The sequence below is a fragment of the Eubalaena glacialis genome, chromosome 18, assembly GCF_028564815.1.
Source record: "Eubalaena glacialis isolate mEubGla1 chromosome 18, mEubGla1.1.hap2.+ XY, whole genome shotgun sequence".
In the NCBI taxonomy this organism is placed as follows: domain Eukaryota; kingdom Metazoa; phylum Chordata; class Mammalia; order Artiodactyla; family Balaenidae; genus Eubalaena; species Eubalaena glacialis.
This window is the reverse complement of record NC_083733.1, coordinates 56,425,468-56,545,190: the sequence shown is the minus strand read 5'-3', so window position 1 is coordinate 56,545,190 and position 119,723 is coordinate 56,425,468. Positions and strand designations below refer to the sequence as shown.

Below are 119,723 nucleotides of genomic sequence, written 5' to 3'. Positions count from 1 at the left end.
CAGCAGGTTCATAAGACGTGTAGTCCATGGAGTGAGTATACACCACAGGTGCATCTCTGCATAAGCATACAGTCTCCCCTCCAACCCCAAAATGAACCCAAGACAGATTGGGGAGGGGCTGCACACACAATAGAAATGTTTCCCCGGGAATTCCCTGGCTGTCCAGTGGTTAAGACTCTGCAGGGGGCATGGGTTCCATCCTTGGTTGGGGAACTAAGATCCCACATGCCACAGGGTGAGGCCAAAAAAAAAAAGTTTCCCCTTCTATAAGCTTGGTTCCTTTAAACAGCAGTTCTTTAAAATAGGAGTCCACGTAAAAATGCCTATTGACACTTCTGCAGGAAGACATTTACTCCAGGAAGGAGCAGGAACTGTCATTTTCTCCCTGTGGAAAGCTCTTCTTTGGTGTATCAGTGGTTCTCAACCCTCAACCTGGCAGCACATCAGAATAGTTGAGAAGATAAGAGAGAGAGATGTATAATAGCCCCAAACTGGAAACAACCCAATATCCATCATGAGGACAATGGATAAACAAGTTGCAGTACACACATGCAATGGAATAATAACAAGCTATTGATACACATATGAATGAATCTGAAAAACATTAGCTGAGTGAAAGAAGCCAGACACTAGGATATGTACAGTATTATTCCATTCATATGAAATTCTAGAGCAGGCGAAACTAATCTATACAAACAGAAAGTAGATTAGTGGGTGTCTAGGACTAGAGATGGAGACTGATTGGGAAGAGGCATAAAGGAACGCTTTGGGGTGATGGAAATGTGGTGGTATATATCCATTCGTCAGAACTCATTGAAATGTACACTTAAAATGTATGTAGGGGCTTCCCTGGTGGCGCAGTGGTTAAGAATCCACCTGCCAATGCAGGGGACACGGGTTTAAGCCCCGGTCCGGGAAGATCCCACATGCCGCGAAGCAACTAAGCCCATGCGCCACAACTACAGAGCCTGCGCTCTAGAGCTCGCAAGCCACAACTACTGAGCCCACGTGCCACAACTACTGAAGCCTGCATGCCTAGACCCCGTGCTTGGCAACAAGAGAAGCCACCGCAATGAGAAGCCCGCGCACCGCAACGAAGAGTAGCCCCTGCTCACCGCAACTAGAGAAAGCCCGCGCGCAGCAACAATGACCCAACGCAGCCAAAAATAAATAAATGAATAAATAAATTTATATTTTAAAAAATGTATGTAAATTATGCCTTAATAAAGTTGACTTTAAAAATATAGATGTTCAAAAAAATATATAGATGTTCAGCACTATCGTATATTAATGCGTAGATGTGGAACCTAGAAAAATGGTACAGATGAACCGGTTTGCAGGGCAGAAATAGAGACAGATGTAGAGAACAAACGTATGGACACCAAGGGGGGAAAGTGGCGGGGGGGGGTGGTGGGGGTGGGATGAACTGGGAGATTGGGATTGACATATATACACTAATATGTATAAAATAGATAACTAATAAGAACCTGCTGTATAAAAAAATAAATTAAATAAAATTCAAAAATTCAAAAAATACGTATATAGATGTTCAGGATTCACCAGAGACCAACTGTCAAATTCTCTGGGCTGGGACCTGGCCATCAGCATCACTTAAAAGTTTTCCAGGTGGTGACTATTTGCAGCCAGGAATGTGAGCCACAAGACTCTTCCTGTCCTCAAGGGATGGGGATGAGTTTGGAGGACAGGTGTGCAAGTCTCGGTCCCTTCCTGGAAGAGGAGAGAGGAGGGAGTATCTGAAAGAGAGGGAGAACAACGGGGACAGGTGTGGACAATTTATCCAACCCTCTGCCCCAGTAGGTCAGAGACTTCAGGCTTCAGATCTCACCTTATTTTTCACCTTCTCTCCTCTTCCCCTGGCTTCTGGGGCTCCAGGTGACGTCCTCTGGCCTAGAAGGAGAAGGCTTGGGGTTTGAGAACTGGGGCTGGAGACCAAATCTCCTCTCCCTCTCTCCACGCAGCCTCTCTGGGAGTACCAGGGAGTCTGTATCCTCCCAGGTTCATGCTGAGGGCAGATGCTGAGCACAAGCCCCCTGTAATAACCCCAAGAGTTTGGCCAGAAAAAGATGGACAGGTCTCTGAGGGTATCCTTCACAGGGTGGACAAGGGCCCCAGCCAGTCACCCACAGCCAGGACCCCAGGGCATCCAATAGGCGCTGTAGCCGGAACACAGCAGTCTCCATGGATGGGCCCTCCTCAAACCCAATCACAGACAGCTCCAGCCAGAAGCAGCCTAGAGCCTCAGCAGGACACACCTGTGGGGAGAGAATGATCTGGTGTCTCTGGGCAAGGGCTGATCCCAAGTCCTCACCCCCACAATTTCTGACTTGTGGCCTGGGACAAGCCCCTTCACCTCTCTGAGCCTCAGTTTCCTCATCTGTAAAGTGGAGCTCTGAATAATCCCTACCTTCTACCTTCACTGGAAGTGCACCTGTGTAAGTTAGAAAAAGACACTCCTTCTTTAAAGTACTTCTAAGTGCTGATTTTGTTAGAACAAGATACTTTACTGCCGTCTGCTGGAAATTGACAAATATATCCAGGATGAGAATACTGTCCTTGTAGATGTGGGATTCTTGTGCAGTGTACACCTTCACATCCATACATGATGGCCTTGTTTACCTCACAGGGTCAGTGTGAAGAGTAATTAAGCTAATATACTGACCAGTACCTGGCACAGGGTAAGCACTATATAAGAATAGCTGTAATCGTCACCATCATCCTTTGTTGTGATTATGTGCCAGTCACTGTAGTAGGTGTTGGAGACAGCAGTGAATAAAATATATTTGTTGGACATCCCTGGTGGTGCAGTGGTTAAGAATCCACCTGCCAATGCAGGGGACACGGGTTTGAGCCCTGGTCCGGGAAGATCCCACATGCCATGGAGCAACTAAGCCCGTGTGCCACAACTACTGAGCCCAAGTGCCACAGCCACTAAAGCCTACAGGCCTAGAGCCAGTGCTCTGCATCAAGAGAAGCCACCGCAATGAGAAGCCCGCGCAGAGTAGCCCGAAGAGTAGCCCCGGCTCCCTGCAACTAGAGAAAGCCCACGCGCAGCTATGAAGACACAACGCAGCCATATATATTTGTCAAGGCTGGGGTGGGTCAGGAGCTGGACAGCCAGAATACCAGCCTGCCTGTCTCCTGGCCTTAACATGTGCGTGTTCTGAGCCTAGTGGATTCTCCCTAAACTTCCAACTTCAGTAAGGAGCTAATGAGATACTCACCGAAAGATCATCTGTGGTGTAAAGAGTGCCATCATTTTTGCTTCCCTACAATGGCGGGGTAGAGAGTAAAATCAGATCTTTGTGGGGGAGAGACTGACCCTTCCTCAAACATGCCCCCCTCCCACTCCCTAACTAGCCTGCCCCTTTCTGCTGGCTCTTCCCTCCCTCCTCACCAGCAACTTCATGATGGCAATGAGGAAGTAGAAAGTCTCCCTTGGGCAGAAGGGTGGTCCTAGGCCTCCCAAGGGCAGCACCAGCGGGAGGATGGTCCAGAGAGGCCACATGGGCACCCTGCCCACCCCCAGACTTTCTCTGGTTCTGGCCTGGGGTCCTGGAAACAAGAGCTACAGAAAGTGGGAGCAAGTTGGAAAACTGGAATAGGTGAGGGGAATTGCCCCCTTTCCCTCCCTTCCAGCTTTACTCAATCCACAGATACCGAGGAAATGTACTCCAAGAGGCTGGGGGAGATGGTGACCCTAGAGTAGGGAGGACCTAGGTCAGGGGACTCCCAGACCCCCTTCTTCCCCCCCACCCCCCCACCCAAGATACCAGACTTAGCAAGGCTATGAGGATCACCGTGGAGAGACTGGAGAGTTTGGAAGCTTCCCCTGCCCCCCAAACAGGCCCATAAGGCAGTACAAAGTGTGTGAAAGTGTGTGCATTCTGTGGCTTGTCTTCTCATTGGAAAACACCAGTGTTAGGCTTTATCTTTGTCTGCAGGTGCATATTTGGGAGTCTCTGCTCTGCTTTCTACTTCTATTTCTGTTGAAAGTGTCTTGGAATCTTCGTGCCTGCCTGTACCTGCTGGTCTTCTTTCTCTGAGGGTTGGCCTCTCTGCCTCTGGATCTCTGTCACTTGTGTCTCCTGGCTCTATCTCTGACTGACCTGGTGTCTCTCTTCTTTTTCCTCTCCTCTGTTGGTCCCGTCTTTGCCTTCTCCTCCATGTGTGCCTGTCTCTCTCTTGTGCTGTGTATCTGTCGGTGGGTCCCTCCAAGTCAGCCTCTGGGTCCTCCCTTCCTCTCTCCCCGGGCCCTGGCTCCTCCCCCTCTCTCACCCTTTAGGAGCTGGACTCTGAGCTGCAGGACCCTCCCTCCGGCCCCCGACCCGCCCACCAATCTCCACCCTGCCTTGGGCCGTCCAGGAACAGGTGAGCCACCACACCCCTTTGCACCTTGGACTCCAGACCCAGTGCTGCCAGAGAAACTGAGGCAACGGTGGGCTCCCTGCAGCCCTGAGAGGAAGCTCTGGGCTAGGAAGGGAGCATCCTGAGTGGTGGGGAGCCAGGGAGCTACCCAATCCTGAGGTTCCTCAGATGGGCTGGGGGGACTGGGGATAGAGCAGTGGTCCCCAACCTTTTTGGCACCAGGGACCGTTTTCGCGGAAGACAATTTTTCCAAGGACCGGGGGTGGGGGTGAGGATGGTTTCAGGATGATTCAAGTGCATTACATTTATTGTGCATTTTATTTCTATTATTATTACATCAGCTCCACCTCATACCACCAGGCGTTAGATCCTGAGGGTTGGGGACCCCTGGGATAGAGAATTCTGTGTGGGAGGGGCCTAGAGAGAAGGGTGATTTGGGGGGGTCTGGAGAAAGAGGGTTCTCAGATAGAGACTCTGAAGAGTAGAATTTTGGAGGGAGGGTCTCCAAGGAGTGGGGGATTCTAGTGGGGAGGCAAATTTCAGGGGAGACAATTGCTGGGGAGAGGAGGCTCTGAAGGGAAACAAATTCTCGGGAAAGGTAGATTTTGAGGGAGGAGGCTCTGAAAGTGATGAAGATTTTGTGAAAACGGGTTCTAGGGGGACAGTTGCGGGAAAAGCGGATTGGGGGAGAAGGACTTTCTGAAGAAGGGGGATTCTAGAGGTCGTGGGTCTGAGGAGAGAAAGATTCTGGGGAGAATTACGGCGGCGGGAGAGGGCCCTGAGTGGAGGGAGACTCAGGGAAAGAAGTCTAGGGTGAGGATTCTGAGGAGGGGAATTTGGGAGAAGACCTCTTTGAGAAGAATTCTGGCAGGAGGAGACTCTAAAAGGAAGGAAGTTCTGGTGAAAGCCAGATCCTGGGATACGGGTCTCTAAGAGGAAAAGGATTCTGGGGGGACTCTCTAAAGAGGTGGGTTCTAGGACGTAGGGGGAGTCTGAATCCTGCCAGGTTTCTCGGGAGGGAACTCTAGAGGGAAAGAAGATTGCCGATGATGAAGCAGTAACACAAATCTCCTTCGAAGAGAGTGATAATCGGTTGCGTATGGGAGCGGAGGGACGTTATTAAAGAGCCTAAATGCAAATGAGAACTGGCGGTGACCAATGAAGACCAAGGATGTGCATTACGGCTGGTCCTCACCCTTCTCTGTCGTCCCCCAACACCCTTCAAGCCCCGCCCCTTCCGCTCCCGGGTCCCGCCCCCTCCGCTCTCTGACCCACCTTCCCGCCACCAATCCAAAGCCCCGCCCACGAGCCGTAAAGCTCCCTCCTGTCGCGAAGCTGAGCACAACGCGCCTGCGCAGACCCTGAAAAGCAGCCAGGGTGGCCCCGCGTTTTCCTTTTCCGGTTGCGGCGCCGCGCGGTGAGGAGCTCCTGTGAACGCCCGCAGCCATGCCGTCCAAGGGTCCTCTGCAGTCGGTGCAGGTCTTCGGACGCAAGGTGAGCCGGGCTCCCGATGGTAGGGGCGAGGGGAGGCCTGGGTCGGGGAGAGGCTTGTGGGCAGGGGTCTGGGGTCGACTTGGGAGCCGGGGCCCGGAGCTCACGTGGCTCCGTTGTTTTCCCTTCGCTTTCCACAGAAGACGGCCACGGCCGTGGCGCACTGCAAACGAGGTAACGGCCTCATCAAGGTGAACGGGCGACCCCTGGAGATGATCGAACCTCGCACGCTGCAGTATAAGGTGCCGGAATTGAGGATGGTTGTTTGGGTTGAGTGGAGGGTTCTGGAGATGGAGATGTTGGAATAAGTGGGTTACTGGAGTTCGTCGATCTTGGAAGCTGGAGGGTCTGGTGTCAACAATGGGACGTTTAGAAGCTGAGTAGGGGACAGAAAAATGGGGTATTTGTCGATGAATGGAGTCGGGTGTTGGGGGTTCAGGCGAAGTTATAAAAGCTTGAATTGAGAGTGAAAACGTGGATGTTGAAGATTAAGCAGGTGCTTAACTGGGTTATTTGGAAGCTCACTCAGTTGGGGACCGGATGGCGTGGGGATTTCCCAAGTTTATGTGGTCTGATTTCTTGCAGTAATTTAATGGGGGACATAAGGTTGTTTATATCTTAATGTTCTGACTTTTAGTGTAGTATATACTCTCCGACAACAGGAATCAATGTTTTGTTCTTCAAAACATTGTGATTAAAGTAGGGTTTGAATATTGTACACACTCAATGAGCTTTATAAGAACAATAATTTGAGTTTGTTGTGCTTGGCTGTGAAAGGATTTCCTCCTCTCCCTGTCTGAGCCTCAGTTTCTTTTTTTTTTTTTCCTGAATAAAGTTTTATTGGAAGGTCTCAATTTTTTTGGCTCAGAATGGAAAGAGATCCGAGTTTGATTTCTGCCTTTTTTAGCTGTGTGATTTGAGGCAGTAACTTACCTTTTCTGTAAAATAGGAATAATTCCTACCTTGGAGGGTTGTTGTGAGGGTAAATTGGATTGTCCTTGTGCGGTTGTTGGTGTGTGTGAGAATGCATTTGTTAAGTCTATTGCTTTTAAAGGTGAAGAATAACGTCTCCGTTGCAGGGTTAGTTAAAACTTGGTAAGGTGGTGTCTGAGATTCCTTTGTATAGCAGATAATTGAGTATTGTGGTTTATTCTTACTGTCAGTTTACTCGAAGGCTTTGTGTGTGCAGCCTGTGTTGAGTGCTGGAAACAAATCAGTGACCCTGATGGCTTCAGGGCCTGCCCTCACAGAGCTCCCAATCCAGTGGGGGAGACACATTGGACCCCAATACCAGACACTGCTCCAAAGTAGTCAGAGCTGGCGTAGAGGAGCCCAGAGAAGGTTTCTGGCTCAAACCTGGGTGGAAGGGTCAGAGCAGGGTTGGGGGAGACTTGTGAGCTGAGGCCTGAAGTAGGTAAAACAAAGTAGGGTTATAGCATAGTTGTAATTTTTCTGGAAATCTGTGAGGCTCAAAGGGAGGGCACAGAGCTCAGGTGGGGAAAGCACGTGACATAGCTCAGGAGTGGCTTTTCACTGTTTGGGGCAGCCTTGGTGGCTGCAGAGGTTTTCCTTAGTGTTGGGCTAAAGTGCCAGCATTCTAAGAATCAATCTTAAAGATAGGTAATCTGATGTCCAGAGGGAAACACAGAGGAGGGAGCCCAGCTCAAGTTTCAGGTTGCCTTCAGCAATCTCTTCTGTCTTGGAAACCTCCCTGCTGCTGGCCGTGCAGAGTGCCTTGAGTAACAGCCCAACCCTCTTGCACTAATACTTTGAGGCCAGTGGTGGCCGAAGCTGCTTGGAGAGAGCTGTGGAGGAATGTTCAGTGAGGTGGCTTGGCTGCCCAGGTTGTGATCTAAAATCCTGTCATGCTTCTTGTTGCTCTAGCTACTGGAACCTGTTCTGCTTCTGGGCAAGGAGCGATTTGCTGGTGTGGACATCCGTGTCCGAGTGAAGGGTGGTGGTCACGTAGCTCAGATTTACGGTGAGTCCCAGGAACTGGGCACATGGGTGGAAGGTGGGTCCTACCCTTGGGTGTTCCTGAAGCTGATGTACCTTTTTTGTGTGTGTGTTTTTTTCTCACAGCAATCCGGCAGTCCATCTCCAAAGCCTTGGTGGCCTATTACCAGAAATGTGAGTGAGGGTGGGTCCTTCCCATCAGGTGGGTGGGGGCAGGTCCAGGTCTCGCTCTGGCACTCTTGCATTTAGTCACAGAGAGCAGGAGAACACTTCCTGGCGTATCTAAATCTTCACCCATACTTTAATCCCCAGACGTGGATGAGGCTTCCAAGAAGGAGATCAAAGACATCCTCATCCAGTATGACCGGACCCTGCTGGTAGCTGATCCCCGTCGCTGCGAATCCAAAAAGTTTGGAGGTCCTGGTGCCCGTGCTCGCTACCAGAAATCCTACCGATAAGCCCATCGTAAAGATCAGGGTTCACCTTTATAATAAAAATGTTATGGGATTTAAGGTTTCAAGGACTATGCTGTGGTCTTCTGTGGCGGTCTTTGTCTAAAAGGAATGCAAGAAATGCCCCAGAAGCCTTTCTAGAGGCTACCACTCGGGGTAGGAGATGGGTTGGGTTGGAGAGGCTGGTGGGAGCAGACCTGGTCTCAGTTTCTGTGCACCTCCAGAGGAGTCCAGTGTGTTGGCACAGCTGAGGTGGGCGTGGTCCTAGGTCATTGGTTGTGTGGGGTATCCTTGTGAGTTTATTTTTTTTTTCAATCTTTTTGCTGTTGTTTTATCTTTTTATTTATTTTTAAATATTTATTTATTTATGTGGCCGTGCCGGGTCTTAGTTGCGGCATGTGGGATCTAGTTCCCTGACCAGGGATCAAACCCAGGCCCCTTGCGTTAGGAATGTGGAGTCTTAGCCACTGCGCCACCAGGGAAGTCTCTTTGCTGTTGTTTTAATGACATGTCAGAGAAGAGCAGGGGACATGTGTAAGATCAATAATCTTTACTACAAAGTGAGGAGAAACTGTCTGGATGGAGTCTTTAAGTCAGCAACTAAGAGCCATCCGTGCTTGTGTTGGGAAAGGAATTTTTCTTAATGCCAACCTGTAGTGTAGATAGGATTGAGATTGGGGCAGGGGGCTGTAAGCACCCCGTTGTGGATGGGTGCATGATTTCCGCCTGACTGGCCACATCCTTCAGGATGTCAACAGTAACTCCTGAGAAAGTCTGCCACACCCCCATGGCCTCCTTAAAGCAGGTGCCAGTTAGGCTCAGTGTGGTGACTGTCCTTATGGGCCTGGGAACATACAGGTCTGAGGACTTGTTCATCTGTTGTGTCTGCCATGGGATGATAATAGCTGACATAGGCGGGCTCTCAGTTGCTACCACTGGGCTGCAGAGATGATAGAGCATTTCCATCATGGAAGCAAGTTCTGTGGGATGGCCCTGGTATATGTATAGGGAAGTGTTTGTGAATTAAGTTGCCTTCAGTTTCTTTCCCCATTTTTAAAGGAAGCTAGTGAACATCACTGGGGTGGGAAGGGCATCTGTGCTTCCATACCAGCCTTTGCAGCCAACCTGGATACTTAAGCGATCTGCCCCCAAGTGGGCTTCCTCACTACACCCCCTGCTGAGAGTACTGGCAAGAACATCATTACACACTTAATCAAGGAGTAGTTTCACAAATTTTCTTTATAAAAGGACCTTGGGATTTACTGACTAGTTGCCCTTTTTGTATGTCTGCCCTACCAAAACCGTAGCCACGTGTGGCCGCCAAGCTGGGCTGCACCGATGAGAACACTGTCACTGACAGGAAAATTCTGTGGGACAGCACTGGTGTACAGAGAAAACATACAAATAAAGTGCTTCTTACAGATGGAGAGTGGGGTTGATTGGGCTCCAGCTGGTTGCCAGGCTAAGTGTTTACAACATCCCTGTGAGGTTGGTGACAGGCAGGTGTCTTCGTGTTAGCTGGTGAGAAAGTTAGCCTAGTGGCTAAATAACTACCTCACCAAGTTTTGCATTGGAGCTGGAGTTAACTCGGGTTAACTGGGTTTGGCTGGCATTAATCTAAACATCCCAAGGAGGGCAGCAGTGTCCCAAAGAAGGCAGTGGACAGCTGCCCTTTCCCTTTTCAAGCCTGTCTTAATTGCAGCTCTAAAGACAGTTTACAAAAGGCAGGCTGTAGTAGACCAGCAAGAAAGGTATTCGTGAGGAGGCGTTGGAGCTGGGGTCATGAAGCAGAGGTAGGAGTTGGGCAGGCAGGAGGAATGGAATTCAGGGGCAGGGAGTAGGAGGGGCCGAGGCAGGCCTAGTGCCCAGGGTTTTCCCACGGGGTCCAGAGACCCCCTTACTGAGACTCCTAGCCCCCTCCCAGAGGCTCAGCTGGGACGCATCTGGAGTGGCTGAGGGGGCCTCTCCTTCCTCACTCCAAGCCTTGGAGTAGACAGCCTCCTTCTTCCTCCCTGCTGCCTCCTCAAATACCGGGAATTCCGGCACCGCTGGGAGTCCAGGCCAGGCTGGGAACTTTCTTTCAGCTGGGAATGTGCAGCCGGGGGTGGAAGAGGGGAGGGCCAGCCTCAGTCCTGACCTTTGTTGGGAGGCTGCAGTGGAGCAGGTCCAGGCCAAGAAGCCCGACTTAGCCTAGGCCCTGGTGTATGGCATGGTAACCACTCAGTAACTGACTAGAAGCCAGCAGCTAACACTTATTGAGCCAGGACTTACTCAGTTTCCCCAGCTAATGACCAATTACCTAGGGCCTTTGGAGCACCAGGCCGCAAGCCCCTTGTGGGCAAGGAATTGTTCGCTGTTGTGCCCCCAGTGACAAGAGCGCCTGACACACTCAAGTAAAAGTGCCGACGGGCTTGGCAGTGTGGATGAGTCCCAGCTCTCTCCTTCCCACTTGTTTGACAGGCAAGTCCCTTATCCTCTCTGTGCCTCAGTTTCCTCATCTCTAAAGTGGGGAGTAAAAATCATCCTCACTTGCCTTTTAGGGATGTTGTGAGGACTCGAAGTGAATGAGTTCAAATAAAGTGACTGATGCCTGTGGTATGCAGTTAGTACTCAATAATGGCATTTTTTGTTGTTGTTGTTAATTGATTGTTAAAACCAGATTCTTAGGCTCCTGCCTTGGAGGTTCTCATTCCATGGGTTGGGACTAGATCCTGGGGCATCTGATTTGAACAGTGCCTCGGTGAGTCAGGCTTAAACACATTTGGGAAGTAAGGATACGCTCACTGAAACTTTACGATGATCCTGCGAGGCAGATATTGCTGTCCTCATTGTACAGATGAGGAAACCCAGGCTCGGAGGGAAGTTAACACGCCAAGTACTAGAAAAGCTGGGACTTCAACTCAGCCATGATGCTGTGGTGTCTCAGAGAATTCCAGGGAAGACTACATAGATGATGCTCTAAAGCACAAGAAGTTAAGTGTTCAATAAAAGCAGCTAATATTACCAAAGAAACTGCTTAAATTGTGCTTCTCACTGGGCATACCACTGCTGGGAGGGGGACAGAACGATCTTAATATAAAAGCCTTTGTCCCTAAGACCTGAATTACTTTGGGGTGTGGGGGCATATTGAGGCACTGTAGAGGTCCCCAACTAGAGAGAGGGGGTAAAGAGATCTGATACAAGAATTCGATGGGTGGGTACAAGAACTGGAATACTTAGGAGGGTGGAGAGTGGTTGCCAAGAGAAATAAGGCAGATGTGGGACACTTCTGCCAGAACCCCAAACCTGATCCCTTTTGGCGTAAGCAGGGAACTGTCTCTGAAATTTTGTAGTACCAAGACCCAGAAGAATCCAATTAAGGAGGGATGGATGGAAAGAGATTAAAATGGTTGGATGGATGGTGGTAGAGATGGTTAAATGGACGGTTGGCTTGATGGATTAGGAGATGGTTGAGTGATCAGATGTATGAATGAATGGACGTAGGTGGGAATATGGAGTGACAAATGGATGAATGGAGAGAGTTGGTTGGAGAAGATGGACATGTGGAATAGATGAGTGGATTGACGGAGGAACAGGTGCTAGATGGGGGGTGGGGTAGGATGATGGATGAATAGGGTAGAGAAAGTTGAATAAAGCAAGACATATGGGTGGGAATGATGGATTGGAAGATGGATGGACAGAGGGAGATGACGGAGAGATAGCTGGGTGGATAGAATTGGCTAAGTAGATGAGAGGAATAGATGATGGTGGGACACATCAACTGGATAAACTGCTAAGGGAATGAATTTTGAGGGATCTGCTTGGGAAAAAGCTTCTTAACTTGGCCTTCCTGGATAGGCATCAAGCAGTTCATAAATGCTCTAAAATCATACACCAAACTGTAATGGGTCCAGTCTTCAGTAATTCTCAAAGGAGTTTGAGATTCCCCAAATTTTCAGAACGACTAACTCGTGCTGTATCAGACCTTCCCATTCATTGTTGTCTTCTGTCATCCCCCATGGCCCCCAGAATGGGAAAAGATACATAATTTCATAATATTAATTAACAAAATATTAATGACATCCCCTTCCCCATCCCTGTTGGGTTAATCCAGGTTAAGTAATAAGGACCATTCGCCGAAGACTCCAGGTGTTGGAAAGCTGTGGCAATTTTTAGACCTGTGTTCAGCGTCTGAACTTCCGGGTGAATTCTGAGGGTCTGTGGCATCTGGTTGAAGTCTCTGCTTTTCAAGAAGCCCGACATCCTGGCTCACATGTGGAAAGGGGCATCGGGAGCCCCCTGGGCTCTGCGAAGGCCCACCGATTCCTGGGGGGTTGCCAAGAGAGCAGGGTGGTTCAACCTGACCTGGGCCTTGGCTGGCTGTAGCCGCCCGCCACCCCCGACATGGATGTTGACCGTGGTGGCATAGCTGAGCCTCCTGGCTGGGGGCGCTGGGGGTTGAGGCTGGGGTGGCGGTGAAGGTGCCCGTGACGTGGGGGCAGAGGAGGACCAAGGGCCCCGGGAGGCTGGGGGAGCCTCTCCTCCAGGCCCTTGCCGCCGCGCCAGGCTCTGGCTGATGTATGAGGCTGCCAGGTATCTTGAGAGGGCAGCTGCGTTGGAGCCCAGGAGCTGCCGGGTTGCGAGTGGGGGACTGTGGGGTGGGCTCAAGTCTGAAGACTCTGACCTGGCAACATGAGAGACCGCGTGGCCTCCTTGTTTAGACAAAACCACCGTGGTCTGGACTCGGGTGGGTAACAGGCCCTGAATGTCCCGAGGGCCTCCTCGCTCAGGCAAAGGTGGGGCAGCTGGAACATGGTCGTTGGTGAGGCTCTTCTGCTCCAACAAAGGTGTCAGTTTCTGAACCTGGAGGTCTGTGAGGCTTTGCTCCTCAAGCAGAGGCGCGGCAGCTGGACCCTGGATGTCCGGGAGGCCTCCCTGCTGGGGCAAAGGTGGGAGGGCTTGGACCAGGGTGTCCGTGAGGCCTTGTGGCTGCGGGAAAGGTGTGGCAGCTGGAACCTGAAAGTGTGGGAGGTCCTGGGGCAAGGACGGCAGAGTGTTGGCTGGGGTCTGATGGTCTAGGTGGCCTCCATGTGCAGGCAAAGGTGAGGTACCCGGAACCTGAATGTCGGGGAGGTCATGTTGCAAGGGCAGTGGGGTGTCAGCTGGGATCTGAGGGTCTAGGCTGCTTCTGTGTATAAGCAAAGGATCGACGGCTTGGCCATAGGCAGTGGCTGGGAACTGAACATCCCTAGAATCTCCTTGCTTAGTTAACGGGGTGTTGGTTGGGCTCTGGCTGTCCAGGTGGCCTTCTCGCTTGGACGTAGGAGTGGCGGCTAAAACCAAGACATCAGAGCAACTTCCCTGCTTAGGCAAAGCTGGGGTGATTGGAACTTGGATGTCCACGTGGCATCCTTGCTCAGGAAAAGAGGTGGTAGATGGAACTGGTATATCCACGTGGCCTCTATGCTCGGGCAAAGGAGTGGCAGCTGGAACTTGGATTTCCGGGTGGCCTTCTTGATCCGGCAAAGTTGTAATAGCTGGCAGCTGGCTGTTGCGGGGGCCCTCCGGCTTGGGCAAAGGTGTGGCGGCTGGAACCTGGATGCCCAGATGGTCTTGCTCAGGCAAACTTGAAACATTTAGACCCTGGCCGTCCAGGCAGCCTCCCTGCTTAGTCACAGCTGTGGCAGCTTGAACCCGGGCAGCAGGGCTTAGGGGGACAGATTCCTGGGCACAGGTCAGCGGGAAGGCCAGCTCACATACGAGCACGTGTCCAAAGGCAGGCAGGGGCCCTGTATGCAAAGAAAGGTGGATCGAGTTAGGACGGATGCCCCCACATGGGCTGCGTCTGCCAACCACATACCTGGACCTCACCTGGCTCAGCCTGCTCACGGGGCAGGCAGGGCAACAGCTGCGGCTGGGCCAGAGCCCGTGGCCGGCGGCGGGGGGCGTTGGCTGATGCCCGGGTCTCAGCCCGCTGCATCTGCTGGATCCGCTCGCTGTAAAGCCGGGCCAACTCTCGCACTCGGGACGCTGACCTCTCCGAAGTTGGGGCTCCTGCCTTCCCGCTTCCGCTGCCTCCACTTAGATCTGAATCTTCCAGGATCACCAGTGGCTCTGGGAAACCTGGCCGGGCCAGCTGCCCCTGCTCCAGTGCCCGCCAGGCGCTCCGGATTTCTGAGCAAGAGCGGAACTCCAGCTCATCCGGGAATCCCTGATCTCGGGTGACATCCCGGGGCTGGAAATCTGGGTATGATACTCCTTCATCCTCCTCTTGCCCTGCCCTGCTTTCTGAGGACGGCTCTCCCAGTTTTCCAGAACCGCTTCCAGGGAAGAGTTCTCTCCTGGTGGCTAGAGCCTCATCCGGCTCCTGCAGAGGTCCCTGGAGCCAGGAGTCACAGGGGAGGGTGGGAGCGTTGGAAAGACTAGGAATGTCGGGGACACTAGGTATGGCTGGAAGGCAGGGCATTTCAAAAACACTGGAAATGTCAGAGAGACTGGGAAGGCGGGGCATTTGGGGAATTTCAGAAAGGCTGGGAATTTCAGGGAGGTTGGGTACATCAGGATTTTTGGAAAGGCTGGGAATGTCAGGCATTTCAGCTGCACTGGAACTTTCGAGCCCCTCTAGGACGTGGAGTGGGGAAGGGCCCCGTTCATCCATATCCAGCTCTTCTTCCTCCTCCTCTTCTGAAGAGTCCCGGCTGGGCAGGGCTTGGAATGTGAGGGTGTCACTGTCGCCTGGCACCTGGGAGTCTCCGGGGAACTTGGGAATGTCATGGGGGGGTGGCTGTAGTGGGCACTGAGGAAGAAGCCAAAGGTATCAGGGTGGGTTGGCCCCCCTGACCCCCAGGCTGTGCCTACCCAGGCCCAGAGCCCCAAGGACACCGTGAGGGGATGCCCGGCTCACCCCTGGATCCCGGAGGCCTCTTTGGTTCAGCAGCTCCAGGATTTCTTCAGTGATTGAGGTCCCAGAGGGGTCCAGCGTGGGGGGCCCAGTGTCCTCCAGGTCCTCAGGGGGTTCAGAAGCTGGAACTGGTGGCAGAGGCTCTAAGGGCGGGTAGAGCTCCCCCTCACTGCCAGTGTGCTGTGAGGAAGGAAAGGAAGGAGGGCAGGAATCCAGGGCCCCGTCCCCCTCCTCCCTCAGACAGAGGAATCCAGTCCCCAGCCCCCTTCTTCTTCAGACCCAGGACTTTGGAACTCAAGCTCCCTCCTCCCTCAGACCCAGGAGTCCAGGACCCAAAACAAACCCTGTCCCAGGATATTTCTCACCTTGAGTCTAGGCTTAGCTGGGGATGAGATGAGAAAGAGAAAAGAGTGAGATGTAAGAACGAGTGTTATTCCTTGTCATCGATGAGCTGCCCCTATCACCCCTCCCTCACGAACTCCGGGCGTCCCCGGGAACAGACAGACAGACAGGGACGGACCAGGCTGGGCTGGGTGGTCACTCACCGTTCTGTGGAAACATGACGTAAGGGTCCTTCAGGGGCTCTGGAGGGAGGACACAGTGATGTCAGGGGCCAGGTCCCACCTGATGCCTAGTTCACTTTTAGGTGAAGGGTACTCACCAGACTGTCTGCGGCCACGGCGGGTAGTGGCGGGTCCTGGAGATGGAGCTGTGGGAGAGGCGGATCAGAACCTTGTTAGGAGCCCAGCTCCAGGCTTCTGGGGGAGGAGTGGAGGGAGGGGGAACTCAGGGTTCCATCTCTTTTACCTGTGTTCCTTCGTCCAGGGGTGAAACTTCTAGCATCTCGAGGTCGGGGAGACCCAAGTGGAGGTGTCAGGGGCTCTGGGATAGACTTACTTTTAGGAGCACCTGCAGGGAGAGACTTGGGGCTAATACTTTACTTTTTCTTAGAAGTGATTCCTCTACTGCCACATCCTCCCAACCCAGGGCCCCAACTCACAGTGCAGGCTGTTTTCAAGGAGAACTTGTTTTGCCTGAAAGAGACAAGGATGAGGGATGAGGAGGCTGGTCCCTGAGCACCCCAGTCATGGTCCTATTAAAGGGTGCTGCTACATGTCAGGTGCCTTACATGACTGATAACGACTAATCCTCACCGCAACCCTATGAGGTTGGTGCTATCATTCCTCCAGGTGAGGAAATTGAAGCCAGAGAGGTTAAATTACTTGCCTAAAGTCACAAAGCAGGGATGTGATGGAGCTGGGATTGAAACCGAGGCAACGTAACACTGCAATTTAACTATCATGTCCTAAGACAGCCCCCCCTGCACTCAGGGTTTTTTCGGTATTACTGGCGGAGGGGAGTCTCCAGCACCCTGAGGACCCCCCGCGGTGGCAGGAGCTGTACCTTGGCAGGGATGGAGGCGGGGTGGTTCTCAAAGAAAAGGCGCTGGAGACAGTGAATCCACAGCCTCTTCTCTTCTTGGTTCTTGGCCTGGGGGCGGGGTGGGGGTGGAATGGGGAGCCAGCGGTGAGGTCTAGGGACTGGGGGGGATCCCTGCCCGCCCAGCCCCACCCTCTGCTCACCTGGAGCAGGTGCCTGTGCTTGGGAATGGTCAGATCCGACACCTTGAACCCTAGAGGGTCTCGAGGGCTCTCGCTCACACTCAGGTTGCAGCACTGGATGAGGGGCAGAGAGGGGAGGCAAGTTCAGAGGCCTCAGACTCATCCATGTGCCCCTCGTGTGTATCTGGGTCCCTACCCCCTGGAAAGATGTCCCCTTTCCCCCTGTCGACCCTCCCCACCAGGCTGGGCTCAGCTCTCCCTCACCAGCCCTCCCCGCCTCATCTGGATCAAGAAGATCCTCGCCCTCCAGGCCCGCACCACCCGTGCATCCCACTGGCCTCACCCCTCCTTATTAAACCCTGCCCCCCCTCCTCGGACTCAAGAAAACGTGGCCCTTTTAAGCTGGGTTGTCCCTCCTTGCGGATCCTGCCCCCAGCCTTTAGGTCTACAGGTATGCGTGTATAGAACATACCTGGCAGGTAACATTCTGGCCCTGCCCCATCCCTGAACTCACGAAGATGTGGCCCTTGTATGTGTATTCTGGTCCCCGGCGCTTGGCCACGAGCAGCATCCGTGAGAACAGAAAGAGCAGCCGTTCACCCCCTCGAAGTCGGGGGCCGCCCCCTCCACCACCTCGGAATGCACCCTCCAGCACCAGCTCGCCAAAAGCACTGAGCTCCGGACCGGTCCAGCCACCCAGCCGCCGCTGCACCTCCTGCCGGTACCACGCCGGGTGCAGCGGGCACAGGAACACACCGGTGGGCGGTGCACGCACACCAACACAGGGGGGTTAGCAACCAGACTGTGCTGTCCCAGCCCGCCCTCCAAGGCGCTGACCGACCCCCCGCAAAGGCACTCACGCCCACTCCCCCCCATGCCGCCGGTCCCAGCCCTCTCCCAGGGGTCACCTGGAGGCGCGCAGCGTGCTCCTGCTTGCGTTTCATGTCATTGATGTACCAGGCGACCGCTGTCATGGACACGATAGCCTCCTCCACCATCTCGCGGCCCCCGGCGTCTGGGCCCTCCACCCAGTGCTTGCCTAGCTCCTGGACGGCAGCCACCAGGCACCCAGGGAGTGGAAGAGGAACAGAGGAAGAAAGAATGACAAGGATAAGAGAGAGAGAAATAAAGGCAGGGGCAGAGACGGAGAGAGACAAACAGGCAAAGACACGAAGTGAAATCAGCTGGCGCCAGCCCCCACTGCCAGCAAGACCCTGCCCCAAGCACCGGCCCAGTTTCTAGGGACCGGATGCCTCCCCAGGCCTTGCCCAACTCATCCAGGGTCCACTCTCCAGATGCTCCACCAGGTGGCCAATGGACAGGACCTTGCCCCTCCCCAAGCAGCCCCCCAGGGGCCACAGCTGACCTGCAGCAGCAGATGGTACTTGAGGATGCGCTGAACAGGCTTCAGCAGGAAGCTCTGCAGGGGCAGTGAGTGGCGGAGCTGGGCCTGGCGCTCCTGCAGCCACAGGGCTGCTGGCGGAGACACTGACAGCTCCCGGAGCAGGGCCAGGGAGCTGGGGGCACAGCACAGGTCAGGGGGACTTGCAGCTACGGTGGGCAAGGCTGGGAGGGGTCAGGGAGCGGCCAGGGTTTTGGAACCCTCAGGGGCCCGCCAGGGTCGGGGTGGGTTAGGGAGAGGGTGGACGCCGTCACGGTATGGCAGGGCTTGGAGCTGGATGGGTCGGGGTGGAGGGCGCTTGGCTGGCACATCAGCTCGTGGGCACAGCCTGGGGCCCAGCAGGGGCTCCTCGGCCCTCACCTCGGGTAGTTCATGCAGTACAACGTGTAGATGTCAAAATCCTCGCTCTGTGGGCAGCAAAGGAGTCAGGGAGACCTCAGTTCCCGACTCCCCATGACCCCCCCCCACGCCTAGCCCAGGCCTGCTCCCCCCTTACCCAGGCCCCAGCCCAGGCCCTCGCCTCACCCTCTGCACGAAGCACTCGGCGATGCCCCCGGCACTGCTGCTGCCCTCCAAGTCCTCCAGGAGCTCGCTGTGGAGGGGAGAGGAAGGGTGAGGGGCTGCCCTGCCCCCCCCAGCCCCCCATGGGTGGACTCCAGGAGACTGGGGCCTTGATGGCTGCCAGGATCTCTCAAGGGATGTCATGTCCACACGAAGGGTCCTCTGATCGTGACATGGGAGACTGCAACCTGCTCAGACTTTGTCCTTGGTCAGCATTACGTTCCTCGGCCTGAGATCTTGTCACAGCTGGCATGAGCCTGGGGGGTCTCATGGCACAACCCAGGGAGAGGGGTGTCAGGACGCTCAGAGCTGTGATGATTTTAAGATCCCACTGTGACCCCGAGATCTTGTTGTGACTCACAAACCTCCTGCAATAACTTTAAGTGTAATTAGGGAATTCCCTGGTGGTCCAGTGGTTAGGACTCCGCGCCTTCGCTGCTGGGTCCGGGTTCAATCCCTGGTTGGGGAACTAAGATCCCGCAAGCCAAGCAGTGTGGCCAAAAAAAAAAAAAAAGACACTCGGTGTCATGCTCCTTGGAGCGAGTGGCCAACCATTCCGGTTTGTCTGGGACTGAGGGGTTTCCCAGGATGAGCTCGTCACACAAATGCTCACACTGTCATGATCCTCAGGCCCCACACAAGCCGTGGATTCATCGCCATCCCAGACCTGACATAGCGATAGCCCCATCTCGCTGCCTGGACCCATCCCGATATTTGGACCTCATCTGGGCCCTCAGGCTCCCATCCACCTCACTCCTCCACCACTCTGGATCCTCACTCCCCATCATGATCCCTGCCCAATGTCATGACGCCCCATGTTCCAGCCTGGACAGGGCACTGTGGGGTGCCAAGGTTGGGGTTAGAACACAGCCTGCCTCCCCGACCCCCCGAGCCAGCGCCGCTGCCCATCCCACCCGTCCCTGACCTGCTGAACTCGTAGATGTCCTCAATGTTGGCAAACAGCGTGCCCACCTGCTCCGCGCTCAGCCCCAGGACCCCGCCGTCCAGCAGAGGGCCCAGGTAGTCCTGTGGGGATGACTGCGGTTACAGGGGTGGAGGGGCTGGCCTGGGTCCCCACTGCACTTGGGTGCCCACCCGCCTCACCTCCACGATGCTGCGGAGGTCCCGGACATAGGCCCGCTCCGTCTCCACGATCTCACGGGCCACACGCTCCAGCCTCGAGGGTTTCGCCGAAGCCGGGGTCCCCACGGGCGACAGATGAAGGCGGATGGGGGGCCCTGGAAGGGGCTCTGGCCTGGAGGCCAAGCAGGCTGGTGTGGGCCCCGGAGCCGGGTCCCCCTCTGAGCCCACTGTGCTCAGGGATGTGGAGCTCCCAGAACCTCGGGGGGAGGCCATGGCGGGGGTTGCAGGGGCTGCTGGGGGTGTGGAAGAGGCGATCAGGGGGTCTCCCCAACTGAGTAAGTGCGCTTAGCCCCCACGCTCACCCACCCCTGCTCGACAGCTCTCCCATGGGCTCCCTTCTCCCCTCACTGTGCCCTGTCCTCTCCCATCAGGGTCCTCTCTGGACTGCTGGCCTCCATTCCTTGAATCCACCTCCATGTGTCATCCTGGGAGAACTTTATTAATTGGCCCGACTCTGTCACTCCCATGAGTATAACCCCATTCCTGCCCTCAGGGTAAAGTCCAAATTCCTCAGATCCACAGGGCCCTGTGCAAGGTGGCCATTAGACACCTTTCCAGTCTGCTCTCTTCCCGAGACACACCACTTCTCACCCTCTGGACTCCAGTCACACTCAGCTTCTTTCAGTTACTCAAATAAGAAGCCTCTTCTCACCTCTGTGCCCCTGCACATACTGTTCCCTCTGTGCACACTCTTCCTTGCCTCTCTCAACTCATTCCTCCTCATCTTTCAATTCTCAGTTTAGATGTCCCCTCCTCCAGGAAGCCTCCCTGGACCTCCCAGATTAAGTTCCCACAGCCCCCCGGGCTTTCCTCATCCCAGCCCTGACCACTCTATGCTGGGCTTCCCCTCTGGACTATCACGGTATGGGGATGGGTCCATCTCCCGGACCAGACCTGGAGCTCTGTGCATGCAGGGCTGGGGCTGTCTTGGTCAGTCTGTGTTGCCAGCACTGGGTCAGCCCCAGAGCGTTGCAGTGTCTTTCATGGAAGAATGAATGCCCAGCAGGCTCCACCCCTCCCTCACAGGCTCACCTGTCCGAGTCTCACACACAGCCGCACAGTCACACACTTCACCTCTGCGGCCGAGGCTAGGGCTGGGTTTGGACAGGCCCAGTCCACGGGCTCCTTCGGGCATGGCTGAGTGGCTCAGCGGCTTCTGCAGAAAGACCCCCTTCCTGGATATCAGGACCCCATAGGCCTCCCTGCCCCCCACGCTCAGAGGCTGGGGGCTGAGAATTAACAGTGTGGTCTAAATCCTGGGAGGGGGCCCTGGGAGTAACTACCGGGGAAGACAGAGGCAAAGTGATAGAAAGAGGGGAGCAAGGAGAGAGAACACTGAGAAAAAGATGTTAAGGGTGAGACAAAAGAGTAAAGCGAGCGAAAGAGCCGTCCAAGCTGTGAGTCTGGTGTGTCTGGGGCCGGAGGCTCAGGGATCCTGGGAACGTTTGGGCTCTGGCTGGAGCCGAGGGCGAGGGGCAGGGCTGGGAAAAAGCCGTGGGCGGGAGGCCGCGGGGTCCCAGGGGAGGGCGGAGGAGGCTGGGGGACCGGATGCCAGGGTCCTGCAGACGGCTCCCTCCCCCGCGGAGGGCTGCGAGTTGGGGCGCTGGCCCTGAGTTCTCGACCCCCTCCAGCCAGTCCCTCCGTGATCCGCTCACTGTTCCCACCGCCGCAGCTCCCCTGCAGCGCCTCCCCACACCCCTCTAGCCCCCAACTCCCGCCAGCTCCTCCGCTCGCCCCCCGCCGGCACGCCCCCTCATTGTTCAGCGGCAGCGGCGCCGCCCCCTCCCCCAACCCGTCGGGGCCCCTCGCCTCCCCCCTCACCTCCCGGGGAGTCTCCAGCCCCGAACCGAGGCAGCCCAGTTCCTATTCGACCCTAGCACGGTCCCCGGGGAGGCGCAGAGCCGGGACTCCTGGGTCTCTGCAAGTCAGGGGTTTGAACTTCGGGCTCTCAGGATCCGGGAACCAGAATCCGGGGTCCCTCGGAGAATGGGGTGCAGTGGTCCAAATTTCTTTGGTCCTCTAAATGGAAGATGCTGGGGGCCTCGACTCTTGAGTTTCAGATGGGGGTGCTGGGAACCCAAATTCCTGAGTCTTCTAGATGGGGCCGTAGGGTGGGGGGCCCGGATTCCTGAGTTCCCCTAACTCTAAGAGCAGGGATAAACCACCTCCAGGAGGGAGCGCAGGGAGCCCCAAATTCCAGGGTCCTCTTGAAGTAGCGGGCGCTTCAGCCCCAAACGGGCTGGATGGGGCGCTAGGAGTCCGTATCCCAAGTTCCTCAAACCCCGGGAGTCTTGGTCTCAGCTTTCTGGGAAACTCTGGAGGGAATCTCCGGTCTGGGATCCTAAATTCTTGGAAACCGGGTGCAGGAAGCTCGGCCTCCAGGGTCGCGCGGCGCTGATGTCCCGGACTCCTAGCTCCTCCAGGAGGGGGCGCTGGGCACCTGGGTATCTGGGGTCCTCTAGCCTGGACGCTGGGGCCTGGGCTTCGGGGTCCCTCAGGACGCTGTGCAGTTTCGGGAGGCTGGAGTCTGCGACTGTGGACCCCTCAGGTTCCGGGATGGGTGGCGCCGGCTCTAGCGGCGGCGGCGCCACATACATCTGTGGCTGGGGAGCCCGGTCCCAGCAGTGGGGCGGGGGACGGTCGCCTGGGGCTTCCCCTCCCCCCAGCCGCCCGGGCTCATATCCTGTTCCCGCCCGCGGGGGGGAGGGGCCGCCTTCCGGCCGGCCAGCCAGAGAAGGGTTAAGACCCCTCCTCTCTGGTTTCTGAATATTCATGAGAAGGCGAGTCCCAGGCAGGCTACACCCCCACATTCCAAAAGCCTCGCGGACTTTTCCCTTTTACAGCAAGAGCCATCCAGGCGTGAGAATCCGGAACTGGTAACGCACTTTCTCCTATTGGCCAATCCCCAAATTCCTATTTGTATATGCAAAGACGAGGCGGAGCAATCCATCGAGGTCACGTGGCCCGGAATGACTGAAAGACCCCGCGGCGCAAGGGTGCGGCCGGAGCTCCAGTGGCGCAATCGGTTAGCGCGCGGTACTTATATAACAGTGCGAGCGGAGCGATGCCGAGGTTGTGAGTTCGATCCTCACCTGGAGCACTTTTAGTTTTCTCTTACCGGTTTTTATAAATTTATGCATCTTATTAATCAACCCGAACATCTACATCAGTTAAAAGAATAAACGTTTCGGTCTCCTGAATTTTTAAGCTGGGAGGAATCCTGGGACTCTGGTGACGATCTGTTAGGGAGTGTTTTCTGTTGTGGGGAGGTGCCGTTTTCCTCTTGGTCACCAGGGGGTGGTATTGCCTCTTAGATGCCTGGGAATTTGAGTCTGCAAATCAGTTTAAGACTTTTGTAGGAGATGTGTCAGGCTGTGGGTCCTCAGCAAACTGCCTATGTGATACTGTCTCCTTCTCCATCTTTTTCTGTCTTGGATTCCCCCCCCCCTCCAAGTTTTATTGAAATGTAATCGCCGTATAACATTGTATTAGTCCAAGGTGTACAAAATAATAATTTTAGATACGTATAAATTGTGAAATAATTACCACAATGTTTAACATCATTACTTCACACAGTTACTATTTTTTGTGTGTGTGTGTCTTGGAGTTTTCTCTCTTTCTCTCCCCATTTCTGAATCGATTTATTTTTTTCAACAAATTCTGAAGCTTGTGACCACTATGTGACTGGTTCCTGTTTAGGGTTTAGGTGTGAGTGATACAGCAGTGAACAAGACAAAGTCAAAGTCCCTGCCCCTGAGGATCTGACATTCTAGTGGGGGAGGATTGCTATAAACATAAGATCTAAGTACATTTTATATGTTAGGTGGTGATAAACATCTTGGAAAAAGTACAGCAAGGTAGGGAAGATGAGGGTTGCAATAACAGTAGTCAGGGACCATCTCACTGAGGAAACATTTGAGCAGTGACCTGAAGAAGGGGAGTAAGCTGTTGGGATACCTGGGGGAGTATTCCAGGCAGAGGGAACAGGCAGTGCAAAGGCCCTGTGGCTGAAGTATGGCAAATGCACTGGTGGAAGCCAGAGTGACTAGAGCAAGAGTGATCAAAGATGAGAGCCAGGCTGTGTAGGCTGGTGAGGACTTAGGACTTTGGCTTTTATGTGATCTGACTCAGGTGTCATGACAGCTTCCCTCTGGTTGCCTAGTGGGGGAGTGGGGAAGAGACCTAGGGTAGGGGCCTGAGCCAGGAGACCAGGAAGGGGCTGCTATGATGGTTCAGTTGGGAGATGATGCCCGATAGAACCAGGGTGGGGGCCAGAGGAGGAGGCAGGAGGGTGGATTGAAATATCTCTTTAGAAGGTGAATCAGACAGGACTGACGTTGAATTGGGATGTAGGTTTGAGGAAAGAGTCAAGAGGAATGACTCTCAGGTGTTTGGCACTGGTAGCTGTTGCTAGGTGCCATTTTCGCAAGTGAGGGTTTGTTAGTTTGTTTCCAAGGAGCAGAGAATCTGTTTTTCGCAAAGGGAAGGACCAGAGATGTGTTACTTCTTGTTCTTTCAGTGCCTGTGAATGTCTGCGTGGCTTGCTCTTCCTCTCCAACGTCTTTGGGTTTCTGGGTTTCTCTCTCTCTCTTTCCCAAACCTCCTCTCCAAGTATGGGGACCTGAGCCCTTTCCCAAAACGGGGCACGGGGGTGGGGGTGCTTCGTGGAAGAGGAGATCAAAGGTCAGGGCCTGCCAGTGGGCGAGGGGAGAGGGCCAAGGAGGGCTGAGAGGTCAAGGAGGCATGAGGAGGGGAGGGGAAGAGGAGAACACTCGCAGGAGGGAATGGGGTGAGGAGAAATGGGGTGAGGAGGGAGGTGGAACCGAGGGGATGAAGAGTGTGGGCAGGGAAGGAATGGGTGTAGAGAGAAGGAAAGGGGGCGAGAAGGGGCAGGAGGAGGGGAATTGGAAGGAAAGAGGAGGGGATAGAGGACGGGGAATGGGGGAGAGGAAGGTAAGGATATTAAAAAGGGGAAGGGGAGAGGAGTGCTGGGGGAGGGGAAGAGCTGGGGAGGGTGGGGGAAGAGGGGAGGGGAAGGTCGGCGCAGGAGGGTCTGGGCAGGAGGTACTGAGAGGGAGGAGTAGGGGTGAGGTAAGGAGAGGAGAGGGAAGTGAGGGGCGGGGGAAAGAGGGGTAAGAGGCCGCGGCGGAAGGGGGCGGGGCGCAGGCACTGACGCGGGGCGGCTTCCGGGCGCTGGGCGCCGGGCTCCTTCGCCCCAGTGTGGTTCTCGCCGCCTCTTACCTTGTATGGTCCGAGGACGCTTCTCTCCCGGGGGCCCCGCCCCGTCCCGGCGCGGCCGCGACCCCCACCCCGCCTGGGGCGCGAGACCACGAGTTTCCAAGGCTCAGAAATGTCGAGATCTCGCAATCCCGAACTTCTCGAATCCCGACAGGCCAAGATTCTGGAATTCCGAAGTTCTAGGAGCCCGGAAAGCCAGAGGCTACAGCTCTGCGATTCCTAAACGTTCTGGGACACCCAGGGTCTAGAAGTCCGCCAAGAGACCAAGCCTGAGATTCCACAGTGTTGACATTCTAGAATCCTGAAGGCTTTCAAGCTGCCTCCGCCGAGATGCCGAAAGCCTGAGTCCCCCCACACTCTCCCGTCCTGGAAGGCCGGGCGGTGGGACCCCAGGACGCCCCGGCTTCCGGGACGACCCCTCCCCCACCCGGCGCGCCGGCCTCCTTCGCTTGCCCTGGGCTCGTGCCCCGGCACATTCCGTCCTCCCCACTCCGCCCCGCCCTCCCCCCTCGGCCCCATGGGGACGGAAACATCCCGTCCCCGCCCGCGCCCGGCCGAGAGCTGGGTCAAGGAGCCCGGCGGGACGGGAGCGCCTCCCACGCCCCGGGAACTGGCTCTCCTAGTTCCTACCCGGTGATCTCACCTGGCCCCGCCCTCTCAGGTGAATGGTCGGGCCAGGTGACGTCACTTCCTGCCAGGTAAGCGCCGCTGGCGGCTCGGCTCCGTGGAGGTTTGGAGGAGCTATCGGCTGATTCCATCCCGCTTCTAAAAAAGGCCACGCCGTCCTCCCCTCCCATCTCACTAGCTCTAGACAGCAGAAGAGCCAGGATTCCAGTTTACACACAGATTTCTTTTATTTAAAAATTCCAAAAAATATATAATAAAATTTCAACAATATATATTACTTCATATATTATAGTATACTTATAACAATAATTAGTCCATCGTTTCCAATATTACAAAAAAGAGGAAGAAAAATACAAGGGAAGCAGACGACCCAATATATATAAATACTATAAAATCTATTAGAATAAATAAAGTCGTCATAAATAAAAGGCCCAAAGGCGAGGGTGGGTGGGAGAGCAGGGGGGTGGCAACGGCTTTGGCTGCTTGTTTTTGGAGGGAAATTTGAGCACCAGGATTCCCCTTCAGGGGAGGCTCCGGTCACCATCAGACACCGGAACCTCAGGATCTAGAAAAAATTGGAAGGGGGCAGCGGGGGCTTATTATTCACAGCATTGGGCAGGGGAGAGGTGAAAGAGGCCTCACTGCCTCCAATTTGCTACATTTTTTTAAGACCCCAGAAAACACTCCTTCCCCCAACAGCATGAACAGCTTGCACACCGGGGACCTGCCCCAGCGTAGGGTCAGGGGAGTGAGTTAATGCACTTTGGAAGGTGGGGCGGAGCTACTTGATTAAGAGTCCCTCAGTTCCCCCGCAACCTCGGGACCCCTTGTGGAACCCACAGCACAAGAGTACTGGCCCCTCTTAAGATCCAGCTGATCTGCACTAGGCAGGCACTTGTCACTCCGAAACGGAGATACGATTGAAGATGGGGAGTCTCCTGGGGGCTGCAGGTGGCTGGGGTGGCCCAAAAACCCCGGCCTCGAAGACAGGCGAGTCAGATCCCCCCAGGCTGCTGCCACTGCTGGCATATTCGTCAGGATCAGATCCCAGGGAGTGCGCAGAGGGGCTCCGAGCCAAGCCACCCAAGGGCCCCCAGACGCTGCTGGGGGTGGCCCTTCGGCAGGAAGGACAACAGGCCGGGGTGGGGTCCCTTCGGGCCACCGGGGTCCCTGGGGCAGCAGAGAAGGCAGAGGGTGAAAGTGGAAGGTCCCCAGGTGGTGGTGGTGGGGAGCTGGAGGGTGAGAAGGAACACGAAGACAGGGAAGGGCCTGCTAGGCCTGCTGGTGGTGGCGAGGTTCGGCGGCCTGAGGGCAGGCCTGAGAAGCTGATGCTCTGGCGCAGCACGTGGGGGTGGCCGGAGGCAGCCAGGTCCTCGCTGGGGTTGTGGATGAAGTGGCAGCGCGAGCCGTAGGGGCAGCGGCCCTGGAGGTAGAACTTGTGGCACAGTTCCGTCTTGTACTTGGGGTGGCGACTGGCCTGGCGCAGCTCACCCAGGCCATGGGCAAACTGGCACTTGGCCCCATAGCGGCAGCGCCCGCTTTCTGAGAAGGTCCGACATAGCTCGGTCTTGTAGCGGGAGGAGGTGGTGGGGGTCGCAGTAGGCGAGGTGGGTGAGGGCGACAGCTCAGGGCCTGGGCGGGGAGCCAGGGGCGCGAAGCCTGGGGGTGGGGGCACCCAGCCGCAGCTGCGACCCTCCACCAGGCTGGTGGAGCGGCTAGGCAGGCGGGCAGCCACCCCAGACGGGCTGGAGTCGGGTGAGCTGAGGCTCCAGAGTCCCGAGGAGGCCCAGGCCGAGCTGGACTCAGTCTCTCCGTGGTCGGAAGGCAGGTCAGGGCTCAGCAACTGGAGGCTCTGTGGGAACAGGGATCGGTCAAGACACCGAAAATACAGGGTGACGCCCCGCCCCAGCTGCAGGGCACCTAAGAGCTTGCCAGTCCGGTTTGTGGGCTCCCAGCCTGAGCCCCACCCGTCCGCAGAAAACAAACATGGGTTCCGGATCGCAAGGATCCCGATTTGGAGGTTCTGAGTTTATTCGCGACTGAAACTTATCCCGAGGGACCCAGGAATCCCGGCTCCCCCGGCTGGATCAGAGGGGCTCTAAAGTCAGGACACACCGCTGTCCTCCAATTTTCAGCCTCTGGGCCTCTAGGGATCTGACCCCGCTCACTGGGTTCTCCAGTTTCACAAGTGGAGGAGCGGGCAAAGTTAACCCAGGAGTCCGGATCTCTTCGGTTTTAGAGTTGCCAGAGTCTTCTGGGTCAGGGAGTGAAGAGACAGAAGTCGGCTCCCCCTCACCCTGAGACTCCAGCCCAAGAAACGCCTCCGCGCAAAACCGCACCCTCAGCAACTACCAGGGGTAAGCCAGGTGTGGGGTCATTTCCGCCTGCAGACAGCCCCAGTCTGAGAAAAGTTCTCCAGCTTTCCATCTCCGAGGGCCACCCCACCCGTGTTTGGACCGAGACCGGAAAGTCACGGGCTCCATTTTCACCTCCAGAGCATCACACTGGTCTGAGACGGGAGGCAGGGACCCCGGGCCGAAGTGTGAAGCACTAAGGAGTTCCAGTTTGAGAAAGGAGCCAGGGGTCCCGGGAGGGAGTTTGTGGCGCTAGAGAGCCCTAGTTTGAGAAGGGAGTCAAGCATTGCGGACCTCTGGGTGCCGATCAGCGGGGACTCACCTCGTAGATGGCGGTGAGATCCATGGCGGCGCAGATGGCCGAAGGCTGAGGTACAGACCGAAAGTGGGAGCGCTGAAGTCAGGCTGCGGTGGGGTGGAAGAGCCGCCGCTTTTATCCAGCCAGAGGGGGGCGGGGCCTTGAGGAGTTGGCCCGGGCGGGCGGGGCCAGGAGGGGCGCTTCCCGGACGCGCGCCCCCGGCGCAGCCCGCCCAGCCCTGGACCGGACCCCATCCGCCCGGCTCCCGGCTGGGATTCGCCTGAGGGGGGCCTGCGGGCGGTCGCAACACCGCGGGGAGTGCGTGGGGTGGGGGGTGTCGGCCCAGTTTTCAAAGGCTGGAGACTGAGGCGCGGAGAAGGGAACTGGCACGGAGGTGGGGGCAGGGCTCCTGGGGGAATTGACAAGGGCAGAGGCTGAGAGGGCGTGAGATAGAGAGACTGACCGACAGGGGCGGGGAGAGACGCAAGGAGAGCAAGAGACAGAAATGGAGAGACCAAAGAGAAAAACACAGGGACACACAGACAGAGGGAGAGAGTTGCGCACACAGGGAGACGTGCACAGAGAGAGAGACAGGGTAAGGAGAGGAGACGAGGTGGGGAGTCAGTTTGAAAAGACAAGATATAGACAGTCCCAGAGAGACAAACTCAGAGCGGGAAGCGGGAGGGAGGGAGAGTCACATAAAGAAACAGAGAAAAAGGGAGAAAACAGGGAGAAACAAGCATCCACAGACAGAAATTCGCAGGGGCAAAACGGAGAGAGGAGACCCACGGGCCTGGTGGAGAATTCTCTTCTGAGACCTGCTGGCCTGGCACGGTCTCGCTCTCAAACAGCCCAGATCCGGAGACCTGGACCGCCCTCCCCGCCCCCACTCACGGGGGTTGGGGGTGGGTGGGGTTCTGGACACCTGGCGAGGCTGGAAAGGGGCCTCCTTTCCCAATTTCCCAATTCCTCTGTGTCTTCTCACCCTCACGCAGATAATGGCACTTCTGATCGCTTCCTCTGGGCTAGGCACTGTTGCATGAAAGTGCTTTATTTACATACATTAACTCAAAGAGGTATTGTTATGCCTATTTTACACACGAGGAAACCCTGGCAGAGAGAGGCCAAGTTATCCTCCTTTAGTAAATGGCAGCAGCCTAATACCAGGGCCTTAAATTATGTTAAGAGTCTGTGCTCAGAGAAAACTCAAGATTGGAAAGGGGGAGATCTTTTATTATGGTGGCGGGTTTCCTTGATGGAAAGCTGTCTCGAATGGCAGAAATGGGTCATCCGCAACTGATGGTCGGATGGGTCTCTAATAAAGGGATGTACCTTGAGAAAACTCTAAATGTGCAGAAATCACTCCCCTTATTGGCAAGTCTTTTATTGTCAAGGGGTTGCACTGAGTGATGCTCTCTTAAGATATGGAGAAGAAACTAATTTTTAAACTGGGTCTCGATGAGTTAGCTGGCTGCCCTGAGTGAAAACACGGGGGTAAAAATAAACCATTGCCACGGAGTGCAGTTATAATGGTGGAAAGTTCATTCTTGCAGGTTGCGACTGCAGACTGCGGGCTTGTATTGAGGTGGGGAGATTCTGCTAGACACGCCGACTTGCTCGTCCGACAGAGCACGGGGGAATCCCTGGTGCGGCGCTTTCTGGGGCCGAGGGACCTTCCCGGCCGGTCTCGTGAGCTGGGCGGCTGCGGGCGGCTCTGGCACGGTTGCAGCCTCCCTCTAGCCTGTGACTCACTCGCACGGGGCGAGGGAGGGGGGCTTCCTGGAAGCCGTGACGAGGAGGCTAGGCCTGGACGCCAGGGTTCCTCTCTGTAACCAGGGCTTCTGTCGCCTGTAAACAGACACTCGAGGGCTACGGGAAAAGGGGGAAAGGGGAGGTGCCCGGCACCCGCCGCCCGGTTGGGCTCCAAATCCCTGTGCGGCTAGTGGGACTAAGGCGGCGGTAAAACGAGAGGTGGGAGGCACTCTGGGGTCCCCGGTGTCCGGCTCAGCTCTGGCCCCGATCCTGGAGGAGGGATACCAGTTTCGATTCCCTGGAGACGGAGCATTTCCCATCCCTGAGTCAAGCTGACCCCCTCCCCTCTCCCAACTGCTGAGTCATCGGCCCGAGAGCCAGGACGCTTCGGACTGGGCGACTCTCGAAGAGGCTAGAGGGGGCTTTGCGCGATGAAGAACCGACCACCCCTGGAAACACTGACGGGGGCGGGGGTCCTAAGAGCCCGGGCCTCCGCCCCTCCTTGCTCAGATCTAGGAGTCCGGGTTTCCAAGCCGCCTCCTCGCTCAGACCCAGGAGACCCGGCCCCCAGCCCCTTCCTTCACCAGACCCAGGAGTCCAGACCCCCAGCTACCCTCGATCTCAAACGCAGGAGTCCGAGCCCCGAGGCCCCTCTCCCAACGGTTTAGGAGTCTGGCTCCCATCCCCCACTCCCCCCCCCCCCACACCCCCGTCCAGGCCTCAGGCGTCCCAGCCCAGGAGGAAGTTCAGGGCAGGGCTCCGCCCCGCTCCCCACGTAGCCAGCGGGAAAATCCGTGGCACCAGCGAAGGCCGGGAATCCCCTCTGGAATGACGGTGGGGAAGGGGACGGCCGGGGTCCCCCCGCGGGGCGCAAGAGGGCAGGTCCTGGGCGGGCAGATCGAGGGGGAAAGGGGCGGAAACCAGAGAGGCTAAAAATACAGCGAGCGCTTCCGGCCTAGGGGGAGGGGAACGTTGAGCAGTTTCCAGAAAAACAAACGGGGACGGGAAACGCGGGGGTGTGAGAGCCGGTCAGAGTGCGCGGGCGAGCTGGGGACCGTGTACGCCCGGCACGTGTGCCTGGGCCTTGTGCGCCCCAGGCGTGATTGACTGGGCGGGAGCGGGTGCGGCTGCGCGGGCCCTGCGGCGTGTGGACCGCGTGTGCGCTGTAGGTGCGAGGTGGGGCTGCCCTGGCGCGCCTGGGTGTGCAATTGGGCAATTAGGTGTGGGACACAAGTGCGCCCACTTTCCTGTGTCAACGCTGTGTCCTTACAACCCACCTGACACGGCTGGCTGTGAGAATAAATGCGGGAAACCGCCTATGCCTGCGTGTTTCTGACCAGACTGTATTTACTCTCACCATCTATGGGGGAGGGAGTGTGTACTCAGCTGTAACTGTCTTTGAGGTGGCATCCGTGAGAACGTGTGACTTACATACCTCCCTGCACATCTGTGTGTAGCTCTGAAACACCTTGGGATCTGTAGTGACTGAGTGATTGTAACTCTTTGAGGGAGGCTGGCGAGAGTGGCTGTGTCCTCAGGTGTGGTGAGGCTCTGTGAGCACACAGCTTGGGAGCTGAGGGTGTGTGGGAGCATGTGCGTGGCTGTACGGCTGTAGCTGTGTGCAGGGCCCCTGCAGCTGACTGTGTGTGTGGTCATCAGGTGTGTGAATAGTGTTCCTGTGTCTGTGTCCTTGGGGTGTAGCTGAAAACACCAGGAGGCCAGTGTCTGGAAGCAGTTCCTCTGTGGCTCAGTCACAGGGCAGTGAAACTGAACTTTGGTTCCTGACGTCTACAGGCGCACATGATGGGGAGGGCAGCTGGCCCACTCCTGCGGTTCGCACAGGCCTCCGTGGGCAGAGCAGAGGAAAACACGCACGCACATTCGAACCTGAGAAGCATTATCTAAATCCAGCCTCCGCTGCTTTTGATAATGTTGAGCTGAGGGCAGGGCTGAGTCAGCCTGTGATGGGCAAAGTCTGAGATGGGGTAGGAGATAGCGGGTTAAGGGGTGGTTAGAGGGTTGTTTGTATATTCACATAGTTGGATTGTTCCTTGAGTCTGTTTGTGGGACTGCCCCCAGGACGGAGACGCCAGGGACACCATGATTGTAGGATGGTGGGTTATGCCATTCTCTGCTAGGGAAGAGGGGTGTCGTGTGCGCCTGTGTTTTGCCATGGTGTTTTGCCCTGTGTGGCTGTGCATCTCATGTGCGGGCTTCCCTGGAGTGGGCGGTTGTGCACAAGGCTGTACAGTCTCCCTCTGGGTTTAATAATCCAGTAAGAACCTTCACTAAGGTCCTCTCCTATCCCTGCCTCTTCACTGTGGCCCAGGCTTCCACATTATTCCACCAACATACCATCACATTTCTGCCTCAGGCAGGGCCTCTGCACTTACTGGTCCCTCTCCCTGGAATGTCCACAACTTACTCCCTCTCCTTCAAGTTCACTCCAATACTACCTTCTCAGTGAGGCCTTCATGACCTGGGTCAAGGATTTTAACAGGTTTAAAAATAACCTTGTTATCTATTTAACAAATAATAAATATATGTAACATCTATTTACAGATCATATTAATACACGTGAACCACTACCCAACCTAAACTCTCACACTTTCATGTTTTCCAACAAAGTAACATAATTCTCCTTATGCAAATCTTAATTGTGTTATTTATTCCCCAATACTTTTCTTTTCCTCCTATTATCTCTCTCCACTTCTGATCTCACTTCTCTGCTTTATTTTCCTTCTTGGAATTTCTCATTACCTGACATACTGTGTTTTACTTTATCACACTTAACTGTCACTAGACTATCAGCTCCAGCAAGGCAGGGATCTTTGGTTCACACTGTACAGGGCTTGGCCCGAAACAGATGCTCGGCAAATGTGTGTTGAATGAACTCCACTTCCTGGTGCACAATTTCCACCCTGTGTGGCTGTGTGAACTGTGCATCCATCATCCCATTGCCCACCAGGTGTCCCCGCAGTCTCCCTGGGTATGGTTTTAAGCACTGCTGGGCCCCACGTCAGGGCTGCTGGGGTGTCATGCCCCCATCTGTGTGTGATGTTGTGTTGATGCTGCCTCACAGGGCCAGCTGTAGTTCATTCTGAGTGTGTGGGCCTGTGCACTGACACATCTCTACCAGTACGTGGTGTGTGCCCCCAGGCTGGAAGCCACTGGGCTCTTCTGGGGAAAGCGTGCTGTACTCAGATAATTGCATCATGTTGGGTGGAAATATGACTTTGTTTTTGTATTTATTTGGAGCTTAAGTATGGTTAAGGAGATGTGTATGGGTGCCAAATTGACAAGGACAAGGTTATGATGGTCAGTTTTATGTGTCAACTTGGCTAGGCTACAGTCCCCTGTTATTTAATCAAACTAGTCTAGATGATGCTGTGAACGTATTTTGTAGATGTGATTAAAGTCTATAATCAGTTGACTTTAAGTAGATTATCCTAGAAGATCTGGGGAGTCACATGGCGGGGTGGGGGCTGATTCAGTCAGATAAATGGGCAGAGCTGTGGTTTCCTTTCAGAAGAAATTCTACCTATGGGCTGCAGCTTCAGCTAGTGTCCAAGAGTTCTGCTGCCCTGCCTGGAGCTTGCCCCTATGTGCCTGGCACTTCAAGGAAGGTCAGGGAGAAAGGGAAGGAACTTCTGGGATGTGTACACACACACACACACACACACACACACACACACCTGGCCATTTCCCAGGATTCCAGTACGGGGACTTGGGCTCTGGGTGAATCACAGGTCTCCATGGTCCCCGGTTTTCCTCACAGATGTGGAGTCCAGGACAGGCGGCCTCTGGGCGGTGCCATGGGAACCAGGGTACAGAAGGTTTTGGGTGGGTCAGTCCCCCAACCAGGCTGAGTCACTTGAGCCTTTCACACCCACCAGCTGGGCCTGGGCTGGTAGCTCCGCCCTGTACTTGCCCAGGCCTGAAGGCCATGGGGAAGCCTGGTGGGGCACTCCCTCCCTGAAGCCCCCTCCCCAAGGTCTGCTTCCCGGAGCTGGGGCCCAGGCGCCTGTCTTCTTCCCCAGGACTGATGATTCACCCCTGCTGGGGCCTTTTCACTTCTTCTTTGGGGCTAAAAATACAGGGACCCAGGCATCCAGCTGGGCCAGGCTTCACCGCAGATTGCACAACGCCCCTCGTTTGAGTGCTGCTGACGCAGACCCTGGGTATGGGGGGTGGCGGGCTGGGTTGCTCCCCGATCGGGCGTGCTGAGGTCAGGGCCTAAACCCCTCCACTTCCTCTTTCCTGGGTCAAGCAGACTGGGGGTTGAGCTGACATGGGAGGTGCTGGGGATCCCTGGATGTGACTGTGGTCCCTGGAAATGAAGCTCCTTCTAGCCCCAGGTAAGCCAGGGGTTCTGGCTTCCATTCTGGCCCCCTGCACAGACACAGAGTCCCAGTTAGGACCTGGGGGCAGAAGACAGCAAAGGGGCACTGGGAGAGAGACGGTTAGAGACAGGGAGATGGGGACAAAGAGATCGAATGACACAAGACGCTCAGAGGAACAGCTAGAAAAAGGAGCAGGCACAGAGACCACCCCCAAACTGGGACAGAATCAAGGAAGGATTGAGGGAGAGGGACCCAGTCAGGGCTCCAGAGCCAGGCCAGGTTGGGGGAGACCCCTGGAAGAGGTCACCAACAGGCACAATCCAAAGTCCACCCTCAGCCAGGGAAGAGAGAAGGCAGCCCGCAGAGGCCAGGCCCCGCCCTGGGTGCTCCCTGCTGGCCTCTGCTGCCCCCTGCTGGCGCCAGCCGCAGTGCGCAGGCAGGAAGAAAAGTCAGAGACACAGCTGCTTTGAGGCCACTCTTCATTCCCTCCCCCACTGCCAGCCCCACTGCCAGCCCCGCTCCCAGCCCTGCCAGCTCACAGGGCGCCCCCAGGGCCCGTAGGCGGTGCAGGCGTCTTGCCTGTGACCTTGTTGGCGCAGTCCAGCAGGGCAGTGTGAATGTCCTTGGCACAGGCAATCTGGGCTTTGATGACCGCCAGGTATTGCGGGTAGGGCAGGCTGTCAGGCTGGACGGCATCAGGCTTGGTGGCTGTGGGCACCAGTGTCGGAGAGTGCTTGGCACTGTCGCAACTCTGTGACAGGCACTCATGGGCCAGGCGCTGTGGGCAGGCAGGCAAGGCGTGGCATCAGCCTTCACTCCGGGTACTGCCAACCCCACCCCAAGGGCCAGCCTGGGGTAGCCTTTTCAGCCTCTGGAATCCTGGGGTCTTGGGGTCAGAGCCTGGCCCTGCCACTCGCTGGGTGACCTCAGGCATGCGGCTGCTCCTCTCTGCGTCTGTTTCCTCCTTTGGAAAATGGGTTTAATAACTACTTCTACTATCTAATAAGGTGAGAATGGTGAGAGCAGCGTGCGAAAGACACAGGCACAGGTCCTGGCAAGTTAACTTAAGTGCTAGTTGATGAATGTCAACTACTATTGTTGTGACTGTCCTAACCCTAGGCTTGGCATCGGCACTAGCTTCTCTGGCGGTACCTGCTCCTCCTGGTTTTCCTCCTACTTCTCTGGCTGGTCCTTCTAGATGCTTTTTAATCTACCTAAGCCTTAAATGTGGTAATTCCCGTATCCCTTCTCCTCCTCTCATTCTCGTGCCCTCTAGGGGTTGTCTCACCCACACACACTACTGTTCCGACCTCTGTACCGATGACACCACTTCTGTGCGCCCAGCCTCCCCTAAAATTCCCGAGTTCCCATACTCTGCCCCCAAAACCACTCTCCTTCCTGGGTCCCTGTCTCAGGGACGGCCCTACCATTCCAACTAGAGCCCCGGGCCTCATCTTGGAGGCTCCTCCCCCAGCCCGTCAGTCCCATGGCCCTGTGCACAAAGCCTTCTGAGTATCTCTCCCACCTGCCCTTTCCCACTTCCTCAGGACCCTGCCCTGGTGGAACCTAGCCCTCCTGAATCCTGCCATGGGCTCCCAGCCTCCACTCTCAGCCCCTTGCACCCATCCCTCATGTGGCAGCCAGAGGCATATTCCTAAAAAAGCAAATGGGTCCATGTCCTTCCCTGCTTGAAACCCTCCATGGCTCCCCAGCACCCTCCAGGCTATATTCAAAATCCAACAAGCGCCAACGCCTACCACACCTCAGCCAGACTGAATTTCATGATGTTCCGAAAGGGAACTTAAAGCAGAAGCTGTTCCGTCTGGCTGGAACACCTTTCTACCACTACGAGGCTCCTCAGACTGACTTTTCCTTCAAAGTCCAGTTCAAAATAATGATGACAATGATGATACTACAGGAAACATTTGCCATGTGTCCAGTACCAGGTTAAGTGCTTTATATGCACGATCTTGCTGAGTCCTTCCCAAAAATCCATTTTCCAAAGGAGGAACCCAAGGCTCAGAGGTAGAGATTGGTGGTCCGTCTGACTCCAAAGGCTGTGCTCCGAGCCATTTGCCCTCCTCTCAACTCCTGCCGTTCTTCCATTTTTGTTCCAGCCTCCGCTCAGATGTGCTCTCCACTAGTAGTCTACCCTGAGCCACTTCCTCCCTAAACCTGCCCTAGGCAGGGTCAGGTGCCTTCTCTGGACTTCCACAGCCCCCTGAGCTTCCCTCATTTTAATCCTGCCCCCTCTGCCTGTGCCTCCACGATTCCAGCCCTGAGCCTTCTGTCTGTGTTTCCTCCTTCAGAGCCCTCCATGGCCTGAGCTTCTCCCATCAGAGCCCTGACTACTCTGAGCTGTCACTGTTTGAGGATATATTTGTCACCCCACTGAACTGGAAGCTCTGTGAGGGCAAGGACTGGGCAATATTGTGCCCCCAGCATCAGTTGCAGCATCAGCACAGGTCTGGGCCGCCGGAGATGCTCAGTGAGCGTGTGTTGATTGACTGAATGAAGGTTCCTGAAGCACCAGGAACTGAGGCAGGGTTGTGGTCACCCGGTGGCTAGGAGGCCCCTTACCAGGCAGAGCTCTAGCTGGTCACAGAGTGCGTAGAACTCCTCCAGACACTTGTCAAAGCGCTGAATGGGTCCATCGCTGCTCTTCCTACAGTCCAGGAGAAGAAGGTGCGGAATGTATTTCCAATCTCTGGGACTAAGTGACTACCCAACCAAGTATCCATCAGAAAACCAGGTATAGGCCCAGGAGACCCGAGGCAGGGCCTAGGGGACAGATAATAGAAGAAGGGGCAAAAAGGGCAAGGTCAGGCGCTAGGGAGCCAGGCTTGAAAATAAGAGAAAAGTGGGGTGGGTGTGGTGCAAGGGGGATGAGTTTCTAAGACCAGGATGGAGTCAGGACAGCCTGGAGAAAGAGGAGTACTCACTGTCCATTGTCAATGTTAGTGTTCTGAATCAAGTTCTGGGCTGCAACCTTCATCAAGGTCTAGTTTAAAGAAAGAAAGAAAAAAAAAGAGGTGCAGGAGATGGAGAAAGAGAAGAGGACACTTTTGGTAGATCTACACTCTTCCTTAAGATACACCCAATCTCAGGCCTCCTCTTCACTTGGCACTTCCCCTCCTGTCACTCCAGAATAACTCCAGCTTCCATTCCTCTATAGCAATAACCACCTGTATTTTCCCAGAGGCCCGCTCTCACCTGGGGTTCTCGCCAATACCCTCCCGGACATACCTTAGAGTCCTCCCTCACCCACCAGTCACGGTCAGTCTCTGTACAGGCCAGTCCTTTCCTCAGGCTTTAACGACCAGAGCTAAGTTTCTCCTTTAAATTCCCTCCCACTCGAATTCCAGTCAGTCTCAAGCTCAAGATTCGCCCTGATCCCACCTCACACTGTCAATCCACAGAGCTTCGCTTTGGCCTCACGAAGAAGATCAAATCTCATTCCTCTTCCCTGCCTAACGCTCCTTTCGCTCTCTCCCTGACTAAACAGTCCCTCCGCCCACCCCCGTGATGTCAGAGAGCCAAATCTCCCGACCAATCACCTGCAGACTTTCCTTCAGCTGCGGGATGAGCATCTTATAGCGCTGCACAGGATCGAAGTCCTGTTGCTGTTGCTGCAAAAGCCCGCTCTGGGCAGGTCCCACAAGCTGTGTTGGTGGTTGTGGCTGCTGCTGGGGACCAGAGCCACCGGCCGAACCCGGACCTGACAGACTAGCGGCAGAGGAAGCCGCGGAAGCCTGCTGCTGGGATGCAGCCATCTTCCTCGCTTCGCGCGCGGGAAGTGCGTCAGAAGCGCGTCTTCCCGGTTTCTTTTTAGCTTCTTCGTCTCTGGGCCCCGTGTGCTGGTTAGCTCCGCCTCCCAGAAAATTTAACCAATGGGAGGAAAGAACCCACCCTCCAACTCGACTCTCAAATCCGACGTCTAGACTGAGATACCGATTCACCAATCACAAGAGGCTTTCCCTGCCTTGCTCCGCCCTTTGCCCAGACGCTCGCCAATCCGGGTGTGGTTCCAATCAGACTCTATTTCCCAGAAGGCCTCGCCGCCTGAGGCGACCTGCGGTCCTCAGAGCATTGGCGGCAGTTGGTGGTTCTGGAGCTGCGAGTGAGTCCCTGGCGTTGTTTGCGCGTTTACCTGAGTACTACGTAGTACTCCAGTGTTGCTGGAACTCTTCTCACCAGCCCAGCTCACTCCGACCCTATCACTGAGGAGAACGGTGTCAACCCGAGCCCTGCCTCGGATTGGGCGTGCGCCGAAGTCGGCACGCCTTTTACCGTGGCTCTCTGAGGCTCTTGTCAGGACTTCTCTCGCGTCGTCGCCATGGCGCCCACTATCCAGACCCAGGCCCAGCGCGAGGATGGCCACAGGTAGGCACTACGGCGCTTGGCTGTACTGTTTTTTTTTTTACCTACGGGTAGGCATCGGCGAGGTGGGAGGGTCGAGCCCAGTTGTCAGTCTACAACCTCACCAGCCCCCCAGGTCAGCCCGTGACGTCACGGAGCGCTCACCCGCTCACGGGGGTGGGTCTCAGAAGGCGTATTGCCTCTCTCTTGCCCTGCCGAGGAGTTCTGGAATTAAGCTCTTGGGGACTTTACCCAAAAGGGATTGAGTTTTTATTCTTCCAGTCAAACGTTTGGAGACCCCCTTTCCCAAAAACAATTGAGCATGAGACTCTTTTTACTAAAGCACTTGAATACATCTTCTTCAAAAGGGATTGAGCACTTGGCTTCATTCATTAAAGGCTTTAGGGACACCGAAAGGAATACGTGACACTCTCCATTAGAGCACTTGGGACACCCCTACCAAGAGGAATTAGCGTTTGTCGCTCTCTCCTTCCCTTTTAAAAGCTTGGAAAAACCCCCTTTGCTCTCCTGTCAATCCCGTTCTTTCCATCTTTTGTCAGTGTGTCTCTTTTACCCACCAGGCCCAATTCTCATCGGACTCTGCCTGAGAGGTGAGCTCCATTGTGTTTTCTTAGGACGTGTGGGCCAATGGGGGCTGCGAACAGAGGTGGGGCATCAGGGGCCGGGTTTTGAGCCGCTGTGTTCCCAGGTCTGGAGTGGTCTGCCGAGTCAAGTACTGCAATAGCCTCCCTGACATCCCCTTCGACCCCAAGTTCATCACCTATCCCTTCGACCAGAACAGGTGAGGCAGCGCATGGGGGTTAGGGAAACGCCTCACTTAGAATATGAGTTCCTTGAGGGCAAGGACTGCTTCTCTTGTTGACTGTTCAGGCATAGAACAGTAGCTAGCACATAATAGTAGGTGCCCCGTAAATGTTTAAGAAGCAAGCAGTATCCAAGTCTCTTCCCACTGGGGAGCTGCTAGCCTGCTGACTCCAACATGGGGGATATTTCATTCCGAGTTCCTCCCTGGAGGAGCTTAGCCTCTGGGAAGCAGGGATGTGAGGGATAAGGCTGGAATCAGGCAACCATAATGGGCATGTTTCCCCACCCAGGTTCGTCCAGTACAAAGCGACTTCCTTGGAGAAACAGCACAAACATGATCTCCTGACTGAGCCAGACCTGGGAGTTACCATTGACCTCATCAACCCTGATACCTACCGCATCGACCCCAGTGGTGTGTTGGGAGACAGGGAGGGCCTGCTCTAAGCTAGCGAGGGCTGGCTGTGGGCCTCCGTCATAGTCCTCCTCTCACCTTGCTCTCTTTTAGTACTCCTAGATCCAGCTGATGAGAAGCTTTTGGAAGAGGAGATTCAGGCCCCCACCAGCTCCAAGAGGTGAGGGGGTGCTGAGTGGGGACTCAGGACTGGCTCTGATGGGAGGAAGGCAGTGGGGTCCTGAGGTGCCCGATTCTCCCACCCCAGATCCCAGCAGCATGCAAAGGTGGTGCCATGGATGCGGAAGACAGAGTACATCTCCACGGAGTTCAATCGTTACGGCATTTCCAATGAGAAGCCTGAGGTTAAGTAAGTTGTGGTGGGTAGGGAGGCAAGGTGGAGCATTCAGGTATATCCAGTGGCCTCTAAAGGCCTTTTTCTTCCTCCCTAGGATTGGGGTTTCTGTGAAGCAGCAGTTCACTGAGGAAGAAATATACAAAGACAGGGATAGCCAGATCACAGCTATTGAGAAGACTTTTGAGGATGCCCAGAAATCCGTAATTGAGGGACTGGGATGGGGGGGAGAGGCAGACAAAGGTGTGGTCCCAGAGCACTTTGTACTCCTTCTCACCCTGTTTTTGCCTCTGCCAGATCTCCCAGCATTACAGCAAGCCCCGAGTGACACCAGTGGAGGTCATGCCTGTCTTTCCAGATTTTAAGGTCAGATCCAGGGCAGGGGGCAGAGAGGGATAGCCTGCCATCTCTGCCTGTCCCAGTCTAACCCCAGTGCCCTCCGTCTCCCAGATGTGGATCAACCCTTGCGCTCAGGTAATCTTTGATTCAGACCCCGCCCCCAAGGACACAAGTGGTGCAGCTGCCTTGGAGATGATGTCTCAGGCCATGATCAGGTAAGTGGCCCTGCTGTCCACCTTGGCCTGCTTCCTATTGTCTCTTTCTCCTCACTCACTCTTAACTGCTCCTCTTTTTCCCCCAACCAGGGGCATGATGGATGAGGAAGGGAACCAATTTGTGGCTTACTTCCTGCCTGTGGAAGAAACACTGAAGAAACGAAAACGGGACCAGGAAGAGGAGATGGATTATGCACCAGATGACGTGTGCGTGGGTTGGGGTTAGGTTTTGGGTATTGAGAAGTGTCTCCTTTTCTCCCTCACAGGGAAGAAATGGGGCTGACCCTATCCCCTTCATCCTCAGGTACGACTACAAGATTGCTCGGGAGTACAACTGGAATGTGAAGAACAAGGCCAGCAAGGGCTACGAGGAAAACTACTTCTTCATCTTCCGAGAGGGTGATGGGGTTTACTACAATGAGTTGGAGACCAGGTACTCAGCACAGTCCTACCTCACTCAGATTAGCCTGGGCTTGTACTTCAGTACCCTGGGGTATGCAGGAGCCACCTTGGAGGTCATTTATACCTAAAGATTTGCCATGTGCATTGGTAAGAGCAGAAGCCTGTTCATGCATGTGGGCTGGACCTGGTTCTAACACAAGAACCCAGAAAGAAAATCTTTACCGAACACTGGAGATATTTAGAGCTTTCACGTAGGGTAGGACTACCAAGTTTACCGATACTAATAAGAGACTTCATATAAGAGTAAACATAGCTAAAGTATGGAGTAATACGTAAAATTAGCGTGAATGTTTTAAATGAAGCGCTAGATATCCAAGTTCAAAAAACATGACCCCCCCCCAGACTTCCCTGATGGTTAAAAGTTTACTGCTGTGTTGGGACCCTTGGTGTAAAGGTTGGGAAAGTGTGACCTGGAGTTTCTATTTAAAGGAGAGATCCAAATTCTGATCTCTTAATTAAGCCAGGCAAAAAATGTAAACGGCACAGTGGGCTGCTGGGGGCTGGGTGACCTGGAGCTCTTGGCAACCTCCAAGGGGCACCGTGACACAGCACAGCAACCCATTTGCCGCTATGGGGTGGGGGGTGGCGGCGAGGCAACAAAGGCCCAGGGGGGTCACAGAATCTTATTTTCCAAAAGCCAGAAATCCAGATTCTGTTCTTTTAAAGTGTTGGTATCTAATTCACATTAAAGTCTCTTTATACGTTTATGTGTATGTGTACAGGGCATACATATACACATATATAAAGTGCAGGGCAACCAAACTGCTATCCTGACGGCTATCATCCCGCCCGTCCCTTACCCCCAAGTTTAGTCTCCTTTATTCAGTCTGTATTTATTCTGGTCTGCTCTGGGCTAAGCATAGATGAGTAAGGATGGGTAAGAACCATATTAGACCAGATTCCCCACGGGGGTCCTTAACTGAATCTCACGTACCCCTCCCCCAACTCCACCACTGCAGGGTCCGCCTGAGTAAGCGCCGAGCCAAGGCAGGGGTTCAGTCGGGTACCAATGCCCTGCTTGTGGTCAAACACCGGGACATGAATGAGAAGGAACTAGAAGCCCAGGTAACAAGCACCACTGACCCAGGGCACCCATGGGGAGGGTGGTAGTTCGTGAGGAGTGGGACAGGAACCAGATAGAACACCCTCCCCTTCCCCTCAACCCTGCTGCTTCCAGGAGGCACGGAAGGCCCAGCTGGAGAACCACGAACCCGAGGAGGAAGAAGAGGAGGAAATGGAGACGGAAGAGAAAGAAGCTGGGGGCTCAGGTAAAGCTGGACGGGCCAAACTCTGGGAGCCCTGGGAGGGTGGGGAACTGGGTCTTACTTCTTCTTGCTCCTTCACAGATGAGGAACGAGAGAAGGGCAGCAGCAGTGAGAAGGAAGGCAGCGAGGATGAGCGCTCAGGCAGTGAGAGTGAACGGGAGGAGGGTGACAGGGACGAGGCGAGTGACAAGAGTGGCAGCGGTGAGGAGGAAAGCAGTGAGGATGAGGCCCGGGCTGCCAGGGACAAAGAGGAGATCTTCGGCAGTGATGCTGATTCGGAGGACGACGCTGACTCTGATGATGAGGACAGAGGACGGGCCCACGGCAGTGACAACGATTCAGACAGTGGCAGCGACGGGGCTGGCCAGCGGAGCCGGAGCGCCAGTCCCTTCCCCAGTGGCAGCGAGCATTCTGCTCAGGAGGATGGCAGTGAAGCCGCAGCTTCTGATTCCAGTGAAGCTGAAAGTGACAGTGACTGAGTCCCAGGGCCTCAGGGCTGGTGCGGATACAGTTATTTCGCGCAGGAAGGCACTTTTCGAGTGGTCTCTTTGTGAGCCTTTTGCTTTGTTCCCCTCTCCTCCAAACCTCTGCTGTTAATAAAGCCAACTTCTCTTTACTTACCCTCCCAGGCACCATGGTCTCATTCTCCTGCCCCCCGTCCCCGCACCCCTGGTGCTTAAGGCACAGAAGCAAAGGCCACAAAGGCAGGGCCACTATGTTTTTCATGAAATGTAGCATAACAAAGGTCAGAATCCTTTTTGTTTGTTTGTTTTTTTTTTTTCCAAAATAAGCCCAGACCATTAAACAAGTGAAACTCCAACAAATAAGTCTTCTCCAACAGCGAGAAAAACTGTACAGTTACTCAAAGCTGATTCTGCCGGTGGGGCTGGGAATAGAAGGGAGAGTGAAATCATGGTGGAGGGGCAGGGGCTGGGGAGGGTCGGGAGTGGATGAGGGTCCTGCCCATCAGAGTGGGGCCGCCTGCGTCCTGCACACTCTGCTGACAGGTGGGGGGAGGGGGGCAGCTCTTGCCTCCCACTGTGTATGGGGGTGTCCCTCACCACCTCCCAGGGCCAGGCAGACCCAGCTCACCCTGATGGGTAGTGAACAAGACAGGACTGGCTGGGAGGAGGTGAGGGTCTCTAAGAGGGACACCCTGCTGATTCCAAAACGAGGTGGCCCCTGTCCATCCCACTTCCCCGGGCTAGGAGAGGATTGGAGAAGCCCTGGGAGTTGGAGGGGAATGAGCAAAGGCACAGAAACATGGAGGGGCCGGGGTGGGGGACTTGCATAGGTTGATGAGTGTGCAAGAGGTACATAAATAAACCTGACACCCTACCCAGCCCGGCACTGGGAGAGGAGGTGGGGACCTAGAGCAGGTCCCCAGGGCCACCCCACCCCATGGCTTCCTCCCCCTCCCTGGGCTCAGAGTTGAGGGAGGTCCAGACCAGGAGAGCAGAGGCAAGAAGGTCTGGGGAATGGGTGAGTGCAGGGAGGGTGGTGGTTTTAAAATTTTTTTTTTTTTGGTTTTTTTTTTTTCCCAACATTTTGTATCTTTAATAACATACACAATGGTTACCAGCCATATTCATAACAAAAGTTATTCATAAAATGTATCTAAAAATAACATTTTTTCCTTTTCGGTGTGAAAAGCTTGAGAATGTCCCAGTGGGGGCGAGGGTGGGTTGAGGGGGACAGGGGGTTGGAATAGAGGACCCTGGCTTCCCTACAGCCTGAACCCCCAAATCCCCTCCCTCCACCTGGGCCCCAGCACAACCCCTCAGGAGGAACAGGGATCGGAGGGTCTGTATGACTCTGGGGCTGGGACGAATCTCTGGCTTATGATATAGTGTTCCACTTAAGTGAGGTCATGACAGAATGGGGGGTGGGGGTGGGGTAAGGGTGAAAGAAAAGGGGATGGGGGTGGGGAAAGAAACCAAAAACCATCCCCTTTCCCTTATTCCTTACCCCCAAGTCTTTCAGCAACCAGACCTGGGAGTGAAGAAGGGTTTGTGTCGGCGGGGGAAGGAGACGTTAAGGCAACAGACTTCCTGACCTCACTGGCTGCCCTGGCTCCCAGCCTTCAACCTCTTCATCTGGGGAGCCAGGGCTGGGGGCAAGTGGCGAAGGGCTAGAGGGGTCTGGAGGAGAGGGCTCTGCCCTCTCCCCTCGTAAAATTCAGGCTCCCCCTGCCACTTTCTTGGCTCAGAGAGAGGCCTGGGGATTCTAAAAATGAGAGGGAATGATCAGAGAGAAAAACCGTTAAGAACTATATAAATATGTATCTTAAATAGGCCTAAGAAATTAATTGCAGAGAACCTCTGATAAACAGGGCAAAAGGAGGTGAGTGAGAGGAGAGTGGCTCCTGTCCTTGGGGAATGATGGGAATGGGGAAGGAGAAGGCGGCAAGGAGGTGAGGGGGGCGGGGGGCGGGGGAGGGAGAGAGAGAGAGACAGAGCGCGCGAAGACAGACACGCTCCTCTCCTCACCCGCCTTTATCTCCGCAGCTCCTCTCAAATCACGTTCAGGAGAGCAGATTATCTACCTCACTCATCTCTCCCCAAATGTCAGATGGTTCTGAGCAGGCCCCACAAGACAGTGGGTCAGTGAGTCTCTGGGGGAGACTGTTTCCTTGGGAGGGGCAGGTGGCCGGCAGTCTGGAGGAGGCAGGGGTGGGATGGGGCCAGGTGGGGGATGAAGGAGGGAAGGAGGGGGCAGGCAGGCTGGCCAGTCCCTGCCCCCTTTACCCTGGCTGCCCCCTACCTCCCTGGGCCTCAGCAGAGATCCCTCGACGGGCCTGGGAGTGAGCAAGGCGTGTGCCAATGTTAAACAAAAGTTAAAAGGGTGAGAGAGTAGAAAAATATTAGAATGTATAGCTGAGCCAGCCCACCCTCTCGCTGTCGCGGAGAAGCCTGTTGGGGGTTGGCCCCCGCCCGCCGCCCGGGGAGCCTATGGGTGCGCTGGGCTGTGGGTCCCGTCAGATGGTGGAGGTTTTGTCTGTCCCATCTGTGGTAAGAAAGGGAGGAAGGGAGGAAGGTCAGGAGCTGGCGGGAGGCCCAAGAAAAGGTGCTCAGGTAGCCTGTCATCCCAGTCAGGCCCTCCCTGGAGTCCGGCCTCCCCTGGGGACCCCTCAGGATGACTCTGAGTTGCTCAGTTCAGAGGTGGAGACGCTGGTGGGTAGGTGGGAGCTGGGTCAGGGAAAGAGGAAATGCTCACCACCCAAGGCGTGTTCTGTCATGCTCAGACACAGAGACTCCAGAGTGGGATTGATCTCCAGGTCAGGCCCAGGGACCGGGCAGTCTGGGTGGGAGAGAGGAGAATGGAAGCAGTAAGGACTGGACTGGGGTGAAAGGTAGAGTCATGAAGACAAAGGCTGGCATGAGGAAGAGGCTGAGGGGGACGAGAGGGAAAGGGAGGGAGGGAAAGTAAAGGCAAGAGACAGAGACACAGAGAATGTAAGACATGCACACACCTGGAAGGAAGGTATGACTGGGCAGAGTTGAAGGACAGACAGGCCTGGGAGTGCCACTAAGCAGGCAGAGGTGATGATGGCAAGGGCAGAGGCTTGGCAACACAGAGAAAGGCTGACAGGAAGTAATGTAAAGCTGGCGGAGCTGCTTGGAGGCCACGACTATTTTGGACACACTACACGTTCCCTTGGGCACAGTGAGGGCACCTGCCCTGAGCGCTGGGCAGCCCCGTGCTCCCTGACTGATGACTTGCTCTGTACTTGGTACAGAAGCTTAATTAGAACCCTTCCCTCCCACCTGGACTCGCTCCTCTGGCAGGATGCTGTTGGGGAAGGCCTAGCAGGCAGGGCAAATCTGGACAGCAGCCATGGGGGTTGGTCTTCATACAGTCTCTCAAAGGGCCTCCTGTTCTGGCACCTGGGCAAGAGCCCACTAGATCCCTGGGCAGACCTGACACCACCCACTGCTTAAAACCCTTCCTGGGCTCCTCACTGCTTCAGGAGGAACTCTGAGCTTTTTACCTAGGTTTAGAAGACGCTGCTCTTTCACGCTCCAGCCTCACCTCTCACGACCTCCCCTCTGAACCCATGAGCCATGTCAGACCATCTAACTGTCTCTCCTTAATAAAAAAAAATTTTGACCTTGGGCAAATCACCTCTCTGAGACTCAGATTCATGACTAATAAGATGGGAATAATATCAGTGCCTTCACATGTGCAGTGGGGAGGATTTCATTCAACAGTGCAGGAAAGCTGTCTGACACACAGTCTAGCACACGGCATACTGGTGAAAAGAACTGTTCTCATTTTTTACTCCTGTAATTCATCCATCTAGTCATTTAATATCATTTACAGATGCCTACCATGTGCCAAGCCCTGTGCTAGGATGAACGGGACAAATGGGGTCTCCTGCCTCCCACAGATGGCAGTTCGCATAATCTCATAAAGAATTCCTATTGATTTGGCTATTTGTGACATGAAGAGTTTAGGGTCACAGGCAAATCTAAGCTCTCTCTAGAGGCAGCCCTTTCCAAACAAGCCTTATCTGCTTCTGCAGCCTCAGTGCCCAGCAGCAGGCCTGGCACAGGGAGTCACCCCTGACTTACTGAGCAAGGCAGGGCTAGCGCTTCTCTAACCTCCCTTTTGCCCACTTTCCCCTCATTCTAATCTCCCATCTCTAGGCTGATCTGTGAGCAGAGGGGAAGACAGCCCTTCCACCCTTTAGTGTAGAACCCGTTCCAAGCGCTGAAGTCTACTGGTTCCTGCTTGGTCACCTGGCTCCTGAAAGAATGCCAGTGGACTGATAGGCAGGACTCCCTTCTATAGACACCTGGCTGCTGTGACTGTCTCATCCCCTCCACCCTTCCAAACTGAGTACTTAATGATTCTCGAAGAAGACGGGGACAGAGACCAGTATGAACACTAAGATTATGACACAGGGAGGGAGAGAGATAGAGATGGGGGTGGGGTGGGAATAAGGAGTGAGAGAAGATGACAGGGAGGGGGAGAAAGAAAGACAGAAAGACAGAGAGACAGAACACATGCAAGGGATAGTGTGTACAAGACCCAGAAGAGAAAAGAAAGGCCAGCTAAGGGTGCTGTTGAGGTCAAGTCCTAAGGGTGGGCACTGTACCTGGAGGGAACATGAGAATGGCCTGGGGGGACGAGTGGACCGGGAGCGAGTGGGTCCGCTGCACAGAGCTGCGGCTCTGGCTGGGCATGCTGTTGCTGCCTCCAGGGTTGGCGAACCACAGGTTCTGCATGTGGCATGGGAGAGAGAAAGCAGTGGGTCAGCGGGGAAGAGGCCCAGACCCAGGAGTGGTGGAGCTGGCAGAGTCGTCCCCTCCCCTCTATGCTGGGCCCAGACACAAAGATATGGACACATATCTCAGGCACCACCACCCCAACCCCAGAAGTGCCAGGTCCTTTGCTTCCAGCTGGCTCACCTGTCGGCCCTGGCCCCCAAGGCTGGGGCTGGTGAGGGCATGTCGAGGGGAGATGCCCCCAATGCCCGAGGGGCTCAGAAGGCCCATTCTGCCAGGCGGAAGGGCCCGGGGAGGCATTGGGAACTGCCGCTGGGTCCGCCGGGCCACCCCCATCCCCACAGAGCCAGCTATGGGGAGTGAGTTGGAGCCGAATGCCCAGCTGTGAGAGAGCAGAAGGCAGGGTGTCAGTTTAGGTGGATGGGGCCCGTCTGTTCACCTCTTCTTCACAACCCCCCGCAGCCCCCATGGGTGGACAGAACACAGATCTGCTCTGAGCAGGGATTCCCTGTCCAAGTCCCTGCCCTGTACATTGTCTCCTCCTGCCCCAAGGGTACTCCCAGGATGGAGACGGGGAGTGTACGAAGGTTTCCTCAAGTCCACTCGAAGTAGGTCTCCTAACTTCAGTTCTCAAGCGCAATATTTCTGTTGTTTGTCTGGAGTGAGAAGGGACTTCAGAGCCCTCTGCACACAGGTGAGGAGAACAAGGGACAGGCAAGGGGCCAGCTATGGGGACATGTGCTGGTTTTGCCAGCTCAGCACTCTATTCTAATGCAAAATCAGGGACCACCTGATTTTCTTACGGCAAAGTCCTCACTGGGTGACTTATATAAAGACACCCAGTTACTGAATGAGTATAACAGGATTCCCAGCCCAGAATGCAATCACCCCTCTAAGCACTATCTGTCAACCAACAAGGGCCTAGGGGGGGAAGTCCCTGTGCCCTGGCCGCCCGCCTACCCTTTCTGCTGCCGGTAGTTCTGCATCTCTAGTGCGGCTTTGCGCGGGAAGGTCCGGAGGAGCTTCAGCACTTGCTGTTTCCAGGACAGCAGCCGTTTCTTCTGCGTTTCCGTGAAAGCCTAGAATTAGGGGGGTGAAAGGGGTGTGTGTGCTTCTTTCACATTTGCCTTCCATCCATTTGCTCAAATATTTATCAACTGCCTGTGCTGGTCAATGCTGGGACACAGAGGTGACCTGTGCTCACGGAGCTTACAGTTTAGTTGGGGAGAAGATACACACGCATTCATAACAGTGATAAATGCTGTGAGGGAGAAGCACAGGAGGTACAAGAAACCTGATGTTATGAGGGGCTGGTCAAGGCATCCCTGAGATACAGACGTATCAACTGAGATCTGAGGGGCCAGCAGACGGGAGGGGGACTTACTCCCCAGAGGATTATGTACTAAGGCTCTAAGAATGCGCGCTCAGGGGCATCCACTGAACCCAACACTGGGAAGGATGAGGGCTGGAGAGGTGGGCAGGTGCCAGCCAGGCAGGGCCCTATTGGCTATATAAGGAATGTTGGTCCTGAGAGTGATGGGGCAGCCTTTCCCTTCTTGGGACCCCTAGACAAGGCCTCACCTCATGAGTCAGGCACTTTTCGATGAGCTGGAGGTAACTGGTGATGTTCTCCTCATCTGGTCGGGACACCAGCAGCTGGGTGCACACTTGGGGACATGGGAAAGGGCAGGAGGTTAGCTACCAGCACGCCCTCTGCCATGTTCCAGCTTCCCTGGCCCAGCTGGGTGGCACAGAAGGTGGGTCAGGAAATTCATGCTGGGTGAGTACTAGCTATGCGCCAAGCACTGTACCTGGCTTATCACGAGGATATATAAGGTGCCCACCATAGTGCCTGGCATAAAGCAGATGTGAAGTCAGTGACACCTTTTCTCCTTTTTAAGTCTTGCAACAGTCTCATCAATGTAGGCATTTTTAGCCTGAGGTTCAGAGAGGTTGAGTCACTTGTCCCAGGCCACACAGCTAAAAGAACTTAGACCTGGGACCTCCCTGGTGGTGCAGTAGTTAAGAACCCGCCTGCCAATGCAGGGGACACGGGTTCGAGCCCTGGTCCGGGAAGATCCCACAGGCCGCGGAGCAACTAAGCCCATGCGCCACAACTACTGGAGCCCGCGCACCTAGAGCCCGTGCTCTGCAACAAGAGAAGCCACCGTAACGAGAAGCCCGCGCACCGAAATGGAAGAGTAGCTGCCGCTCGCCACAACTAGAGAAAGCCCGTGCGCAGCAATGAAGACCCAATGCAGCCAAAAATAAATAAATAAATAAATTTATAAAAAAAAAAGAAAAAAACTTATTAAAAAAACAACTTAAACCCAAGTGTAAAGTTGCCTACACTGCGCTGCCTTAGGAAAAGGCGAGCCCATTAAGAGCTTCACCATACCCATCCCGTGGACTTCAGTGCCCTCTGAAAGAACCAACGGATTCGCCTTATCTGTTCACTCTTCACTGTATGCAGTTTCCACTGACACAATACACAATGTCCCATCTTCTGCTCAGGCTGGAGACACTTTGAGGGTAAGGGCTGTCTCCCACCATCAGCCTGGACGCACCCGAGGGCAGGGGCCCTGTCATCTCAGTCTTAGCCACTCTCTGTAGTGCTCTAATCCCCAGAGTGCTTTGAAAAGTTTTGCTTCCATCATTTAAATTGGATTTGACCTTTGATGCCTGGGTTCACTTGGCACCCTGCCCCAGAATTTCCTGCTGGGCCCTGGGTGGTCTCACCTTTGCCCATCACCCGTGTAAACTGACTGGGGATGTCTCCATCAGCGACGGGAGCCGGGGCTGGCTCACTGCCATCAGTGGGAGCTGGAGCTGGTGGAGGGGGGTAGCCCTCTGCAGCTGGAGGGTCCTTGGCCTCACTGCCCTTGTCTGTGCCAGGGTGAGCCAGGGGAGGCTCCGCACCTGGCAGCGGCGGCTCCCCCCGGCCCCCGTCCTTGGCAGTAGAGGTGGTAGTGGTGGCGGCGGCAGCCACAGTGGCCTGGAGGACACTGTAGGCCTTGATGGGGGTGATGATGATCTGCTGCAGCTCCTGCAGAGCGTTTCGCAGATTCCCGCCTTCCAGCACATCCTGAGTGGGGAAGACACAGCCTAGGTCACATGCCAACCCCCAGAACTACGTAGAATGACTATACATGTGGGGTCAAACAGTCCTTGCAGAGAGCTGGTGGGACCCTGGGTTCCAGCACACAGAGAAGGCAGGTAAGGGCACTGCCAGAGCATACACACACACACATGCACAAACACACACATTTGTACATACACATTCCCTCTTCCCCCACTCAAGGTAGAGTCCCACGGAGCTTAGAAGGTGGGGCCTCAGGGTCCCACCGAGGATGGAACCAGATTCAGACCCAGAGATCTGGACTAAGACACTGAAGGGGGGCAAAAACCAGAAGGTAAGTGGCAGGGAAAGGGAAAAAGGGATGCAAATCAAGGCAGATGTGTAAGGAGAGTGAGCGGATAAGAAACAACTGGAAAGAGAGATCATGCACACAGGGGAGACACTCTGCTCTATCAGAAAGAGCTGTTAGAAATGGAAGAGTAAAATGGAAGAGAGGGGCTGAGTCAACAAACAAGATTCTGGAGACACAGGCCAGGACAGACAGGGAGGAGAGCCTCTTAGCTTAGCCACAGCAAGTGAGCCCTGTGATCCGACCTGCACTTGGTCCCTGGACCCTGGTTCCCTAGGGCTGGGGAGGTCCCGAGGTGGGGGCCACACGGGCAGCAAGGCTGACCCAGAGACTTCAGCCACTAGCACCACTGGGTAGCCAGTTGGCCTTGGATGGGGATACCAGGTCCTCACCTTCTCCAGGGATTTGAGGACACTCTGCCTCTCGCGCAGCTTCTGGATGCTCAGGGCTATCTTGTGGCGGGCACCTTTGGTGACATTCTGCGGTAGGGCAGAAGGGGATAGGAAGCTGGAAATGGGAGGCTGAGGTACTCAAGGTGCCCCAACAAGGCCCAAAGAGACAGAGGAGGCTCGGACTGCAAGGGTAATGTCAAGATGGTACTGCCCCCAACCCTGCCCTGATGGTCCCCTCGGCTTCACCTGAGACTCCAAGTGCTGCTCAGTCAGTGTCATCATCTCCTCATAGCTCATCTGTGAGAAGAGGGCCGCGTACTTGTGCAAGCGGAGGCTCTTAAGCCACGAGGGCACATCTGTGGAAAAGAAGGGAGGGCCTAAGATCAGGAATCTGGCCCTGGTGACAGTTGTGGGGAAGGACCAGGCATAAATCATAGGCAGCCTTAAAAGCTGTAGAAAATTGGAAGGAGGTAGGGAGAAGCCAAGGGTCCATAAGCTACCTTCTTCTGTCCAGCCAGACCCTTCCAGGTGGCCTTCCCTGGTCAGAACACCCGATCTTCCTGAGTTGCTGGGTTGGATGTGTACTAGGATGACCTGTGATGTCTTTAAAAGTATTCCTGGAACCTCTATTCCATCAGTTACCTCTGTGTCCTGGCTTTCTTATCAGACTGGTGTGCCTGAGGGCAGGGGCTTTTCCCCCATCAGACTGGGACCTGTGGGGGTCCCTCCGCTCAGTCTTAAGCCCTAAGGGCAGGGCCTGTACACTCTCCTCAGACCTGTCCCCTTCTTGGGAATGGAGGTGGGGAGAGGACGAATTGGGTGGGGAGGGACAGGACAGGTGGGGAGGCAGCTACAAGCTCTCTTCTGTCCTTGTAAGTTCTGCGGAAGCCTCTTGAGGAGGGTCTTAGTGCTACTCTCCCCCGTTGTACCTTTCATGCCACTGCCGTCCTCCTGAAAAGTGTTCCGGCTGGAGCCCTGCTCCTCCGTCTGCTCGCTGCCAGAGGAGGCCACGCTGCTCTGGGGCGAGAGGGGTGCGTGGTCGGGCGTGGTGAAAGCAGCCCGGGCCCCAAGCTCCTCTGGACTCGGCCACTCACCAGGGGCCTGGGGGCTCGTGGGGATGAGCGACATGGAGCGCTTCAGCGGGCTGGGGTGGATTTGGCAGGGGAGACCTGGCCGGAGGGGGAGAGAGGCAAGAGGTCAGGCTTGGGGATCTGACCACAGGAGACCGTGCCCCCCTGGTCAGTGCCATGGATGGCAGCTCAGCCCTGGAATCCAACAAGAGGAAGTGACCCTGGGGTCTGAGGGGAACCACCTACCAGGTACTGCTGGTTCCCTCATTCCTCCACCCCCCAATCCATCAGCAAGCTCTCAGCCACTTCTCTGAACCGCTCCACTTCCTCTGCTAGCACCCTGGGCCAAGTCACTGGCGTCCCTAGCTGGAATTACTGTCACAACCTCCTCGCCGGTTTCTTGCCTTCATCCTTGTCCCCTACAGTCTAGTCAACTCACAGCAGCCGCACTGATCCTTCTTAAAAATGCAAATCTGACCCAGTCAGTCCCCGATTAAATCTTACCTGTAGCTTCCCTTCACACTGAGAATAAAATTCAAACTCTTCCCCCGACACCTACAAGGCCCTGCAGGATCTGGGCCCTGCGCACCTCTGACTTCTCATCTCCCATGACTCACCCCTTTGGTTCAAGCCCTTCTAGCCTTTGCTGCACCCCCGCCCCAATTTGTTCCTGGAACATTCAAGCTTGTTCCAGCCTCATGACTTCTGTGCTTGATCGCTCTTCTTGTTCTCCTGATCTTAGCAGTTGGCTCCCCCAGGTCTCGTCTCAAACAATCACCTCTTCTGAGGCTTTCCCTGAACCCTCAGTCAGCAGTAGCTGTCCCCCACCAACCCCTTATCATATCACTCTGTCTTATCTTTCTTACAGCACCTATCACAGCTTGAAATGACCTTATCTAGTTATTTGTTCACTTGCTTATTAACTGTACGCCCCTCCTACAGGACCTGTGACAGCAGGGCCCTGTCCTGTCTTAAACATCATTGTATCCTCAGTAATTACAATGGGGCCTCCACGAGAGGAGATTCTTCACAACTACTTGCAAAGTAAGTGAATGAAGTACATCAACTGCTTCCTCAACATCTCTGTTATTGGGCTTCACCACCTCCCAAAGATTTTTCCTATACTGAGCCCAAATCAGGGTGAATCCAGGCCCTCATCCACAGGATGTTTCGCATCCTCCATCCATCCCATTCCTGAGATAGGAAAAAGGATCCAACTTGATTTTTAACCATTCTAAGGACAGGGCAGGTTCTCATGAGCTTCCAGACCTTTACACGTGCTATTCCCTCCCCCTAGCTCACCGCTCGTCCACCCTTATCTGCCAGCCACTTCAGCCTTCACTCCTGGCTCAAGTGTTCCCTCTTCTGTGACTCCTTCCTCTGCGTTCCCTGGGCCCCTGTGCTGCTACCTCAAGTCCAGCACTTACTGCCCCCTTCACTAGCCTGCCTCACACTGGACTCTGGGCTTCTGCAGGATGGCAGCAAGCCTGCCCAATCATTTCTGTACCTCCAGGTCAGGGCAAGATACACAGGAATTTTCAAAGTTTCACTAAGTCCAAAAGGAGGGCACCCACCATCCTAAGGGTGCTAAGGGGGCCTCTGAGCTTGACACAGGAAATCTAGAAGTATCCCAAGTCAAAAAAGAAAAGGAAACAAAGCCAAAAAGCCTCACCCTGGGTAGGTGAGAACAACAAGGCCTGGGGAACTGAAGTCCTTTGCCTCAGTTCCCACAAAGAGTTGGGAGGCAGAGACAGAAGAACCCCAGCCTTGTTTCTGATGGAAAGGCTGGGATTCCTGCCAGTGCTACACTGACACCCAGCCTCAGAAGGACAACCAGCCTGGTACAGGCCCCCAAAGCACCTTCCCTCATCTGTGACAGTTATCTATGCTCCTAGCCAGAAGTCACCTGAGGGAGAGGGCAGTGCATTGATCCCACCCACTAAGGCTAGCCTCCTCCCCCTATCTGTGACTTCTGGGGTTCTCTGCAAGGGGCTCCTCCAAGCCTCTGGACTCCTAGAAGATGTCACCCTCTGGGCCCTGGGGGGGGGCTGGGTAACCCTTAACACAGGCCTTTTTTTTGGCCTGTCTTGGTGTTCCTGGCTTCCTCCTTCCTCCCTTCTCAACCAAGAAGCGGGCAGGCGAGGCTGAGAGGACTGGAAATTATCCTGATTGGAACGATTGTGCAGTTCCTGAGGAGCCCTTTTTGGACCCACACTGGGGTGGAGGCTGGCCACAGCATGAGAACCATAAAAACAGGAATGCCGGCCAGACATCCAGGGCCTCACACTCTCCAAGAAGCCCTGGCTTGTCCTTGGCAGCACCCCAAACCCACCCTGCCTGCCCTTACAGGCCAATCCTTGCTCCCCACTCAAAAATAGTTTAATGGCTTCCTGTTTCCTGCAACTGCTTGAAATTGAAATCGAAAAGTTTCATCCTAGCCTTCAAGGCCCCCCTCTGAATGTGGCCCTAACATACTGAGATCTGAGAGTCAAGACAGACCTGCGTTCAAATTCTGGCTCTGCCATCTATTAACTTCATGATCCTGGGCAAGTCACTTCATCTTCCCCCTCTGTCTCCACTTCCATGTGAAGTCTTTGGCACAGGGTAAACATGAATATTTGCTACTGCTATTACTCATTTAACTGCTCGCACTTCTCCATCCTAGCCAGACCTGTCTGCATACTGTCCCCTCCAATTTGACACCCCTATACCTTCAATTCATGCTGTGCCCTCTATCTGGAATGCCCAATTCCTCCTCTGGTTCAAATCCCCTATTCAACATTGTTCCAGCTTGGTCCTCTAAAGCTGCTGTCCCCATCGTGGGGAGGAAGGAATGTATGGGCACCCTGCATGGGTGACCCCTCCCCTTGATGAGCATCTTCGGGAGGGTCACTTTTAGGTGGGGGCAGTGTAGCACAGTAATAAAGAATATGAGCTGAGGAGCCAGACTGCCTGGATTTAAATTCTGGCTACACCACCTCGGGCAAGTGACTCTTCTGTGACTCAGCCAATGAATTTATAAGTATAAACTTCTCAGAACAGCTCTTGGCAAAGACTAAACGCTGAATATATTTTAGTTAGAATTATGATTATTAATATACCCTCCCAACCTGGACCCAGAAACTGTCATGCTCTGAGACTAGAAAACAAGGTCCAAGACACTTTGGGTTGCTAGAGCTCCCGAAGTGCCCTTCTACCCCTCTATCTTCCCTGATTCTTGCCAGCATCTGGGAAGGAGGCAGGTGACCAGGATATCCATATTCAGCTGGGGAAGAAAGAGGCTCAGGGGTAACTGATATGTACCAGGTGCCACACAGCTGGGCAATGAAGACCCAGGGTTCACCCCACCCACTGGCACAGGTAACATTTCACCGCCACCCTCTCCTGGCCTGCTTTAACCAGTGCCTGCAAAAAGGGGCCGGCCACCTTGAGGTTAAATTTGGAAACTTCTTGCTTTCAGTCAGGTCCTGTCACCTCATCAATCCTTGGAAATGCCATTCTCCCTTATACTGTTCATTTCAACTAATATTTCAAAAACTCACTGGAATACCAGCTCCTCCCGTTCACCCCAGCCTCTGGGGGTACTTACTAAGAAACCACTTAGTTGAAGGATGGCACAGTGGTCAGAGGCAAGCTCTGGTATCAGACTGCCTGGGTCTAAACCCTGGCCAGTTCCACCACTTGTTCTGTGACCTTGAATACAAGACTTCGTCTCTTTGAGTCTCAGTGCCTTCATCTGCAGAATGGGGCTAATAATATTGTTGTGATGAGGATTAAACGAGATCATGCCTGAAAAGTGCTTATAAAAGAGTACCTAGCACACAGTCAATGCTCAACAATGTTACCTACTATTACTAATGCCTTGCAGCATGAGTTACATCTTATATGAACAGGCTTACAAACATACATTTCTCAGAAATGAGTCTGTAAGCTGGAGCCAGATACAAAAATCCAGAATGTCTGGGCTGGAAGGGACCTCAAAATATGATGGTCTATAACTGAAGTCAGGCAGTTATCACACATGCCCAAAGTGGGATGGTAGGGGCAGAGGCCGACTGGGACACATGTGCAGGGTCTGAAGGCGGTGACCAATATTCAACTCCATCTTACAGTTGCTACCAGGAATACAGGCCTTGAGTTGCCAGATCTTTTGACTTTTCAAGAGAAGCTGAAAATCCGGATTTTTAGGAGAAAATTCCCAATTCCTTACATCACCAAATTTATTTAAAAACATAACAAAACAAAAACCAAAGTTTTGTTGAGTTTGAGCTCAATAAAACATGTCTGCAGGTCAGGAATGGCTCTGGGAATGCCAGTTCACAACCTCTGCACTGTCTCATAAAGCTGAGGCCCAGAGAGGTTATGTGACTTGCCCAGGGACACAGAGCGAGTGAAGAGAGAGCCCGGTCCGACCCTTTTCAAGTAGGCATGGCCTCCCGGACTCCCACCTCCTCACCTGCGTTTGCGTTGCTCCCAATACTGTTGATGGCTGGCGGCACTGAGCTGGGTGGGTGGAAGGGCACGTGTCCATTTTCCCGGGGTGGCTTGTCCTGCCAGCCTGGTCCTGCCTCCCCAGGGCCCAGCTCTGCAGGGCCACCCCACTCATCTGAGCCCTGGCGTGAGTGGTAGGTGGGCTCAGGCCGGGTGCGGAAGCCGCTAGCTAGCCGCTCTTCCAAGTGACTCAGCCAGAGGGCCAGTGCATTGCGGTCCTCCAGCGTGGTGGCCGGGTGGATGAGGGCATAGGAGAGCAGCTGGCGGCTCTCCTCGATGAAGGCATTGCTCTCAATCGAGTAGGCCAGCACTTTCTGCAGCAGCCTCATGTACTCCGACTTGGCCTCTGTGTTGCCTGGCTGAAGCAGGGGTAGGTGGGACAGCAGGAGGGACACCACCTTCTCTTTGGACTCCTGCTGCCACTGGCTGACGATGGCTGCAGAGGGGACAAGAGGGAATGTCAGGGGAGCCAGGGTGGGGGACTCCCATAAAACCAGGAGAGGTGCCTATAGCCTGCTCCCTCAGCTCCAATCTCATTTCCCTTCTCCTTTCATGACTCCGACCTTGTCCCTCATACAGGTGATATCTAACACACTCAGCCTGCTTCCAGAGTAATTTTTTTTCTGGTTCCATCACTCCCACTCTCAGAAACCTGCTATGACTCCTAATAAGCCAAACTTGCTACTCTGGAATCTGAGCCCCTCCTGCTGCCCCCAGGCCTGCTCTTCTTACTGTATCCCCACTCTTTATCTTCATGGCCTGTACCTGCTTTCCCCTGACTATCAAAACAGCCTCTTTCCTGACTTGGAGGACAATGGAATACGGTGGTTAAAAGCTTGGGCTCAGGAATTCCCTGGCAGTCCAGTGGTTAGGACTCCGCACTTCCACTGCAGGGGGCACAGGTTCAATCCCTGGTCTGGAAACTAAGATCCCACATGCCACATGGCTCGGCCAAAAAAAAAAAAAAAAAAGCTTGGGCTCTGGAATCAGATGGTTTGGACTCCCCAACTCACTAGCTGGACCTCTGTCACTTGAACCTCACAGAGCACTGATTTCCTCACCCGAAAAATTCTGAAGATAATTACAGTACCCAATTCACAGTGTTGCTCTGAGATTCAAGGAGTCAGTAAAGAATGGAAAGTGGCCTGGCATATAGAACATAGTTAATAAATGCTTACTGTTGCTTTTTAAACTGGACTCAGCCTCTAGATTCTCCCCTTCCAATTCATCCCATACACCCAGACGGAGTGATCTTCCTAAAGCACACCAGGATATCATGTTCCTGACCAGGAGCTTATAATGGCAACCAGCACCAATGGACTCAAGTTCAAGAGCTCCTAGTCCAACATCACCTTCATTTCCAGGGCACTCCCCCACCTCCTATTCCTCCAGATAAAGACTTGGTTTAGGATATCCCCATCCTCCCTGGGGCTCTCTCCATGCCATATTCATCCAAGCTTCCATACTCAGGCTGAGATTCAAGGCTTTAGCCTGCAACAGTCTCCTTCCTCCTATCCAAATTCTAAGTCTTTTAGGGACTGCCTACACCGGCCCTTCTCCAGGAAGCCTTCTGTGGCTACTCCACGCCCTGGTGATCTGGTGATGTCTCCTTCCCATCCCATCGTCTGAGGGCCTGTCTGTCCTGTGAAGATGAGTGAGGCTTCCTCTCTCTACCCAGAAGTGAGCTCCCCAAGAATAAGGCCCCAAGCTAGCCACATAAAGGAGGCCTCGGTACTCCCTGGTGGTCCAGTGGGTAAAACTCCACGCTCCCAATGCAGGGGGCCCGGGTTCGATCCCTGGTCGGGGAACTAGATCCCACACGCATGCCGCAACTAAGGGCCTGAATGCTGCAACTAAAGGTTCCTCATGCCGCAACTAAGACCTGACACAGCATGAATGAATGAATGAATAAATAAATATTAAAAAAAAAAAAAGGAGGTCTCAGGAAGGAACTGTTACAGGACTGACTGTCCTCCTTGAAAACCTTGTTACCACTTCCATGACTAGCTCAATGGAGTGGAGGATGGCAGGTAATGCTGATGGGGCAAGGGAAAGGGACAAAGTATACCAATACTTGAGAAAAGAGACAATGATCAAAGACTGGGACCAACTCTGCCCTCACTCTTGGGCAACTGAGGTCACATCTATAGCCACGGTAATGATTTTCAAACACCTAACACGGAAGTTCTGAGAGTTGAGTTACTGGGATATTGGTGAGGTCTTGGAAAGGGACAAAGGAGCTGGTTCTAACCGAACGGAGCTAGGACCCCAGAGGGGTGGGTGATGAAAAAGAACAGGCAGTGATGTGGCTTATGTCCCTCCTCTCCTACTTACTGATGTAAATGTGATCACTTCACTGAGCTCTACTTTCTCTATCTGTAAAGTGGGGCTCACAATCATTCCTACCTGGCATGGTTGCTATGAGTTGAGACCAAAGCACAAAGTAGGGCACAAAATAAGTCCTCAGTAAACATCAGCTGTCATTTCTAACACCATGGTTATTATATCTTACAGGGGCTCCTTCCTTTTGAATACCCACAGAGATTCTCAAGGCATAAGCCAACTCCCAGACCAGGAAACAGAGAGGCTGGGAATGGGCATGTATAGAAGGAGGGCCTCAGAATTCTAGCCATCTGGATTTCAAGTGAGCCCCGATCTGGATCCCTCTGCCTCTGATGGTGTCTCAACCCAATTTCCTTAAGGCTTAATATTCCAAGGACCTCTGGTCTCCTCTGGCCACACTACAGACCGGACACCTGGCCACTGGGAGCCTTGCATAAAAACCTGAGAAATACCTTTTTCACACATTTCTTTCCCTTAATGACCTGTCTGGAAATCTATGGCTTGGGAATTCACATAACTAATTCTTACATTTGTAGCTCTAAGAAAATGAAACACATACACCTCTCAACTCCTGGCCATATAAGTGCACATTTTCTTGCCTGGGCCTCTCTGCCCCAAGCTTCCTAGAGAACCCCTGTTAAAGTGCTCAAGGGTTCATCCGTTTATTCAGAGTCATGTTATGCCCACAGTACTGGCCAAAACAGAACGAAGAGTAATACTACACAATAATAGTAATAATGGATATTTACTGACCATTTACTCTGAGCCAGACACATGCTAAGAACATGACCGTCTTTCATCCTCACCTCAACTCTTGTTTTAGCATCCCCATCTTGTAGATGAGAAAATACATTTGGGAAGGTGACGTCCAAGGTGACAGAGCCAAGATCTGAACCCAGGTCTCTCTGCCTCGAGAACTGGGAGGAACTTTTACCCACAACCCTCTACTATCTCTCCAATGCCGCATTATCTTCTTCTTCCCCCTGTCCCTGGCTTTCCAGATCCCTTTCAGGACCTGCCACACAAGGCTAGGAAACCTCATCCCCTCCATCCATCTTCTCCTGAACTAGCTCCCCATGACCATGAAGCTATCTCTTAGGTCAGCTCCATATCTAAAGATCTTTCCAAGGTGGGATAAGCCTTCCTGACTTCAGGGAGCCTTCACCTTTTGAGCTCTCCCACCTCCATCTGGCACTGGATCACATGGGAAGGACCTCCCTGGTACTCCATTTCCCTGACTTAGTCCCTGAGTTTTCAGTTTTTGATGAGAAGGAAGAAGAAATATAGTGATTGAAGATTACGGACAGAAAGTTAAGGACTTGCATCCCAGCTGTGTGGTACAGTTGCCTGGGCAATATGCCTCCTCCTCTGTAAAAGAGGGATTACAGGGCTGCTGAGAGGATTTAGGGAGACAATGAATATAAAGCACCTGACACAGTCTGCCCATAGTAAGCACTCAGTATGTGACTCAGTGATTGGTGTTTTTCTCCCTTCTCCTCCAGCAGAGTTGGCCTACCCCTTTAGCCCTACCCTGATGCTCTCAGTCGCTGTTGTTTAGGCCTTGCAGGGTAGCCAGAGGCATCTAGGACAGAGAGAAGCCTTGTCTAGTCCCTCCCCCACACCAGAGTACTGCCAGGGCTAAGGGACACAGCTTCTCCTCTGGTACTGCCAGGGGACATGACAGAAGAGCCCCAAGGGTTGGGCTCAATGAAGGACCTTGTTCTACTGCAGTGAAAGGGGAGAGTGGTTTTGGAAGAATGGAGGCTGACCCTAGGGAAATGTGTGTTCATGTGTCTGTACAGCGGTGAACTGGGAAGGGTGGGCCTCCCATGACTGCAAAGCATCAGTGAGAACTGGAACTGGTCCAAGGAATCTGCACAGCCTCAGGCCCCTTGGGGTGAGCCCAGCAGGGGCTGCAGATGACGGGTAGGGATGGAACTTCTAGTTTCCTGCCCAGGGCAGAAAAGTCTGGCCCAGAGTTGAGGCACAGCAGAGGCCCAATGAATACCTGCACAGCTGAACCCTGATGGTCCCCTGGAAGGCAGTGGTGTTTGTGTGTGTATAATGTGCCCTGTCTAGGATCCCTTGACCTCAGGTCTCTCTGTCTCATGTCCTAGCAGAGTATACTGAGTAAAGAGTACAAGTTCAACTGGCAAACTTGCCTGGATTCGAAATCTAGCTCTGCCTCTAAGACGTAGGTCAACATAACTGTGGGCCAGTCCTTTAAACCTCTCTGAGCCTTGGTTTCCTCTTCTGTACAATGGGGGCAGTTACAAGCCCCTGTATCACAGGGTTGCTGTAAAGATTCAATGAGACAATCGTGCAAAGCACCTGATCTGTGTGAAGTGCTCCATGCATTTCAACTATTATTGTCGTTGCTGATGGTTGAAGATCTAAAGCCTACGCTATTTCGGGGCTGGAGGGAGCAATTCACACAGGAGGGCACATCTGGGTCTCCCCCTTCAGATTCCCCACAGGGGTGGGGAATTTCATGCAGTTATTTACCAAAAACAGACACATCTCTGGTTCCTCTGAGCTAGAGGCACAACAAGCAATGATGAAATTCTGGAGATGGGTGGATGAGGGAGGGGACTGGGGAATGCCGTGATGTCAATGACTGCTGCTCACCAAGCTGCAAACCTGGACTCCAGAGAGGATGAGGGAGACTGCATATGAGTGCTCTCCTTGGCCAGGTGACCAGAGCTAAGTAGGTCATGACCCTGGGTGCTGGCAAATCACAGGAGCCAAATATATCTTGGAGACTGCCATAAGAGCAAATCCATTTTTACATGCTGGGCTGTTGCAACAATCGTGGCAGCCTGAGGCACCAGCCAGAGGGGATGCATTTTGGCTCCAAACATGCCCCTCTATGCTTCATCTCATCTCACACAAACATAGGGGAGGGCAAGGGGGCTCACATTTTTGTTTGATGAACTGTGTTAGTAGAGCTTGAAAGGGGAGGGTGGAGGCATTAAAGTTGAGCTTGGGTGACTCACTCACCCACAGCCCCCTCTTGACCTCGGTTTCCCCACCCAGATTCGATGAGCCAGAGAGGGCAGGGCTTAAACCTGCTGGATATGGGGACTCTGACTCAGAGGACAGGCAGAGGGAAGAAATGCAGGAAATGTGGCCCAGGAAGCTATAGGACCAGGGAGGGAAGGAGATGTCAGCTTCCCCGGCCCCACCCTTCTGGTCCAAGTCAGCATGGGAAGTGGGGTGGGTTGTAGGATTACTGTAATAGCTCCAAGTAGGTAGGGAAGACTGCACTGAGAGAAGGAACAGGGATAATGACAAGGGGAAACCTGGGGCTTCTCCTTCCCTGTTCCAGAGATCCTTGGGTGTTGCTCTTCTGTTCCCAGGTTTTATCTCAGACTCTGCTTCCATGAAACCAATGCTGGCTGCCCGGGCTGGGGGACTTCCCTACACCCTCCTGGCTGCTTGAGAGGAAGGGACAGCCCAGACCAGAGCCTCTTCCATGCCCCCCTACTCTCCACTCCCAGTAGGTCATGTGACAGTACCTTCACCACCTTCCTGGGCCCACCCAGAATCAAGTGTCAGCATCAAGACTAGTAGTTCTCCACTGGATGCACACAAGGGTCAAGTAGGGAGCTTAAAAAACACCAAAATCTCTGGAGATAGGACCGAGGCCTCAGGTTCTTTTTATAAAGTGACTCTGACATGAAGCCAGCATTGGAACCCACTCATCAAGATTGAGCTCTCTGCATTCCCTGGCCCTTTCTGAGAAGGAGATGGGTGGGTAGGCAGCTCTGACCCAAACCTGAACCCAGGGCCTCCCTGGGAGAACTGAAGGAAGTAGCAGGGTTGGATGGGTGGGACATGGAGTATAAACCCAGAAAAAGGCAGAGGATCTGCCTCACTGTTCGGCCCTCCTGGCTTGACGGGATCTGAAAAGCTGAAGAAGAGCTTCAGACCCTATAATAGGCAACCCTTATCCAGAATTGGAAGACCAACTGAACTGAAGATTTGGTTTGTGGGGTAAGTGTGCATCTTGGTGGGAAGGAGGGACAGGTTCGCTGAGGGGCCCACCCCATAAAATACTAAGGGCTACTGATGTACTTGGAGAGTATCTAGAACAATCCCCGTACTGTCTAGTGAATCCTCAGGCCCAAGAGGGATGGGGCTGGCCCACGTCACAAAAGGTGTTACTGGCAGAGCTTGATCTAGAACTCCTGGATGTCCTGATTCCTATTCTCATGTCCCATGACAAATGAATCATCAGTAGAGCATCATCTCTCAAACTGCCTGGTCAGCAGGAGAACTTGGGTACCCACTACCAGGCCTATCCTCTCAGGACTCTGATTGAGTGGGTCTGGGTTGGGGGCCCAGAAATCTGGATTTTAGGTCACATTCTCCCCCATCAGGTGATTCTGATGATGCAAATTTGGGAAACACAGTGGGATGGGAAAGCCGTAATGAACAGAGGATGCAGAGCTCCTTCAAGCCCTCCAAAAGGATGCAGGCCTCCAAGCCCAGGAAGCAGCTCCTTCCTTCACAAATAAGGCAGGGCAGCTGCTCTACCTGAGGTTGGGAGGGAGACAGGAGACACAGTCTTGGAGCCCCCATGTCTATTAGGAAGAGGCGTTCAAGGCCCCACAGGATTTACCTCTGTGATCACGTCTCTCTCCAGTCATGCTCTGCTCTAATCCTGGCAGGCTTCCTGCTGACTCTGGAACACACCATGGCCCTCCCTCTCTTCCCTCATTTTAAGTTTTCCCTAACTCTCCATCCACCTAAGTACCAACTTGTTTTCTTCTCACCACCTGACATGGGGCTATGGCTAAAGACCTTGATTCATATGTTCATTCACTAGTCAAGTCATTCCACAGCAGTTCTCAAGGACAGGTATTAACCACAATATCTTAATGTAAACTGTCTGAGATGGGTCTCAGGCATAAAGTATACCATGGTATAAAGTGTACCATGTCTTTCAAGGGCAATGTGGTAACAACAAATATTTTAAACGTACATAACTTCAAACTAGCAGTCCCACAGAATTCTAGAAATTTATCCTAGAGATGCTTAAAGGGTACTCATTACAGCACTGCTTGTAAGAGTAAGACCAAACATACCATGCAGTAGAGCCTACTGATCAAGAGGAAGAAATTTAAAGTCAAATTCCAGCTCCACCTCTGACCAGTTGTACAACCCAGGGCAAGCCACTAATCTCTGCAGACCTCAGTCTTGTTTGTAAATGGGGGAGTTATAAGACCTTCCTTACAGAGCTGTTGTGAGGGTTACGAGTAATAAAGGTAAAGCACTGCTTGATACACAGGTCAGGCTCTGTTACCTTACTATTCTTACAATCAAGCAGCCATTAACAACAATGAGGTATACACGTATGTGCTGAATATGGAATGATCTTCAAGTTATACTGTTAAGTGAAAAAAGCAAATTGGTTAATATGTGCAATGTTCTGTGTGCTAAAACAATCAAAACAATGAAAAAGCTGGAGGGAGAACTTGTATGTGCTCATACATGCACAGAATATCTCATAAAACATACACAAATTGGGAACGTGGAAGTCTGGAAGGGGACCTCACTTTTTACCTTTCATATGGTTTGATTTTGCCACAAATTTTGAAAACAAAAGCAAAAACTAAAATTGCTCTAATAAATAAATAGCAGTAAGCACGAGTGTGATTCTGATATACAGCCAGGATTGGCACCCAGTGCTCACCCAACTCCCTGCTCAGGATGCGGTGGTGGGGATGTGTGACCAAGCTTCTTAAGACACTGGCCTGCCCCAAAGGAGCCCCCACTCTAGGGGCAGAGCCATACCACAACCCCAGAACCCTTGCCCTGGTGCTAAAGCAGAGGGGAACCCTCCCTGGTGGGGAGGGTGGGAGAGCTGTGAAACGGCTGAGGTCTGAGCTTGCTGGAGCCAAGCTGGGTTCCTGCTGCTCACTGTCTGCCAGACAGGGACTTAAGCTGATGATTCCTGGCCTGAGGAACTGTCTTCCCCTACAGCCATGGCGCTTCTGTGAATTGTACATAAAAACTCAGAAAAATAAAGGTGACTGCTGCTAAGACGGGTAGGCCTGAGAAGAGGAAGGAAGCAGCTCTGGGGGTCCCCAAATCCCAATCCTAGCAGCCCATGCTGATTTCCTCACCTATAAAATGGAGACAACAACACTACCTATCTCATGAGGTTGTGGTGTGGACTAAACGAGTTACTGACAATAAAAATAACAGTTAACATTTATTGAGTGTTTACTACATGCCAGGCACTGTTCTCAGAGGGGTCGTAACTAACCTAGAAACACAGTTATCATCTTGATTTTAAAGATGAGGAAACCAAGGCTCAGAAAGGTGAAGTTACTTGATTATACAGCAAGTGACACAACTGGGATTTAAACCTCGACAGTCTGACTCTAGAGCCACCAAAGAACACTGTTTTCAAAGTTACTATACAAGTAAAACCAGTACTTGGCTTGTTGTAGGGACTCAATGTGAACTGTTATCCTGAGGAAGAACATGGGAAAGGTTTGGACACATGCTACATGGGGTCCTGGGGTCCCCTCTCCAGCTAGCTTTCAGGTGCACATACTCCCCCTCTTCTTTGGCCTCCATCACTCCCACCCGTCACCTAGGTCAACACCTCTCCATCCAGCCTTGTGGAGGCCCAGAAGGCCAGAATGGCTTCAGCAGTGCCCCTTGAGATGGTTCTCTGGACTGACTCCTAGCTATACCTGGGGCCTGAGGGAGAGGTTCTAGAGAAGCCTAGCTCACCCGTCCCAATGTCAACTTCATGGGACAAAGAGCACTTCTCTACTGAGTGTTCAGGAAACTGATACCGACTATACCTAAATTCAAAACTCTCTTGAAGCTGTTTATGCCTTAGGTGCAACCTACCTTTGAGGGGGTAAAGAACAGTATAAGATGACACATGAATTTTCGAAGAGTTCTAAAATTCCCTCCTAGCTCTGATGTCCCATAGCTTGAGAAATGAAATAATGCTCACCTTCCGTCCCCCTTTCATAGGTAATGACTTTAGTCTGTTCCTTTTAGCCGCCCAGACAAGCCACCCTACGTGATCCTTCTTCTGTTATGGGTAGTTTCCAGTTTGCACTGCACTCCCCCAGGAGTCCCCCATTCCATGTCTGAGGATTTCTGGCAACAAAGCCCCAGAAGAGCCATGATGATAACTTGGGAGGTCAGGGACTCCTCACATACCAACAAGCCTAGAACCCACATTTCTTAGTGCCACTGTTGGGTAGGCCTCCTCAGACACCTGATATCTGTTCCTGTTCCAGGTCTCCCTCCTGCTGTGCTCCCATCTCTGGAGACTCACCAGCACTGTTGGCCTCTGACTCCAGCAGGTGAATGTCATTGCAGTCCGCCAGTGAGTGCTCCAGGCAGAGTTGTAGGAAGCGGGCCTGGGTGCGGGTGACCCGCTTCAGAAGTGACAGCAGGGCCACTGTCTGTTCACACTCATTCCAGCCCTTGAACCAGCCAGCGAGGATGCCCACCTGGTCTCGGAACATCATGGTGCCAGGCCTGGGGCCAGGGTGGGGGGGACGGCGGTGGCAAGGGCCAGCGCCGTCACATGGTCTCGGCTGCGGGCTCCTGTTACCTCTCCCCTGAGGGCCAGGGCTTGAGGATGTTCCCTGGCGTGGTGGCAATGGGTGGTGCAGGGAGGAGGACACCTGCTCACATCGGGGGAGGTCTTGGTCTAGCCACTCCTCTCCAGGCTCCTGGAAAAGGAAGCAAGGAGGTCAGAGAGAATGAAGGGGCTGGAACTGGCCTGGTGAGTGTGGGCTGAAGGGGTAAGGAGGCCTCATGCCTTCCTCTTTCAGGTCACCTACTCTGCCGAGCTCCTGGGAGAAAGATGAAGCTAACCAGATACTAAACCAACTCTCCCTCCAATCTCCAGATCCAGAGAAAAGGCTTGATTGGGACTCAGAGACCCAGACAAAGGAGAAGATGCTTCCCCTCAGGTCTGGCTGTCACAGGGCCAAAGGAAGTGGATTTAAAGCAGAGAGTAAGTTGCCAAGATATTCTAGATGGGAAATAGGAGACACTGCACACTGTGGCAAAATATCTGAATTAATGGAGACCTGGCCCCAGGTGACATGACTAAGCAGACATGTGATGCTGAGCACATGCCCTTTCCTTGCTGGTCTCTGGTCACCTCCTTCAGGGGTCTGGGCAGAGTGACTGCTCGCCTGCTAAAAGGACTCTATGGACTCTGTATTATTTCAAGCTAAGACCCACAAGGCTAGGATACAGGTGGGTGGTGACCCTGGTGGAGATCTCAGGTATGTGGATAGCTAACTGATCAGTAACTGGGTGCCTAAGCGTAGGGGCAGAGGTCCTTTTCAAAGATCTCCAACATGCTGGGGGGATCTCATCTGTTCCAACCCAGCTCTCCCACTCCGATCTCTAATATCCCACCTATCCCTGTTCTGAAGTGAATCTCTCACTTCTTCTTCATTCCCTTGAAGGCTACTCCTGACCCAGGTCCTCTAGGTTGCGATGTCCCCTTGGCTCCCAGAGATGGCAGCTTGTCACTCAGACTCCTAAGAGCCAAGAGGATACCAACCTGAGAAGGCGACACATCAGATGTTAAAAACTCCCAAGCAAGAAAGTGTCCAAATTCCTTTAGCAGGCAGGAACTACACAGGAGCTGTGTCAACTGGGCAGACAACAGGCCTATTCTTCAGTTGACTAGTTTCTGGACACTACTCTTAAGGTTTTTTCTAAGTGTCTCCTGCTCCAGGTCTCCACTCACATTTCCCCTCTGTCTCTCTTGCAACCAGTGCTCTTGGCTCCATCCCCAAACCACATTTGGCTCCATCTCCCTCTGGCTGCCAAGAGGACTGAGAACTCCATACAAAGACCCTTTGAACCTGCTGGGCTAGGTTTTAGGGAGCTATTGCCATCTCCCTGAATGTCCATGCTCCTGCTGAGGAGGGCTGTGAGGTACACCTGACAATGGCTGTGACTCACCTCAATAGATCCTCAGTGGGACAGTTGAACAGAGCAAACTGGTCTGGCTGTCAATCCCTTTGGATATAAGAAACAAGAGAAAGTGTGTGAGGGGGGAATGAAACCTTGCTCCCAGCTAAACAAGCCTCCCAGAAATCTTTTCAAAAGACAAATCAAATGTTGCCTCCCTGGCTTAAAATCCTCCAATGACTTCCTACTGCATTTAAATAAAATGCCTACAGGGCTCCCTGCAAGACTCTGGTGGCCCCTCCAACCTCCCTGTGTACCAAGTTCTTGTTCACTTGGACCTATCCATGGCTTCCCCCAGACCTATGCATGGCTGGCTTCTACTTGTCACTCAGGTCTTAGCTCAGTGTCATTTCCTCAGAGAGATCTTCCCTGACCATCCAATCTAAGGAGCTTCTCTCTGTCACTCTATTATGTTAATGCTATTTCATTTATTCTATATAATTTGGCACCCTCAGATATCATCTTATCTTTGTTTGTTGTTTCTCTCTTCCCAACAAATGCAAGCTATATAGTTGCGCAGTGCCCAGAACAGTGACGAGGACTTAGAAGGTGCTCAATATATATTTACTGAATGAATAAATGAAAGTGAGCATGGAAGCCACACTGGGACTTCTACAGCCCCTGGGGAGAAGATGATAGAAGGAATGGCCCAAAGGATGGTAAAGGGATTTGGAAACCTTGCCCTAAGAGAAAAATTTGAAGGCACTGGGGAAATTTCCCCTAGGGAAGAGAAGACTCAGGAGGAATGGCATAACTGACTTCAAATACCTGAAGGCGTAGCACACAGAAGAAGAATTAGATTTGTTTATTTACTCCAGAGGAGAAACAGGTAGATGGCTCTAAGTGAGAGGCAACATGAGATACGGGAAATGTTGAAAGTCAAGAAAATTCAGTTCTAGTCTTGCCCCAGCCACTCTGTCACTTTAATCTTTGAGCTAGTCTGCTTCCCTTCTCTAGAATGTGTGAGATAAGGAGCGGGACTGGATCAGACATGACAAATGGGTTTTACCTCACAGGTTAACTCCAATCGATTGGTAGTGGCTGCCCGGAACACTGCAGTGAGAAGGGTACTGAAGAAATGAAGCAATGGCAATATCCATCAATGGAGAATGATTAATAAATTGGAGCATACCTCATACAAGGGGATGTTATGTAGTAATTAAAAATATGCTTGATCTTGATAGCAGCATACAAACAATGTATTTATATCTAAGTATAGTGTTTGATCTTTAACTACCAAGATGGAGGGATGTCCATAAGTACATAGTAATATGTACAATGATGCCATTTTTGTAAAATGAAAAAAAAAAAAGAGCCATATACAAAAACCCTTAAATATCTCATGTCAATGTCTATGTATGTATGTATGTAGAGAAATGTGTATGCTGTTCATATTGGTTACCTTGGAGAGAAGGAGGAATTATTAACACTCCCTTTATATAACTTTGTACTATTTCACTAGTTGCAAATGAACACATATTACTTTTGTAATTTTTAAAGATAAACTTAATTAAAAAAAAATTAAGGCTGCATTTTACTTTCTGGCTCAGTGAGAAAGAGTAATGTGATTGATTATCAATGTTTGCCCTGGATACGGGATGGATGAGTGGTAGCTCATGTGCCTGAAAAAAATCAGTTTCCCTTCCCAGCTCCAGCATTTTGTGGCTTTCAGTCCCAAGGAGACAGCAGCTGCCTCAACATAAGGAAGAATTTTAAAATAATGTATCTGTCCAAGAATGGAACTGGCTGCCATATGAGGCGGTAATAAGCTCCCTGGCTGCTGGAAGTGGTCAAGCAGAGGCTGGATGAATATCCCTTGGGAGTGGGAGGGATTCCTTCACTGGGTGGCAACTCATAAGATAGAAGAACATGTTACTATTTCAGAGGGAACAACTGTGATGGGAGGTTTGCTATGCCAACAGCGTTTACGGCAAAAAGATGACCAAATCCACAAACAGACCAAAGTTGTGCACACTCTTTCCTATAAACACTTTTACTGGGTTGTTACTTTTCCCAAGCAACAGCACTGTGCCCCCCAAATAAACTGTTGACTGAACATTAATCCAGTTTCTTCCCCCGAGCCAAATGCTAGAAGCAAAGTCTTGGGACACAGCAGGATCTCAAACATGATGCTTACAAGGCCAGGTTTTGAATGGAGCAGGCTGGTGAGGACTATGGTGAGCTGGAAAGCACACACCCTGTCTAAAGGGAGAAGTTACTATTTATCTCTAATCAACTGCTGCCATGTAGGAATTTGGGTCCAGTATTGTTAGATCTTAGATTATTATATATATTTTTAAAGAGGAGCCAGAAATCTGGATTTTTAAATAAAATTCCCCTATTTTTAAATGTTGGAAAATAATTCATATTAAAAGAGCAACAATGAACCACTATACAGAACAAACAAAGCCCGTGGGCTGCAGTCCTTAGACCAGATAGACACAAACTGTGATAAGACCAAAAGTCCGATAACTATCCCTCTCGAGGGCCTAGAGAAGGTGCCACACGTTTAAGCCACTCCACTGCTCAGGAAACATGATTGGTAGAGAGGATCTAGTGCCCAAGTATGGCTTGGACAGTCCTCAAGAAACACTGGGGCTTTAGGTAACAAACAGTCACTCTTAAGAATATACTATTAGGGGAGGGACAAATTAGGAGTTTGGGATTAGCAGATACGAACTACTATATACAAAATAGATAAAACAACAAGGTCCTACTGTATAGCACAGGGAACTATATTCAGTATCTTGTAATAAACCCTAATGGAAAAGAATATGAAAAAGAATACACACACACACACACACTTAACTGATTCACTTTGCTGTACACCAGAAACTAACACAACATTGTAAATCAACTATACTTCAATAAAAATCATCCCTAAAGGAAGTGTTCCTATGTTTTGGACAGGAGAAGAATGCTGGGTGTTTGGTCTGGATGGTGACTGGAGAGGAGGACTGGATGGCTTTCTTCCATCAAAAAGCCAGAGGCCTCCAGCTACCTCCTCTCCTGCGTGCTTGGCAACAGTGAGAAAGGAAGACCTGGCTTGGTGACATTGGCTAGGGAAGAGGCATCAGCCCTGACTATTTGAAGACATCTTACTGAGGTAGCAAATTACTATGATGGATTCTGGTGGATTTGTCTGCCAAACATCCATGCCCATCTTCTGGTACCAGGCCCCTAAATCCCCTTTGGAGAATTAACTGTCTTTCTTGGATCTAGGAGCATACATGGAGTAAAGCCTGGCCAAGGAAAGGCCTCCCTGGACTTTTGCTGGAAATATTGGGGAAAATAAGTTCTTGGTTAGGGTTGCTCAGATTACACAACATCTCCTGATATTCCTGGTTGCCACTTCTGCTACCTCACAGTGAGGGCCTACCTCAGAATGAAGCCAATACAGATGAAAGCAGAGTCAAAAGAGGGGAGAAAAAGAGAGACCTGTTCACATCATTTGAAGACCTGTCTCCAGTTAGCCTGAAGCCTCCCACCCCACCTCCCCATCCCAGACTTTTCAGTTACATGGACCAATAAATTCCTTTTGGGTTGAGGTCAGTTTGAGCTGGGTTTCTACCACTTAAAGTTTCAACTTTAAGCCTTGACTGCTCCCATACAAGAGAATTCACCACTGCTCTAGTCTCTATCCTTATGTGACCAAAAATGACTCCCTGCCTTTGAGAAAAGACACTAGAGGGGAACCCCTATGGTAAAGTCTTTCTAATAGTCCAACAATATGGCTGCCATACTTGGTCTCTAAGAGACCAAGTAACCTTCTTGAGAAGCATCTTCTAACCCTGGAGGGTGGGAAATGGAGTCAAAAATTGGCTAAGAGGTTCCAGGAAAAACTGTCCACTGGACTCTTTCTTTGGCCCCAGTGAAAAGCAGCCCACATACAGGAGGCGCCTCTGGAGGTCAGCTCTCCTCATCCACAAGCAGCACTGTGGAGTGAGACCTGGCTGAACCAGAGCTCTCCTACTGATACTAACTTGCTGTGTTGACCTTTGGCAAGTAACTCAGTTTCTTCCTCAGTGAAGCTTGTTGTAAGAATGAAACGAAAGAATATATATAAAAACACCTAGCATGATGCTTCAAATGTCTTCACATCATATATTATTGTATCATGTGCCAGGCCTTATGCTAATAGCTTTCCGTGGATGAGCTCATCTGATCTCAAAAGCTATAAATATAAATATATATATGTATATAATAGTATTCTCACTTTACAGATGAAGACACTGAGGCACAGAGAAGGTCAAGTCACTTACCCAAGACTGCACACAGCTAAGCTGAGATTTTTAAGGCCAAGCACTCTGGCTTTAGAGCTCTTGCTTCTTCCTGCAAATAATGCTACAGCGTATTTATTTATATTTATATAAACTTATAAATATATATATTTATAAGTTTATATATATAAGTTTATATATTATATATTTATATATATTTATAAGTTCCCTTCCACTGCCTAGAAAGCTGGACCAAAGCATACACCCTTTAACGCCAACATCTCTGGACAAATAACGGGAGGGTCCTATTAGCCTTCCCACCTATCCCTAGCCTTTCTACAGCATCCACATAGGCCTTGGAGGAACTTGTTCATTTCATGAGTAAAGTAATAGGCTAGTTACCTAAGGTTAACTCACTATCCCAACTTGAGAAGAACAGGAGAATGTCAGAAGCCAAGGGAGCCCAACTTCTCTCTTGTGAAAACCAACCATTATTTTCAGAAACTCCTGAAATATGTATACAAAATATGTATATTATTGCCTCAGCCAAGAATGAGGCTTTTGTATGAATGGCCCTGGAGGAGGGAAGGAAAGGAGGGGAGAAGCCAGGCAGGGCCTCCTGGAAGATAACAGAGCCTGGGGAGCTCTGGGAAACCTGCATAATTTGGGGCAAATGATTTTACCTTGCAGTGTCTGTTTTTTCATCTGTAAAATGGGTTTAATAATAGTACCTACTCTCACAGTGTTATGAGGCATAAATACCCTCACAGAGTTGTTAGCTAGTATCATCATCCTGGATTCATTCCTCTTTCTCTAATCCCATCATTAACTCCTATTTTCTCAACATGGAACATGTATCTATATCTCTCCATTTTTACTACCACCACCACATTCAAGTCATCATCTGGACAAATGTATTGCCTCCTGCTTCCATTCTTGCCCCCGTTTTCCTTGCAGAAACCAGTGAACTTTCTCTACAAACAAACAAACAAGCAAACGAATGTCACTGTCTTGCTTTAAAAATCCTCTAATAGGGACTTCCCTGGTGGCGCAGTGGTTAAGAATCCGCCTGTCAATGCAGCGGACACGGTTCGATCCCTGGTCCGGGAAGATCCCACATGCTGCGGAGCAACTAAGCCCGTGAGTCACAACTACTGAGTCTGCACTCTGGAGCCCGCGAGCCACAACTACTGAGCCCACGTGCCACAACTATTGAAGCCTGTGCCTAGAGCCTGTGCTCCGCAACAAGAGAAGCCACTGCAATGAGAAGTGCGCGCACCGCAACGAAGAGTAGCCCCCACTCGCCGCAACTAGAGAAAGCCCGTGCGCAGCAACAGACCCAACGCAGCCAAAAAAAAAAAAAAAAAAATCCTCTAATAGCTTCACAATGCTCTTACGTGAAAATGTAAACTCCTTACCATGGCCCACAGGCCCCCCATGATCTGGCCTCTGTCAACCACTCCAAGCCCTTGCCCCTTCTGCTTTACTTATGCTTCAGCCACACCGATCTCCTTGATGTTCCTTGAACACATCTCAGGGGTTTTGCACTGGCTGACCCCTCTACCCGAAATGTTCTTCCCAAGATCATCACATGGTTGGTTCCTTCTCATCAATCAGATCTGGGTTCATGTGTGCCCCAATCTTCCTCATCTCCCCAGTAGGAAGGAGTCTTTGGTCTGATATCATCGTCAAAAAGTGTTTCTTCAAAGGCTGCAGCTCTTCCGGAAACATCTAGACTGTAAGATCCACGAGGGAAAGGAAGACTGTGGCTGTATTATTCACGGCTACATTTTCAATTCCTAGAATAGTACCTGGCACATAACAGACCCTCAGTAAGCATCTGTGAAAAATTTCCCCACCTTGCAGCAGTCCTTTCTCCACATGTAACAACGCTTAGATTAGAATGCCCAGCTCTTAGATCCTCCCACAACTGGTACCTTCTCATTTTTCAGGTTATCAGGCTCAACCGTCACCTCCTCAAAGAGGCCAATTCTGACCACCCTGTGTACAGTGGCCAACCTCCCACCCCCTTCCCACTGTTTTAATTCCTTCATAGCACATATCACTATCTGATTTTGTTTGTTTATGTATCTTCCCTCCATCAGAATATAAGACCCAAGAGCTCTAAGACCTTGACTGTTTCATTCACTGCTGTATCTCCAGTACCTAGAAAAGTGCTTTCATAAATTGTTTAATTGCTGGAGACGTTTGAAATGCGCACACTCTACACTGCTGTTCTGTTACTTGCCCTCGACCAGACTCTATTCAACAAATTTACCCTAAAACAAACAAAACAAAACTCTACTCACAGTAATCTACTTAACCTTCTTCTAAAGTTCTGAGCCCTAGAAACCCAAAGCTGAGGTAGGGAACTGAACATGAGTACTCCTGGATTCCACTACCCCAAGGCTATAACCAAACCAGGCCAGTCATCTCATTCCTCTTTCTCCCAGTGAGATCCCAAAGGAAAGTCTGGTGGGGTCAGACCAGCCATAAACTCTCTCTGGATCCAAACGACCATAGAGAAGAGAATGACTGGGGCTGGGGAACAGTGAAGACGGGGACTACCATCAACCCTCAGAAAGGTCATGGGATGGAATCACAGTCCTATCCGGTTTAGCAAGCAAGAGAGTCTCTAAGAGCGCCGCTCAACTAAACATGTCTCAAAGGATCTTCTGTCACCATTTCACACTTATTCAGAGAGGAAACTGTTTTCAAACTGGGGCTCTCAGGAAAGAGTTCTCTTTCCACTGAGACTGCTAAGAAGGTAGGGTTTAAGCCTACGGTTGCTGAGGGTCATCTTTGTTGTCACAAAGCAGAAACCAGTTGAGGATGAAGCTAAGTCAGTGCAGAAATGGGGAGAGATTACTAGGAAGATTGTTTGAACTCCTGGATGCAGGTAGGTCTAGAGCCATCCTAGTTCTGGACTTTTCAGTAACATGAGCCAATTAATTCTCTTTATTTTTATTAAACCAGTTTGAGCTAACGTACTGTCACCTATATCTTTAGAGTCTTGATTGATATGAACTTTTTTTTTTTTTTTTGCTAAAACTGAGCACTTATATACAGGGCATTGTTCTAAATATTTTATACACATTAACTTATTTAATCCTTATAATAGTTCTGTGAAGTAAGTGATCATTATTACCTTCATTTTTCAACTCTGGAAACTAAGGACCAGAGAAGTTCAATAACTTGTCCTAGGTCACAAAACAGGAGGTAAGCAATGATGTGGGATGCAAATCCTGTCTGGCCCCAGAGTCTGCATACTTAATCACTACACTACAATGCCCCATTGCACCCAACCCTATCTGAACAGAAAATCCAACTCTCTGACCCCAGACACCATCATCCTGGGACGGACAGAGCCCAGAGACCTTCTATTTGTGCCACCTGTCCTCAATTTCATCCTTTGTAAAATGAGGATAATCACAGTTTACCTACCTCATAGAGTTCCTGTGAATATGAGATGAGACAATACATGTGAAGCACTTAAACAGTGACTGGCAAATAATAATTACTCAATACACAGTGGTCATTAACATTATTACTCTGTGGGTCACTAAAGTGCAACTGGCAAATACAATGCAGATGGAAGAGATCTGTTTTCTTTCACCTCTGTCCTTTAGGTGAAGAGAAGAGATGCCATGGGTTAGAGATGAAGAGTCTTTCTTGTCTTTCACCCACTGCATAAGCTGCTTCCTCTGCCTGGAAGGCCACTCATCCTCGTCCCAACTCTTGTGGAACAGCACCCAGAACAAATACCACCTCTTCTATGAAGTCTTTCCAGATAGAGGGTGCCTTCTCTCACTGCCAAATTTCCACAGTATATAATTTGTACCTCACGTTCTGCCCCGTGTACCTGCCCAACCTCTCTACTGTACTGTGAGCTCCCTGAAGGCCGGCCCCAGTATTTACCTCGTGATCTGTTTATTCTTCTGAAACTTAGAGAGAAACAAAAACCCTTGGAGAAAGTTGAGAGCCCTGTGGAGGCCCCAGACCTACAAAGGCTGAGGAGGGCTGAGAAGCCAACTAGGATGGGGTGAGGCAGATCCCCAGGAATAGGACGTGGGGTAGCTAAGAATCAGGAAACAGCATAAAGAAAAGTTCCAGATGAGAGAAGGTGGGGAAGGCAGCCTCTCCTAGGAGGAGTGGCAAAAGGAGCTGGGTAGAGAGAATAAAAGAGGTAAGAGGAGAGGAGATGGTGGGTAAGGTGTGTTGAACCTGAATGGGGAGTGAGAGTAAGGAACTCAGAGATTTCTGACCAAATGCAGGAAGAGCTGCCCATGAGCCAATGATTCCTAATAACTTACAGAGGGAACAATCCCAGCTTGTGGGATTCAGAGAAGAACAAGTTACATCCTGGTACTTTCCAAACTCCCAGTCCAGTGAGGGTGAGTGGACAAGTACATGAAAAACTACAAGGAAGAAGATGAGCGGTGCTCTAAGAAGTACAATGGAAGGCTCTGGGCAGTAAGACACAGAGAATGAAAAGACTGGAAGGTGCCTTAAGGCAAGGTGCCTATGTGGAGAATAGATGAGGAATAGATAAGGAGAAGAGATGGACATGTGTGTTCAAGGAGGGAGCAACTTGAAGCAGAAGCACAGAAAGGGGATGGTATGGAGGGGTGGAGGGGAAGCCAGAAGAAGAAAATGCTGAGGAAGATCTGAAAGGGAACCATTCAAAGGCGGAATATGAAGTAATTGCTCAGAGGGTGGGGTAACCTTGTGGAGAAGCCAGAAACCTTTCAAAGAGGGTAAGGAATCTTCTGGAGGGTAGGTACTTCACAAAGGGGACTCCCAGGAAAATGGGGGTGGGCAGTAGGGCACAGAGGCATACCCTGAGATATCTTTCAGGGGGGCTTTCTGTGGGGAAAGGGAAATCCTCTTAGAGGGCAGTGGTTCTCAAACTTGAGCATGCATGAGAATCACCAGGAAGGTTCCTAAAAAGAGCTGGGCCCTACCCCTAGGTTTTCTGATTCAGCAGGTCTGGGTTGGGACCTAAGAATTTGCATTTCTAACAAGTTCTCAGGTGATGCTGATGTTGCTGGTCCAGGGACAACACTTCGAGAACCACTACTACAGGGGGAGGGATTCTTTTGTGAGGAGGCCCTCAAAGTGGAAAAAGGAAGGAGAAGGCTTCAGAGAGGAAAATCGGGGGAGTCCTCAAGGAGAGTCTAAGGAGGGTGGGGATTCCCTGGTGGTTCAGTGGTTAGGACTCCATGCTCTCAATGCCGAGGGCCTGGGTTCAATCCCTGGTCAGGGAACTAAAATCCCACAAGCCTTGCAGCGCAGCCAAAAAAATAAAAACCTTAAAAAAAACCAAAAGAGTCTAAGGAAGGTGTTAAGGGTCTCTCCATCTCTCTGAAGGGAAGATCTAAAGGGAGGAGGGGTCTATGAAGATAGAATCTAAGAAATATGGTCTGAGAGAAAGATCTCTGAGGGCTGGGATTTCAAGAGGTGAGGGTATCTCTTGAGGATCTGTTTAATAAAAGGGGACATAGAGGCTCTTGAGAGGGGGAGTCTGTAGGATGCTGGGGGCCTATGGTGGGATAATGGGGGAAGGAGGCTCAGATCTGAGAAGGATCTCTAAGTTGATTTCAGAGGAAAGAGAATGGAGGAGATGAGAGGGTGTAAATGGGGGTTCTAAAAGGGGTATATCTGACAGGGCCCTGAATAAGGTTTCTTGGGGATGTCAGAGGGAGAATCTGAGAGAGAGTGTTCTGAGGAAGTCTCACAAAGTGCTGGGGTTGTTGATGCACAGCAATTTTGGAGAAAATTCTCTAAAGGGAGTCTGTGGAGGTGTGGTCTTCTGTGAGAGATCTTAGATTTACTGGAGTAGGATGACAGACACCTTTTTAGGAACAACACTCAAAGAGCTCAGATGAGAAATCTCTGAGTAAAGGTCTCAATAGGATATACGGGGAAGGTGGGTCTTCGGGTGGGGGAATATGGGAATGTCAGAGTAGAGGGTTTTTCAAAAAAAATTCTGGGACTTTCTAAGAAAAGGAGCCGGTTGGTGCTGGGGGTCTTCTACAGATGGTTCTAGAGGATTTGAGGGAAGCTGTGAGGGTGAGTTCAGGGAGGGAATTATCCAGGAAAAGTCTCTTAGTAAGGCAGGAGGTCTCTAAGTGCTGATTCAAGGGTCTCTGTCCTGGAAGGGTCTCTGGGAGGGATTTCAAGGGTGTATCTCAGAGGGCTCAAGGGGGTTGCTGGGGTCTCTGTGAAGACAGGAGGAGGTCTTGAAAACCTGCATCTCAGAGGGGTCGTGAAGAGAGGGTCTTAGGGTTTACAGGGGTTGTGAGAAGGAAAGTTCATCTGAAAGTAGGTCTAGAAGGAAAGATTTTGAAAGGGGGATTCGAAGAGCGATTCTAGAAAATATCAGAGAGAAACTATAAGGAAACCTTTTGGAATCCTGAGGAAGCAATTTCTGGAACATTTTGTGTGGGTTACTAGGAGATTTGGGATCCATAAAAAGGGTTTTGGAAGAGACTTGTGGAATGTGGAAGAAGAGTTCTCCAGAGATTTCAGGGAATCTCTGGAGGAGAGTTTTGGGATAAGTGAGGAGGGTCTCAGGGGAAGATTTCTGGGGTATCTGAGGGTGATCTCTAGGGCATTTCAGGGTGGTGAGATTTGAGAAACATGAGGAGGTCTTTGGGAGAGATTTTGGGGACCTGTGGGAGGGGCCAAAGGGATGACTTTCGGGATATGTCAAGGCGGAGTGTATATGGGAGATGGATTGGCGGGGCGGGGGGGGGGCGCTCCAAGTGAGTTTTGAGGATCCGAGGCCATTTCAGAGAGTCTCTGAGGAAGATTTTCAGGGGACATCAGGGGCATTCTGGAGGATTCCAGGGGGAGGGGCTCTGAGATTTGGGGGCTATGAGTGGAAAATCTCCAAGGCGATTTCTGGTATGGGGGTAGGTGGGAGGGAAAATTCTTGGGATGTGTGAGAAGGAAGTCTGGGGGAGACTGTTGGGATGTGCGAAGTAGGTCGCTGGGGGAGATTTCTGGAATGTACGGGGTCTGGAGGGGATTTCGGGGAATCTCTGATCTGAAGATTTTTAGGGCTTACGAGGGAGGTTCCTGGAGAAGATATCTGACACATATCGTTGGAATATGAGGAGTGGCCCCGGGGGAATATTTCTGGACGGAGGAGGATGGGGGATCTGGGACCAGACGGGGGTTCTCTGAGGAAGATTTTTGAGGCGTAGGACGGGGTCTGGAGCAAACGTGGAAATATCAGAGGTGGCCTCTCGGGAAGGCTTTCGCACCGCGGGAGGGGACGGAGGACTTCGGGGGGATTCGGGGGGTCTGTGGGCGTGCCCTCCAGGGACGTGTCTGAGGTACACCTGGGGGGTCACGAGATAGGCTGCTGCCGGGCCCCCCGGCCACCCCGAGGGGCGAGAATTTCGGAGAGAAGCTCGAGAAGCGGCCTGTGAGGGCGACTCGGGGAATGGGTGTGGGAGATTCTCTCGAGGGTCGGGACCTCGGAGGCCCGCGCTCCGCGCCCGCCGCCTCCCGGGGTCCCTGAGGGGGCGGGGCCGCCCGCGGCCTGGGGCGCCCCGAGGTGAGCCCCGCGCGCTCCGACCCGCCGCCGCCCCGCGTCCGCCCGACCCTGCCCGCCACTCACCGCCTCGGCCTCCGCCGCCGCCGCCGCCGCCGCCGCCGCCCGGGCCTCCTCAGGCCTCCGCCACTGCCGTCGCCCCCTCTCCGGCCCGCGAGCTCCCCTCCCTCCTCCCGCACCGACCACCGCCGCCGCCGCCACCGCCGCCGTCGCGCTGCGTCACCGCGCCGTGCGTCACCGCCCCTGGCCCCGCCCCGACGGGACTGCCGCGCGCCGGCATTAGCTGACGCCGCGGTGAGGAACGGTGCGCCCGCCAACGGGCTGCGAGGGCAGCCCGAAGGGCGGGAGGTGTGCGCGGAGAAAGGCGGGGTCCCAGCGGAGAAGGGGGCCGCGGGGGTTGAACGAGGCCCACGAGGCCCGCCCCCCGCTCAGTGGGATTGGCCGGCTGCGCGGCTGACGGGCAGTCGGCACGGCGGGCGGGGAAGGGGCGGGGCGCGCGCGGCGTTGCCACGGGCAACGGGCCCGGCGGAGCCCGGCGGAGCCCGGGATTGGGCCTCCCGGCCCGCAGGGGGCAGTCTCGCGCGCGTCTACCTCAGCGGCCTCGAGCTAAGTCACAATTCCTGATTCTGGCGTTCAAGGCCAGGCTGTGCGCCCCGCCTGCACGCTCCGCTCTAGGCCTGAGCCCCGCCACCACCTGACCGTCCAGGTAGCAAGTAACCGCTCCGGCTGCTGGAGTCTCAGCTTTCCCACCGCAACCGTCTCTGAGCCTGTTGCTTCTTCTCTCAGATAGGAATTGAAAGAGAGGAAGCATTTAAAAGCGCTGGGCAGGGCTTCCCTGGTGGCGCAGTGGTTAAGAATCCGCCTGCCAATACAGGGAACAGTGATTCGAGCCCTGGTCCGGGAGCAACTAAGCCCGTGTGCCACAACTACTGAGCCTGCGCTCTAGAGCCCACGTGCTACAACTACTGAAGCCCGCGCGCCTAGAGCCTGTGCTGCACAAGAGAAGCCACCGCAATGAGAAGCCCGCGCACTGCAACGGAAGACCCAATGCAGGCAAAAATAAATAAATAAATTAAATAAATAAATTAAAAAAAAATTATGTTGATAAAGCGCTGGGCGCAAAGCCTTCAATAAGTGGAAGTTGTTGCTCAGACTGTTGTAACCTATTCATTCCGCACACTGTCCTGGATCAGCGTGAACTAAGCAGAGCGGGCTGTCAGGTGACAGAGGCGTGGTTGTTAGAGGAACCCAAAGAAAGGCAGTCGGAGTGGAACATAGAGTTCACCGCGGCCAAAGGTTTGGCCACTTGATAGAGTTTGGATTTGTCCCGAGGACACTGAGGAGCCATGGAAGGGCTTCAAGCCAAGGAGAGTCAGTGGGGGTTTGGAAAGATGTCTCTGGCTTCTATATGGAAGATGGATTGGAGGAAATAGAACTGGAGCTGAGAGTCCAGGGAGGCAGCTGGGGTAGGAGAGGGGCGTTTGCACCAGGGTGGGACTGTGGGGAGGGGAGGAGGAGTGGGTGGCAGGGATGCATGCCCAGGAGGCCCGGGGAACCTACTCTGGGACTGGGTGGCCGCAGAGGGGTAGGGAGGGAGAAGTCCAAGACGAGGCCCTCTGGCTAGAAGGTTGGGGGGATTGGGGGCTTCCCTGAGAAGGAAACCCAGAGGAGAAGCAGGTTAAGAAGATGCTGAGCTCAGTGTGTGCCACCCAGCATCAAGGTTTAGGCGGCTCCACACCCCTGGGTCTGGGGCTTAAGAGAAAAATTGGGGCTGGAAACCAAGATCTGAGGATGATCAAAGATGGTAATTGAAGCTGTGGGAGTTAGTGACCTAGCCTGCGGAGGGTATGAAGGATGAATGGAGACAAGGACTGGACAGAACCTTGAGAAGAGGAGACGTATAAGGTTTGAGCAAAGGAATTGACACTCTCAACAAAGATTGAGAAGAAGCCAGAGAGAGAGGAGGAAGAAAACCAGGAAAACATGGCATCTCAGACGCTGTGAGGAAAGGCCATTTTATTTATTTTTATTAAAAAAATTTTTTTTTAATTAAAAAAAAATTTTATTTATTTATTTTTGGCTGTGTTGGGTCTTCGTTGCTGCTCTCGGGCTTTCTCTAGTTGTGGTGAGCACGGGCTACTCTTCGTTGCAGGGCGCGGGCTTCTCATTGCAGTGGCTTCTCCTGTTGCAGAGCATGGGGTCCAGGCGCACGGGCTTCAGTAGTTGTGGCACTGGGGCTCAGTAGTTGTGGCTTGCGGGCTCTAGAGCGCAGGCTCAGTAGTTGTGGTGCACGGGCTTAGTTGCTCCACAGCATGTGGGAATCTTCCCGGACCAGGGCTCGAACCCGTGTCCCCTGCATTGGCAGGCGGGTTCTTAACCACTGCGCCACCAGGGAAGCCTGGAAAGGCCATTTTAAAACAGAGTGGGGGAATATCACAAACCCTAAGCATTACCCCCTCCATTTAAGCAACAACTTTCACACCATATAGAATGGTTGTGCTCTAAGGATGCTGGTTCATTTATTCATTCAGTAATATTTCTTGAGTACCTAAAGTGTGCCAGGCACTACTCCAAGTGCTAAAAATTCAGCAATGAATGAGGCAGGCAAAAATCCCTGTCTTCATGAGGCTTACCTTCTAGTTGGGGGGACAGAAACAATAAATAAATACTTACGATGTAACTTGGTAATAAGTTCTATGGAGAAAAAGCAAGCTAAGGGGATTGAGAGATGGGGTTGGCACTGTTTTAGATGGGGAAAAGCACCTTTGATCAGGTGACATTTGAACAGAAATCTGAAGGAGTGAAGGGATGAACCATGAAGGAAGGAGGGTTCCAGAAAGAGGAGCCAGCAAGTGCAAAGGTCCGGTGACAGGATCATTCACAGAACCAAAAACAGGCTAGTGTGGGTGGAGAGGAGTGAGCAAAGAGGAGAGTATTGAAAGACAAGGTCCAAGAGGTAATGGAGGAGGGGTCGTGGCAGATGATTTAGAGTTTTTAAGGCCACTATAAGGACTTTTGCTTTCACCCAAATAATAGTGGAGCCATGAGAGGGTTTTTGAGAGGGCAGGCATGTCATCTGGCTTGTTTTTTTTTTTTTTGGCCATGCCGCACAGCATGCGGGATCTTAGTTCCCCTGACCAGGAATCGAACCTGTGCCCCCCGCAGTGGAAGCACAGAGTCCTAACCACTGCACAGCCAGGGAATTCCTGGCTTGGGTTTTTTAAGGATGTCTCTGACAGTCCTATGAAGAATAGAGTGTTAAGAGGGGGGCAGGAGCAGAGAAACAGGAGGCTGCTGTGAGATTTCAGGCAGAAGAATATGGGCTGTGGAGGGGGAGAAGTAGACCAGTTCTGGTTATATTTTGAAGTTCAGAGCTGACAACTTCTGAGGTACATCGTCAGAGGAAAGAGACGGGTCAAGGATGACTCTAAGACATCCAGATGGATATGTCACACTGACAGTTGGATATAAGAGCCTAGAGTTCAGGGAGAGGCCCAGCTGGAGAAATAATTAAGGTATCCCCTTTGAAAACCAAGAAACTGATGCTATCAGGAAGACAGGAAGATGGATGGAAAAGAGAAGGGGACCGAGGACTGACCCCTGGGACACCTGACTGTTAAAAGGAAGCTGACATATGATCCTGCAATCGCACTCCTAAGCATATATCCAGAGAAAACTATAATTTGAGAAGATACATGCACTGCAATGTTCCTTGCAGCACTATTTACAATAGCCAAGGCATGGAAACAACCTAAATGTCCATCGACAAATGAATGGATGGACCTAGAGATTATCATACTAAGTCAGAAATAGAAAGACAAATACCATATGTTATCACTTATATGAGGAATCGAAAATGTGACACAAATGAACTTATCTACGAAACAGAAACAGACTCGCAGACATAGAGAACAGACTTGTGGTTGGAGGGGCGTGGGAGAGGGATGGATTGGGAGTTTGGGGTTAGCAGATGCAAACTATTATACATAGAATGGATAAACAACAAGTTCCTACTGTATAGCGCAGGGAACTATATTCAATATCCTGTGATAAACCAAAATGGAAAAGAATATGTAAAAAAAGTATGTATGTGTATAACGGAATCACTTTGCTGTACAGCAGAAATTAACACAACATTGTAAATCAACTATACTTCAATGAAATTAAGAAAAAAAAAGAAGGTCTGAGCAGGCACAGCCAGAAGAGCCAGAGGAAAACCAGGCCAGGGTGGTGTCCCGGAAGCCAAGTGAAGAAAGTGTTTTGGGCACGGGGTGTGATGGATGGTGTCAGATGCGGCTGACACGGCACAGCAGATGAAGACTGAGAATTGACCATTAGGTCCAGCACCACAGATGTCCTTGGTGGCCCTGACAAGGGTATGTCATTGGAGAGAGACAGGAGTGAGTCTGCTGGGAGAGAGTTGAAGAGTGAATTGGAAGGAGAAATTGGAGGCAGTGAGTGTGGACAGTTCTTTCAAGAAGTCTTGCTGAAAAGGGAAGGAAATGAATGGGCAGTGGCTGGACAGGAGACAGCATTTTTAGTTTTTAAGATGGAAGACATAACACGGCATGTAGGCTGAGGGGAAAGATCCAGTAGAGATGAAGACATTGATGATGCAGGGAGAAGGAGAGCAGCTGCAGCAATGCCCTTGAGGAGGTGAGAGAGGGTGGGATCTGCCCACTGCTATGGAGGGAAGTCAGTACAGTGAGCCAGACATCGTGGAGCTGGATCCTGTAAAAATTCTCTATTGTTTGCTTATATTTTCTCATGGAAATGCACAGGTTTCTGATCAATTACTTCCCTTTTATTTCTCCTTTATATGACAATTAGGACATTATATTGATTTGGGGGAGAACTTATGTGTATAAGTATGTTGCATTATCTAGGAATTTCATTTCAGGATGGGAACTGGGGGGGGGGTCAATACAAAATGCTCTTAATAAAAAAGGAGGTATTGGTCTGATAGGATGGAACACCATTGTTGTAGTGCCATTATAAGGCCCATGAGGTTGAATAATTGCAGGAAAAAATTCACCATTACTTGGGTGCTGTGGAGTCTCCTCTCTATTCTCCATTTCCCCATCAACCTAATAAGTGGCAGTTTGACCAGCAAACATCTCTAAGTTCCCCCTTTCAGCTCTGGAATTAAAATATTCCAGATTGGGGGGGTGGTGGGAATCCAGGAAGTCTTCCTGGAGGAGGGGCTAAAGAGCTCATCATTCCATTATCAAAAAATCTACAGAAAATAAATGCTAGAGAGGGTGTGGAGAAAAGGGAACCCTCCTACACTGTTGGTGGGAATGTAAATTGGTACAACCATTATGGAGAACAGTATGGAGGTTCCTTAAAAAACTAAATATAGAACTACCATATGATCCAGCAATCCCTGCGCATATATCCGAAGAAAAACGTAATTCAAAAAGATACATGCACCCCAGGGACTTCCCTGGTGGTGCAGTGGTTACGAATCTGCTTGCCAATGCAAGGGACACAGGTTCGAGCCCTGGTCTGGGACGATCCCACATGCCGCAGAGCAACTAAGACCATGCGCCACAACTACTGAGCCTGCTCTCTAGAGCCCGTGAGCCACAACTACTGAGCCCACGTGCCACAACTACTGAAGCCCACATGCCTAGAGCCTGTGCTCTGCAACAAGAGAAGCCACCGCAGTGAGAAGCCCTTGCACTGCAACGAAGAGTAACCCCCACGCGCTGCAACTAGAGAAAACCCGTGCACAGCAATGAAGACCCAACGCAGCCTAAAATAAATAAATTTATTTAAAAAAAAGAGATACATACACCCCAATGTTCATTGCAGCACTATTTACAATAGCCAAGCCATTGAAGCAACCTAATGTCCATTGACAGACGAGTGGGTAAAGAAGATGTGGTACATACATACAATGGAATATTACTCAGCCATAAAAAAGAACAAAATAATGTCATTTGCAGCAACATGGATGGACCTAGAGATTGTCATACTGAGTGAAGTAAGTCAGACAGAGAAAGACAAATATATATCTCTTATAGGTGGAATCTAAAAAAAATGGTACAAATGACCTTATTTGCAAAACAGAAATAGTCACAGATGTAGAAAACAAACCTATGGTTACCAGTGGGGAAAAGGAGGGGAAGGGATAAACTGGGAAATTGGGATTGACATATATACACTACTATAAATAAAATAGATAACTAATAAGGATCTACTGTATAGCACAGGGAACTCTATTCAATACTCTGTAATGACCTATATGGGAAAAGAATCTAAAAAAGAGCGGATATATGTATATGTATAACTGATTCACTTTGCTATACACCTGAAACTAACACAACATTGTAAATCAACTATGCTCCAATAAAAATTAAAAAAAAAAAAGCTCATCATTACCTACTGTGTATTGAGTGTGTCCACCATGCTGGGAGATATGTGAAACTATTTTATCCTCATAACAATCCTGAATCAGAGGCGTGAAGTTACTTAGCTAGGGCCACACAGTAAGGCAGCATTTGAGCCCGGTCTGGGTGACTGCAAAGCCTGGGAGGTCCCAGCAGATGAGGGGAAGGAAGGAGGGGGAGGAGTCGTCTGTGACAGTTGTCCCAGAATGGGCATAAACAGGATGTGGTGTTAGATGAAACCTTTCCCCTACCCCACACCCTGCCCCCTGTAGCCCTGGTCCCCACCCCTAGAGGACAGCGGAACCCAGAAAAGAAGAGGCCTGTGGACAGAAAAGTCATGGTCGGGGCCAGGGTCGTATGGAAAGGGCTAGGGGCTGGAGTGGGGCTGGGGCTAGAAGGATGCCAGGGTGAAGGTCAGGCTGTGGAAGGGAGGTCAAGGCTGGGGGAAGAGAGACTGTGGTTCCGGGTTTAGCCCCAGGCAAGCAGATCCCTGGTCCACCCTGGGCGCTGCCCAAGGGCACCTGCTGAGAGGGCTCGAGTCCAGCCTCTGCTCTGCAAGGGGCAGCATCTGGCCTGAGGGAAAGGAGCCTTTTCCTAATGTTCACAAAGGCAATCTATGGGCTATTGGGTCTTCCTCTTCATTAGTAGATGGAGAAACTGAGGTTTGGGGAAGGGGGCAGGGCTGAGGCCAGGCGACTCAGCTCTTGCTGGGCTCCTCTGACAGTCTGACTCCCTGGTGGTGTGCGAGGTGGACCCAGAGCTAAAGGAAAAGCTGAGGAAATTTCGCTTCCGAAAAGAGACGGACAATGCGGCCATAATAAGTGAGTGTCATCTTCCCTCCTGGAAGGATGGGGTATGGGGACAAGCGTGGGGGCAGATGGGAGGGGCGTCTAACCCCCATGTGCCCTCCCTCCTCAGTGAAGGTGGACAAAGACCGGCAGATGGTGGTGCTGGAGGAAGAATTTCAGGTGAGGGGATGGGGGGATGGGACCTCCAAGAAGGGCAGAGTGGGACTGGGAGACCCAAGCGACTGTGACTGATGCTAAGAGCCTGGCATTGGGAGCCAGAAAGACCCGGAGGTCAAGTCCCAGCTTAGCTGTGACCCTAGGTGAGAGACTTCACCTGTATGTGTCTCTCTTTCCTCATCTGTGAAATGGCGATAGCAGTCCCTACCTCTTAGGGTTGTCTGTGGATTCAATGATTTAATCCTTGTAGTGGGTTTAGAAGAAAAGTGTCTTAACACCTCTGGGCTTCAGTTTGCTCACCTGTAAAATGGGGATAACAATAAGACCCACCCCTCTGTGATTCGGGAGAGGTCAATGAGTTAATCCATGTGTATTTCTTGGACTAGTGCCTTGGCACGCAGTAAGTGTTCATTTAATGGCAGTCTTTTTTTTTCTCTCCCCTCATCCCCAGAATATTTCTCCAGAGGAACTAAAAATGGAGTTGCCAGAGAGACAGCCCAGGTATCCTGGGGGAAGGAAGGGGAAGATCAGGCCATGGGGAGAGGGGTGATGATAGGGATACAGACTGAGGGACTGCTTGGGTTCCAGTGCTATTCATGGGCTTGGGATCTATGTCTTTGAAGTCAAGTGTTCCTGTCCTAGGACTTTTGGTTTGTTTAACAAAATTTTATTGCAGAATTTTACACTGATAGTCATATGTAATGTTAGAGTTTGCTTGTTTTGTACAAACCATGTCAGGTTTTGGTCTCAACATTGCACTTGCTTCATTTAAAAAAAAAAAAAGTTAAAATTTCCTTATTTTTCAATACTTGGGAATACTTTGAGTAGCAAAGGATTTATTTGACCTTTAATGATTGGGGAGAATCCTGTGTGAAGCCAGAGGAGCCTGGTGCTTTTGTGTGTGGAGGAGCTTTTTGACACTTCTGTGAAAACTGGTCTCTTTAGATTTTTCATCTCGACTGGGGTGAATTTTGGGTGCCCTACAAATTTGAGCCTCAATCCCAGGCTCTAGATCTCAGCCAGGACCAGCATCCTGGGTGTCTGACAAGTGCAGTCACACAGGGCCCCCGTACCCAGAAGGGAGCCTTGAATGCAGGGCTTGATGCTCTACGACTGCCTGCTGTCTTGAAATTCTTTATAGTTTTATCTTTGAATCTGTGTTTTGTGTGAAGTGTGATGGAACAATGGAGCATGTGCTGGGGGCTTGGAGCCTCCCTCAGCTCATATCTCAAGCCTGGATGGGTTCTCAGCTACCCACTCCCCGCATTGCCCAGCAATGGCTGCTGCCCTCTGTCCCAGACAGGGGACCTGATTACAGATTCAGGGAGTGTCAGGGTCAGGGTCGGCACTCACCCCCTGCGTGACAAGTTCCAGGGTGTGCCTTTGAGCATTTCCACTCCCTCTGTGAGTGTCCCCACACCCAAGACAGCGTGATTTTAAATAGGAAATTTTAAAAGATCAATCTGGAGAGAGACTGCAGAAGAAAGGAAAAAAGCCTTTCTCCTGTGTTTATGACAAGGGGCCCTGCATTTTCATTTTGCACTGGGCTTGGGAAATTATGTAGCTGGCTCTAGTCTCAGCCCCTGATTCTAGTCCTCTGGATAGTAAAACATAGTGGTTGAGCACTTATACTCTACCAGCCAACTTCCTGGGTTCAAATCTATCCATAGAACCTTGGGCAAGTGACTTCACCTCTCTGGGCCTCAATTTTCCCATCTGTAGTATGGGGATAATAATAGTACCTACATCATAAGGTTGTTGTGAATCAAATAAGCACTTACTTATTTATTATTTATTTATTTTGGCTGTGCCACTCGGCATGTGAGATCTTAGTTCCCTGACCAGGGATGGAACCCGCGCCCCCTGCAGTGGAGGGGCAGAGTCTTAACCACTGGACCGCCAGGGAAGTCCCTAAGCCATTTTTTCTTAAAAAAATTTTTTATTGAGATATATTTGACATATTATATTAGTTTCAGGTGTACAACATAATGATGTGATATTTGTATATACTGTATTACAAACTGTTCACCACTATAATCTAGTTAACATCTGTCACCATACATAGTTAAAAAAATTTTTTTTTCTTACGATGAGGACTTTTAATATTTACTCTTTTAGCAACTTTCAAATATACAATACAGCATTGTTAACTATACTTACCATGCTGTACGTCACATCCCTAGGACTTATTTAAAATAAATAATGGGAAATAAAATAACTGGAAATTTGTACGTTTTGACTCCCTTCACCCATTTCGCCCACCCCCACCTTCGGCAACCACTAATCTGTTCTCTGTATTTATGAACTTGGTGGTTTGTTTCTTTGTTTTTATTTTTTAAGTTCCACATATAAGTGAGATCATAAGACATTTATCCTTCTCTGACTTATTTAACTTAGCATAATGCCCTCAACATCCATCCATGTTGCAAATGGCAAGATTTCGTTCTTTTTTATGGCTGAATAGTATTCCATTGTGTTTGTGTGTGTGTGTGTGTGTGTGTGTGTGTGTGTGTACTGCATCTTCTTTATCCATTCATCCATCAATGGACACTTAGGTTTTTTCCATATCTTGGCTATTATAAATAATGCTGCAATAAACATGGGTGTGCATATATCTTTTCGAATTATTGTTTTCATTTTCTTTGATAACTACCCAGCAGTGGAATTGCTGGATCACATGGTAGTTCTATTTAGCATTTACTATTATTATTATTATTATAATTATTAAAAAGACTTTTAATTTTGAAATTATTATAGATTCACAGAGAGTTGCAAATATAGTACCCCTTATCCAGTTTTCCCCAATGGTTACATCTTACCTAACTATAGTGCAGTATCAAAACTGGGAAATTGACATTTATACACTGTATGTATAGTTCTATGTTATCTTTTCAAAAAAAATTAATTAATTAATTAATTTATTTATTTTAATACAGCAGGTTCTTATCAGTTATCCATTTTTATTATTTTTAAAATCATTTATTGTGTTTGAGGCCAGTACCCTGGGTCTCAGTTGTTAACCCTAGGTTCTCAGACTCAGTCAAGATTTCAAGGTTGTGGTCTCAGGTGATGGGCACTGGGCCTGGGCTCCAGGCCAAGTACTGAGTTTGAATTCCCTTTTGCTGCTGTAGGTTCGTGGTCTACAGCTACAAGTACACGCACGCTGACGGCCGAGTGTCCTACCCCTTGTGTTTCATCTTCTCCAGCCCCGTGGGTGAGACACAGCTCTACCCATCCTGAGAAGGGGGTCTTAGATTCTGTGTGAGGGTGTGTAAGCATGTGTGTTTGAGTGCAAGTGTGTGTGCATGCCTGTGACTGGTGATTGTGTGACTGTGTGCATGTGTGTAGGTGCCTGTGTGAGAGTGTGGTGTGTGTGGTGTGAGTCCTGAGAGGGCATTGGGTGGAGGTGGAGGCACAGAGCCCCCATCCTCCTTAGTCCTGAGGCGTATAAGCAAACTCACTTCTTCCTTTTACCTAGAAACCCCTGTCTGGCCCCAAACCATCTCCAGGGACCCTAGAATAACTTCAAGCCCCCAAACAAACCTGGAGACTCTGACTATAGCCTCCAGAGACCTCCTTAGAACAGTTCCTGGGACTCTTAGAAAACTCCAGGGTCTGCAGGACATTACTAGGGCCTTAGAGAACACTCTGGCATTCCCCAGTTATGCTTCCTTCTTCTCTTTTCCACACAGGCTGCAAGCCTGAACAACAGATGATGTACGCAGGGAGCAAAAACAGGCTGGTGCAGACGGCAGAGCTCACAAAGGTCTGGGCCTGGGGCTGAGGCTCCCGAGTGTGAGAGGGAGAGTCTGGACTCCTGGTCTGAGGCAGGAGGGGGCTGGGGATCTGGGTTCCTGGGTCTGAAGGAGGAGGGGGTCAGGGCCCTCACTGTTTTCGGTTCCTGAGTGGATTATAATACTGAGCCCTCTCTCTGCCCAGGTGTTTGAAATTCGCACCACTGATGACCTCACAGAGGCCTGGCTCCAAGAGAAGTTGTCTTTCTTTCGCTGACCTCTGGGCGGAGGACCTGAACTCAGGCCCCCGAGGACCTGAACATCTGAGACCTTAAAGAAATTAAAATGCAAGAACTCAAGAGACCCTCAGTTCTGGCTCAGTTTCTGTTCCTCACTGTGGGCCGTAGGTGGCAGTCCTGCAGTACCAGCCTTAGGCCAGTAGAGGGCAGGCAGATCCAGTGGACGCCTGCTGAGGCCTGGGAGTAAAGGAGGATACAGTACCTGTTCCTCTGAAAGAAAGGGAGGGGCCTGCAGGATTTCCTAGGGAGAAATGAGGGAGGCCTGGTCTCCTAGAGGGATTGGGAGGATATCTGAATCTGTGGAGGGGCCACTCCCAAGGGGGACAAGGACACCTGCATCCCTGAGAGTAAAGAAGGCAGAGTGCCTGTCTCCCCACCTCTCACCTTCCCACCCTAGCAGGCATTAGCTTGTACCTATGCTAATTTTCTCAGTGAGCCCCCAGGCCGGAAGATTTTAAAGGCAGAAAAGTTGTTGAAGTTACTATAAAAGTGAAATATAACAGCTTCAGGGGCTGGGGAGTTGCTGGGGGTAGGTGGTTTGTGCAGTTGGGTAGGCCTGAGGGCCCAGGTCTGGGAAAGATTAAGAGGATCCAGGACTCTCAGTGGACCCCTGAGGAGTATGAAGTTGAGCAGGCAGGAAAGGGACACTGCCTGCCCCTGTCTGGAGATTCTTCTTTCTTTCTCTGTCATCTCTGGGTATTTCACTCTCTCAGGCTTTCTGTTTCTGAGGGACATTCATTGAGCACCCACAGTGTACCAGGCTCTGAGGATTCTGAGATGGGCAGGTCTTCAGAGTTGAATCACTGTCTCTCTCTGCCTCTCCTCCGGGTCTCTGATTGTTCCTCTCTCTGTCCCTAGATTCAGGGACCTGGGAACTCCCTCCTCCCACCCTTTTCCAGGTTCCCAGTTGAGAGGTGGCTGTTGCCATGGTAACAATGACAGAGTGACCTTGGGCCCTGGCTGCCCCTCCCCCGGCCCTGTCATTCCTGGGGGAGGGTCCACAAGCCCAGCTCCAACCCTTCCCCTTCCTTCCCAGCCTTAACATGCCATGTCCTCATCACCCCACTCTGTCCCATCCCTTGCCCCTTGTCCCCAGTCAGGACAAGCCCTTTGCATGCGGGATTCGGGATAGAATCGCTCTACACTGGGCTATAGAGAGATCCCCACTGCCCTCAGTTTTCTGGGGGGAGAGGGTTGGGTTGAGCGCCTCTCCTCTCTTTCACCCATGCTGGTGCCCCTATCCCATTTCTCTTGCTAAGGATGTCTCTACACCTCCCTCTGCACAGCCTCAGTTCCTGAAGGCTAGAGATGAGGAAATAGGAGGGGTCATTCAATGAAGAGGTCAGCAACTCCTGGTCTGCAGGGATCAGAGAGGCAAAAGGACTTGTCCAAGGTCATGAACTTACATGATCAAATGGATAATAATAGCCAGCTCTTTGATTGAGGGCTTCCTATGTGCCAGGTACTTCTATAGGCACTTTACAGGTATTAACTAATTTAATTCCTACAGTAACCCGTGAAGAAGGTACCAGTATTATCCCCAATTTACAAATGAAGAAACTGAGGCACAGAAGTCAAAAATAGTTGCTCAAAGCCACACAACTAGTGGTCTGTACAGTTAGAACTTTAACCCAAAGCTATCCTGTGGTCCACGGCCACTCCCTCTTTTAGGCAGGGGATTCAGGGAACCCGCTCCTCCTCCTCTGCCTCCTCTTTCTCCTCCCACTACCCCCCACACCACAGTTGAACTGTCTGCCTCCAGGTTCATGATGGCAAACGATCCAATCAGAAAGAGGCATGTGCAAGGACTTGCCCAATCAGGAGCAAGGAGTTTGGAAAGCAGGGACCAATCAGAGAGGGTGACTCTGAAGGGCAGTCCAATGCAGAGTAGGTTTGAGTAGAGGGCTTGTGGAGGGACCAATCAAAGAGGTCAGAACAGAATACCACTGTACAATGCAAAGTGGGCTCAATGGGGCGTTGCTTTTGGTTTGGGGCCAGGCCTTTGAGGGGCGGTACAAACTGGGAGCCACCTCCTCTCTTTCCACCAACCTCCCCTCTAGGTTCCCACAGATCCAGGCTCCCTAGGCTTTTCCTGGGGCACTTCTCCCTGCTAACCTTGAATGTGAGCAGGGCTTATGTTGAACAGGTGAAGACTGGACGTTAGGTCGGAGCTGAGAGTGGGGTACCCAAACTAGACCTGAAGGGCCAGTGCCTAGGCTGAAAACTTGACGCTTTTGGAGTGGAGCCTAAGGTGGAGGGGTGGGGCTTAGGTGGGGGCAGGGCCCAGACTGAAGAAGTATGAATGTTATAAATTTTAGGGTGGTGTCTAAGGTAAAGGGGTGGGGCTTGGGCTGTGAGGGTGGGACCTAGGCTTGAGGGGTGTTATTTAAAATATTTATTTATTTATTTTTGGCTGCCTCGGGTCTTAGTTGCGGCATGCGGGATCTTTCCTTGCGGGTGCGCGGGCTTCTCTCTAGTTGTGGCCCGTGGGCTCTGGCCACGTGGGCTCTGTAGTTGTGGCATGCGGGCTCTGTAGTTGTGGCCTGCGGGCTCCAGAGTGCGTGGGCTCTGTAGTTGTGGCACATGGGCTCTCTAGTTGTGGTATGTGGGCTTAGTTGCCCCGCAGCATGTGAGATCTTAGTTCCCCGACCAGGGATGGAACCCGTGTCCCGGGCATTGGAAGGGGGATTCTTAACCACTGGACCACCAGGGATGTCCCGAGGGGTGTTATTTATTTAGGTCAGATAGGGCAGGGATTTTGCTGGGAGGTGGGGCCTTAGAGACAGAGGGTGGAGCCTATGCTTGGGGGCGGGGCCTAAGTTGTTGAAGAATTAGATTGGATCTCTATTAGCTGGTCTAGGTCAGGAATTAGGGCCCCAGGGAAATAATCACACTATCAGCTTCTGCCTGTTGCCCTGTTTTTCAGGCCAACTCACATTCCCTGACCTCATGGGGCATTCCCCTGCCTCTGGGGTATATCCCTCCCCTTGCAGGGACCCCAGGCTGGGAGATCCTGTTTATTCCTGAGTGTGGGCTCTCCAGTGAGTCTGAAGCAGATCTAGCTTCCAGACCCTCTCCTAAGAGGAATTCAAGAACACATGTTTACCGAGCACCTACTGGGTGCCAATTACTACTCTGGACACTGGAGAAAATTGGTGCCCATGCCACCTCCCTCAGGTGGCTTACATTTCAATGACTAGACAATAAGCAATAAACAAATAAGTAAACAATAAATAGGTAAACAAACAAGCAAACAAGAGTATTAGCAAGAGTGATAGGGCTATGAAGGAAATAAAATGAGGTGATGGGATGATAGAAATGGTGGGACCCATTTGAGTTTTTTTTTTTTTTTGCTGCCTCTTTAGTCTCTAGAAGAGTCCTCCGGTTTTTTCTCCACCAACGTTTATCATGAAGAATTTCAAACATACAGAAAAGTTGAAATAATTTTACAGTGAACACCCATATATCCACCACCTAGATTCTACCATTAACTTTTTTTTTTTTTTTTTTTGGCTGCGCCATGTGCCATGTGGGATCTTAGTTCCCTGACCGGGGATTGAACCCATGCCCCCTGCATTGGAAGCTTGGAATCTTAACCACTGGACTGGCAGGGAATTCCCTACCATTAACGTTTTGACTGTACTTGCTTTATCACATAGCCATCCATCTATCCATCCATTGATCCATTTTTATTTTTAAAGTATTTCAAAGTAATCTGCAGACATCAGGAGAATTGGTGGTGGTGAGGATGTAAATTGGTCGTGGGAAAGAGATCTCTGAAGAGATTACATTTGAATTAAGAATTGAATGAAAAGATGGGATCAGCCATGGAAGGGGAAAAGAGTGCAAAGGCCAAGGGGCTGGAATGAGGTGGTATGTTGGAAGAAGATAAAATTCATTATTGAGGCTAAAAGACAAGCGTGGTCAGGGATGAGGTCAAGAGGTGGGCAGGGGCCAGAGCTCACAGGGCCAGATATGCTCTGTGAGTGAGGCTGTCACTGCCTGGGCTCAGGCTCTTTGTTTCTCCATCTCTGTATACCTTTGTGTCTCTTATTATTGACTTCTCACCGCCCCGGCCCCTTCCACTCCCGTCTACCCCAGGGCTGCCCTCACCCTCTTTCCCCTTCACCTCCACCTTGTTCTGACATTTACCATCTGTGTGACCTTAGGCAAGTGACTAAACCTCTCTGTGGCTCAATTTTCTTCATCTGTAAAATGGGGATAATAATGCGACTTCCTCATCTGGCTGCTGTGAAGAGTGAATGGAGTCATATATGTGAAGCCCTTAGATCCACTCCTGGTACATAGTAGTGTTGGACACGTGTCCACTTTTGCTGTTGCTGTTATTATTCTCCCACATCTGTCCTCCCAGCCCTGATCCTCCACATCCTGGCAGGGAGCACCAAATACCAGGGTGAGAGGTGGGGATGGTGCCTGGGTGGTGGTGGTAATGGTGGTGGTGATGGTGAAATCTAAAGACTAGGGGGTGGGAGGTGGGATTGTGAGTGTCCCCAGGGGGATCTAATGGTTGTGAGTGGTTCACTAGAGCTTCACTAGAGGGAGGTTCACTAGAGGGAAGCTCTGCAGAGATGCCCTTGATCTGGGGGGCAGGGCAAGCTCCATGTGATGATGTGGCTAGGAAGAATTTAGGGAAGGGGTTTAGGGGAAGACCTTGGAATCCAAATGGGATTCAAAATGGGAGGGATTTGGGCCACCAGGAAGCTGGGGAATTGCAATAAGACAGATTTTGAGGGGAGGACTTGCTGGGTTTAGGGGCCAGTGAATATCTCAAAAAGAGGTGGAAAGTGGCCTGAGATACTCAGTGGGAGAGGGGCTGGGGGTCAGCTATTTGATACGAGTTGGGCAAAGGGGTCTGAACAAGGAAGGAACACGGCATTCTGGACTCCACAGAAGTCACAGGGAGGGGGAAGGGTCTTCAGGGTTCAAGAGAGAGAATTGGAATGGGGAGGAGGCTGGGTCCTCAGGAGGGCAGCACTGGTGGGGATGATGATCAAGAATCTGGGGCAAATTGGGCATTCTGTAAACCAAGGGGTGCCTTGGAGGGGAGGACGGTCTGGGATCTAATGGGGGTAATCAGGTACATTTAGGGTCTCCCATGGGGGTAAGAGACATATTTGGGCCTCCTAGATGTTAGACGTGGTCTGGAGTTCCTATTGGGGGCAGGGAATGGTTTGAGGTTGAGAGGTTAGAAGGACATAGGGGGTCCCCAGGAAGGACTGGGATATGGTTTGTGGTCCTGAGTGGCTGTAGAACATGGTTTGGGTCCCCAAAGGGAGTAAGGCACGATCTGGGGTCTCCCTGGATGTTGACATATGGTCTGAATCTTCTCTGGATGTTGGGGTGTGATCTGGGGGCCCTGAGTGATGGGGTGTGGTCTGGGGTCCACCTGAATGTTGGGGTATGACTTAAGGTCCCTGATGGGGGTGCTGTGGATCCCCTTGGATGCTGGGATGTGGTCTGGGGTCCCCTTAGATTTGGGGGTACAGACTAAGGTCCCTGATGGGTTTGGGGCAGAATCTGAGGTCACCAAGGAGAGTAGGACATGATTTGTGGTCCTGGGTGGCTGAGGAACATGGTCTGGGTTCTCACAGGAGGTAAGGTATGATCTGGAGTCCCCCTGGGTATTGGGACACGATCCGAGGTCTCCACTGGGGCTTCAAGGGTTCCCCATGCCAGTCCGGGCGTGGTCTGGTGGTCTCCGGGGAAGCCGGCAGGGCTGGAGGTGGGGCTGGGGAGGGGTTGGGGGCGGGCCGGCAACTCCGCAGGGGAGAGGGGTCTGCAGCGGGCCCAGGGGCGAGGGTCGGGGGCGTGTGGCCGCCCCGCCCGGCCCCTCCGGTCGGCGTCCCCTCCCCGCTTGCGGCGGTGTTGGCGGCGGGGCTCCGGCGGCGGGCGGTGCGGAGGGCGGAGCTCGGCGGCGGCTCGGGAGGGAGGGTGGGAGGCGGGAGGGAGGCGGCCCCGCGGCCCCGCGCCCCCTCCCCCGGCCCTCCCCCCACCATGGCGCGGAGCGAGGCAGCGGCGGCGGCGGGGCCGGGCCCGGGGCCCCCCCTTGACTGGGTGAGCGCGGCCCGCAGCGGCCGGGGAGGCGGCGGGCGGGGGCGCCGGTGTGAGCGCCGGTGTGAGCGTGCGAGCGTGTGAGTGTGTGTCCGCGGCGCTGCGGCGGGCCCGGCGTGCGCTCGCGCGGCCCTCTGTGTGCCCGGCGCCGGCGTGTGCGGCGCCCTGCTTATGTGGCCATCCGGGTGTGTGCCGGGTGTCGAGCCGAGGTGCTGTGTCCTGCCGTGCGTGTGTGCCCCCCGGGTGGCTGCCCCTCCTGCTGTGTGTCTGGGGGGGCTGTCGCGCGCCCATCGGAGGGGCTGTGTGCAGGTGTGTGTGCGTGGGTTGTGTGCCCAGGTGTGAGTCCCCCACCCCACCCCCCCGCAGCTAGTGTGTTCGCGCGGCTAGCTGCGTTGGGTGTTTGTGTCCGGGTTGGATGTCCATCCCAGGGTCTGTGTAGCCGGGTGTGCCCTCTTGGGTGTCCATTTGTGCGTGTGTGTGTGTGTGTGTGTGTGTCTGCGGGTTGTATGTCTCCGAGGGTGTGTGTCTGTGCGTCCATGTCAGGTTCCCGGCGGGGGCTGGGGCTCAGCGCCTCGTGGGGCCAGGCCTCTGTGTGGGTTTGGGGGAGGGGAGTTTGCCGCTCCCTCGGTCCATGTCAACTCCGGGGGGGGGGGGTCCTCGGCGGTCCTTGGGGGAGACGGCCATGTCTTCCCCTTCCCGGTGGCTGGGTGGGGGGGATGGGCAGCCGGTAGGTGGACAGATGGAGGGATGAGAGGCCGAGGGATGGACAGATGGGCCCTAGGGGAGGGACGCAGACCCGGCCCTTTCCCACCCATCCCACCCCAATCCCCCACCGGCCAGATCTCCGCAGATGGGGCCGGAGTTGCCTGCATCCAGATAGCCAGGCTGAGGTACCTTGGGCTGCTGGTGGGAGGATTGCCTTGGACCAATGCTCTACGACTCAGGCCCCCAACCCTCTGAGATTCGACCTGCTGAACTCTGACCTGGCTGGGGAAGGGTTGTGCTGGGAGGGAGGGATGTTAGGATTTCTTTGGCCTGGGAAGTAGGTGGGGCGGGGGTGCCTCAGGGCTGGGAGGCATGTGTGTCCATGACTGTGTGTGAGTGGGATTCTCTGCTTATCTGTTGACTGTGCCACTGCGGTTCAATATTTTGTGTGTATTTGTAAGTGTGTAAATCCCTCACAGGGCAGTTGTTTGAGCATGTCTGTTATGAGTGAACATCTGGGAGTGTCTGTGCAAAGGTGGATCTTTCTGTACCTGTGTGCTTGTTTGAGTATTTATCAGCCTTGTAAGTGTCTGTGCACGTTGTGGTTCTGTGTATGTGTGTGAGGTGTGTATTCGCAAGTGTGTGCATTTGTGCATATGTTGGTGTAGTAATGTATCAGCTTTGTGACCATGCATCATGGGGATATGTGAAGTTGCATGAGTGTGTTTGGGCATTTAAGAGCATGCACCTGTGTATCTCTGTGCGAGTGAGCATCTGTTATATGTGTGTGCCCCTGTGTGTTGGTGAGTGTGCAAGGGTAGATCTGTTATAGGTGCATGCACCTGGGGACACGTGGGTTTCACTGTTTGTGTGCATCTGTGTGTGAGTGTACAAGGGAAAAGGCAATATTGTATGTGTGGTTGTGTGTCGGTGTGTCAACCTTGAGGGTATGTGTCTATACTGTGAGTCTATTTTTGTGTTCACGTTGGTCTCTGGGGGTGGGGTTGTATATGTTCATACATATATTCAGGATGATATGTGCACATGTGCCTGTGTCCTTGACACAAGGCTGACCCCACTTATGGGCCCAGTGAATTGGGGCCCATGTGGCATGACCTGTGGTATGCTGGGATCCATGGATACAAGTGTGCCCACATCCTGGACCAAGAGCCTATTGAGGGCAGGGGGCACACAGATCATGCTGCTGTGTCCATGGAAATCCAGATGGAGAGTCGTGGGTTGTGGGCCCATGTGGGTTTTGGCATGTCCACACATGTTGGTGTGACAGTGGTGTGATGGTGAAGATGGGAATCTCTGGTCCTCCCCCATCTCCTGGTACTGTTCAGGTCTTTGAAGTTGGGGGACTGGGATGTGGATTCTGGAAGGAGGAGGCTGGGAGCCTAGAATCCTGGGTTTGAAGGAGAAGAGGGCTGGGGGGCCAGAGTCCTGTGTCTTGAGAAAGGAAGGAACTGAGACCTGGACTCTTGAATCTGAGGGAAGGGGAGGGTGGGGTTCTTAGCCTCTTGAGCCCCCAGAGGACAAAGGACAAAAGTCCTAGACTCTTGGGTTTTGGAGGGTGAACAGTCTTAGGCCCAGACTCCTTGGTTTCCAGAGATGACTTCCTGGGTCCACCTGAGACTCTGCAGAATCTGCAGCAGGAGAGCTGAGAGGCTGATCACACCAGGGACTTCCTTGGCTGAGATGGTCTCTGAGGCAGGTCTCCGGAGAAGAGCCAGAAGAATGTTAACAGTGTGGTTTTGTTCCTTTGCAGGTACTGGCCCAGGCCCTGATTCCCTGAAGAGAGGTGAGTGGGGGTCCCACAGGCTAGGGAGAGGGATGTGGAGTGACTGGGCTTGTTCTGAGCCAGCTGGAGGCCTCGAGCACTGCCTTGTATGGATTTCAGTAGCGGGTATGGCAGGGACCAGGTGCCCCCCAGGCTGGGGGGTAGTGACAAGGTCGGGAACATCGTGTTTGGGTAAGGGCTCAAAAGAACCATGGCATGGGTGGTAGGTGGCGGTCTCAGACCTGGAGGCATCCCCTTTCAGGATGAGTCAAGTGGTCGGAAAAGGGAAGTTTCCACATATCAGTAAAGGATGCAAAAGAGGTTCCTGACATGATATGACCCTGCATTTGGAGAGTGGCATGGATATGGTTTACCATTTTGTGTGTGTATGTGCATGTACGTGGGAAAATCTCCTGATAGTCAGACCTGCTGGTGGCTGAGAAAAAGCCAGAGAAAATGCTAATTTAACGCTAATAGCAGCTAACATTTATATAGTGTTTACTCTGTCAGCAACTACTCTAAGCGTGTTACAGTGTATTATCTCATCTCATCCTCACAATAATCCCATGAGGCAGGTGCCATCATCCTTGTTTTACAGATGAACACACTGAGGCACAAAGAGAGGAAGTCACCTGATTCAAGTGACACAGCAGGGAATTGGGGTGTGAACCTGGAAAGGTTGGGGCCAGATTCTGTCCGGCAAGGCTGCACTGCCTCTCGATGAATGTTAGCTGTTTTCAGTGTTATTATTACAGTTTCAACTTGAGTCCCACCCAAGCTGTGGGACTTCCCGTTGCATAGATTGTGGTTCTGAGCCCTAGAGAACCTACTGCCAAGCAGGTACAGAGCTGGGCCTTCTACCTTGGGAGCGCCACCTCCCAGGCCAGGGTTTTCTGTCCGATGTAGAGCAGTGTCCTGGAGGGAGTGCAAGACGAATTAGTGGGGGGCCTCAGAGATGGTGGGATGCCCTGACTTTGCCTTTTTCTCTCTTCAGCCCCATCACCGTCTCCCTCAGTCTCTCTCTTTCTTCCCGTGTTTATCTGTCTCTATAACACTCTTAGTTTCTCTTCCTGTCTCTCCCCCTCTCCATCTCTGTGTCTCAGTCTCTCTTTTCTGTGTGTGTCTCCTCCACCCAGTTTTTCTGTCTCTCTTTGCTTCAGTCTTACTGTCTCTTCACCTTTCTTTCAGATTCTTTCTCTTGTTGTCTCTTTGTCTCTCTCTCTGAATCTGTCTCTCTGTAACTGTGAGTCCATCTCTCCCTCCCCCTCGTCTCTCTCTGTCTCTTGGTCCCTTCTCTGTGTCCACAGTCCCCTCCCCATGGGCCGAAGGATCAAGGCCACATCAGGCCACAGGCCCCAAATGCAGATTCCTGGGAGGTGGGCCAGCAGGGACTGGGGCATGGGGTGGGGTGAAAACAGTTTCAGGGACCCCCCCCTTCCCATCCTTTTCTCTTCACCCCCCACCCACCCTGTGTTGTGATGGGAGCTGACATGTCGTGGGCTGCAGCTGCCGCAGGGGGAATCCCCGCCGGAAGGTTTTGCCTGGAGCAGAGGCACAGCCTGATTTTGTGTGTGTGAGTGTGAGTGTGTGTGTGTGTGTGTGTGTGTAGGCATATATGGGGCCTTGTGTTGTGCCCATTAATGTGAGCATGAAAGTCTGCCCCCTGCGTGGGAGCTCAGCAGAGCCCAGGATGAAACCAGGCTCAGAGAAAGACTTCTCAAGACTGAGCAGGGAGACTAACGTGTTTTTCTCAGCCCCTCCCACCTTCAGACCCCCTCTGCTACAGCCAGAGGTTGGGGGGGGGGGCGTGTATTACCCTTAACATTTACTGAATACTTACTGTGTGCCAGGCCCCATGCTCAGTGACCCCTATGAATGAGTTCACTGAACTCTTGCAGCAACCCAATGAAGACAGTACAATTATCAGACCATTTTGCAAATCAGGAAATTATGGCCTAGTTAGGGAAAATCATTGGTTTGGGGTCACAGAGCTAGCAAGTTGGGGAAGCCAGGACTTGAACCTGAGTCTATTTGATCTCAAAGCCCTTGCTCTTAATAATAGTGCACATTTCTATGTCTGGCACATATTGGACATGATGATAATAATAATAATTATCCACGTATATGTATTGAACACATTTTATGTGCTGGGCACTGTTCTGAGTATACCATGCTCATTAATCTATTTAATCCTCACAGAGGTAAGGCCTGTTTTTATCTCCATTTTACAGATGAAGAAACCGAGATTCAGAGAGGTTCAGACACTTGCCCGAGGTCACACAGCTAGTAAGTGTCAGAGCTGGAATTTGAACCCAGGGAGTATGGCTTTGAAATCCATGACTTTAAGCCCTAGTCAGCAGTGATTTTTCAAAATATATCGTGGGTAGTGGAAGACCCAGGCTGGGCCAGATGACATCCCTCTGGTTGGGAGATTATAAGAGGTCTGGGAGCTCCTAGAAGAGGGGCAGAGGTGGGGGTAGGACACTCAGAGGTGGGGCAGTGGTAATTTACCAAGCAGCATGGAAATACTGTTATCTATTAACAAGTGCATGCCAGCTGATGATCAGTCTTGTCACTATCCTATAGGACCCGCTTGTCAGGAAGGGAGGGATCTGGGTCGGACTCCTAGCAGGAAATCCCAGGGTGGCCAGGCTGGTGGTCAAGCCCTACGCCTGGGTGACCCTTCTCCTTCCTTGCAGATCTCACCTCCCACTCCTCCCATCTTCCCCCTGCACCATGGCTCCAGGCCCATTCTCCTCGGCTCTCCTCTCGCTGCCGCCTGCTGCCCTGCCCTTTCTGCTGCTCCTCTGGGCGGGGGCATCTCGAGGCCAGCCCTGCCCCGGCCGCTGCATCTGCCAGAACGTGGCGCCCACGCTGACCATGCTGTGCGCCAAGACCGGCTTGCTCTTTGTGCCGCCGGCCATCGACCGGCGCGTGGTGGAGCTGCGGCTCACCGACAACTTCATCGCGGCCGTCCGCCGCCGAGACTTCGCCAACATGACCAGCCTGGTGCACCTCACCCTCTCCCGGAACACCATCGGCCAGGTGGCGGCCGGCGCCTTTGCAGACCTCCGCGCCCTCCGCGCCCTGCACCTCGACAGCAACCGCTTGGCGGAGGTCCGGGGCGACCAGCTCCGCGGCTTGGGCAACCTCCGCCACCTGATCCTCGGCAACAACCAGATCCGCCGGGTGGAGTCGGCCGCCTTCGACGCCTTTCTCTCCACCGTGGAGGACCTGGATCTGTCCTACAACAACTTGGAGGCCCTGCCGTGGGAGGCCGTAGGCCAGATGGTGAACCTGAACACCCTCACGCTGGACCACAACCTGATCGACCACATCGCCGAAGGTACCTTCGTGCAGCTTCACAAACTGGTTCGCCTGGACATGACCTCCAACCGCCTGCATAAACTGCCCCCTGATGGGCTCTTCCTGAGGTCCCAAGGCCCCGGGCCAAAGCCACCCACGCCGCTCACGGTCAGCTTCGGCGGCAACCCCCTGCACTGCAACTGCGAGCTGCTCTGGCTGCGGCGGCTGACGAGGGAGGATGACCTGGAGACGTGCGCCACCCCTGAGCACCTCACCGACCGCTACTTCTGGTCCATCCCCGAGGAGGAGTTCCTGTGCGAACCTCCGTTGATCACTCGGCAGGCGGGCGGCCGGGCCCTGGTGGTGGAGGGCCAGGCGGTCAGCCTGCGGTGCCGCGCTGTGGGTGACCCTGAGCCGGTGGTGCATTGGGTGGCACCTGACGGGCGGTTGCTGGGGAACTCGAGCCGGACCCGGGTCCGGGGGGATGGGACACTGGATGTAACCATCACCACCTTGCGGGACAGTGGCACGTTCACTTGCATCGCCTCCAACGCCGCCGGGGAAGCCACGGCACCGGTGGAGGTGTGCGTGGTGCCTCTGCCTCTGATGGCGCCCCCACCGGCCGCCCCGCCGCCTCTCACCGAGCCTGGCTCCTCAGACATCGCCACGCCTGGCCGACCTGGTGCCAATGAATCTGGGGCTGAGCGCCGGCTTGTGGCTGCCGAGCTCACCTCCAGCTCCGTGCTCATCCGCTGGCCAGCCCAGAGGCCCGTGCCTGGCATTCGCATGTACCAGGTCCAGTACAACAGCTCCGCAGATGACTCCCTTGTCTACAGGTGGGTGCTGCAGTCCCAGGACCTCCTCCCACCCCAGGGGCCCTCCCTCCCATCTGCCAGCTCACTAGGCCTTCTTGCTCAGCTGGGGTTCTAGATGGGTATGTAGGGTGGTCTCTGGCTCTCATTTGCCATATTTCCTTCTCTCTCTCTTTCTGTCTCACTGTCTTTGTGTTTCACGCATTTTGCATATCTTCGTTTAGCACCCACATTAGCCAGACCAGGGCTGGGCACTGGAGTTATAACTGTGAATGCGCCCAGCATGATCCCTGCTCTCATGGGGCTCATGGTCTACATCACTGCTCGCCAAAGGTGTCTGATTGTCTACCTTGTCAGTTAAACATTCTAGAGCACGAAATATACTCACACATATATATTTACAGTTACATTTATATTTGGAAATTATATACCAGTGCTACTGTATCAACACATTGGGTACATTATAGAAACAGAAAAGTATGAGAAAAAGATATAAATACAAATTATTTCCACCATCCATTGGGTTAGAAGCCATTGCCCCGGTGAGGACAGACACGTATGGTGTAGACAGATGTTAAAGAGTTACTTTCCCCCATCATCTGTTTTTCTCTTGTTCTCGCCGTGTCTCTGTCTGTCTGTACCTTCTCTCCCTCCTGCCCTCATGAGGCACTAAGCTCCTGCTCTGTGCTGGGCCCTGAGCTGGGTGCAGGGGACACAGGGAGACCAAGAGAGCAGTCCCTGCCCTCAGGGAGCTCACAGCCCAGAGGGAGGAGGCAGATAGTACACGATGAATTAACAGCCTTGGCCTTGCGTTGCCTCTCCAGCTGGGTAGTTTGTGAGTGTGGCTCACAGCCACAGACCTGGCACACAGTGGGCGTTTGATAGGTGGTTGTGGACTCTGTGGACGTCTCTCCTTCATCCTGGCTCTGCCTCCCTTGGGCACACCGTAGAGTGCCCGCTGAATGCTTAATCCTGTGTTTGACTTCACTTGGGGGCGCCAGAGGGGGTGGAGCCATTTCCCCACCTGTGGGCAACCCCAGATCTTGGGGGTGCTCAGACCTGCACTGAGAAGTCTGCCTCTTGGGCTCCATCTTCACCTTGCCCAGTGTTCTCTTGGCCACGGTCCTGGCACACAGTAGGCACTTTCCCGTTGTTGGTTGAATGAGTAGATGCCTCCCTTTTCTCTTGTCTCTGTCATCCTCATTTTCCTCTCTTTTTGAATCTGGTCACCAAACACTGAATAAATGCCTACTGCATGCCAGTTTCCATGCTGGGCCCGGGCCTACCGAGATGGATCAAACACTGGCCCAGTCTTACAAACATTAGGGCAAACAAATGAACAAAACAAAAACTTTTATAAGGTACTACCAAGGATGCTACTCCCTTCGACCTTCCCAACTCCGCTGTGAGGCAGCTATGATCCCCCCTCCCATTTTACAGACAGGGAAAGTGAGGCTCAGTTGGGGGAAGTCACTTGCTCAAGGTCACACAGAAAGAGGCAGAGCCAGGATTCTGGTTCTTACCCTTCTAACTCCTAATTCTGCCCTTTTTACATTGAACACATGTTTATCGAGCACCTACTGTTTGCCAGGCAGGGATTAGGGGAGATGGATAATACATTTCTGTAAACAGCTCTTGGTTTCTGTGATTCTCCACCTCTCTCTTTCTCTTTTCCTTCTCTCTCTAACCCATGGTCACTATATGATGGAGTGGAGGGAGATTTACAGGTCCACAGACCCTGCATGTATGCCGACGTTGATGGCCCTCTGTCTCCAGCTGGGCAACAGACCCTGGGACTCTTCCCTTCCCTGTAGGGCCACAGTTCCAATCCTCCGTCCCCCATTGCAGGCGCCTGTGCTACAGCACTGCAGGGGTTAACTTCCTCACTGCCGCCATGGGCGGAGGTGACAACCAACCAGAAGCCTGCTCTGCTGCTTGCTTGGGTCTTACAGCCAATTAGAGACACATGGGCTCAAGCTTTCTTAAGGAGCCAGCCTCTGTCCTTGAAAAGGGGGGAGTCCCTAGCAACTGGTTATTTTGGGGGAAGGAGCAAAAGGAATCCAAGGCTCTTTGAGAAGGGATGATGAGAGGAAGAGGAAGACTTACAGCCAGGGGCCCAAGGTTGGATGGGGTGGGGGGGGCAGTGGTCTGTGAAATGGCAGGCAGGGGGAGAGTCGGAGAGGTGGTGGGCCTTTATGAGGTGGTGAGGGCCTTACTTGAAGTCTTTCGGTGGGAGGATGGCTCTTGGTGGTGGTGGAACCTTCTGGAGGTGGAGGAACTGAGGTGGGTTTCAGGACCAGAAGGTGGCCTGGCTAGAACTGAGGTGGGTTTCAGGACCAGAAGGTGGCCTGTAGAGATGGGGGCATGGCCTTTAGAGGAGGTGGCGCTCCTGCAGCATAGTCCCCACGCAGATGAAGAGGCGGTTCTTGTCTCTGGTGACCCACTAAGAGCTTTGTGGGAGAGGAGAGCTTGTGAGATTGAGTGCATGCAAATCTATGTGGATGTGGCAGTCCCAGGTTAGCCGAGGCTGGACATGGAAGGGATGTGCCCAACAGAAGAGGGGCAAGGCCTAGTGGGAATGGTCTTATAGATGCGGAGGAGCACAACTGAGCCACAGCAAGGGTTACTGGCCAGCATCGTGTGGGACGTAAGCTGTTAATGAAATTATTAAGTGCCAGGCTTTGGGTATGTTAACTCATCATACTTCACGCCATCTCTATGGAGTAGGAATTGTTAATGCCCCCATTTGGGGGAAATGAGACACAGAGAGGTTATGAAACTTGCCTGAGGTCACAGAGCTAGCAAGGAGCAGAAGAGAACTCAAACCCTGGCATCGTGGCTCTCAGACTTTGTCAGCTTAACCACTTCTCTACACTGCTGCTCATTTGAGGGCAGGGGCCCATAGCAAGAAAGGAGCATGCTTTCTTGGCTACATTTGCCCCAATTATGGATGAAACTTACCGGGGGGCATGATTTAGTGACTTCAGGCAGTATAGGGGCAGGGCGTGCACAGAGTGGTTGCCTTTGTTACCTGGACACGGTGCAGGACATGCAAAGAGTGGACATGGTCCTAGGCACAGTAGGGGAGCCATCTCCAGTGGACCGTTGTGGGGTGTGGCTTGGAAGGCACCTGTCAATCAGAAGGGAAGTGGCCTTTAGCCCTGGCCCCTTGTAGGCGGAAATATATAGTTGAGGGGCTTGGAAATTGTCCTAGAAGATAGATGCAGCTACGAGATGTGTATACCCAAGGATGTACAGATGAGGGGGAGTGGTCTGTATCATGGTTTCCCCGAAAGGACAGGAATGTGTAGAAGAGAGGAACTAGAAGAGCACCCATTGCCCCAGTAGGAGTAAGACGGGGTGTGAGGTGACCTCATTGTCCACTTGAGTGAGGGTGGGGCATGCAGGTAAGGGGGCGTGGCCTGTAGCATCCATCCCCTTAAAGGTGGGAATATGTAGATAAGAACGCTTGAATGGCATTTGTCCTAGTAGGAATGAGACACTGCTAGGGAGCATGCCCCTTGAGGGCAGGGCATAAAAACTGTAGCATTCCTCCCTGGCAGGGGCCAGGATATGTAGATGAGGGTAGATGAATGGCTAAAATTATCCTAGTAGGTGATGAGACACGGACAGGAGGTGGGTCTGAGGGTGGGGCATGCAGGTAAGGGGCGTGGGCTGTATCAAAAGTCCTGAGAGGGTGAGAATTTGTTGCTTGAATGGCTGCTGTTGTCCCAGTAGAGGGTGAGACACCGGTAGGGATGTATCGTTTGGTCCTCCCGGGTGGGACATGCAACTGAAGCAGCGTGGTTCAGAGTGGAGCTAACCCCGCGCTGATCCCGCCCCCTCCCGCAGGATGATCCCATCCACCAGCCAGACCTTCCTGGTGAATGATCTGGCAGCGGGCCGCGCCTACGACCTGTGCGTGCTGGCCGTCTACGACGATGGGGCCACGGCGCTGCCCGCCACCCGAGTGGTGGGCTGCGTGCAGTTTACCACGGCAGGGGATCCCGCGCCCTGCCGCCCACTGAGGGCCCATTTCTTGGGCGGCACTATGATCATCGCCATCGGGGGTGTTATTGTCGCCTCCGTCCTCGTTTTCATAGTTCTGCTCATGATCCGCTACAAGGTCTACGGCGATGGGGATGGCCGCCGAGTCAAGGGCACCTCCAGGTCGCCTCCGCGGGTCAGCCACGTGTGCTCTCAGACCAACGGCGCAGGCGCAGGCGCAACACAAGCCCCGCCCCCGCCGGCGCAAGACCGCTACGAGGCGCTGCGCGAGGTGCCACCTTCGGCTGCTGCGGCGGTGGCTGTCGAGGCAAAGGCTGTGGCGGCCGACACGGCTTCCGCGGAACCGGAGGCGGTCCTTGGACGCTCCCTGGGTGGCTCAGCCACCTCGCTGTGCCTGCTGCCGTCCGAGGAAACCTCCGGGGAGGAGTGCCGGGCCGCTGCGGGCCCTCGGAGGAGCCGTTCTGGGGCCCTGGGACCGCTGGCTTCGGCGCCCCCCACTTTAGCTCTGGTTCCTGGGGGAGCCCCGGCCCGGCCGAGGCCGCAGCAGCGCTATTCGTTTGACGGGGACTACGGGGCGCTCTTCCAGAGCCACAGTTACCCGCGCCGCGCCCGGCGGACAAAGCGCCACCGGTCCACGCCGCACCTGGACGGGGCCGGAGGGGGCGCGGCCGGGGACGACGGAGACCTGGGGCTGGGCTCCGCCAGGGCGCGCCTGGCCTTTACCAGCACCGAGTGGATGCTGGAGAGTACCGTGTGAGCGGCGGGCGGGCGCCGGGACGCCTGGGTGCCGCGGACGATCGCCCAGCCGCCCGGACGCCGGGGCAGGACTCGGGGGACAAAGCGCCGAGCTACGACGTCGGACTGCAGGGGAGGCGTGCCCTTCTCCTCCCTGGAGGGGGTGGGCGGCCTGGGCTGCGGCTCGAGGTCACGCCCCCGCGCTCAGGGGGGTTTGAGGGCGGGCCGCCGAGCTCCCCTCCCCCACGGACTTTAAGCCCCCCTCCTGCCCCTCCCCCCGCGCGCTCGCGGACCTCGCTGGAGCCGGTGCCTTACACAGCGAAGCGCGGGGAGGGGCAGGGCCCCCCCGACACTGCAGCACTGAGACACGAGCCCCCTACCCCCGCCCGGGACACGGGGCAGGGGCGAGGGACCCATTTCTTGTATCTGGCTGGACTAGATCCTATTCTGTCCCGCGGCGGCCTCCAAAGCCCCCACCCCCACCCCATTCAATTCCCTGGTCCCGTCGGGTCTGGCTTGGGGTGCCCCTTTCTCTGTTCCCTTCGTTTGTCTCTGTCCCGCCCTCTGTCGTCTCTGTCTTACGTCCTTCCCTGTTTGTCTCTCATTTCTCTGTCCCGTCATCTCTTCTCCCTCTGCACTCCCGTATTGCGTCCAGCCTCCTTGTCTCTCCAGATTATATCTCCCCAGTACACATTCTCCCGGGCAGGTCCCACTGGAAGGACCAGACTCTCCCCTATTCCTTCCTCTTAACCCCCAAATAAATCCCCACATGAACAAAATCCAAAACCAAATCCCCCTCCCTACCGGAGCCGGGACCCTCCGCCGCAGGAGAATTAAACATTTTTCTGTGTCTGAGGCCGCTCTGCTGACCTCTGTGTGTGTCCATGTGTCTTGGGGAGGTTGAGGGGGAGGGTGACCTAGATTACAGCATAAGGGCTCTTAAGTGAGACTGAACGTAGGACAGCTAACTGGGCCCAGGGAGATTTGCAGACAGTTTCCTACCCTCTGAGAGACTTAGAGGTGGGGAGTAATATGTCAAAAACAAAACCAAACCCCAAATGGCACAAACAATAGCTAAGGTTTAGTAAGTGCTTGCTGTGTGCCAAACACTTAATTCGTTTAATCCTCACAACAGCCCTAGGACATCAGTACCATTATCCCATTTTATAGATGAGTAAATTGAGGCCCAGAAGTAAAGTAACTTGCCCCAGGTCACATAACCAGAAGGTGGCAAAATTGGGATTTAAAAAGGCAGGCAGGCTTCTGAGTCTTTAGTGCTGAGCAGCTAGGAAGTGTTCATTCTACACACAGGCATTGTGCTAAGCACAGCTCATCTCTCCAGGGTCGGACGGCTGTTGGAGGCAGATGCATTTGGCCCCATTTTACAGACAGGAATCTGCACCCAAGAGCGGTGAAGTCACGTGCCCGAGGGTCCCCTGGTGAAGAAATTGGAGAGCTGGCAGTTTGACCTCAGTATCTGTTCCTCACCACTACCAAATGTGGCCTCTGATGTCTGTCTGGAGGCTGGGGAGTGGCCCCAAGGACCTTAGTTAGCTGAGCATGGGTATCCAAAGCCAGCCTGGTGGGGGAGGGGACGAGGGAAAGGGCTCATTGGTCATGCTGTCTGGAATCTGAGGGCTCTTAGGTAGAGAAGGGGTCTGCTTAGGGCGCAGGGCTTGGTGTGGGGAGGGGAGTTTCTCAGGTGAGGGTGTGAGCTGTGGCTGGGGAAGGGAAGTTGTTTTGGCGGGTGGGCCCTGCAGTGAAAACTCTTTCCCCATCCTGGGGAAGAAGGAAGAAGGCCTCATGCCAGCCAGGGGCCTCCTGAGGCCTGGGGAGGAGGAGAGAAAGACAGAAATAGAAACAGAGCAGGAGGGAGGGGAATGGATCTGGGCAGACAGGGTGGGAGGCAGCAAGGGCAGAGACACCATAGAATCACAGGCCAGAATCACCCAGTGGCCTAGCCACACTTATCTATCTCAGTCATCACGACTCCTGGGTACTGAGGGCTTCCCACACACCAGGCACTGTGCTCACAAACCCTCCCTGATGCATGAATAGAGAGTGTGCAGCTCAGCCCTGGCACATAGCACTCACAAAATGGGCTTACTCAGGCAGTAAGCATGATTACATCTATACTCTGCAACAGATGTGTGCGGTGTGTGCACCCTCTTATTTATTTATTTATTTTTGGATAGGTAAGAAGTGGATTTACTTAGAGAGAAACACACTCCACAGACAGAGTGTGGGCCATCTCAGAAGGCGAGAGGCCTTGTGTACCCTCTTTTTTTAGATAAGGAAACTGAAGTTCAGAGAGGTAAGGACTTGCCCAAGATCATGCAGGCAGTAAACGGCAGAGCCATGATTGGAAAGTTTACTGCCTCCAAATCCTGCACACCTAACCGTCTGACTATATTGTCTCTGATCCACCTGATAAAGCTTTCTTGAGCATGTACTATGTACCTGGCCCTGTGCAGGGGATACAACAGTGAACAAAATAGACAAAACGAGAAACCCCTGCCCCATGGAGCGTATATTCTAGAGGCAGGAGACAGTAATCAAGCAAGTAAATAATGAGTGTCTGGTACTGAATAAGTGTCACGTTGCGAATGAAAACAGGATGATGGGATGGGATGACTGAGAGGCTTACTTTAGGTTAGAAGGTCAAGGAAGGTGATGTTGGAGCTGAAGAAATCCACTGTGGGAAGAGCCAGGGAAGAGCATTCCTGGCAAAGAGAACAGCATGTGCAAAGCCCCTGAGGCAGGAGTGTCCTTGGTGTGTTGGAGGTGTAGCGTGTCTGGACTGGAATAAGGGGGAGAGTGAGAGGAGAGCAAGTGGGAGAGGCAAGCAGGGAGCAGGTTCTGCAGAGCCTTGTGGGCTGTGGTCAAGAGTAAAGATTTTATTCTCAGAGCTGTGGGAAGCCAGTGGAGTGTTTTCAGCTGGGGCAGTATATGGCCTGATTTCCATGGAGAATCCAGCTTTGAGCAGGGTGTGCCTGTCTTCAAAACAAAATCAGGAACTGCCACCTCAGAACTTGGCATCCACCCATTGGCATATTTGGAGCCCACATGGTCCCTGGTTCAGCCCTTTGGATGACAGCCATCACCTTCCTTACCCTGTAACTTCAGGTCTTTCATTTAACAGAGGAGTATTTATCAATGCCAATGACATGGTTGTTTTTGTTTTTTCCCCAAATTAAGAGCTTTAAACCCAAGAACAGGTACATTAGGTGAGAGAGGGGAGTATTGGAACATCTGCTCTGTGCCCTGGCCCTGTGATGGGCACTGGAGACCCAGCAGTGACCAATTGGTCAACAGTGACTGATTGACCAAGACAGCTCCGGTTCCTGCCCTCTTGGAGCTCAGGCAGACAGATGGCAATAGGGTTGCGATGGGAGAAACATAAAGCCTATCAGAGCCCAGAAGAGCTGCCTTACCCTGCCTGGAAGTTCAGGGAAGTGTATTTGAGTCTTGGTAGCAAGTGACAGGAAGTCAGCTTAACTGGATTAGGTGTAAAAAGTGTGCATTTGTTGGTTCATGTAGCTAGGAAGGAGACAATCAAGGGTAAAGCTACCAGGAACTTGGCCTTAGAGACTGGAACCCAGACTCAACTCCATCATGTCAGTCTTCCCATTCATTTCTCTTCTCTGCTTGTCTCAGCTCAGATTTATCCCCTTCAACTGCATGTAGTAGGGAAAATGGCCACTTATTTACAGACACAGACTCAATCCTTCTAGCACCATAGCCCAGAGGTAAAATGGCAAAATCTCCTCCAGTCCTAAATGAAAAAAAAAAATCCCAGGGAAGGGCTCTGATTGGCCTGACTGGGGACACATGCCACCCCTGCATTGATTGTGATATCCAAAGGAATGAAATGCTTTGACTGGCTAGGTTGGGGTCACATGTCCAGATCGTTTGGCCTGGGGAAGGGGGAGGTGCTAAAAATTTTAGGGTGAACCATATGAAATTGCCAGTTTTGTAGGTTAGAAATGGCAGAACATTGGCAATTTCATATGGTTGAACCTAAATAGTCACTGGAAAAGTAGGATGGGAAAACTTATTGGGCATATAAAAGCAATAGAAACCCCAGTGCTCCACTCAGAAGGATTTTTGGTGGAGGAAGTGATATTACTGAGACATAGGGAATGAATGGAAATTAGATGAAGATGTGGTAGTGGTGGGAGAGTAGTGGGGACATGTCCCAAGCAGAGGGCACAGCTTATGCAAAGGCTGTCATGAGGGAGGCAAGAGAAGACTGGTCACTTTACTCTGGAGATGGAGTGCTCTGGGCACACCTGAGTCTTATGTCCAACCAATGAAGGAATGGGAAAGGGGGGTCATGCCCCAAAGGAAAACTGAGAAGTTTTACCAGGTGAAATGGACGCTGGGCAGGCAAACCAAAATATATCCAGTTCAAAATTTCTTTGTTAGGCCTTGGCATCTCCAAGCAGAGGTTTGCAACCTTGTTTCAATTACAGCACTCATACTGAAAAGGGGTATATGCCTGAACTCAGACATGTCCTACATGATTCAAATTTTTATTATCAAATAATTGGTCTCTTTCTCTGGGTTCTTTGCTGGGCATACAGAGATGGATTTTTGAGGATACATTTGGCTGAAGAAACAAAACCCAATTAACATGACTCAAGATATTTGGTTATCTCATTTAATATGTCTGGAGTTGGGAGTTTGGAGCTGTTAATGCAACAGCTTATTGATATCACCAATGACCCATTCTCCTACTATTTTGTTCCACCTTCCTTAGAAGAATAGTTTCATATTCTAGGCTTGCTGCCTCATTGGCCACCACAGCTCCAGGTCTCTCATCCTTATACCAATGAACTAAGCGGGAAGGAAGGGAACAAATGGAAGAGTTTTCTTTGTGTTAGGGAAGAAAAAAATCCGAAAATAATAAAAATGACAGCAATAAACGCATATATGGGGCTTAACCTGTGCCAAGAATTGTTTTCAATTCTTTACATAAATTAACTCACTTAAGAAGCCCTTTAGTCTCACGGCCACTCCAAACTGCAGAGGCAAGTGATCCACACTGGGCCTTGTCCAATTTCGTGACCCACAGAATCTGTGAGCGTAATAAGATAGTTGTTGTTTTACTCCACTAAGTTTGGGGTGTTTGTTATGACTTGGAGGATACTGTTTGTGTGAAAGCTGGAGCCATGGCTGCCATCTTGAGACCGTGAGGTAGCCAGAGTAAGAATCAGTCAACAGAAATGGAAAGAACCTGGTTCCCCAATGACATTGTTGAATGAATGAATGAATGAGTTTTGGAACTGCCCTGCCAATGCACTTTTTTTAAAAAAAAATTAATTAATTAATTAATTTATGGCTGTGTTGGGTCTTCGTTTCTGTGCGAGGGCTTTCTCTAGTTGCGGCCAGTGGGGGCCACTCTTCATCGCGGTGCGCGGGCCTCTCATTATCGCGGCCTCTCTTGTTGCGGAGCACAGGCTCCAGACGCGCAGGCTCAGTAATTGTGGCTCACGGGCCCAGTTGCTCCGCGGCATGTGGGATCTTCCCAGACCAGGGCTCGAACCCGTGTCCCCTGCATTGGCAGGCAGACTCTCAACCACTGCGCCACCAGGGAAGCCCCCCAATGCACTTTTTACTGTGACATAATAAATTCATTTGTGTTCTATCCATTTGAGTTGGGTTTCTGACACATTATAGGATAAAGCATCCTGACTGATATAGACTTCCATCTGTCCTAGGTACATATGGAAAAGAGAGATATACAGTTCACACAGACAGGGAGAGATATATAAACATGTGCATAAGTACACACACACTTACACACACGTGGGCATGAACATGCTGTTATACATCTTCAGTTGGACTCAGGTTCGGGCAGATACTCACTTGGATGCATATACATACACATTCACAGAAGTCAGGCACACGCAAATATATGCAACCTGTCATCAATTTTGCCTGCACTACACAGACATCCACACTCAGTCACAGACCCACAGTCTCACACACACACACTCAAAGATTCACTTATCACAGAAGATTCCAATTCCTTACTGTTTATTTCTGCATATTATATAAAAGTAGAAAAAGAAACATTTCTTTCAGATCTGAGTCAGGGCTGCACGGGTGAGAAGAAATAACTTAAGGCAGGGCTGGGGTTAGTGCATAAATAAGGTCTGGGCTCCCAGATGGGCTGGGGTAGGTCCCAGTTCTCAGATGCACAGGTCTCCTCTGGCAGCACAATTCAGGTCCCAAGTGAGGAGGTGGAAGAGGATGAATGTGACAGAGGCCCTGAGGCCATCTTGAAACTCCTGTGGGGGAGATGAGAAGGTGGTTTCCCATTGCCCAGGCGTCAGCCTCCTCCTTACCCAGGGCCCAGGCATCCACCCTCTTCCTTGGTCACTCACCTTCTCTGGGGCCTCCTGGAGCCGATGCAGCCAGTACTGGAAGCGGCTCCTGGGGCCTGGAGCCTGCTGTGGGCTGAGCCTGGACCTGAGAACAGAGGAAGGTGGTGTGTGAGACAGGGCTTGGGACAGAGGGGTGAGGTCCCATCCGCCCAAAACCCACAGATATGGCCCCGGTGCCCCGAGCACTCACACAGGCCTGGAACTTGGAGTGGATGTGGTGCAGTGTGTGAAGTGGCTGGTCCAGGGTGTGGTCCAAGGATGAATTAGCCACCGTCCCCAGGACCCTTCAGTGTCAGGGCCAGCTCCGCCTCCAAGGCTGTGGGGTGCTCCTACACCTGAGGAGAGGTGAGAGAGAACAGGTGAGGTGGAAAGGTGAGGAAGGATAGGCAAGAAGGCCCAGTTAAGTGGGGACAGGTAGGGAGAACAGGGGAGGAGGGCAGGTGATATGAGACATATGAGGGGGACAGGTGATGGGACAGGTAAGAGGGAGACAGGAGAGGGGAACACATGAGGAAGGAGGCAGATGTAGGGGATGCAGGTGAGGCAGAATGATAAGGGAAGAGAAAAGTGAGGCAACAGGTAAAAAAGTGAAATGGGGACAAATGAAAAGTGATTCATGGGGGAGGTCACAGAGGTCTGAAGAGACGGGGATGGGAACGGATGAGAAGAGAACAGTTTGGGGAGGTAGGTGAGCGCGGGACAGTTGGCTGCATAGGTGAGAAGCATGGAGGAAGGAGGAGCGTTTGCTGGGAAAAGATCAGCGGAGGAAGATGACAAGGGACAGAGGTGAGAGCGGCGAGGAGGGCAGGTGAGAGGGGAAGAGGGAATCAGTGTTGAGAGTAGATGGTGACAAGGTGGGCAGGGCAAGGGGCACAGGCTGGGGACAGAGCCGGGAGAGAAAAGAAGAGAGAAGTGAGAAGGAACAAGGTAAGAGTGCAGGTGAGAGGGACAGGTGGGGGAGACAGGGAAGTGAGGACAGGCAGAGAGATGACAAAAAGGAACCCAGGGGAGGGACAGGGTCCAGTGAGCAGTTGGGGAGGCACAGGGGCCCAGGACAGATGAGGAGAGACCAGAGGGAGGGAAGCACAGGTGAGATAAAGGACATGAGGGGCCGCCTGCAAAGCCAGAAGAGCGGGGCCAGGTGAGGGCAGGCGGGCCTGACTCTCCCAACTCACCTGCAGCTGCTTCAGGTCCCGGGTCCTGGGGAAGAGGCGGGAGCTGCAGTTCCAGACCTTCTGCAAGAGCGACACTTCTCAGAGAGCAAGGGCAAGTTCAACCCACAACGGGAGGGACAGAGGCTAGCAGCAAGGATGAAGGTCTAGCAGGAGGGCTTGAGTTTAATCTACAGCAGAGAGAATAGATGTTAGTCATAGCCAAAAAACTAGAGGCTAGCCCGTGTAGCAGGAGGATAGAGGTTAGGCCAACAGTAGCAGGGCAGCAGGTTGGCTACGGTAGAAGGGGTAGAGGTTAGCCCACAACAGGGACTTACGAAGGCATCTTTGGCTTTTTTTTTTTTTTTTTTTTTTTTTGGCTGTGCCCTGCGGCTTGTGGGATCTTGGTTCCCTGACCAGGGATCGAACCCGGACCCAGCAGTGAGAGCATGGAGCCCTAACCACTGGACTGCCAGGGAATTCCCATCCTTGGCTTTCTTGAAGGCCACCAGCTCGCTTGGCAGCAGAGATTTGAACATGCCAATGTCGCAGCCCTTCCTGGTTGTGGTGGGGACAGGACATGCTCTAGCCAAGCCCAGCCCCATGGTTGTCACCAGAACTAGCATCAAGTCTGCAGCCATGGCCAAATCGCAAACTGCTTCCCCAGCTGTGCTTTTTAGCCAGGCTAAATGCGCAACCCTGGCTGAGGGCTTTGACTTTAAAAGGCATGAGTGGATGGGGCCAGCTGCTAAGCCAGGTGAGTTGACAGGTATTGGGGCGAGGTGAGCTCAGAGCTACGCCCAGAAGGAAAGAGAAACTGAAATCCCAGGAGGGAGCCTGAGAAGTTCCTGAACCTGGTTTAGGAAACCCTGGGATGTTGGGGAGCCCCTGACTGCGGCTGAGGCGGGAAGAGAAATGGGAAGCTGTCACAGCAGGGCAGGGGCTGGGGCGGGGTGTGTGTGGGCGGGGCTGCTGAAGCAGCAGAGAGGGAGCTTCCTCCACTGGTTTAAGCGTGTTCCACGAACTCATTCATATTAGGCTCCGAACATTCCCGTGAGTAGTTATTTTTATGATCACCCCCCATTTTACCAGTGAAGGAACTAGGGCACAGGAGGGTAAAGTGACTTAACTTAAGGTCCCACAGGTGTTTAATGGCAGAGCTGGGGTTTGAATGGAATCCCACGCAATTACTCCCTATTCTGTGTACAGCCAAAGCAGAAGATGGGAACCTCTGGGACTCACAGACGTCCAGCTTTCCTTTCTCTCCCTCTGGGTAGCATGAAGGGCTAGGAAGTTCCTCGTTTGCGGGGCAAGAGCACGTGCTGGGTACTGGAGGGGCTGCCTGGAAAGAAGGCAGTGAGGAGGGCTTCCAGAAGGCAGGCAGAGTCTGGTTGCTTTGCTATCATCATCCCCTGCGGTGATAATCATTGTGTAGCGAGAAGGGAATTGCTCTGATGTACAGGCACTTGATATTTTTCATTCCTGTATTTTTTTCTTGGCCCTTAGGTGCAGAAAGATACTAATCATACTCTTCGGATCATAATATAGAATCACGACTGGCCCATGAAAGACCCCCTAAGGTTTTACCCCCAGCCTCATACCCAATCCCTATCCCATCCCTCCCCTTCACAGACACCCACTTTAATGCGCTTGATACATAGCTGCGAAGATATATCTTTATACTTTGTGATTTTGTGTGTGTATATGTCTCCAATTTACATAAATGGGATTGGGCTATAAATCTTGTTCTGTTTCTTCCCCCTCTTTTTTTAAACTTAACAGTATGTTTCTGAGGTGTCTCCATGTAGTGGTGTACATCAAGCTCTCTGTTTCTCTTTTTTTTAAAAATAAATTTATTTATTTATTTTATTTTTGGCTGCATTGGGTCTTCGTTGCTGCGCGCGGGCTTTCTCTGGTTGTGGCGAACGGGGGCTACTCTCCATTGCGGTGCACAGGCTTCTCACTGAGGTGGCTTCTCCTGTTGCTAAGCAGGGGCTCTAGGTGCGCGGGCTTCAGTAGTTGCAGCACGCAGGCTCAGTAGTTGTGGCTCGCGGGCTCTAGAGCACAGGCTCAGTAGTTGTGGCTCACAGGCTTAGTTGCTCCGCGGCATGTGGGATCTTCCCGGACCAGGGCTCGAACCCATGTCCCCTGCATTGGCAGGTGGATTCCCAACCACTGCGCCACCAGGGAAGCTCCCAAGCTCTCCGGCTCTAACTGCTGTGTTGTATTCCATGGTGTGCCCACAGCACTCCTTCACTTATTTATTCCTCCAGTGATGGACATTTAGGTTGCCTCCAGCTCCCTATCACCATAAGGCTCACACACATCCTCTCTGCGGGAGGTTTTCTAGGCTGCTGTAGCCCCAAGCGGGTGCCCCCACCATATCGCTTCAGCTCATTTTCTCTCTCACTTGTACATCTGGTTCCCACACGCGCTGCCAGCTTCCCACCTCATGTGCCCGTATCTTTCTGCTTCTCCATCTGAGGTCTTTCTCCTGTGGGCATGCAGAACAGATTGGAAGTGCCAGGATTAATTCCCCAGGGGAAATCTTCAACCAGTGAGGGTCAGGAGTTTGTGATTAAATACTTTTGCCTCCCTTTTCCTCAGTGAGTCAATTCTGAGGTATGTTCTACATGATTTCTCAACTCCTTAGAGGGTCCTGGGTACCAATGAGCTCTAGTTGTTCACAGTGGTCACCCTTTCGGGGCTGGGACTAGGGTGAGGAAGCAAGGTGTCTAGGGTGCAAAATTTAAGGAGCCAGCCCCCCTCAGGTTCAGGTAAGCACCCTAGTTGCCTCACTTGCCTCACTCTAGTCCTCACTCTGCACCATTTATTGGCTTTTCCCCTCTTTCTTTAAAAAAAATTAAAAAAAAAAATTGGGGGCTGTGCCTCGCAGCTTGTGGGATCTCAGGCCCCCGACCAGGGATTGAACCCGGGGTCATGGCAGTGACAGCACCAAATCCCAACCACTAGGCCACCAGGGAACTCCCCA

The 119,723-nt window shown here is 52.5% G+C and overlaps 8 protein-coding genes, 1 non-coding gene and 1 pseudogene across 15 annotated transcripts; 5 read left to right on the top strand and 5 right to left on the bottom strand.

The window, feature by feature from the left end:
* The first annotated feature begins 5,770 nt into the window (after positions 1-5,770).
* Positions 5,771-8,349, top strand: RPS16 (ribosomal protein S16). 2 transcript variants are annotated; one of them, XM_061172861.1, is made up of 5 exons: positions 5,771-5,880; positions 6,018-6,119; positions 7,762-7,858; positions 7,960-8,007; positions 8,146-8,349. In XM_061172861.1, the coding sequence occupies exons 1-5, from the start codon at positions 5,833-5,835 to the stop codon at positions 8,289-8,291; spliced, it is 441 nt and encodes a 146-aa protein (XP_061028844.1). In that variant the 5' UTR covers positions 5,771-5,832; the 3' UTR covers positions 8,292-8,349. The 2 variants fall into 2 exon arrangements, with proteins under 2 accessions (XP_061028844.1, XP_061028843.1); XM_061172860.1 differs by having other exon boundaries at positions 7,762-8,007.
* A 3,960-nt stretch (positions 8,350-12,309) lies between these two features.
* On the bottom strand, positions 12,310-22,483 carry PLEKHG2 (pleckstrin homology and RhoGEF domain containing G2). 3 transcript variants are annotated; one of them, XM_061172815.1, is made up of 19 exons: positions 21,655-22,483; positions 20,866-20,989; positions 19,795-20,066; positions 19,616-19,716; positions 18,655-18,721; positions 18,490-18,536; positions 18,094-18,244; positions 17,636-17,773; positions 17,242-17,442; positions 16,749-16,841; positions 16,570-16,656; positions 16,166-16,199; positions 15,973-16,074; positions 15,827-15,874; positions 15,711-15,749; positions 15,531-15,547; positions 15,169-15,345; positions 14,136-15,060; positions 12,310-14,053 (listed from the first exon to the last, which is right to left on the bottom strand). In XM_061172815.1, exons 2-19 carry the CDS (start codon positions 20,966-20,968, stop codon positions 12,534-12,536), a joined length of 4,122 nt encoding a protein of 1,373 aa, XP_061028798.1. In that variant the 5' UTR covers positions 20,969-20,989; positions 21,655-22,483; the 3' UTR covers positions 12,310-12,533. The 3 variants fall into 3 exon arrangements, with proteins under 3 accessions (XP_061028798.1, XP_061028800.1, XP_061028799.1); XM_061172817.1 differs by having other exon boundaries at positions 19,795-20,063; XM_061172816.1 differs by lacking the exon at positions 21,655-22,483 and having other exon boundaries at positions 20,866-21,505.
* A 357-nt stretch (positions 22,484-22,840) lies between these two features.
* Positions 22,841-22,933, top strand: TRNAI-UAU (transfer RNA isoleucine (anticodon UAU)). Its single transcript is given in 2 exon segments — positions 22,841-22,878; positions 22,898-22,933. It is a non-coding gene; the product is annotated as a tRNA-Ile (tRNA).
* Positions 22,934-25,906: 2,973 nt separating this feature from the next.
* ZFP36 (ZFP36 ring finger protein) lies at positions 25,907-28,473 on the bottom strand. Its single transcript, XM_061172693.1, has 2 exons — positions 28,375-28,473; positions 25,907-27,550 (listed from the first exon to the last, which is right to left on the bottom strand). The coding sequence occupies exons 1-2, from the start codon at positions 28,396-28,398 to the stop codon at positions 26,597-26,599; spliced, it is 978 nt and encodes a 325-aa protein (XP_061028676.1). The 5' UTR covers positions 28,399-28,473; the 3' UTR covers positions 25,907-26,596.
* Positions 28,474-34,921: 6,448 nt separating this feature from the next.
* MED29 (mediator complex subunit 29) lies at positions 34,922-38,260 on the bottom strand. The gene is made up of 4 exons (XM_061173330.1): positions 38,003-38,260; positions 37,388-37,446; positions 37,026-37,110; positions 34,922-35,223 (listed from the first exon to the last, which is right to left on the bottom strand). Exons 1-4 carry the CDS (start codon positions 38,216-38,218, stop codon positions 34,981-34,983), a joined length of 603 nt encoding a protein of 200 aa, XP_061029313.1. The 5' UTR covers positions 38,219-38,260; the 3' UTR covers positions 34,922-34,980.
* A 260-nt stretch (positions 38,261-38,520) lies between these two features.
* PAF1 (PAF1 homolog, Paf1/RNA polymerase II complex component) lies at positions 38,521-43,277 on the top strand. The gene is made up of 14 exons (XM_061174319.1): positions 38,521-38,828; positions 39,386-39,415; positions 39,514-39,606; positions 39,920-40,041; positions 40,135-40,201; positions 40,289-40,390; positions 40,473-40,578; positions 40,673-40,741; positions 40,826-40,929; positions 41,020-41,136; positions 41,234-41,362; positions 42,351-42,456; positions 42,569-42,659; positions 42,738-43,277. The coding sequence occupies exons 1-14, from the start codon at positions 38,782-38,784 to the stop codon at positions 43,133-43,135; spliced, it is 1,581 nt and encodes a 526-aa protein (XP_061030302.1). The 5' UTR covers positions 38,521-38,781; the 3' UTR covers positions 43,136-43,277.
* A 136-nt stretch (positions 43,278-43,413) lies between these two features.
* On the bottom strand, positions 43,414-80,523 carry SAMD4B (sterile alpha motif domain containing 4B). Of its 3 annotated transcripts, none has more exons than XM_061174316.1 (14): positions 80,441-80,523; positions 68,582-68,638; positions 66,924-67,326; positions 57,234-57,704; positions 52,637-52,876; positions 51,954-52,063; positions 51,708-51,794; positions 50,627-50,972; positions 49,469-49,554; positions 48,848-48,966; positions 48,071-48,269; positions 47,758-47,881; positions 45,873-45,956; positions 43,415-45,662 (listed from the first exon to the last, which is right to left on the bottom strand). In XM_061174316.1, exons 3-14 carry the CDS (start codon positions 67,117-67,119, stop codon positions 45,634-45,636), a joined length of 2,091 nt encoding a protein of 696 aa, XP_061030299.1. In that variant the 5' UTR covers positions 67,120-67,326; positions 68,582-68,638; positions 80,441-80,523; the 3' UTR covers positions 43,415-45,633. The 3 variants fall into 3 exon arrangements, with proteins under 3 accessions (XP_061030301.1, XP_061030299.1, XP_061030300.1); XM_061174317.1 differs by lacking the exon at positions 80,441-80,523 and adding an exon at positions 74,229-74,249; XM_061174318.1 differs by lacking the exon at positions 48,071-48,269 and having other exon boundaries at positions 43,414-45,662.
* A 6,467-nt stretch (positions 80,524-86,990) lies between these two features.
* On the top strand, positions 86,991-91,827 carry GMFG (glia maturation factor gamma). Its single transcript, XM_061172395.1, has 7 exons — positions 86,991-87,109; positions 87,494-87,590; positions 87,688-87,737; positions 88,186-88,235; positions 90,866-90,948; positions 91,427-91,500; positions 91,674-91,827. Exons 1-7 carry the CDS (start codon positions 87,107-87,109, stop codon positions 91,743-91,745), a joined length of 429 nt encoding a protein of 142 aa, XP_061028378.1. The 5' UTR covers positions 86,991-87,106; the 3' UTR covers positions 91,746-91,827.
* LRFN1 (leucine rich repeat and fibronectin type III domain containing 1) lies at positions 87,546-109,675 on the top strand. Of its 2 annotated transcripts, XM_061172393.1 has the most exons (4): positions 87,546-87,590; positions 100,316-100,348; positions 103,027-104,469; positions 108,298-109,675. In XM_061172393.1, the coding sequence occupies exons 3-4, from the start codon at positions 103,064-103,066 to the stop codon at positions 109,208-109,210; spliced, it is 2,319 nt and encodes a 772-aa protein (XP_061028376.1). In that variant the 5' UTR covers positions 87,546-87,590; positions 100,316-100,348; positions 103,027-103,063; the 3' UTR covers positions 109,211-109,675. The 2 variants fall into 2 exon arrangements, with proteins under 2 accessions (XP_061028376.1, XP_061028377.1); XM_061172394.1 differs by lacking the exons at positions 87,546-87,590; positions 100,316-100,348 and adding an exon at positions 102,562-102,613.
* Positions 109,676-115,385: 5,710 nt separating this feature from the next.
* Positions 115,386-117,372, bottom strand: LOC133077689 (interferon lambda-1-like; annotated as a pseudogene).
* Between the last annotated feature and the right edge of the window lie 2,351 nt (positions 117,373-119,723).

Bases quoted from the DNA above. Each gene is read 5' to 3' on its own strand.
- RPS16 (XM_061172860.1), top strand. From the start codon at position 5,833: ATGCCGTCCAAGGGTCCTCTGCAGTCGGTGCAGGTCTTCGGACGCAAG. The intron at 5,881-6,017 runs GTGAGCCGGGCT...CGCTTTCCACAG, and splicing joins TGCAGGTCTTCGGACGCAAG to AAGACGGCCACGGCCGTGGC. The intron at 8,008-8,145 runs GTGAGTGAGGGT...TTTAATCCCCAG, and splicing joins GGTGGCCTATTACCAGAAAT to ACGTGGATGAGGCTTCCAAG.
- PLEKHG2 (XM_061172815.1), bottom strand. From the start codon at position 20,968: ATGCCCGAAGGAGCCCGTGGACTGGGCCTGTCCAAACCCAGCCCTAGC. The intron at 17,774-18,093 runs GTCAGCTGTGGC...GCTGCCGTCCAG, and splicing joins AGTACCATCTGCTGCTGCAG to GAGCTAGGCAAGCACTGGGT. The intron at 15,750-15,826 runs GTGAGTACCCTT...TCCTCCCTCCAG, and splicing joins CCGTGGCCGCAGACAGTCTG to AGCCCCTGAAGGACCCTTAC.
- ZFP36 (XM_061172693.1), bottom strand. From the start codon at position 28,398: ATGGATCTCACCGCCATCTACGAG. The intron at 27,551-28,374 runs GTGAGTCCCCGC...CTGTTCCCACAG, and splicing joins ATCTCACCGCCATCTACGAG to AGCCTCCAGTTGCTGAGCCC.
- MED29 (XM_061173330.1), bottom strand. From the start codon at position 38,218: ATGGCTGCATCCCAGCAGCAGGCTTCCGCGGCTTCCTCTGCCGCTAGT. The intron at 37,447-38,002 runs GTGATTGGTCGG...TCTTTAAACTAG, and splicing joins AGCTGAAGGAAAGTCTGCAG to ACCTTGATGAAGGTTGCAGC. The intron at 37,111-37,387 runs GTGAGTACTCCT...CCTGGACTGTAG, and splicing joins ACTAACATTGACAATGGACA to GAAGAGCAGCGATGGACCCA.
- PAF1 (XM_061174319.1), top strand. From the start codon at position 38,782: ATGGCGCCCACTATCCAGACCCAGGCCCAGCGCGAGGATGGCCACAG. The intron at 39,416-39,513 runs GTGAGCTCCATT...CTGTGTTCCCAG, and splicing joins CATCGGACTCTGCCTGAGAG to GTCTGGAGTGGTCTGCCGAG. The intron at 41,137-41,233 runs GTGCGTGGGTTG...CTTCATCCTCAG, and splicing joins GATTATGCACCAGATGACGT to GTACGACTACAAGATTGCTC.
- SAMD4B (XM_061174316.1), bottom strand. From the start codon at position 67,119: ATGATGTTCCGAGACCAGGTGGGCATCCTCGCTGGCTGGTTCAAGGGC. The intron at 48,270-48,847 runs GTAGGCGGGCGG...GCTCTCTCACAG, and splicing joins AACTACCGGCAGCAGAAAGG to CTGGGCATTCGGCTCCAACT. The intron at 45,957-47,757 runs GTACAGTGCCCA...TCTCCCACCCAG, and splicing joins CATTCTCATGTTCCCTCCAG to ACTGCCCGGTCCCTGGGCCT.
- GMFG (XM_061172395.1), top strand. The intron at 88,236-90,865 runs GTATCCTGGGGG...TTGCTGCTGTAG, and splicing joins TTGCCAGAGAGACAGCCCAG to GTTCGTGGTCTACAGCTACA. The intron at 90,949-91,426 runs GTGAGACACAGC...TTTTCCACACAG, and splicing joins CATCTTCTCCAGCCCCGTGG to GCTGCAAGCCTGAACAACAG.
- LRFN1 (XM_061172393.1), top strand. From the start codon at position 103,064: ATGGCTCCAGGCCCATTCTCCTCGGCTCTCCTCTCGCTGCCGCCTGCT. The intron at 104,470-108,297 runs GTGGGTGCTGCA...CCCCTCCCGCAG, and splicing joins GATGACTCCCTTGTCTACAG to GATGATCCCATCCACCAGCC.